This window comes from Pistacia vera, unplaced genomic scaffold, assembly GCF_008641045.1.
Source record: "Pistacia vera cultivar Batoury unplaced genomic scaffold, PisVer_v2 Contig152, whole genome shotgun sequence".
NCBI classification, from domain to species: Eukaryota; Viridiplantae; Streptophyta; class Magnoliopsida; order Sapindales; family Anacardiaceae; genus Pistacia; species Pistacia vera.
In genome coordinates this window covers 1,963,512-2,106,961 of record NW_022195597.1, presented here as the reverse complement: position 1 = coordinate 2,106,961, position 143,450 = coordinate 1,963,512, and the positions used below count along the sequence as shown (strand labels likewise).

General features: G+C 38.1%; 9 protein-coding genes and 4 non-coding genes across 19 annotated transcripts; 6 read left to right on the top strand and 7 right to left on the bottom strand.

The window, feature by feature from the left end:
• Window positions 1-48,348: 48,348 nt before the first annotated feature.
• On the bottom strand, window positions 48,349-52,232 carry LOC116124379 (sulfite exporter TauE/SafE family protein 3-like). The gene is made up of 11 exons (XM_031410103.1): window positions 51,806-52,232; window positions 51,415-51,574; window positions 50,549-50,749; window positions 50,401-50,465; window positions 50,031-50,058; window positions 49,841-49,923; window positions 49,684-49,770; window positions 49,534-49,584; window positions 49,185-49,406; window positions 48,595-48,687; window positions 48,349-48,431 (listed from the first exon to the last, which is right to left on the bottom strand). Exons 1-11 carry the CDS (start codon window positions 52,019-52,021, stop codon window positions 48,375-48,377), a joined length of 1,263 nt encoding a protein of 420 aa, XP_031265963.1. The 5' UTR covers window positions 52,022-52,232; the 3' UTR covers window positions 48,349-48,374.
• An 11,528-nt stretch (window positions 52,233-63,760) lies between these two features.
• On the top strand, window positions 63,761-66,092 carry LOC116124439 (rhomboid-like protein 11, chloroplastic). The gene is made up of 7 exons (XM_031410167.1): window positions 63,761-64,049; window positions 64,231-64,355; window positions 64,679-64,764; window positions 64,864-64,904; window positions 65,009-65,175; window positions 65,256-65,318; window positions 65,597-66,092. The coding sequence occupies exons 1-7, from the start codon at window positions 63,806-63,808 to the stop codon at window positions 65,792-65,794; spliced, it is 924 nt and encodes a 307-aa protein (XP_031266027.1). The 5' UTR covers window positions 63,761-63,805; the 3' UTR covers window positions 65,795-66,092.
• A 106-nt stretch (window positions 66,093-66,198) lies between these two features.
• On the bottom strand, window positions 66,199-69,310 carry LOC116124437 (pentatricopeptide repeat-containing protein At5g25630). 3 transcript variants are annotated; one of them, XM_031410166.1, is made up of 5 exons: window positions 69,152-69,252; window positions 68,848-68,889; window positions 68,589-68,765; window positions 67,418-68,320; window positions 66,199-67,301 (listed from the first exon to the last, which is right to left on the bottom strand). In XM_031410166.1, the coding sequence occupies exons 3-5, from the start codon at window positions 68,655-68,657 to the stop codon at window positions 66,411-66,413; spliced, it is 1,863 nt and encodes a 620-aa protein (XP_031266026.1). In that variant the 5' UTR covers window positions 68,658-68,765; window positions 68,848-68,889; window positions 69,152-69,252; the 3' UTR covers window positions 66,199-66,410. The 3 variants fall into 3 exon arrangements, with proteins under 3 accessions (XP_031266026.1, XP_031266025.1, XP_031266024.1); XM_031410165.1 differs by lacking the exon at window positions 68,848-68,889 and having other exon boundaries at window positions 69,152-69,310; XM_031410164.1 differs by lacking the exon at window positions 69,152-69,252 and having other exon boundaries at window positions 68,589-69,145.
• A 624-nt stretch (window positions 69,311-69,934) lies between these two features.
• Window positions 69,935-74,072, bottom strand: LOC116124424 (proline-rich receptor-like protein kinase PERK15). Its single transcript, XM_031410142.1, has 8 exons — window positions 73,124-74,072; window positions 72,350-72,835; window positions 72,014-72,100; window positions 71,700-71,770; window positions 71,308-71,384; window positions 70,812-70,959; window positions 70,459-70,620; window positions 69,935-70,294 (listed from the first exon to the last, which is right to left on the bottom strand). Exons 1-8 carry the CDS (start codon window positions 74,070-74,072, stop codon window positions 70,043-70,045), a joined length of 2,232 nt encoding a protein of 743 aa, XP_031266002.1. The 3' UTR covers window positions 69,935-70,042.
• Window positions 74,073-75,359: 1,287 nt separating this feature from the next.
• LOC116124423 (pentatricopeptide repeat-containing protein At5g39710-like) lies at window positions 75,360-77,587 on the bottom strand. Its single transcript, XM_031410141.1, has 2 exons — window positions 77,345-77,587; window positions 75,360-77,025 (listed from the first exon to the last, which is right to left on the bottom strand). Exons 1-2 carry the CDS (start codon window positions 77,585-77,587, stop codon window positions 76,030-76,032), a joined length of 1,239 nt encoding a protein of 412 aa, XP_031266001.1. The 3' UTR covers window positions 75,360-76,029.
• A 557-nt stretch (window positions 77,588-78,144) lies between these two features.
• LOC116124436 (beta-adaptin-like protein A) lies at window positions 78,145-87,184 on the bottom strand. 4 transcript variants are annotated; one of them, XM_031410160.1, is made up of 12 exons: window positions 86,942-87,184; window positions 86,055-86,571; window positions 85,229-85,353; window positions 84,667-84,865; window positions 83,204-83,432; window positions 82,940-83,106; window positions 82,596-82,805; window positions 81,721-81,831; window positions 81,439-81,615; window positions 81,121-81,211; window positions 79,119-79,501; window positions 78,145-78,532 (listed from the first exon to the last, which is right to left on the bottom strand). In XM_031410160.1, the coding sequence occupies exons 1-12, from the start codon at window positions 86,992-86,994 to the stop codon at window positions 78,242-78,244; spliced, it is 2,553 nt and encodes an 850-aa protein (XP_031266020.1). In that variant the 5' UTR covers window positions 86,995-87,184; the 3' UTR covers window positions 78,145-78,241. The 4 variants fall into 4 exon arrangements, with proteins under 4 accessions (XP_031266020.1, XP_031266021.1, XP_031266022.1 ...); XM_031410161.1 differs by lacking the exons at window positions 81,121-81,211; window positions 81,439-81,615; window positions 81,721-81,831 and adding exons at window positions 79,820-79,996; window positions 80,102-80,212; window positions 80,978-81,088 and having other exon boundaries at window positions 79,119-79,592; window positions 82,707-82,805; window positions 86,942-87,183; XM_031410162.1 differs by lacking the exons at window positions 81,121-81,211; window positions 81,439-81,615; window positions 81,721-81,831 and adding exons at window positions 79,820-79,996; window positions 80,102-80,212; window positions 80,978-81,097 and having other exon boundaries at window positions 79,119-79,592; window positions 82,716-82,805; window positions 86,942-87,183.
• Window positions 87,185-87,900: 716 nt separating this feature from the next.
• LOC116124464 (GTP-binding protein At2g22870) lies at window positions 87,901-90,788 on the top strand. Of its 2 annotated transcripts, XM_031410202.1 has the most exons (5): window positions 87,901-88,523; window positions 88,641-88,710; window positions 89,618-89,780; window positions 90,001-90,257; window positions 90,541-90,788. In XM_031410202.1, the coding sequence occupies exons 1-4, from the start codon at window positions 88,058-88,060 to the stop codon at window positions 90,217-90,219; spliced, it is 918 nt and encodes a 305-aa protein (XP_031266062.1). In that variant the 5' UTR covers window positions 87,901-88,057; the 3' UTR covers window positions 90,220-90,257; window positions 90,541-90,788. The 2 variants fall into 2 exon arrangements, with proteins under 2 accessions (XP_031266062.1, XP_031266061.1); XM_031410201.1 differs by lacking the exon at window positions 90,541-90,788 and having other exon boundaries at window positions 90,001-90,522.
• An 806-nt stretch (window positions 90,789-91,594) lies between these two features.
• LOC116124491 (60S ribosomal protein L37-3-like) lies at window positions 91,595-92,857 on the bottom strand. The gene is made up of 4 exons (XM_031410231.1): window positions 92,747-92,857; window positions 92,540-92,675; window positions 91,853-91,954; window positions 91,595-91,758 (listed from the first exon to the last, which is right to left on the bottom strand). The coding sequence occupies exons 1-4, from the start codon at window positions 92,747-92,749 to the stop codon at window positions 91,712-91,714; spliced, it is 288 nt and encodes a 95-aa protein (XP_031266091.1). The 5' UTR covers window positions 92,750-92,857; the 3' UTR covers window positions 91,595-91,711.
• A 4,566-nt stretch (window positions 92,858-97,423) lies between these two features.
• Window positions 97,424-97,496, top strand: TRNAF-GAA. The gene has a single exon. It is a non-coding gene; the product is annotated as a tRNA-Phe (tRNA).
• Window positions 97,497-107,787: 10,291 nt separating this feature from the next.
• On the bottom strand, window positions 107,788-109,080 carry LOC116124476 (60S ribosomal protein L37-3-like). Its single transcript, XM_031410214.1, has 4 exons — window positions 109,007-109,080; window positions 108,800-108,935; window positions 108,113-108,214; window positions 107,788-108,018 (listed from the first exon to the last, which is right to left on the bottom strand). Exons 1-4 carry the CDS (start codon window positions 109,007-109,009, stop codon window positions 107,972-107,974), a joined length of 288 nt encoding a protein of 95 aa, XP_031266074.1. The 5' UTR covers window positions 109,010-109,080; the 3' UTR covers window positions 107,788-107,971.
• Window positions 109,081-128,107: 19,027 nt separating this feature from the next.
• On the top strand, window positions 128,108-128,180 carry TRNAF-GAA. The gene has a single exon. It is a non-coding gene; the product is annotated as a tRNA-Phe (tRNA).
• A 2,310-nt stretch (window positions 128,181-130,490) lies between these two features.
• TRNAF-GAA lies at window positions 130,491-130,563 on the top strand. The gene has a single exon. It is a non-coding gene; the product is annotated as a tRNA-Phe (tRNA).
• A 9,458-nt stretch (window positions 130,564-140,021) lies between these two features.
• On the top strand, window positions 140,022-140,094 carry TRNAF-GAA. Its single transcript has one exon. It is a non-coding gene; the product is annotated as a tRNA-Phe (tRNA).
• Window positions 140,095-143,450: the final 3,356 nt, after the last annotated feature.

The following is a 143,450-nucleotide window of genomic DNA, read 5'->3' as shown; positions in this document are numbered from 1 at the left end:
TGTTATTACCGTTGAACCATCAACTATGAACGCTTCATAATTAAACAGTATTGAAAAATTAAGTCAAAATTTGAAGTCATAGAACCTTAACTGTAAATAAATTAACGAGAAACGAGAAGATTTGAATTTAATATGTTCATTTTTTATCAAAATATATGTATGTATGTATATGTATGTGTATGTATGTATGTATGTAAAGGTCCCATCAAACTATAAATGATTAAAATTTGATAAATCAGAGCTCATTAAAAGATTGAGGTGGAAGCTCTGGTGAAACCTGAAGCTGAGGAAACAAGGTGGCGAGTTTCAGACCACTTACAAAGTGGGCTTCTAGTACAATTTCTATCATATGGTTTTCAAATTTGTGGGACCAAAAAATTAAATAAAAATATTAAAATATTTTAATGTGGACACATGGAAAATATTTCAAAGTTATTAAATTGACATATACACATTTTTGTATTACTTTATGAGGCAACATATGTTCATTCAACCATTGACGATAGGTCTAAGTGTCTGTTGTTTGTCTCAGAGTAAGGAAGACGACTTGAAGGGCCGACAGATAAACATGGTAGTTAGAGTACTGCCATATTTATTTTCTCACCTTTTATTTGTACCTTAGGCTTTAAGCAATAAAGCCGGAGAAAGTAAACAGGAAACAAAAATGAATCAATCAGAATTAAGTAATTGAATTTAGATTTAATATGGAAAATGCACCACAGGAATTTTTTATTTTCAACGAAATTCAACAGGATACTAATTCAACATCGCATAATGTACGTGTTACATTTTTCCAACCATTACATACAATTTATGTCATTTATAGTACATGAAATTCATTAATATTTGTTTATGCGTGGTTCTGTACCAATGAAAAGTACGTAGATCACTTATCAAGTCTACGAAGAAGCCAAAACTTTGTAACAGCTTCAATCACACATCAACAATATTATATTTATAATTATGAATTTCTTAGAATTTAACAGGAATGGGGTGAGTATATACATTTATAATTATGAATTTCTTAGAATTTAATAAGAATGGGATGAGTATGTATATATTGTATATATGTTTGTGTGTGTGTGTTTTTTTTTTTTTTTTTTTTCTAAAATTTATGTGAGACTGTGACAGGATAAACAGGTCAGAGTTGTTTAAAGAGTGTGTGTTCTAAAATCTATCTGAGATTGTGGCAGGATAAACAGGTCAGAGTTGTTTGAAGATTATGGACATTTCTTGAATGAATTAATTAATTCTTACCAAACTAGAATTAAAGCACTGAATTATAAGATTTCTAAAATTGTGCTCTTCAGCTTCTTGTTGGGATTTGTGTTTTGTCTTTCACCAATTGCTTGATTGAAAAAGAAAAAAAAATATACTAAAGTAAAATAAAATAAAAAAATTGAAATTGGGATATTGTGCATCGCTCTCTAGTTGATATCTAAGGTTTTAATATATATAAAAAAAAAAAATTAATTAAAAATAATAATGATTTCCCTTGGCGATTCTTTATTTACTTTATTATAACATACAATTAAGAGTTTATTTGTAACTTAAATTTGAAAACTGAATAATTAAACAATTTGCAGCAACTGTCAACTTTTTAAACATGTCCATAGATTTATTGACTTGCATATATATATAGAGAGAGAGAGAGAGAGAGAGAGAGAGAGAGAGAGAGGGGGAGAGAGAGAGAGAGAGAGAGAGAGAGATTTTGAATGCATTTGTTGATGCTCGATTTTGAAACAAACTATTCGCATGTGCAAAGTGTTAAGCAAACATAGAAATTACACGTGAACTGGAAAATGAAATAAATAAGAGGAAGACGATTTTTAATGTGGTTTGGATGCTCAAAGCGAATCTTACGTCCACTGTCTTTTTATTTATGAAAGATTACAATCAGGTTGCATGTAGCGATAAGAGAAAACAGAAATACAGAGAAGGAGAGAGAGTTTTTATTATCAGAATTAGAATCCCGAAAAATGAGAGAGGAGCTCTCTATTTATAGTAAGAGGTTTCTGGGTAATGATTACGGATCTGCCAGCAAGCAGGTGTCGTATAGTTCCTACCCTACTTCCCATTGGCCGGTTGCATGAAAAATATCCTTAAATCGTGCAGTGCTTGGGCAGGTGGGTGACTCCTAGCCACTCACCCGCCAAGCTAATGACAGTCTTACTTCTTCTGTCTTTAGACGACGTAGCAGCGCCTGGACGACACAATGCCTTTTTGAACTCTGATTAGTCCTCGCTCACGTAAGCCTGCATCAACCCTAATTTTTTAGGCATAACAGAAGCCCCCCAATTCTTAAGGTTCAAGGCTTGAACTTTGAGAACTTCATGATTACGCTATGATTTGACTCATCCCGAGGATCGCTTGCTTGAGCTACAAGTAGAGAACGGCTGAAATAACATGAAGTTCATGATTTTACTTGACCAGCAAACTGAGTGGAGGTTGCGATGTGGGCTTGGCGAACTTCACAAGCGACCTGAGATGATCATCGCCTAAAGGTTCAGCGACCTAGGGTCAAATCCTGCTTAGTGCTATACCAACATGCTTCGAACTTTACCCATCGCTCTCGACCTGAAAACACTTAGAAACTTCTCGCCGAAAACCGAAGGTCACTTCGTTTCGAGCTCAATACACAAAAAAGAGTTTTTCATTCGAACGACCTCTTGAGATGTTATCTATTGCACATGACAGCTGGCCTGATCAATAAAGTAAGATTTATCTGACATACATGTCTTTGCGCAATAAGTGTTAGCCATGAGTATTAAATGCAAGCCATGCTGAAATGGCATTCTTTTTTAAAGCATTAAATACAGATGAGGGCGCATTCAATGCGGTGAAGATAAGCATGCCGACGCTTGGTGTCTCCAACAGAAGGAAACATCAATTCATCTTCACAAAGCGTGAAGGTTACTCTTCATGAGAATTGACAACACGTGGTCGCATCCAACAGCTAAGAACACGTCTCGTCCAAATGTCGCTTACAAAGGAAACCAAACGTCGTCTTCTTCCCTGTAAAACCCCAACCCCACTTCATGATTTTCACAAAACTCAAATCTTCAGAGAGAAAAATAGAGTTTTTTGCACTCAGAAAACTAGTTCATCTTTCTTCTAGTTGATGCACACTCACCGCTACGACAAAATGTTCATCCCTAGCAACCAAGAGGTAAGGAAAACTCTTCCCTTTCTTCTTTTTATTCCTGTTATAAACTCGGTTCTTTCACAACAATGATGGGTTTGACGCCTGGTAAACTTTACATGATGCACATTCTTGGGTAGTGTTAAAAAAGGAACACTCTTAAGAATTGAAAACCTGTGGCACAGATCCTTAGGAACTCGTTCTCAAGGACGTTTAGGGTTTTTTAGGGGCTAAGGAAAGAAAATTAGGGTTTTTTCTTACTCTTTCGAGTCGTCGTACAAAACACTACGTACGGAGACTGAGTCACCTCTTCGTGTCACACCTTTTCAGACTTTATGAGTAATGGATGCTTCAGAGATAGGAGCAACTGCTAGAACCAGCTTGCAGCCCCCAAGCACCTCAACGAGTCCTGCATAGGCGGTGCTATCAATAGCCACTGCGGATGAGATTCAAAAGGCGGTGGACCTGTTTGTGATCAATGTAAACGTCTACCAGCATAGGTTGCACACCGCTTAGGAACCTCCAGAGGGAATGGTTGTGATCTTAGAGGCAATCTGCAAATGCAAGGTGACAATACCTTTTCACCCCTTCATTAGATCGATCCTCGACCACTTCGAGGTCGTGTCATTCCAACTGACGCCCAATGCGTATATGATAGTGATTGCTATATATATCGCATGCTACGAATACGAACTTGGCGAGTTAACAGTGTTGGAACTCGCATGCGCTTACTACTTAAAGAAAAGCAAGGACAATGATTCTTTCCATCTCTCGAAGCGATCTACGATTAAGGGAGGGATATTTGGTTATCCCAGCAACGTTGGGGCTTATGACACAAAATATTTCTACTTCGAATATGATGGCGTTTGTAAATTTAGGGAGCCGAGTAGGTTTTTGCCTTTTGTTTTCCAAACTGACTATCCTGTCCTTTAACTCTCTTTTGGTAGTTAAGACTAATGGAATTTTTCTTTTTTTGTAGAGAACAAGGCGACAAGGTTGTTGGCTCTAGCAAATTTCAGCCATATCGAGGCGTTTAGTCATTCACTCGATCAGAGTCGTGACGCAAAACTGCTCGTGACCACTACCAACTTGCAAAAGTTTGGATTTTCAGCATTGAGGCATCTTTGGAAGCTCCAGCCCGTAAGTATCTTATATCCAAAAGAACTTTTAGCCTTGTACCAAATATGACTTTTTTGCTAACACATTTTCATGGCGTGCAGCAACCATGCCACCAAGGGTTTTGAAGCCACCTACAAAGGCTAGGGGGTTTGCATTCCCTCAGGTCAATCCGATTGAGCCAACCGAACTGACTCTCAATGCCATCCCTACAGAAGGGATACGGATCGGTGCCAAAAGGCAACCACCCACGGAGCAACGCAAAGAAGCTCCTTGGCCCATGGCTGTTTGTGCCACAAAACAGAAAACCATGGGCTACAAGACCAAGAAAAGAAAACAACTGACCGCTGAAGAGGAAATGGAGTCGGAGCCAAAGGGCTTTGGGGTGCTGCTAGAGAGCTCGGTCTTACCCCATTACTCGCTCGAGAGTGCCTCCGATGGGCCCCTCTAGCACTTCGATGGCCCCTAGGAGATCGCGCAAGGGAGCGGGAGCGACCATGGCTGCCCAAAACAGAGTGGGCAAGTAATGGGTCGAGGATGTACCTGCCCTATTGGGGCCAGACCCGTCCGTGCTAGATTCATTAGGGCAACTGTCGGAGCACTTGCAATTGGTAATGTACACCCTGTTGGAATGCCAACTTGCCTCGGCCTTTGAGGAGTTCGTGGCTTCCCAATCTACCGAGTTGGTGGCTATCGCACTCCAGCTGCACAGTCAGGTAAAACGACTGGTTCTCTTTGAGAACTTTCTTAGCTTTTTATGGTTTTGAGAAGAGGAAACTAATTTTTATCTCTTTTCCCATACAGTCCTTACTCGCCCTGACCGTCTCCATAAGCTGAATGAATAGAATGCCAAGCTAAAGAAAAACCTCGTGGCCATGGATGCAAAGGCTAAAGCGGCTTGCATCCAGGCAGATCAGTACCTGGCAGAGTGAGATTCTACACTTCGGGCTACAGACCTTCAGAACGTTAAGCTTAAAAAGAGAGATGGGGATAACAAGGAGCTCAAACGGATTGTGGCAAGACTCGGCAAGGAGTTGAGCGAGAGAGAGAAAGGGCTTAAGGTGAGCACCAATCTCGCAAAGGCGACGGAGGAGGGTCGGGCTCAGTTGTGGGAGAACTCTAAAAAGCAGAAAAGGGAGATGGATGTGAATCTCAAGCTATCTCAAGGGTGAGTCACTTGATTGACCGAGTAGATGAAGCAACAAAACCTCGAGCTCAAGAGGACAGTTGCTTACTGGGCAATACAAGCCATTTACAGCTTGCGGCCAAAGAAACTGGAGATGGACATCTCCGACTTTTCGGACGAATACTAGTCCATCCTTGTTTCATGCTTCAGATTGAAGAGGCCAAGCAGTAGGAGGAATAGGACCCTCCTCTGGAAGATGATAAGTCGAACATTTTTGAAGATCGGGCGGACGATTCGGGGGCTGATGATCATCCAGAGGATAGGGAGGTCGCACTTGAAGGGCTTGGAAATGAAGACCAATGATCGCTCTCTTTTCTATCCTTGTAGTTCTCCCAGCTTTTTAGCTTTTGTAACTCCTTGTTGCTTCTTGTACATATTTTTTCAATATATAAAAGGAACTCTTGGTCAATTGTGATAACACTTTTATAACTTAAGTACTTCACAAAACAAATATGACTTATCTGACCATTGAACTTTCAAAATGTTATAAAGAACAAGATTATCAACAAAAGACTTGAGATCACGACACAAGTTTTTCTTTGAAAAGAAGCGGAACAATCTTATTCGTAATACTTACATGAAGGTAAATTTCATAAGTAAAAGGAAATAATCAAAGCTATAAGCGAGTTCAAAATTACTGATAATAAGGGCGAAGATGTTCAGCATTCCAAGCTCATGGTACTTCGGAGCCGTTAAGCCTTTTAAGGTGATATATCCCAGATCGTATTACCTTTACGATGTGGTATAGACCTTCCCAGTTGGGTCCCAATATCCCCGCACTCGATTCCCTTGTACTGAGAATGACTTCTTTCATAATCAGGTCGCTAACCTGAAAGTCCCTTCTCCTAACCTTGGAGTCAAGAATCTTTTTGCCTGCTGCTGGCAGGAAGCTATCCTTAACCGAGCTTTGTCGTGGTGTTCTTCAACCAAGTCTAGACTTACACGCAAGAGCGCTTTATATTCTGCCTTATTAAAAAATTCCCTCAGAAGTGAACCAGTTCCTACTTCCACTAGAATCATCGCCTCGCAGTCATATGCTAGCAAGAAGGGTGTTTCTGAAGTAGAGGTTCTCGAAGTTGTCTTATATACCCATAGGATTTCTGGGAGGTCATTGGCCCAATTGCCCTTAGCTATGCCAAGCTTGGCCTTCAATTTGTGCATAATAATCTTGTTGACAGCTTCAACCTGACCATTGGCTTGTGGTCTTGCTACTGAGATAAACTTTTTATGAATCCCCAGCTCGTCACAAAACTACTTGAATTTCTCATTGTCGAACTATTTCCTATTATCAAAGATGAGTGGATGATGAGTCTCGTAGTGACACACTATATTCTTGAAGATAAAGTCTTTGAGCTTCTTGGTACTAATTGCGATTGCAACCGAATGCCAAAGGCTTAGCTTTGACCCACTTAGTGAAATAATCCACTATGACCACTGCATACTTGACGCCCCCTTTATCAGTCGGCATGGACCCGATGAGATCAATTTCTCACATAGAGAATGGCCAGGGACTGGTCATTTTCGTTAGTTGGTGGGAAGGAGCTCACGAAACATTCGTGAACCTCTGGAACTTACCACACTTATTCACAAAGTTGAAGGTGTCCTTGTGAAGTAGAGGCCAATAATATCCTTGACGAAAAATTTTATTGGCGAGAGTTCGTGCGGTAGTGTGATTACCACAGATCCATTCATGTATCTCCCTCATAATGTAGTCTACTTCATAATCGAATACATATCGGAGGAAGGGAGTGTTACCTCATTTGTACAACGGATTCCTAGTAAGTGTGTAACGAACAACTCTAGTTCGCAGGATTTTTGCCTCAGTTTTATCGCTGGGTAAAGTCTCATCTCGGAGATACTGAATAATTAAAGTCATCCAAGAAGTAGATTCGGTCGTAGCTATGGCTTGCTTAGACGAGCTGATGTTGGGAACCTCGATGTATCGAACTGGAATGTTGTCCGAGACATCAAAGACCAGCGAGGAGGCTATTTTTGCCAAAGCATCGGTGACAGAGTTACTGTCTTTCATAATTTGATTGATCATGTAATGCTTGAAAGGCTTAAGTGCGACATTAGCTTTCCTCAGATAGCTGACCATGTTCTCTTCTTTGGCTTGATATTCTCCTAGGATCTGATTAACAACTAGCTAGAAGTCGCTATAGATGTCGATTATTTTCAATCCCATTTCTCTTGCTAGTTGCAGACTAGTAAGTAGCGTTTCATATTCGGTCTCATTATTCGTAGCTTTGAATTCGAACCTAAGGATTCCATGAATCCAAGGCCCTTCGGGACTAAAGAGAAGAAGACCAGCTTTGGCTCTTCTTCTATTTGAAGACTAATCAACATAGAGGCTCCAAGTTGATAAGTTCCGAATAGTTTCCTAGGCAACTTCACTGGCTAGCTATTTGGGTTCTCGATCTAGGTGATAAGAGAACTCTGAAATAAAATTAGTAACAGCTTGTCTTTTGACTGTTGTCTTCAATCTGTAATGCAGATCGAACTGGCTTGATTCCATAGCCCATTTAAGCAACTTACCTGAAGCTTCCGGCTTCTGAAGAACTTGTCTGAGTGGGTAGTTGGTTAAAACATGGATTGTATGAGCATGGAAATAAGGTCGTAGCTTCTTAATAATTATCAACAAGGCGTAGGCTAATCGTTCTATCTCTGGAGATCGTGTCTTAACATCCAGAAGTCGCTTACTCGTATAATACACTAGCCACTAAACTCTATCTTCTTCCTGGATGAGAGTCGTGTTGATCACATACTAGGAGACGGATAGGTAGATAAATAAGATTTCCTCAAAAGGAGGTTTGGATAGAAGAGGTGGCTTTCCGAGATGCTCTTTTATGCTTTGGAAGGCTCGCTCACATTTTGGAGTCCATTCAAACTTGCTGTTGGACTTGAGTATATTAAAGAATGGCAAGCAACGATCTGTTGCTCTCGATATGAAGCGATTGAGAGCCGATATCTTCCCATTCAAGCTCTAAACTTGCTTTTGATTTGCAGAACTTATCATACCTAGGAGAGCTCAAATCTTTTCGAGGTTGATCTCAATCCCCTGGTGGTTACATATATCCCAAGAATTTTCCTGAGGATACTCTGAAAGAACACTTTAGAGGATTAAGCTTCATTCTATATCTTCGGAGTACGTCAAACATCTTAGTGAGATACGTTATGTGATCTAAAGCAATTTGCGACTTAACCAGCATGTCATCGACATAAACCTCCATCGATTTCCCAATTTGCTCAGAAAACATATGGTTAACCAAACGCTGGTAGCTTGTCCCAACGTTCTTCAGACCGAAGGGCATGACCTTATAACAGTATAGCCTCCGATCTGTGAGGAACGAGGTATGCTCCTTGTCAGGCTCATACATCGGGATCTCAACAGCTTGTGCACAGAGGTGGCGTCGACGAGTTGATTGATCTTGGGCAAAGGGAAACTATCATTCGGACATGATTTATTGAGGTCAAAGAAATCAACGCAAGTTTGCCACTTGCCATTGGGTTTCTTATCAAAACCAGATTGACGAACCAACTTAGGTAATGAGCTTCCTAAAAAGAGGGGCTTATCCACCTTAACCTTAAGGGCAGCATATCACTCCGGATCCATGGCTTTTCTCTTCTGGCGAAATAGCTTGATCGCGCTGTCAATGTTAAATGCATGACATGTTATATTTGGGCTGATCCCAACCATATCAGCATGAGTCTGTACAAAAACATCGATATTTTGTCTAGGAAGCTCATTAAATCTGCAGCGAGCTATAGGCTAAGATTACTCCTGATTCTCAACACTTGCGTCAACTCATTCTGGTCGACAGATACCTCCGTCAGAGACTCAATCGACCCACTGTGCGAACACTTCTCTTGAACACGAGGATCTATGCAATCTTCCATTGGACCTGACTGTGGCTCGATCTTGCTGATTGTCATTGCCTGCTTGGGAATATCCATCGGTTTCTCTTTCCCTTTGCATGCTATCTGCACTGCCTTTACATAGCAGTCGCGAGATTCACTCTGAGACCCTTTCACTTCCCCACACCCCATCGGAGTGGGAAACTTCATCTTCATATGATAAATGGAGGTGACGCCCTTGAAACTTTGTAGTAAAGGTCATCCCAGAATACCATTAAAAGCGGACAGACAGTTTACCACTAAGAATTATGTCATCTTGGTCACTTCGTTGATCTCACCCAAAGTGACGAGAAATGCGATTGTTCCCTTAGGAATCAGGTGATCCCCAATAAAACCTAGATGGGGATAGAGACAGGCTTTAGATTTGCTTCGTCCAACTACATCTCCTCAAAAGCTCGCTGAAATAGGATGTTCACAACGCTGCCATTGTCCACCAACATCCTTTGCACTTCACACTGACCTATTTTAGATGCGATGATGATTGCATCCTCATGGGGATAATGCAATTACATCAGTCTTTCTCTGAGAATGTAATCTCTTCTTCTCTGTGAAGCTTAGCGGGTTGTGACTCTGTGCTCATCATACTCATGAGGTCATAGTGAGCTTCCCGAGCGTACCTTTCTTGGGTACCTTGAGAATTCTTCGCGAGGTACGATCCTCCAAAGATGATCCCCAGGAAGTAGATACCCTTATGACCATGACGTTTCTTCCCCTATTCCTCTTGATCCTTCTCACGAACGGGAGTTGGACCATCAACATACTCCTTGAAATGCCCCTACTTGATGAGGTCTTCAATTGCTTGCTTGAGAGCCTGACACTCATCGGTGTGTTGCCCATTATCCCGATGATAACGATAATATTTCTTGTTGTTTTTTGTTGAAGGGGGATTGTTCATGGGTGCCGGCTCTCCAAGATGGCTGGCCTCTTTTGACTTATCTAGAATAGATGATACTGACGGGTTCAAAGGAGTATACTAATTCTTGTCGCGATTGCAATGAGGAACCTGGGCATAGGATTTCTTGGGCTCAAACCGTTTCTTCTTTCCCTTCCGTTGATCATCATTAGCCCACTTGCAATTAGCTCTTCTACTACCCTCCCCCTAGTTAGAAGCACTGGTCAAAGGACCGGGGTCGTGGCGATTGAGAGCGGCTACAAAATTCTCTACACGGAGGTACTTCTCCATAAGGTCATAAAAACGGTGAGGGAAATGTCGTCCTTGGATTGCAACTTCTTCCACAAGTCGGTCTGCGGGCAAACTCCACAATAATGAGAGTTCGAACAGATTATTCAAGTGTGTTAGCCACCTTGTGCAGCTCCCTATGGAACCTGTCAATGTAGGACTTGAGGGATTCATTATTTTCCTGCTGTATGTTGCTTAGATAGCTCAATGACATTGAGAACTTCTTATTCACCTAGAAGTGTCTCAAGAATAATGAGCTCATCTACTGCCACGAGTTAATAGATCCTAGCGGAAGCGATCTAAACCAGCACTTGGCATAGGCAGTTAGGGTCACTGCTAAATAGCGACATTTGACCAAGTTGAAAACTTGGTGAAGCTCCATGGGGTTGTTAAACTCATAAAAGTGATCTTGCGGATCAGAATTTCTATCGAATGCTCGCATATCAGGCATTCTAAACCTCGACAAGAGAAGAGCAGCTAACATTGTTAGAGAAAAGGGAGACGCCACAACGACTTGCCCATGCTTATTTTACTGAGCTCTAAACTGATATAGAGCTCACTGTAACTCCTCAATCTAAGGCAGCACAACTACCTAAGGATCACTTTCTACAACATGAGTTCGACCCTCATGATTACAGTTGAGGAAAGACCGCAGATCAGACTCTTCCTCGCTTCGACATATCTCGACACACGTTGACTGGAGCCGTGTGAAGTCAATGAAAGGTTCACGGAGTTAGCTCAACCTCCACGGTGGTCAGAACCGACCTACAGTTGCTAGGGATTTCCCTGCCTTGCACTCTTGTGGGGGTGCCTATGCGATATGGCGTAGGACAGTTTATGATGCGACATGTCGCCAAGTCGCAAAGCCACAGGTATTCTACCTATTTCGCGATTGGTATTTGCTGGTCCCTTGGAGCCCTTCGGCCCATTATCTGCCACCTACTTTCCCTTGGCTTTGCGCACTGTAGTGCGTGCGGCATGGGCCTTCACCCATTTCTGAGCTTTAGTGCAGCCTACAAGCGTTTTTTGTGGTGGCACCGCCTTGTCAAACTCGGGTGGTACGACCTGATCCAAACGGTCTAACCTTCGGTTAACTGTTTGGAGATTATTATTAAACCTCTCCAGATAATCCATCATAGCTAGGTCGAGTTGTGAGCTCGAAGGAATGTTTGTCGTGGTACTATGCTGAATCGGGGGCACTTCAGGAGAAGTGTCATCCTGTACCTAGGGGACCTCCTCGTTGCTAGGGCTAGCTCGCTCAGTTTTGAAACCATGGGCCATTTGCTAGCGAACAGACTTGATTGCTAAGAGATTCTTGGTGAAGAGCAGATACTAAATCAGGCCCTCCTTCTAGCACCAAACTGTTGATGCTTGATTTTGACACTAACTATTCGCACGTGCGAAGTGCTAAGCGGACTTAGAAATTACATATGAATAGGAAAATGAAATAAATAAGAAGGAGATGATTTTTAAAGTGGTTCGGATGCTCAAAATGAATCCTACGTCCATTGTCTTTTTATTTATGAAAGATTACAATCAGGTTGGATGTAGCGATAAGAGAGAATAGAAATACAGAGAGGGAGAGAGAGAGAGTTTTTATTATCAGAATTAAAATCTCGAAAAATGAGAGGAGCTCTTTATTTATAGTAAGAGGTTTCTGGGTAATGATTACGGATCTGCCAGCGAGCAGGTGCCATACAGTTCCTACCCTGCTTCTTATTGGCCGGTTGCATGGAAGATATCCTTAAATTGTGCAGGGCTTGGGCAGGTGAGTGACTCCTATCTAGGCCTTTACTTGCCAAGCTGATGACAGCCTTACTTTTTCTATCCTTAGATGATGTGGCAGTGCTTGGACGACACAATACCTTCCTGAACTCTGATTGGTCCTCACTGACGTAAGCCTGCATCAACCCTAATTTTTTAGGCATAACAGCATTAAACTACAAATAGGTTAGGATTAGAATTCAATGTTTATATATAATATTATAAACTGTATAGCTATAAGAATTTAATTAAAAATAATATTTCCCTATTTTACTTCAATGGCAAATCTATTAACAAGTAGTTAGGGTTGGTATACCAACAACGAAGAATGTAAAACCGGTAAAACACAAATTTACAATGTTGTAATACATACTTATACACCATCATATTTATTTTTTATTTTTTTAATGATTGGGGGTGTTCAGACTAGCTTTTATGCACTTCAACTAATCTCCCGAGACCTTAGAATCACCGATCGGGTAAGAACTCTAATGGCCACCCTTATTAATAGTAAAGATGAATCGAACTCAAGACCTCTTAAGTAATAAATACAAGAGTACTAATTGACCATTCGAAAACGTAGTGAAAGTTTACACCATCGTATTAATGCATCAACATAAAATTTGTAAAATTGTAACATGAGATTGACCTATAAACTAAAGACCGTAAAACTAGTAAAATGCACATTGTAATAGAGGTTTTACTACAGTACAATATTGTATAATACATCAACGTAAAACTTGTAAAATATACACGTGCAAAATTGTATTATAACCAAAATTGTTGTAGAAGTTATATAATGCGTAAATAATTAAGATGGATACAATTGGAGTCTCTGAGTAGATATTAAGTAGAATATTATTATTTGCTTTGTAGCAGTTGAAATAGAAGGTTGATTGATGAATGATCGACAGAGATGAATTGCAGTACTGGGCTGTTTGAACACTCGAAGTTATGATAATTCCAAGAAGGCAGCGGCTGTTAGCAGATGGCTGGATAGTCAAGTGCATTAATATGTGGAAAGGAAAACTCAATAGGTACAAAGTAAACTGAAAGACAACTTATCTTCCGTATACTTCAATTATTGTACCTATCTAACATTATTAATTATATGCATGCCCTTTCAATTTTTTTTTTTATTATTCACAAAAATAATTTTTAAGTGCGAACGTTTAAAATTATTTAACCTGATAAAAGGTGAGCGGCCGATACTCCAATCATTAGTTTTTTATTTTAGGGTTTGTGAAGTTACGATGGAATACTCAGCTTGGTCTCCATGTTAACAGTTTCAAGAATTGATCAATAAATTTATGAAAGAACTGCCCATAAACAAATTATACTCTTGATAATCTCTCCAATACATGCAAATCAACATTAATACAACAAAGACTATTAGGTTAAAGCAATACTAGGATGAGTGTCTTCTTCCCTTGTGACAAGATGTTAAATTCTTTAGTCATTGATGTTAGTTATATCTATGAGATTTTGTATTCGAGTCACAAGATAGGTATTTACCACATTTGTGTAATTATTTTAGTTTATTGAATTTGTAAGGTGTTCCATAATCTTAAAGATTAGATAATTTTAATATGAGTTTGGATATATCTATTACCTAAAAAAAATACTAGGACGAATGATTTTGTGAAAAGTTCTCGTGTTGCAGGCATCCTAAAAAAATGAATTATAAATATTTGACAAGAATGAGGAAAAATATATATATATTTGTTCCGCAGTAAAATTAACCCAATTTGAAACAATAAAGGAATTAAACCTACTAGCAATAAAGGAATTAAACCTACTAATCCAACGGAGCCTTAAAGATCCAAAGTGACCTTGTCACATCAGATATCAATGAGAAAACACACTGCAATTAATTCCCCATTTAAGCTTCCAGATTTAGTATTTGCTTAATTGGTGGAGGAGCTGTTCTCAAACCATTTTCAGAAACTATTCTCCGTAACTCATTTTCCTATAAACACTTACAGTTTTTCTATTCATCAATCAACACTATACTAAGAAATTCATTGCGTTGGCCCTACTCCAACCCGAAAACAAAAAAAATAAAACAAAAAAAATAAAATAAAATAATCCAACCACCTTCCACTTCAGACAACATTCCATTATTTGAAATGAAATAAGAGATTTTACTTGTCAATATTTATAAATTCTCATGTGCGGATGCCCCGAAGTTTTTAAGGGTGTTTTAAGGGTAAACAACTTAGACACTTGAACCACTTGGCTTTGTTGAGATTGTGGAGCCAAATTCAATCCAAATTCCAGTTAGATTAGGATATGGGTTTTCCTAATTTGTGTTTAAGTAGAATTGTTTTCTTTTAGGAATACAATTGGAAACAAGATTATAATTGTATTAGGAATTAAAATATAATTCTTATTAGGATATGGGATTTGAGTCCTATTAGGAATTGTGTCCCATATATTACCTATAAAAAGGAGTTAAGTCCTAGAGTTAGACGTAACAAATTGAATAGAAGGCAAAGCCACAATCAGAGTGAGAGCTACCAAATAGGGTTTAGTGAGTGAGCCAATTTGTGAGGCTTGAGAGATTCTTGTAATTTTTCTTCTTCTTCACAGTGAAATTCCGCAGCGGAAAGTGGACATAGCTCTCATACAGAGAGTGAACCCTATAAATCTTGTGTTTGTGTGTGTGGTTATTTTGTGTCCTTTGTTCGCATTATTTTTTGCTTTCAAGGATTTAGGATTTACTAGTATTCAATTAAATCCCCCCAACAACAGGAAGAAAGCAATGATTGGAGAAGAAGGAGGATCTGCACTTGGGATCAACAAGTTTGATGGAACAGATTACGCATCTGTATGGCAGAAAATTACATCTACCTCTCTTAAGAGAAAAACCCGAAAAGATGTCAGATGAAGATTGGGCACTCCTTGATAGACAAGTATTAGGAGACATTCGATTGACATTGACAAAAAATGTGGCAATTAATGTGGTGAAGGAGACAACCACAATAGGGTTGATGAAGATCTTGTCCGATATGTATGAGAAGCCTTATGCGAATAACAAGCTACATCTTATGAAAAAATTATTTTATCTTAAGATGAGAGAAGATGCTTCCGTGACAGAGCATATGAATTATTTTAATACAATCATTAATCAATTGTTGTCTATAAAAATTGATTTTGATGAAGAAGTTTGTGCCCTAATTCTTATGGCCTCCTTGGTAAATAGTTGGGAGGCTATGAGAGTAGCAATTAGTAATTCAACAAGTAGTGCGAAATTAAACCTCACAAATGTCAAAGATAAAATTCTCGCTGAGGAGGTTCGCAGGAAAGACTCGGGTGAGATAACGTCGAATGCTTTGAATGTTGAAACAAGAGGCAAGGGCTGCGATAGGAATTCAAACTGAGGCATAGGAAGATCAAAATCAAGGAATGGAAAAAAGAAGTCCAGTTTGGGAAAAAAAATAGAGTGCTGGAATTGTGACAATAAAAGTCACATATAGAGGAATTGCAAAACACCAAAGAAAGAGGTGAACAACAATGACGATGTTGCCAATGTCGTAACTAAAGAGGTACAAGATGCTTTACTTTTATTTGTTGATAATTCTATTGACTCTTGGGTTTTAGATTCAAGAGCTTCATTCCATACCACTGTACACCATGAAATTCTAAAAAATTATATGGCTGGAAATCATGGAAAGGTATACCTAGCAGATGGAGAACCTTTGGATATTGTAGATATAAGTGATGTCAGGTTGAAGATAACAAACAGATCTGTGTGGAAAATCCAGAAAGTAAGGCATATACCAAAATTGATGTGCAATGTAATATCAATTGGGCGACTTGACGATGAAGGGCATAGTGTGTCCTTTCTAGGTGGTGTATGGAAAGTTACTAAGGGAGCCATGGTGGTTGCTCATGGAAATAAAACTGGAACTCTTTACATGACTTCTAGTTGCAGAGATTCAATTACAGTAGTAGATGCTAGTGTTACCTCGAGTTTGTGGCATTGTAGACTTGGGCATATGAGCGTGAAAGGAATGAAGGAGCTTTAATTAAAGGGAAAACTACTAGAGTTGAAGTTGATTGATCACAATTTGTGTGAAGGTTACATCTTTGGCAAACAAAGAAGAGTAAGTTTTTCCAAAGTAGCAAGGGAACCAAAGGCAAAGAAGTTGGAGTTAGTTCACACAAACATATGGGGACCCACTTCTATGTCATCCCTTGGAGGCTCAAAGTACTATGTGACGTTCATTGATGACGCGAGCATAAAGGTATGGGTTTATTTTCTGAAAATAAATCTAATGTTTTTGATACTTTTAAAATGTGGAGAACCATGGTTGAAAATGAGACAAACCTAAGGCTGAAGTGCTTGCGATCCGATAATGGGGGAGAGTACATTGATCAAGGGTTCAAGGAATATTGTGCTAATAATGGGATCAAGATGGAGAAAACCATTCTTGCAACTCCTCAACAGAATGGTGTCACTGAAAGATGAATAGAGCCCTAGATGAGCGTGCAAGAAGCATGAGATTGCATGTTAGACTACCATAGACATTTTGGGCTGACGCAATCAATACTGTAACCTACTTGCTCAATAAAGGACCCTTTGTACCGCTAAATTGCAAGATCCTAGAAGAAGTTTGGAGTGGCAAATAGGTAAATTATTCTTTTTTAAGAGTGTTTGGTTGTTTAGCATATGTTCACATTCACTCTACTCGTAGAAGTAAGCTTGATGCTAAATCTAACAAATGTTTTTTCATTGGTTATGGTGACGTCGAGTTTGGTTATCGTTTCTAGGATGACCAAAATTGCAAGATTTTAAAGAGCAGAGACATCATATTTAATCAATAAGTGATGTATAAGGGTAGACTCAACATGAAGCTAGAAAGTCCAAACACTGAAGTGAAGAAGCGAGAGGTAGTTCCTTTGAAAGACTTCATTGGTTATGGTGACACCGAGTTTGGTTATCGTTTCTAGAATGACCAAAACTGCAAGATTATAAGGAGCAGAGACGTCATATTCAATAAAGAAGTGATGTATAAGGATAGACTCAACATGAAGCTAGAAAGTCCAAACACTGAAGTGAAGAAGCGAGAAGTAGTTCCTTTGAAAGACTTCCCAATGAATGGCATGCAAGACAATGACCAGGAATATCAAGATAATATAGCTCAAGAAGTTGAACCACAAACACCCATGTTTGAACCTAGAAGATCTTCCAGGACTATAAGACCACCATAGAGGTACTCTCCTTCTTTGCACTATATTTTACTAACTGATGGTGGTGAACCAGAGTGTTACAAGGAAGCAATACAAGTTGATGACTCAATCAAGTGGGAGCTAGCTATGAAGGATGAGATGGACTCATTATTAACAAATCAAACCTGGCAGTTGACAGAGCTACCACAAGGGAAGAAGACATTGCAAAACAAGTGGGTTTATCGGGTGAAAGATGAATATGATGGAAGCAAACGATATAAAACAAGATTGGTACAAGAAGTTTGATGAGTTTATGTGTAGTAACGGTTTCCTCAGACACCAAGTAGACCATTGCTGTTATTTCAAGAAACTTGGTAACTCCTATATCATCCTACTATTATATGTAGATGACATGTTGATTGCAGGGGCTTGTAAAAGGGAAATAGACAAGCTAAAAAGGCAATTGTCAAATGAGTTTGCTATAAAGGATTTAGGAGCTGCAAAACAAGTCCTTGGTATGAGGATTACCAGAGATAGAGCCAAAGGTTTCTTGAAGTTGTCATAAGAAGAGTATGTGAAGAAAGCACTCAATAAGTTCAACATGGGTGGAGCAAAGCCAGTAAATACCCCTTTGGGTAGTCATTTTAAACTATCCAAAGGTCAGTCACCTACAATAGAACATGAGTGAGACTACATGACCAAGGTACCCTATGCATCAGTGATTGGCAGTCTTATCTATGCCATGGTGTGTACAAGGCCAGACATAGCACATGCAATGGGAGTTGTGAGTAGGTACATGAGCAATCCAAGAAAGCAACATTGGGAAGCAGTGAAGTGGATTCTCATATATTTGAAAGGTACTACAGATTCAACATTATGTTTTAGGAAGTCAGACTTAGAGCTATAAGGTTATGTGGATGCTGATATGGCTGGCGACATTAATAACCGCAAGAGTACCACGGGTTATGTCTTTACATTAGGTGGTACAGCGGTCAGTTGGGTTTCAAAGTTACATAAGATTGTTGCTTTTTCTACTACAAAGGTAGAGTATGTTGCTATGACAGAAGCTAATAAGGAGCTAATATGGTTACAACGGTTCCTAGAAGAATTGGGTCAGAATTATGAGAAGAACGCTTTGTATTGTGATAGTCAAAGTGCAATTAACTTAGCAAAGAACGCAGTCTACCATGCTAGGACAAAACACATAGAAGTTCGTTACCATTTCATACACTCAGTTCTGGAAGAAGGAGTTATAGCTCTCAAGAAGATTCAAGGGAGTAAAAATCCAACTGATATGTTTACGAAGGTGGTTACACTTGAGAAACTAAAGTTGTGTACAACTTCAGTTGGACTTCTTGCTTGAAGAAAGAGAAGTTGATGTCACTGCTGATGGGTGAAGAATTGAAGACATGTTGAATTAGTCTCTAAGTGGGAGGTTATTAAGATTGTGGAGCCAAATTCAATCCAAATTAGAGCTGGATTAGGACATGGGTTTTCCTAATTTGTGTTTAAGTAGAATTGTTTCCTTCTAGGAATACAATTGGAAATAAGATTATAATTTTATTAAGAATTAAAATATAATTCCTATTAGGATATGGGATTTGAGTCCTATTAGGAATTGTATCCCATATATTACCTATAAAAAGGGGTTAAGTCCTAGAGTTAGACACAACAAATTGAATAGAAAGCAAAGCCGCAATCAGAGTGAGAGCCACCAAATAAGGTTTAGTGAGTGAGCCAATTTGTGAGGCTTCAGAGATTCTTGTAATTTTTCTTCTTCTTCATAATGAAATTCCACAGTGGCAAAGTGGACGTAGTTCTCATATGGAGAGTAAACTACTATAAATCTTGTGTTTGTGTGTGGTGTTATTTTGTGTCCTTTGTTGGCATTATTTTTCGTTTTCAGAGATTTAGGATCTACTAGTATTCAGTTAAATCCCCCCAACAGGCTTGTGGCCGATTAATAAGATTTAGGATTACTTGAGGTCTTGTGTTCGAGTCCCACCAAGTGACTATCTACTATATTTGTGACTTACCTGACCTATTGAACTTGTAGGGTGTTCAATGGAATCCAAGGATTAGGTTAGGTGCGTGTAAGCTGATCTAGACATTCCGGTCAACCAAAAAAAAAAAAAAATTAGACACTTGACTTTGACTTTGTATTTTGTGAAGCTAGTAGCCTGTTGCTTACTTTTGGTCCGCGCATTAAGAATTTAAAAATGTTTACACTAGATATTTAACTATATAGATATATAAAAGGAAATTCTTGGGTTTAGATGTTTATAACTTATAAGTTGCTACCTTCATCTTTGCATTTTTTAAGCCAGCAATTGGTCGGTGACCTATGATCTGTATGTAAAACTTTAGGACGTTCGTACCACAGAGATTGATTAATATATAGTCATTCTTTCTTGTGGATGTCTTGAATTTTGTAAAATCCAAACTTGTTCTCTTGTCGACAGTTTTACTTAAGGACAAATTATTTAGATTCTTGATGTAAAAAATGTAGTTGAAATTCGTCTTTTCTTACAAAACGGCCAATATATATAAATGTAGGTCCGGATTTTGAAAAAAATATCANAATTAATCCACACAACACTCATACTAATGAAAATCAAACAATATTACCAAAAATAACTCAAATGAGGGCGAAAGAGGAAACAATAACAACGTACCTCAAGCGGGGCGTTACAAGTTTGTTACCATTTCATACGCTTGGTTTTGGAAGAAGGAGTTATAGCTCTCGAGAAGATTCAAGGGAGTAAAAATCCAGCTGATATTTTTACGAAGGTGGTTATCATTGGGAAATTGAAGTTGTGTACAACTTCAGTTGGGCTTCTCGCTTAAAGAAAGAGAAGTTGATGCCGCTGTTGATGGAAGTGAAGAATTGAAGATATGTTGAATTAGTCTCCAAGTGGGAGATTGTTGAGATTGTGGAGTCAAATTCAATCCAAATTAAAGTTGGATTAGGACATGGGTTCTCCTAATTTGTGTTTAAGTAGAATTGTTTTCTTTTAGGAATACAATTGGAAATATGATTATAATTGTATTAGGAATTAAAACATAATTCCTATTAGGATATGAGATTTGAGTCCTATTAGGAAGTGTGTCCCAGGTATTACCTATAAAAAGGGGTTAATTCCTAGAGTTAGATAACACAAATTGAATAAAAGGCAAAACCATAATTAGAGAGTGAGAGCCACCAAATAAGCTTCAGTGAGTGAGCTAATTTGTGAGGCTTGAGAGATTCTTGTTATATTTCTTCTCCTTCTTCATAGTGAAATTCCCCAGCGGCAAAGTAGACGTAGCTCTCATACGGAGAGTGAACCACTATAAATCATGTGTTTGTTGTGTAGTTATTTTGTATCCTTTGTTCACACTATTTTTCGCTTTCAGGGATTTAGTATTTACTAGTATTCAATTAAATCCCCCCGACAAATTTTATTCTGGTGATATATATATATATATATAAAGTAAATAGCTTTGTGGACATGCAGACAAGACAAAATTTTTATAAATATCATTGACATGTAATTCTGTCCAATAATGACGATTTGATCACTCATAGTCATAGAGTCATATATATATATATATATAAAGTAAATAGCTTTGTGGACATGCAGACAAGACAAAATTTTTATAAATATCATTGACATGTAATTCTGTCCAATAATGACGATTTGATCACTCATAGTCATAGAGTCATAGCCATTAATTCTTTGAATAAACAACTTCTTCCCACCTAAATAACACTTTCCCACCCAATGTCTATATTATGTTAATACCTAAAATGCATTTCATCTTCTCAACCGGCATTTGGTGAGTTACCAAGAGCCAGAGTGAAAAGGTTTTTGTAGTGTGAAGGTCGGTGAATCGAATGGTGGTAACCGATTAAATATTTACCGTCAGAATCAGCCAAAAAATCAACTAAGAACAAGAAATTCTAACTTTATGATAACCGATAATCGGCTAGAAATTAGATGTTGGAGTGAGAGAGGTTTTATAGAGAGGAGACCGGAGGTTCAAATGGTGGTAACGGAGAGAATTTTCATCATCAAAATCGGCTTTAGGTGGTATCGAAATATTAATTTTGAGTCGAAAAATGGTATTTTGAAACTTTTTGGGTGGAAAAGTGTCATTAAGGCAAACCTTGGTTGAAAAAAAGTAGCTTACTCTTAATTCTTTGACCATTGAATGATCCAATTGTCATCATGGGGTAAACAATACCCTGACAATATACCTGTTGATGCGAGATTTTGACATCAACTAAATGCACGTGTGAAATGCTGAGCTGGCCCAGAAGACACACGCAAATGGGGGTAGTGAAATGAGTAAAAGATGGAGAAACGATGTTTTAAAGTGGTTCGGATGCTTAAGCAAGCGACTCCTATGTCCACTGATATTGTATTAATATGGAGGGTCAGGTCGCGTTCAGCAAGCTGGCTTGCATGATTACAAAAGGGAGAATAAGCTATTACAGAGAGAAATTAGCTATTACAGAGTAAAAATGGGCCAATCCCACAAACAGGAGAGGAGCTTTCTATTTATAGTGGGATAAATTGGAGTAATGATTATAGAATCCGTAAAAAGGGGGCAGATACCGTGCAAATCCTTCTTTGCATCACGTTGCTCACCCACTCGAGTGATTTCCTTGTTTAGTACAAGGGTTGGACATGTGGACGGCCTCCAACCTTTCGTCAGTCTGGCACGCACCCACTATATTGGTAGGAGCATGCTGCTCACGCCAACATGCGACGTGGCTGCACCTGAACGGTTGTAGGATCTACCTAGACTCTGACCATTTACGCTGACCGAGCTTTATGTCAGTCCTATTTTTTCAAGAATAACAAAAGTCCCCTAGTTTTTAAGGTTTGAGGATCGAACCTTGGAAACTACATAATTATGCCTTGATTTGATGCGTTCGAAGAGGTAATGGTTGACTCGACCTGCTTACAAAGAGGTCGAGAACATATTTCAACATAGGCGACCTGAAACGATCTTCGCTATAAGGTCAGCGATCTAACTTTAGATCGTATTCAGTGCCATAATGATGATGCCGACCTAGACTGAATTCTGCAACCTGATTACACTTGGTAAGTTTTGTGAAGAACAAAGGATCACGTTGCTTCGCAACTGATGAGATGAGATTGAAGAGTTACGTCGCTTCGCGACTTACAAGACGAAGAGTGTTTTTCATAACGACCTCTTCAGATGTTTTCCGTTGCACTTTTGTTGCAGGTTCATTTAATGAAATACCTTTTGTTCTGATAGATGTGCCTTATGCGTAATAAGAGTCAGCCATGCGCATTAAATGCGAGCCATGCTGAAACGACATTCCCTATCAAAGCATTAAATGCGGACGTGGGCGCATTTAATGTGGAGGAGTGAGAACGTGTCGTCACTTGAGTTTTTCAATGGAAAAGAATGACAATTTGGTTTCTTGAGGCGTGATGGTCACTCTTCTTTACTGATTCGCGACACGTGGTTGCGATCAACGGTCAGATGCGTTTTTCGCCCAAACATCGTTTGACTCTGGGAAACCAAAATGCCTTTTCCTTCACTATACAACATAGGTTCACTTCAGGAAATGTCACAATATTCATCTTCTTAGAGAGAGCAAGAGATTTTCGTGAACTCTAATTCTTTGCCTTTCAAACCGGTGCACACTTGATATTCAAAGTAGAAGGATTAATTGTAACGCCCCACTCGTGTTAGTGTATATTAGTGCATGCCCTAGAAACCATTCGTGTTGTCGGTTTCAGAGCATTTTGTCTTGTATCTATATATATCATAAATAATAGAAGAAAGAGTTCTTCAATTCATATATGTAAATTGCTTCCTTTATTCAGTGATGCATTTAAAATAAAGTATGTATATGAATTGTCCAGATGATTCATTTAATAGGTAAATGAATTATCGAAAAGGGTTCCCTACGGAAGCAATATAAATTTGGGCAACTATATTGCACAGTAGGCATACCGGATGCTTCCGAAAGATATCATGAGTTGATATAAGTACGGATGACGATGATAGTCATGTCACTAGGGCATTGGTATGGATTAACGGTTGGTGAACTGTTTTTCGAACGTGACCGAATAACGACAAATCACTTGGAAAAGCATGTAGTCAATGATTTATCGTTTGGTTATATCAGTGCACGATGTAGTCCTTTGACCTGAGACATTGTAGTCGGATCCGATATGGATGCGTATGGTTCATACGGTGTATAAGTACGAGACTAATCATGTTTCGTACAATAAAGCCTATTTGGTCATGCGTTGTTCATATGCGGAAACGAACGATGGTCAAGAGGGGATCCATTGACTCGGAAATATAGGATCGGGAGTACCGCTGACTCCATCCGGATTCGAGTTCCTAGACGAACATCGATAAATGTCGGAAAACTGAATCTCTGGCCAGAGTCTATTATTAGTCATACAAAAGTAAGTTTGTGATGACAAGTTCCGGACATATTGATCGACAATTCGGTAGAAGATCGAGTTTAGGATTTTGACGTTCCATGAATCCATACTCGATTAGGATATCTCAATGGAGGGACTTTACCTGCATGGTACGTATGATCTGAAATGGGTTCGATGAAGTATTTCTTCATCGTGGTTTAGGGACTATGGCACATTGCTAGATGTTTACCATAGTCGTTGGGCCTCCGGACAGGTTTCCGGATTCATCCAGAACCGGCTCACGGCTAATCCACGGTGGACCTACATGGTCACACCAATAGCCTTGAGAAGTTAGAGAATGATGAGAGAGAGAAATGATTATCCGAAGAGGGCTAGCACCTTCCGAGGGTAATAACGGGATTTCTATAGTAATAGTTACATAGAAAACAATTTGTGACATTTTAAGGGTTAAAATGGTCAAGCAATAATTAATTATATTTAATTATTATATCTTAAAGTGTTAAGATTAATGAGATGAACAAAAATAACCTTTTAATAGTTAAAGGGTAAAAAGGGTAAATTTATGGGTTGTTAATGTAAACTAGTTTAGTTTACATGGGCCCTTGAATAATATTGATTATTCAAAGGGTAGCATATTAAATTCGTGGGGTCCCTTTATAAAATAAGATTTTATTGGGCTTGGAAGTGAAAAATAAATAATTGCAAAATAGCCCAAGTATATATAAGTGCAAAAGGTTGCATTTTTGTTCATTCTTGACTAGTTCACAAAAACACAAACCAAAACTCTCTCTCAAACCCACGGCCACTCTCTAATCTCTCAAGGTGGTGTTAAAGTGTGGAGGTTTCATCCTTTTGAAGCTAATCTTCATCAATCCAAAGCAAAGGAGTAGGTATAATTTCTTCTCAAGCTTTGTTTTTAAAACTGTTTTCTTGAATCCATTTTTTATGCTTTCTTCTCCATTTCCACCACTCTTCATGCATGCATGCTATTCTTTCAACTCGAGGTACGTAGCTAATGTCTCTTATTTTACTCTTATTTGAATTGGAATATTATTAGTATGGTTTGGTAGGCCCTTGGTTGAATGGATGTATTGGTTTGGTTGAGTGGTTGCCCTGAAATTGTACAGACTTGGTGGAATTTTGGGGTTACAATCTTCATCAGGGCGAAGAAGAATCGTCGCCGCGGCGATGAGGCCCTACAACCCACGGTGTAAGTTCTATGAAGTTTCGCTAGGGTGAAGAAATAGTCTTCGCCGCAGCGACGAGCCTAACAAAAAGTTGTATAAAGTTTCTACATAATTCTTCCTTTGGGGCACAATGACCATTCTACCCCTAATTAGCAGGAAAAGTGGGGAGTAAAATGCAAGGAAATTGCATGGAGAATAGTTTAATTGGGTGTGCATTTGTAAAGAATTAAAAGGGCAAAAGTGGAATTCTTAAGAAAGAGTAAGGGTAAAATGGGAAAGAATGGAGAAAATATGAGATGATAAGGGTTTAACTTTAGAAACCCATTCATTCATCTTCTTCTCCACCGCCATTCTCCTTTCCTACTTCCTCTCAATTCCTTTTTCATTAGTTCAAGGATTTTTTAAAGGGCTTTTTGGAGTGATTGGAGTAGAAAATCAAGCTAAGTCATCCTAAGGTAAGGATTCTTGCTTTGGATGTGAGGTTTTGTGTATATTTGTATATTAAAGTTGTATGGTTTTTGTTCAAAGGGTAGAGAAAAGTCAAGCAAGCAAAGGAAAAGAAAATACTAGTGAGAGTTCTTCATCACAAGTTAAGTAAATCCCAACCCAAGTTGAGATTTGAGAATTCTCTTGAGTAGAGATTTAATAGAAATGAGGTATGCATGTTATGTGTATGTATTGAGAAATTGAGTAGAGATATATGTTTACTTGTTGAGAAATTAAATTGAGATAAGTATTCATGTTGAGTTGGTTGGATACTTTTCCTTTATAAGAAGTGCGGATGTGTGATGAGTTGAGATGAAGTTAGATGAGATTGAGTATATATTTTTGGGAGTGTTCTTCTATGATAGGGGTTATGCCCATGGAAGGGAGTTTATTTACATTTTTGGATGGTTAAAAAGAGAAATAGAGTTGTAATTAAAGAAGAGTTTTTATGTGCACATGAGTTGTTTGATGAAATGCCTAAGAGAAGCATGAGAATGAATTATGAACCTTACTTATTGCAACATTGCATATTGGCATTTCCTAAGTGCATTAATGAGCATGAACCATCCATATGCATTAATTGTGCATTGAGAAATAACTTGAGAAAGAGTTGAGAAAGAGTAGAGAATTACTCTAAGAGTTAAGCTACATTATGATGAGTAGCTAGAGAAAGAGTAGAGATCTTGTGCACAAGCTACTCTAAGAGCTAAAGAAGAGAATAGATTAAGTTGTGCGATGGGGAACCCGTGAGTGATGAGTAGAGTCACGAGAGTGGGTGCTTTGTGATCCCCAGCCATACCTCTGGTCAGATGGGGTCGTGACCATCACGTAGAGTGGAACATGAGATTCCAACCGTGCCCTCGGTAAGAAAGGGCCGTGACATTTAAGAGATATAGAGAAAGAATGTACACTCACATGGCCAGGGGTTCCGAATCCATGCATGACCAAATCCGATCGGTAGAGAAAGGAGCAGAAGTCACGTAGAGTGGTAGTGCCCAGCCGTGCCTCCAGTCAGATGAGGCCATGACATTCCAATGAGTAAGAATGAGAAACAAAGGTATAGAAAGAACAGAAAGAGAAAAAGAGTAAAGTCACGTAAAGCGGGTTGAGTTCCCGGCCGTGCCTCCGTTAAGATGAGGTCGTGACATACACCAGAGGGTGTATAGGAAAGAATATGGGAAACAGAACAGAGATGAGAAAAGAATAGTGTAAGGAAAGAATTAAGAGAAAGTGTTACGGGGATAGACAAGTAGAGGATTTACTTACTGAGCATTATTTGTGCTCACCCTGTTGTTTCTATGTTTTTGCAGGTTCCAGGTGAGTACGCAATCGGATGGACATCAGCGGGCGAGGGAGAGTAGTTGCACTGTCCACCACACTTTTGAGAACTTTTGTAAATGATACTGACTTTATGTAAAGAATATGTATATTAAATGAAAGAAAAATTTTTGGGCCCAACTAGTTTGATTAATGTATTGTATTTTTATTATATGTGTTTTTATGAATATCGTAGTATAAAGCAGTTATTACATTAATCTTCTCATTTTAGGAGGTACGGATTGTCCCTCTGCTACTTTTATTGTTGTTTTCGGTAGTTGTCATGCGACGATAGTCCGTCGGTAGTTGACCGGAGATGAAATATTCTCTTTGGGATTGAGCCATTAATGGTGGCTCTAAAAGAATTCTGTTAGGGTTTTTCTAGGGTTTAAGGGAGGAAATATTTATTATTTCCTTCCACGTCATCGTATGAAATAGTGTATGAGGACTGAACGATTCCCTGCTTGTCACTTTTGCAGACCGCAGTAGAATGGACCCCCCCAACGACTAGAGCCGAGGAAGGGACTAGTTCGTCTGCGTAGGATGCTCCTGCAGGTCCCCCTCAAGAGATCCTATTGGTGCTTACTATCAAAGAGCTTCAAAGGGTGATAGACCAATATGCTATCAGCGTGGAGGTCTTCCGAGACAAGACACGCACGGCTCCGAATCCGCCACAAGGGCTGGCCACGATCTCCAATGACATTTTCAAAGGTGGGGGTGTTAATCCCTTTCCACCCCTTTGTCAGGTCGGTTCTCGACCATTTCAGGATTGCACCCTTGCAACTCACACCTAACGTGTACATGATAGCTATGGCCATGTACATCACGTGCTATGAAAATAGACTGGGCGAGCTAACCGCGCTAGAGCTCGGTTGCTCATATATCCTAAAAAAGAGTAAGGACAAAGATTCCTACTACCTTTCCAGGTGAACCACCATTGGAGCAGGAATACATAGTTACCCGAGCAATGCAGAGGCATATGAGACGAAGTTCTTTTTCTTTTGTTATGATGACCTTTGCTATTTCTAGGATCCGACTATGTTCTCCTTTTTTATGGATTTGCGAACTCTTTTGGCCTTCACTAGTGAGCTCTTATTTTCTTTGCAGTTAACAAAACGACCACTTTAGAGCTCCTCGCAGATCCGGACAGGACTACTGCCTTCGGTTTTTTGCTTGAAGAAAGTCGTGACACTAGGTTGCTCATGAAAATCGCAAACTTACGGAAATACGACTGCTTCAACTTGGAAGCGACCCTAAAGCCCCCATCGAGTAAGCTTCGTAACCTTGGTTTATTTTTTTATTATGTGTGCAGCGAACTATTTTGCTAACGACATTCACATGCAGTGACCATGCCTCCAAAGGTGTCTAGATTTCCATGACCGAGGCAGTTCACCTTCCCTAGAGTGGGGGCCATAGGACCGACTAGAGGTACTCCCACTAGTCCCCTCGCCGGAAGGGCGCCAGCTGGTGCTCTAGTCTGACCTGCGAGCGCTCCCTAACCCATAGATGTTCGCCCAAGGCAGAAGACGACGGCCTAATGGCCCAAGAAAAGGCTACAAATTCAGACCGAGGAATCAGAGTCTGAACTGGAGGACCTGGGCGTTCAGCCTGAAAGGTCGTAGACCTACCAAGCATTCCGCTTAAGAGGGCCTGCCAGGTGTGCGACCGATATCTCCATTGCCTCGGGGGCACTGCGAACAAGGCAAATCGAGGTCATAGACCCTAAGAGGAGACCGAGCAAGGAACCGGTGGGCGGCACGACTCCTGCTGGAGGCACGAGCACGGACACTCTTGTACTTGACTCAATGAGACAACTTTCAGACCATTTGCAGCCGGTGGTTTTTACCCTGCTGGAGTGCGGGCTCGAAGAGGCTTTTGAGGAGTTCATGGCTTCCGGTTATGTGGACCTGATGTCCACATCCATTCAGTACCTAAGCAAGGTAGGACGAGCTATCCTCGGCGAGGACTTTGCTTCTTTTCAATAACAAAGAAACTAACTTGTTATTTCTTTTTTTCACGTGCCTTGCTCTCCATGCAACTTTTCCTACAAAAGGTTCAGCTGGGAGCCGTCGAAGGGATGGTCGCGCTGAGAGAAGAGAACATTCAACTCAAACAGGACTTGGAAGCCACTAAAGCAGAGAAATACTTATCCACTGCTTCGGCAAACCAGTACCTGAATAAGAGGAACATTGTTCTTCGCACGGTGGACTTATAGAAAGCCGAGCTAGAGAAGCATGAAGAGGAGATGAAAGAGCTTCAGAGGACAGTGGCCAGACTCACCAGGGAGGCTAGCGAGAAAAACCAAGAGCTGAAAACGACCTCTGAGCAAGCCTTGCGAGCAGAGAGGGAGAGGGGCGAGCTGTGGGAGGCCACCGAAAAGCAAAAGCGGGTGCTTGAGGCTGAGCTGCAAGCTAGTTAAGGAAGAGTCACTTCGCTGGCCGAAGAGATGCAGCATCAAGGGGTGGAGATCGAGTCGAAGGCTGCTGAATGGGCAATTCAGTCCATCTATGCCCTACGGCCGAAGAATCTCGAAATGAATATTTCTGACCTCCCAGAGGAATACCAGGAAATCCTTAGATCCGTGGCGCAACTTGACGATGAGGATGCAACGGAGGCCACCTGAGGACCTGACCAAGGGGAGCATTCGGGGTACGTCCCCGAGGAGCCCGCAGCTGGCCAGGTGATTAATGATTAGCCTGGGGATGATGAGGTCACACCTCCGGGAATTGGGGATGAAGGCCACTGGCTGCCTTTACTTTTGTATTGCCTTTCCCATGCTTGCTTTTTGTATTCCTTTTATGAATAAAGACAAGGCTTTCTTAATCCAATATGAATATTTACAATTTTCGTACTGTTACACATGAGGTAGCACTCTAACTGTTTTACAATTACAATGGAACAAGCTTATGCAAACAAAATTATACACATTGGAAGATAATAATTACAAACGAACAGAATTACAGAATTGTACTTAAGAAAGGAAAAATCTTTACAAGGAAAAATTGAGTTCGGAAATACTGATAATATGGTCGCAGATGTTCAGCATTCCAAGCTTGCGACACTATGGAACCATTCATCCTTTTGAGATGGTAAGTCCCCGGTCTTATCAGTTTGGCAATGTAGTATGGGTCTTCCCAGTTTGGTCCCAAAACTCCCGTGCTTGGTTCCCTAGTACCGAGAAGAACTTCTTTCAAGACGAGGTTGCCAACCTTGAAGTCTCTTCTTCTGACCTTAGAGTCGAAGAACTTTTTTGCGCGTTGCTGATAGGCTGTTATTCTTAGCTGAGCCTTGCTATGATGTTCTTCAACCAGGTCCAGACTTGTGCGCATAAGCGCTTCATTGTCGGCTTCGTTGAACAGGTCCTTCCGAAGTGAATCGGTCCTTACCTCCACAAGGATCATCGCTTCGTAACGATATGCAAGCGAAAAAGGGGTTTCTGAGGTAGAGGTTCTTGGAGTTGTCTTATATGCCCATAAGACTTCGGGGAGGTCGTCGGCCCAATTCCTCTTGGCTGCGCCAAGTTTGGCCTTCAGAGTATGCTTGATGGTTTTGTTGACAGCTTCAACTTGACCATTCACTTATTGTCTTGCGACAGAGGTAAACTTTTTTATGGATACTCAACCCGTCGCAAAACTGCTTGAACTCCTCGTTGTCGAGCTGTTTCCAATTATCTGAGATGAGGGTATGAGGAATCCCGTAGCGGCACAAATGTTCTTGAAGACGAAGTCCTTGAGTTTTTTGGTGGTGATTGCAACTAATGGCTCTGCTTCGACCCACTTGGTGAAGTAGTCTACCGCGACCACCACATATTTGACTCCCCTTTTACCAATTGCATGGGACCAATGAGATCGATTCCCCACATGGAGAATGGCCAGGGGCTGGTCATGGTTATCAGCTGGTGGAAAGGAGCTCGCGGTATGTTCACGAACTGTTGGCACTTGTCACACTTTTTGACAAAGTTGTAGGTATCTTCTTAGATCATGGCCAATAATACCCTTGACGAACAACTTTGTTGGCAAGAGATTGTGTGGCTATGTGATTACCGCAGTTACCTTCATGTATCTCCCTCATGATATAGTCTGCTTCTTCGCTGGTTACACATCGGAGGAGAGGGGTGCTAAACCCTCACCTGTATAGCTGGTCTCTGATGAGTGTGTAACGAACAACTCTTGTTCGCAGGGTCCTTGCCTCGACCTTGTCATTGGGCAAGGTCCCATCTCGGAGATACTGAATGATGGGGGGTCATCCAAGAAACTGATTCTACAGTATTCACGACCTGTTTGGTTGAGCTGACATTGAGGGCCTATATGAACCGAACAGGAATGCCTTCCGATGCGTCTGAGTCTAGTGACGAGGCTATCTTTGCCAAGGCATCTGCTAAAAGAACCAACAACATGCATGAAGAGTGGTGGAAATGAAGATTGAAGGCATGAAAGGTTGGGTTCAAAAAACGGTTTTTAAAAAAAGCATGGAAATGAGATTATACCTACTCCTTTGCTTTGGATTGATGAAGATTAGCCTCAAAAAGATGAGACCTCCACAGTTTAACACCACCTTGAGAGGATTAGAGAGTGGTCGTGGCTAGGGAGAGAGAGCTTTTAGTTTGTGTTTGAGTGAACAAGTGAATAATGAAATAAAATGCAACCTTTTGCATTTATATATCCTTGGGCAATTTTGCAATTATTTTTTTTTACTTCCAAGCCCAATAAAATCTTATTTTAAAAAGGATCCCACGAATTTATGATGCTACCCTTTGAATAATCAATATTATTCAAGGGCCCATGTAAACTAAACTAGATTACATTAACAACCCATAAATTTACCCTTTTACCCTTTAACTATTAAAAGGTTATTTTCGTTAATCTCATTAATCTTAATGCTTTAAGATATAATAATTAAATAAAATTAATTATTTCTTGACCATTTTAACCCTTAAAATGTCACAAACAATTTTCTATGTAACTATTACCATAGAAATCCCATCATTACCCTTGGAAGGTGCTAGCCCTCTTCGGATAATGATTTCTCTCTCTCATCATTCTCTAACTTCTTAAGGATATTGGTGTTGCCATGTAGGTCCACCGTGGATTAGCCATGAGCCGATTCTGGATGAATCCGAAAACCTGTCCAGAGGCCCAACGACTATGGTAAACATCTAGCAATGTGCCATAGTCCCTAAACCACGATGAAGAAATACTTCTTCGAACTCATTTCAGATCATATGTACCATACAGGTAAAGTCCCTCCATTGAAATATCCTGATCAAGCACGGATTCATGGAACGTCAAAATCCTAAACTCGATCTTCTAATGAATTGTTGATCAATATGTCAAGAACTCGTCATCACAAAACTTCCTTTTGTATGACTAATAATAGACTCTGGCCAGAGATTCTGTTTTCTGACATTTATCGACGTTCGTCTAGGAACTCGAATTCGGATGGAGTCAGCAATACTCCCGGTTCTATATTTCCGAGTCAATGGATCCCCTCTTGACCATCGTTCGTTTTCACATATGAACAACGCATGACCAAATAGGCTTTATTATATGAAACATGATTAGTCTCGTACTTATACACCGTATGAACCATACGCATCCGTATCGGATCCGACTACAATGTCTCAGGTCAAAGGACTACATCATGCACTGATATAACCAAACGATAAATCATTGACTACATGCTTTTCCAAGTGATTTGTCGTTATTCGGTCACGTTCGAAAAACAGTTCACCAACCGCTAATCCATACCAATGCCCTAGTGACATGACTATCATCATCATCCGTACTTATATCAACTCATGATATCTTTCGGAAACATCCGATATGCCTACTGTGCAATATAGTTGCCCAAATTATATTGCTTCCGTAGGGAACCCTTTTCGATAATTCATTTACTGATTGAATTAATCATCTGGACAATTCATATACATACTTTATTTTAAATGCATGACTGAATAAAGGAAGCAATTTATATATATGAATTGAAGAACTTTTTCTTCCATTATTTATGATATATACATACAAGACAAAATGCTCTGAAACCAACAACACGAATGGTTTCTAGGGCATACACTAATATACACTAACATCTGCCATAGAATTGTTATCTCTAGGGATCTGTGTGATCGTGAAGTGCTTGAATGGTTTGAGTGAGGCCTTAGCTTTCTTCATATAGTTGCTCATATTTTATTCCTTGGCCTAGTACTCCCCCAAAATCTGGTTGACAACCAGCATGGAGTCGTTGTGGATGCTGATCGCGGTCGAGCCCATTTCTCTGGCTAACCGCAATCCAGCGAGCAGAGCTTCTTATTCAGCCTCATTATTGGTCGCTTTGAACCCAAACCGAAGGATGCCATGAATACGAGCTCCTTCAGGACTCAGGAGGAGAAGACCTGCCCCGTCCCTCTTTTTGTTTGATGATCCATTGACATAAAGGCTCTAGGTTGATAGATTTTGGGTAGTTTCCTGATGGCTTTGCCGGGCTGTTGCTATGACTTATTCATCGGATGCTATGAGAATTCTAATATGAAGTCAACAACGGCCTGCCCTTTGATGGTTGCTTTCGGTTTGTACTTCAGATCAAACTAACTTAATTCCCTAGCCTATTTAAGCAACTTACCCGATGCCTCTAGTTTCTAGAGGACCTGCCTGAGCGGGTAATTGGTCATTACATGGATCATATGGGCGTGGAAGTAAGGTCGTAACTTTCGGGAAGAGATCAGTAAGGCATAAGTTAATCTCTCCATTTTCAGATACCACATCTCGGCATCCAACAGACGCTTGCTCATGTAATACACTGGCCATTAGACCCTGTTCTCTTCTCGAACTAAAGCTGTACTGATCGCGAACTGAGAGACGGACAGATACAAGAGGAGGATCTCTTGTGAGAGAGGTTTGGACAGAAGAGGTAGCTTTCCGAGGTGCTCTTTAATGCTCTGGAATGCCTGTTCTCATTTAGGAGTCCACTCAAACTTCTTGTTGGCCCTTAGTACATTGAAGAATGGCAATCAATGGTCTGTTGCTCTCGATGTGAAGCAACTTAGTGCCGCAATTCGCCCATTGAGGCTTATAACCTGCTTCTTGGTGGTCAAGCTTTTCATATCAAGGAGAGCTTGGATTTTCTCGGGGTTGATCTCTATTCCCCTCTGATTAACCATGTATCCTAGGAATTTTCCCGAGGACACTCCGAATGAGAACTTGAGAGGGTTTAGCTTTATTCTGTATTTTCAGAGGATGTCGAACATCTCAATGAGATGCGCTATGTAATCTGAAGCGACATGCCACTTGACCAACATGTCATCTACATAGACCTCAATCGACTTCCCGATCTGCTCGAAGAACATTCGGTTAACCAGAAGCTAGTAAGTTGCGCTAGCATTCTTGAGGCTGAAGGGTATAACCTTGTAGCAATACCGCCTCCGATCTATAATAAAGGAGGTATGTTCTTCATCCGATGTGTACATCAAAATTTGATTGTATCCCGAGTACGCGTACATAAAACTCAGTAGCTCGTGCCCAGAGATGACATCCATGAGCTGGTCGATCCTAGGCAAGGGAAAACTATCTTTCGGGCATGCTTTGTTGAGGTCAGTGAAGTCAACATAGGTCTGCCACTTGCCGTTGGGCTTCTTTACTAGAACCAGGTTGGCAACCTAGCTCGGATAAAACGTTTCTCGGATGGATCCATTCCGAATGAGAATATCTACCTCAAGTTTCAAGGCACCATATCGTTTCGGATCCATCACTCTTCTCTTCTAGCGAACCGGCTTGGCTTTACTGTCGATGTTCAAGGCATGGCAAATAACATTCAGGCTGACCCCGACCATATCTGCATGCGACCATGCGAACACATCGATATTCTCTCTAAGGAAGCCAGTCAGTTTGGCGGCGAGTTGGGAATTGAGATTGCTCCCAATCCTTAACACTCTGCTCGGCTCACTCAGGTCGACCGACATCTCAAATAGATCCTCAATTGGCCCACTGGAAAGGCATTCTTGAATACGAGGATCCATATTATCCTCAGTCGGGTCAGGCTGCAGTTCGATCCAGCTGATCGCCATTACCTATCAAGGAATGTTGTGCGAGATGCCCTTCCCTTTGCACGCCATCTGCATTGCCTTTACAAGCAGTCGTGAGACGCGTGCTGAGATCCGCTTACTTCCCCTATCCCTGTCGGAGTGGGGAACTTCATCTTGAGATGGTATATCGAAGTGACCCCCTTGAAGTTTCTTAGTAGAGGTCGCCCCAGGATACCATTAAAAGCATATGGGCAATCCACTACTAAGAATTCAGTTATTTTGGTCACCTTGTCAAAGTCACCCAGCGTGACTTGAAGCGAGATCGTTCTTTTGGGGATCAGGTGGTCCCCTATAAAACCATATAGGGGGATCGAGGCGGGCTTCAGGTCAGCCTCATCCAAATTTATTTTCTCGAAAGCTATCTGGCACAGGATGTTCACAGCACTTTTGTTGTCCACTAACATTCTGTGGACATCGAAGTGCCCTATTTAGGGAGTGAGGACGAGAGCGTCATTGTGGGGATGATGCAATTGGACTGTGTCCTTTTCGGAGAAGGTGATTTCCTCCTCCTTACGAACCTTTGGTGGTCGCCGTGTCGTGTTCATCACACTGATGGAGTCATGATGGGCTGCGCGAGCATATCTTTCCTAGGCACCTCGCGAATTTTCTGCGAGGTTCGATCCTCCACAGATTACTCCGACGCTGCAGATACCCTTGCGATCATGACACTTCTTTCCTGGCTCCTATTGATTTTTCTCCCTCGCAGGAGCAGAGTCATCAACGTACTCTTTGAAATGCCCCTGCTTGATAACGTTTTCGATTACTTGCTTAAGAGCTCGGCACTCGTCGGTGTGATGCCCATTGTCTCGATGATAACAACAATATTTTTTGTTGTTTTTGGATGAAGAGGGACCTTTCATGGGCTCAGGCTTTCCAAGCAGACTGGCCTCTTCTGACTTGTCAAGAATGGCTAAGACAGATGCATTTAAGTGGGTATATTGACTCATGTCATGATCGCGACGAGGAACCAGAGCATAGGACTTCTTGGGCTCAAACCGCAATTTGTTTCTTTTTCGTTGATCGTTATTCGCCCATCTGCGATCAAACCTCCTATTTTCCCCCTGACCAGGTGCACTACTTGAAGTGTCGGGGTTGTGGCGTGTAACGCCCCACTTGAGGTACATAGTTAAGTTATGATGTATTGCTTAAATGTTTATTGTTTTGTTTTTATTTGGGTCGATATATTGTTTATATTGGTTGGTTGGCCCTTAGTTGAATTTTTGTTAAAATTATTTTGCATGTAGAGAAAATCCCTTAAACTTTCATTAGGGTAAAATGGTCTTTTCACTCAAAATTAGTTGAACTTGTGGGAGTGAAAAGAGATAGAATTTAATNTTTTTTTTTAATCCATGCTTTCATGCTTTCATTCTCCATCTCCACCACTCTTCATGCATGCTAGATCTTTCAGAGTTGACTCAGAAAACACACGCTATTGGGGGTATGAGAATGGATAAAAGATAGAGAACGATGTTTAAAGTGGTTCGGATGCTTAGAAAGCGACTCCTACATCCACTGATATTGTATTAAGATACCCGGGTTAGGTCGCGTTCAGTGAGCTGACTTACAAGTGGTTATAAAGAGAAAATAAGTAAGCTATTACATAGAGAAATTAGCCAATCCCACAAACGGGAGAGGAGCCCTCTATTTATAGTGGAATGAAATCACGTAATGATTATTAAATCCGTGAATGGGTCAGATTGCTGTGCAAATCCTTCCTTATGCCCCGTTTTTCACCAACTCGAGTAATTCACTCGAGTTTTGCAGGGATTCGACACGTGGATCACCTCCAGCCTGACGCGCACCTACTGCACTGGCAAGACCACGCCTCTTGCGTTAGTGCGCGATGTGGCTGCACTTGAACGGCACCTGGACTTACCTAAGCTCTAACCACTTGCACTGACAGCCCATCTGTGTCAGCTCTACTTTTCCAGGCATAACAGAAGTCCCCTAATTTTTAAGGTTTGAAAATTGAACCTTGGAAACTACATGCCATACCTTGATTTGATGTGTTTGAACACCGGTTGACTGACCTGAATGCAAAGAGGTCGAAGAAACATTTTCATGCAGGCGACCTGTAATGGCCTTTACTTTAAGGGTCAGCGACCTGTATTAGACCATATCCAGTGCCATGACAGACTTGATCTTCGCCCGAGGTTTATGACCTGATTGCACTTATGCAGAATTTTTTGCGTAAGGCAAGAGATCGTATGATCCCGCGACTAATATACATCCAAGTCGAAGAGCCACGTCACTTCGCGGTCGACATGACAAGACCAAGGGGTCGCATCGCTTCGTGATGAGACATGAGTCAAAGAGTGTTGTACGTAACGGTCTTTTCAGATGTTATCCGTTGCACTTTCATAGCTGATGCATTTAATGAAATGTCTTTTGCTTTGACAGACATATCTTATGCACAATAAGTGTCAGCCATGCGCATTAAATGCGAGACATGCTAAAATGACACTCCCGATCAACGCATTAAATGCAGATGTGAGCGCATTAATGTGGAGTAGGGAAAACGTGCCGTCGCTTGAGTGTTTCAACGGAAGAGGACGACGATATGGTTTCTTAAAGCGTGACGGTCACTCTTCTTTGCTGATCTGTGACACATGGTCGCGATCAACGGTGAGATGTGTTTTCCGCCCAAACGTCGTTTGATTTCGAGAAACCAAAGCGTCATTTCCTCCACTATAAAATCCCAAGTTCACTTCAGGCAATGCCACAGTATTCATCCTCTCAGAGAAAGAGAGCAAGATATTTTCATGAGCCTTGGTCCTTTGTCTATCAGATTGGCGCACGCCTGATATCTGGAGTAAGAGGACTAATCTTCTCATTTCAAGAGATAAGGATGATCCTTCTGCCACCTTTACTATTATTTCTTGTTTTCAATAGTTGTCATGCTATAATAGTCTGTCAGAAGTTGATCAGAGATGAAATATTCTCTTTGGGATTGAGCCATTGATGGTGGCCCTAGGTGTATTCTGTTAGGGTTTTTCTAGGGTTTAAGGGAGGAAGTGTTTTCTTTTTACTCCATGTCATCATACGAAACTATGTACAAAGACTGAGTGATTCCCTGCATGTCACTTTTACAGACCGTAGTAGAATGGACCCCCCAACGACTAGAGTCAAGGAAGGGACCAGCTCGCCTATGCAGGATGCTCCTGCAGGTCCCCCTTGAGAGATCCTATTAATACTTACAGACGATGAGCTTCAAAGGGTAGTAAACCAATACGCTATCAGTATGGAGGTCTTCCGAGATAGGACACACATAGCTTGGAATCCGCCACGAGGATTAGCCGCGATCTCCAAGGACATTTTCAAAGGTGGGGGGTTGATCCCTTTCCACCCCTTTGTCAGGTCGGTCCTCGACCATTTCGGAGTCGCACCATTGCAGCTCACACCGAACACGTACATGATAACCGTGGCCATGTACATCGCTTGTTGTGAAAATGGATTGGGCGAGCTAACCGTGATAGAGCTCGATTGCTCGTACATCCTGAAAAAGAGTAAGGACAAGGATTTCTATTACCTTTCCAAACGAACTACCATTGAAGCTGGGATACACAGTTACTTGAGCAATGTAGTACCATATAAGACGAAGTTCTTTTTCTTTCATCATAATGGCATTTGCCATTTTCAGGAGCCAAGTAGGTCCTCCTTTCTTTTGAGTTCGCGAATTTTCTTTCGTTTTTTGCTAACGAACTCTTTGCCTCTTCGCAGCTAACAAGACGACTAGGTTAGAGCTCCTCGCGGATCCAAACAGGATCGCAACCTTCGGCTTTTTGCTTGAAGAGAGTCGCAATGCAAGATTGCTTGTGACAACCGCAAATTTGCGGAAGTACGGTTTCTTCAACTCAAAAGTGACCCTAGAGACACACCGAGTAAGCCTCTTAACCTTAGCCTTTTTGACTTCGCGTGCAGCGAATTGTTTTGCTAACGACGTTCACAGCAGCAACCATGCCTCCCAAGATGCCCAAGTCACCACGACCACGACAATTCGCCTTCCCCCAAAGGGGTGTCACTGGACCAATTGGGGTGGCTCCCAGCGGTCTCCCCGGCGGAGGCACATCGGCAGTTGACCCTGTCCGACCTGTGGGCGCTGCCTAACCTTCGGCTGCTCGCCCAAAGTAGAAAACCACGGCCTAAAGGCTTAAGAAAAGGAGGCAAATTTGGACCGAGGAGTCAGAGTCCGAACCGGAGGGCTTGGGCATCCAGCCCAAGAGGTCACAACCTTACCAAGCATTCCGCTCATGAGGGCCAGCTAGGGGTGCGATCAGCATCTCTATCGCTCCTAGGGGTTAGCAGGCAAGACAACAAGCGATCGCAGTCCTCGGGAGGAGGTCGGGAAAGGAGCTGATAGAGGGGACTCTACCTACTACAGGCACAGACACCCCCGTACTAGAGTCAATAGGTCAGCTACCGAACTATCTGTAGCCGATAGTCTTTGCTTTGCTTGAATGCGGGCTTGCGAAGGCTTTTGAGCGGTTTGTGGCCTCCGACACCATGGACCTGATGACCACATCCTTCGACCACCTGAGCCAGGTAAACGAGCTGACATTTGCTTTTGTAATATAAAGGACTAACTTTATTCTCTTCGTTATGCAAGCCCTGCTCTCTATGCACATGTCCCTGCAGAAGGTCCAGTTGGGGGTTGCTGAGGGACTGGTCGAGATAAGTGAAGAGAATGCATGGCTCAAGCAGGAGCTAAAGGCCGTGCGAATAGACAGAGACATGTTCATTGCTCAGGTAGAGCAGCATTTGTCCGAAAGGGATGATGCACTTTGCATGGTGGACTTTCAGGAATCCGAGCTGGAGAAGCACAGTGAGGAGGTGAAGGATCTCTAGACGACCGTGGCCAGACTCACCAAGGAGGCTGGCGAGAAAAACCAGGCACTATAAACAACCTATGAGCGGGCCTTGCAAGCAGAAAGGGAAATGGGCGAGCTGTGGGAGAATACTTAGAAGCAGCGATCAACGCTTGAGGCCAAGCTCCACTTTACCCAAGGTCGCGTCACCTCGCTAACTGCAGAGATGCAGCAGCAAGAGGCAGAGGTCGAGGGTAGGGCTGCAGAATGGACGATTCAGTCCATCTTTGCCCTTCTGCCGAAGAACCTTGAGATAGATCTGTTCGACCTCCCTGACGAGTACCGGAACGAGCTTGCTTCCATGGCGCAGGCCGAAGCTGAGGAAGCAACTCGGGGACCTGACCTAGAAAAGGAACATCCTAAGTTCGTTCTAGAGGAGCCCGCACCCGAACAGGCCGCCGGCCACCAACCTGGGGACGAGGATCAGTGATTCAATTCTCTTGTTTTCTCCCTTTATGCCTATGTACTTTCCTTTTCTATAAATAAAGACATTTCTTTTTACAATCTTTCATGAGTATTTACAATTTTCGCATTCTTACATATGAGATCGCATTCTAACTATTTACAATAACATTGGTATAAGTTTATGCGAACATAATTGTATACATGGGAAAATGATTACAAATGAACAGAATTGTACACTCGCTATTTACAAAGATTGCAAAAATTGAGAAAAGTAAAATATTTACAAGGAAACAATTGAGTTCAGAATTACTAATAATATGGTCGGAGATGCTTAGCATTCCAAGCTCGAGGTACTTCGGAACCATTCAGCTTTTTGAGATGATAAGTCCCCGGTCTTATTACTTTGGCGATGCGGTATGGGCTCTCCCAGTTCGGTCCTAGAACTCCTGCACTTGGTTCTCTAGTACCGAGAATGACTTCCTTTAAAACGAGGTCGTCAACCTGGAAGTCTCTTCTTCTGACCTTAGAGTCGAAGAACCTTTTCGCGCATTGTTGATAGACTGCTATTCTTAGCTGAGCCTTGCTACGATGTTCCTCAACTAGGTCCAGACTTGCGCGCATGAGCGCTCCATTGTCGGCTTCGCCGAACAAGTCCCTCCGAAGTGAACCGGTCCCTACCTCCACAAGGATCATTGCTTCGCAGCCATATGCTAGCGAAAAAGGGGTTTCTAAGGTAGAGGTTCTCAGAGTCGTCCTGTATACCCATAGGACTTCAGGAAGGTCGTCGGCCTAATTTCCCTTGGCTGCGCCAAGTTTGGCCTTCAGAGTATGCTTGATGGTTTTGTTGATAGCTTTAACTTAACCATTTGCTTGCGGTCTTGCGACTAAGGCAACTTTTTTGTGGATACCCAGCTCATCGCAAAACTACTTGAATTCCTCGTTATCGAACTGCTTTCCATTATCAAATATGAGGGTATGAGGAATCCCGTAGCGGTACACAATGATTTTGAAGACGAAGTCCTTGAGCTTTTTGCTGGTGATCGTGGCTAATGGCTCTACTTCGACCTACTTGGTAAAGTAGTCTACTGCGACCACCGCATACTTGACTTCCCCTTTACCAACTGGCGTGGGACCAATGAGATTGATTCCCCACATGAAGAATGATCAGGGGCTGGTCATGGTTATCAGCTGGTAGGAAAGAGCTCGCGGTATGTTCGCGAACCACTGGCACTTGTCACACCTTTTGACAAAGTTGTAGGTGTCTTCCTAGATTAGAGGCCAATAATATCCCTAACGAACAACTTTGTTGGCGAGAGATCGTACGGCCGTGTGATTATTGCAGATCCCTTCATGTATCTCTCGCATGATGTAGTTTACTTCTTCGACGGTTACACATCAGAGAAGGGGGGGCTAAACCCTCACTTATACAGTTGGTCTCCTATTAGCGTGTAACGAGAAGCTCTTGCTTGCAGGGTCCTTGCTTTGACCTTGTCGTTGGGCAAGACCCCATCTCAGAGATACTGAATGATAGGGGTCATCTAGGAAACTGATTCTATTGTATTCACGATCCGTTTGGGCCAGTTGACACTGGGAGCCTCTATGAACCGAACAGGAATACTTTCTGGTGCATCTGAGTCTAGCGATGAGCCTATCTTTGCCAAGGCATGTGCTACAAAATTGTTATCTCTAGGAATCTGTGTAATCATAAAGTGTATGAACGACTCAAGTGCGGCCTTAGCTTTCTTCAGATAGCTGATCATATTTTCTTCCTTAGCCTGGTACTCCCCCAAAATCTGGTTTACAACCAGTATGGAGTCGTTGTGGATGCTGATCGCGGTTGATCCCATTTCACCGGCTAACCGTAACCCAACGAGCAGAGTTTTATACTCAGTCTCATTATTGGTCGCTTTGAACCCAAACTGGAGATTGCCATGAATACGAGTCCCCTCGAGACTTAAGAGGAGAAGACCTGCTTCGGCCCTCTTCTTGTTCGATGATCTGTCGACGTATAGGCTCCAGGTCGAGAGATTCTAAATAGTTTCCTGGCTGACCTCGTTGGCTTATTGCTCGGATTCTTTGGTCGGGTGTTATGAGAATTCCGAAATGAAATCAGCAATAGTCTGCCCTTTGATAGTTGCTTTCGACCTATATTACAGATCGAACTGACTTAGTTCCATGGCCCATTTGAGTAGTTTACCCGATGCCTCTAGCTTTAGGAGGATCTGCCTGAGCGGGTAACTTGTCATTACATGGATTTTATGGGCATGGAAGTAAGGTCGCAACTTTCGGGAAGCGATCTACAGGGCATAAGCTAATCGCTCCATTTCTAGATACCGCATTTCGGCATCCAACAGATGTTTGCTCGAGTAATACACTTGCCATTGAATCTTGCTCTTATCCCGAACTAATGCTACATTGACCGCATATTGGGAGATGGACAGATACAGGAGGAGTATCTCTTGCGGGAGAGGCTTGGATAGAAAATATGGCTTCCCGAGGTGTTCTTTAATGCTTTGGAATGCCTGTTCGCACTTGGGAGTCCACTTAAACTTCTTATTGGCCCTGAGAATGTTGAAGAATGGAAAGCAGTGATCTGTTGCCCTCGATATGAAGCGACTAAGCGTCGCTATTCGCCCATTAAGACTTTTAACCTATTTTTTGCTGGTCGGGCTCTTCATGTCGAGGAGAGCTTGGATTTTCTCGAGGTTGATTTCTATCCCCCGCTGGTTAACCATGTACCATAGGAATTTTCCTGAGGATACTCTGAATGAGCATTTGAAAGGATTGAGCTTCATTCTGTATTCCCGGAGGATGTCGAACATCTCAGCGAGATGTGCTATGTGATATGAAGCCACATGCGACTTGACTAGCATGTCATCAACATAGACTTCCATCGACTTTCTGATCTGCTTGGAAAACATTCGGTTAACCAACCGCTGGTAAGTTACACCAGCATTCTTAAGGCCGAAGGGCATAACTCTATAGCAATACAGCCCTTGATTTTGTACAAATGAGGTATACTCTTCATTCGGTGCATACATTAGAATTTGATTGTATCCCAAGTATGCATCCATAAAACTCAACAGCTCGTGCCCAGAGGTGGCATCAAGGAGCTGGTCGATTTTGGGCAGGGGAAAGCTGCCTTTTGGACAGGCTTTGTTGAGGTTGGTGAAGTCAATACAGGTTCACCACTTGTTATTGGGCTTCTTTACTAGAATTGGGTTGGCAACCCAGCTCTGGTAGAGCGTTTCTTGGATGGATCCATTCTGAAGGAGGTTATCTACCTCGATTTTTAAGGTAGCATGGTGCTCTAGATCTATCGCCCTTCTTTTTGGCGGACCGGTTTGGCTTCACTATCGATGTTTAAAGCATGGCAAATGATGTCCGGGCTGATCCCGACCATGTCGGCATGCGTCCATGCGAACACATCAATACTTTCTCTGAGAAAGCTGATCAGGTCGTTAGCGAGCTGGGGGTTGAGATTGCTTTCGATCCTCAACACTCTGCTCGGCTCGCTCTAGTCGACTGATACTTCCGTTAGATTCTCAACTGGCCCACTGGCAGGGCATTCTTGGATACGAGATCCATATTATCCTTGGTTGGGCTAGGCTGTGGTTCGATCCGACTGATCGTCATTGCCTGTTTGGGAATGCCACGCGAGATGTCTTTCCCCTTACACGTCATCTGCACTGCCTTAGCAGTCGCGAGATACGCGCTGAGATCCGCTTACTTCCCCTATCCTTGTCAGGGTGGGGAACTTCATCTTAAGATGATAGATCGAAGTGACTGCTTTGAAGTTCCTCAGTAGAGGTTGCCCTAGAATTCCATTGAATGCGGATGGGCAATCCACTACTAAGAATTCAGTTATTTTGGTCACCTCGTCAAAGTCACCCGGCGTGACTAGAAGCGAGGTCATTCCTTTGGGGATCAGATGATCCCCTGTAAAACCATACAGGGGGATCGAGGAGGGCTTCAGGTCGGCCTCGTCCAACTTCATTCTTTTGAAAGTTGTCTGCAACAGGATGTTCACAGCGCTTCTGTTGTCCACCAACATTATGTGGACGTCAAAGCACCCTATTTGGGGCGTGATGACGAGAGTATCATCATAGGGATGATGCAATCGGACTACGTCTTTTTTGAAGAAGGTGATTTCTTCCTCCCTGTGAACCTTTAGTGGTCACTGCGTTGTGTTCATCACACTGATGGGATCGTGATAGGCTGCGCCAGCATATCTTTCCTAGGCACCTCGCGAGTTTCCTCCGAGGTGCGATCCTCCAAAGATTATCCCCACACTACTGACTTTCTTGCGATCACGACGCTTCTTACTCGGTTCCTCTTGATTTTTCTCCCTTACGGGAGCAGAGTCATCAACATACTCTTTGAAATGCCCCTGCTTGATAAGATTTTCAATTGCCTGCTTGAGAGCTTGGCACTCATCGGTGTGATGCCTATTGTCCCTATAATAACGATAGTATTTTTAACTGTTTCGAGATGAGGAGAGATGTTTCATGGGCTCAGGCTCTCCGAGCAGACCGGCCTCTTCTGATTTATCAAGAATGACCTAAACAGATGCATTCAAAGGGGTATACAGAGTTCTATCGCGATCGCGATGAGAAACTGGAGCATAAGACTTCTTGGGCTCGAATCAAGGTTTCTTTCCTTTTCGTTGATCGTCATTAGCCCATCTACGATCAACTCTCCTATTTTCGCCCCGACCTGGGGCATCGCCAGAAGTGTCGGGATCATGGTGGTGGAGCGCTACCACGGAGCTCTTAATACGGAGGTATTTCTCCGTAAGGTTGTAAAAACAGGTCAGAGAAACATCATCCTCTGATTGCAGCTCCTTCCACAGATCTGTCTGTGGACGAACTCCCATTATAATGAGAGTTCGAACGAACTCCTCGGGAGTATGAGCTATTTTATGGAGCTCCTTGTGGAGCCTATCAATATAAGATTGGAGGGATTCATTCCTCTCATGTCTTATGTTATTGAGGTAGCTCAAAGGCATCAAGAACTTCCTGTTCGCCTAGAAGTGTCTCAAGAATGTTGAACTCATCTGGTTCCACGAGCTGATTGATCCCGCTGGGAGCGACCTGAGCAATCGCTTGGCATGAGATGTAAGAGTTAATACCAAGCACCGGCATTTTGCCAAATCAGAAACTTGATGAAGTTCCATCAGGTCGTTGAATTCGTATAAATGATCCTGCAGATCAAAATTTTCATCGAACGCCCGCATATCGGGCATTCTGAATCTTGACGAGAGAGGGGCGGCTAACACAGCCGGAGAAAAGGGAGACGCTTATGCAACTTGCCCTTGCTCGTTTTGTTGAGCTTTTAGCTGATCCAGAGCTTGTTGTAGCTCCTCAATCTAAGGCAGCGGAGCTATCTGGGGATTGCTTTCCCCCATGCGGGTTCGACCCTTGTGATTGCGGTTGAGGAAAGTTTGGAGGTCGGATACATTTTTGCCTTAGCCGGCAATTCTGACCACTCTCGACACACACTAGCTAAAGCCATGTGATGGCGATGAATGGTGTGAGGAATTTTCACGACCTCTATGGTGGTACAAAACGCCTCGCGGAGTGTGGGAACCTCCTGCACGATGATGATCCAGATCGTCATTCTAGCAGTGATAAGAATTGCCCCGCGTAGCACTTTTGTGGAAGTGCTCATGCGACATGGCATGGGACAGCTCGGGATGCGATCTGTCATCGAGCCTTAACACCACAGGTATTCTACCTGGGACATGGTCGGTGTTTGTCGGCCCTTTAGAGCCCTTAGGCCCGCTGTTCGCCACTTGCTTACCCTTCCTTTGACGCGCTGCAATGCGTGCGACACGGGCTATCGCCTTTTTTTGCGCCTTCATGCGACCTGCAGGCTTTTTAGGCGGTGGCACCTCCTCATTTGATTCGGGTGGTGTAGCCCGATCCAAACAGTCAACCGAAAAATGGTCCAACCTTTGGTTGACTGTTTGGAAAGTATTGTTGAACCTCTTTAGGTAGCTCATGACAGCTAGGTCAAGCTGTGAGCTTGAAGGAATATTCCCCGCGAGGTTTTGCACCTGGGGAACTTCTTCCTCACCATGATCAGGTCGCTCAGATTCTAATTTGCGAGCCATTTGCTGTTGTAGGACCAGTTAGTTAGAGATTCTCCTGATGAAGGATGAATACTAAATCAGACTCTCCTTCTAGCGCCAAACTGTTGATGCATGATTTTAACACCAACTAAACACACGTGTGAAATGTTGAGCTGACTCATAAAACACACGCTATTGGGGGGATGAGAATGGATAAAAGATGGAAAAAGATGTTTAAAGTGGTTCGGATGCTTAGAAAACGACTCCTACGTCCACTGATATTGTATTAAGATACCGGGGTCAGGTCACGTTCAGCGAGCTGACTTACAAGTGGTTATAAAGAGAAAATAAGTAAGCTATTACAGAGAGAAATTAGTCAATCCCACAAACGGGAAGCCCTCTATTTATAGTGCGATGAAATCACGTAATGATTACTAAATCCGTGAATTGGTCATATTGCTGTGCAAATCCTTCCTTGTGCCCCGTTATTCACCAACTCGAGTAATCCACTCGAGTTTTGCAGGGATTGGACACGTGAATCACCTCCAGCCTAGCACGCACCTACTGCACTGGCAAGACCACGCCTCTTACGTCAGCGCGCGACGTGGCTGCACCTGAACGGCACCTGGACTTACCTTAGCTCTAACCATTTGCGCTGACAGCCCATCTGCGTCAGCCCTACTTTTTCAGCCATAACAATATATAATCTCAACACCATAAACACTTCTCATGAATTATTTACGTGTAATTTCTAAGAACAGCTTAACACTTTACATGTGCAAGTCATTGGTGTCATAATCACGTATCAACAAATCCCTTCTATGATATCTTTACAAAATTTTGTAATTATTAATTAGCAAATGACAATACTCATTACAATTTACAACAACAAGAACAGAACCCGTGGGAAAGAGTAATTAAGTTGACAAATTAGTGCCGACAATCTCAACAAATAGCGCCATTGGCATTGGTAATTTGGGCATCAAGCATCCTTGAGTTGACTACTTGCAAAGATATACATCAGAAACCAAATAATTAAAGCTCATTGTTGTGTCAATTGGATTCAGCAATAATCTGACAACTGAGAAGAAGGCAGAAGTAGCAGTAATGATTCCACGAAAACAGAAACATTCAAGGCCAACCTCAAGCCCCATTCTTGCTTCGCCCACTTGTCCTGTTTGCAATGGGTTAAACTGAGCAAAATTTCTTGTCAAAGAAGATTTCTCTCTTATATTCATGATGTTGAAATTGGAATTGGAACCACGCATCAAAAGTGTTATTCTCATCAGAAAAAGTCATACAAAGGAATGCACGTTAATAAAGTTGGAATCCCGTGTCCAAAGTATTGCAGAATGCAGACGACTGCGATTTCAAAAGCTTCCATGAACTGGTTGTTCACAGCTCTTTTATTTTATCTTTTGACTTCAAGGTCAGATGTTTTCCATTCATAAAACCAACCCACATCACAAATCCCTTTCTATTAAAAATTGGCCACTGTTGCTAGTTTGAAGATTGCTGGAAAGACAATGATGACGATCTACAGCCATAGATAAGGATGTCTTTGAGCAAAGTGAACTTCAACTAAAATTTTAACCATTAAATTAAGAGCATTATGTACTAAGAAGTCTAACTCAGAAGAAGGATTTTGTGAACGTGTCAAAAACAAAAAATTTTGAATGAGTAAGCATCCTTCAACACAGCAACAGAAGATAAACATTCAGCCTTAGGAGAATGATTACACCACCTAAGAATTTCTGATACACGAATTAACCAAAAAAAAAAAAAAAAAAAAAAAAGCGCAAACAAACTATAATCTACGCATCATACGTGCAGAGGTTCTCAAATCCCATGTAGCAGTGCTTCAATCTTCTCAATCATGTTTGATATGCCAACCCCACCTATCAACAGAAGAAAACATCAGTTCGGAATTTGTCAAGTAAAATGATTATTCAAGCCAGACAGCAGAGAGATCAGCACCAACCTAAAGATATTGCGCTAATAAATATTGTCAAGGCTAAAATAAAGATGATAAGCGATGCCTTCCCAATAAAATAATCAGTTTTCTCACACATGCTGCCCAATAAAAGCAGCAACGGTAGCCACAGCAACAAAGTAGAGAGCTGCCAAAGAAAGTAAAAAATCCATTGAATTAGATAAAACAAGATCCAACATCTAAGTGCAAATTACATCCGCGTTTCTTTGGAAAGGTTTTTTTTTTTCTGATTTAAGGAATTACAGAAGTACAAATGCATACAAAAAATTTGGGTGCCAGTGGGTTGCTTAAGTAAGGGACAGGAAAACGTTTCAGAAGGTAATATTCTACAACTGACATGGATGAGGAGAAGGTCATAGCAAAGGTAGCAGTGGCACTTGAGACCTGCATAGAAGTCATCAAGAAGAGTAAAACTAACAAATATTTAGCAATGCTTTGACTCAGAGAACATAACTTTCTTGTAAACACAGTCATCTTTGCCTCTCCGTCATTCTGGTTCTAGTAAAGCACATCTCCACCAAAAGAGGTTTTCAGATCCTTGAGGTTACCATGTAAGAAACCTTACATGCGTAGCCACATTTTGCAAAAGCATATATTATCACGTTAATGCTTCATTCTTAACCTGATATTTCTGTCTAGTCATTAGTTCCCAAATTATGGACAAATATTGGAGTTGGGAACAATAAAGGTGAAGGAAGCATAAATCACTTCCTTGCAGAAGCTAAAACTAATGAATATGATTTTCTGCTCCGACACAACAGTTAATCAAGTATAGTTCCAGAGGTACAATGATTATGATCATCATTCATATTCAAAATAAATTTGTATTATAATATAAATTTATAAATTCAGATCACATTTAAAAGGAAACAATAACCCACCTGAGGAGGAACTCCCAGCTCCAAAAACAGTGGACCCATGATAAATCCTCCTCCTAGTCCAAGCAGCCCACCAACCACCCCAGCCAATACTCCAAAGGCACAATAGGTAGCAAGCTGGTGCACTTTTAAACTTTTTCCGTCCTCTCCCTTTGAAGCTATTACTCTACTTCCCTTGTACAAGCTAACAGCCTCATACATAGACACCCCAAACGAAACTGGGATCTGGATAACATACTCATTGTCAAATTTGGCAGTGTTCAGGTATCATGTCTCAATCACACAGGCAAAAGCAGATAAAAACTTGTAGATACTCATTGTATAAGAAGTCCAATAATGCAATAGAATGTACCTGCATTAAGTTCAATACCCAATATGCTACCGAACATGTAGATGTATAATTCTGTAGCCAAAGTCATTAATTTCAGTTAGCCCAGAATACTGCGTAACAAGAAATTGAAATATATACTATGACGATAAGAGACAGCAGAAGAAACAAAACCTTGGAAATTTGTAGTCCAAGGAATGCAACCCAAACAAACACAAGAAGTCCGAGTTCCTTCCAACAAACATTCTCCAAAATAGTCACCTGCCATTGCCAAATATATTAGCTTCAAGAATTCTTTATAACTCACTACAGCAGACCAAAGTGCACTCACTTCTCGGTCCATGGTATCCTTTTGAGCTTCACTCCTTGGACCACTAGGAAGGGGCTTATACTCCACCTCAGCAGCACCAGCACCTGCCAGAAAAGGAAAAATAGGTGGGTTGATTTAAGATGGATGATGTATGAGCAAGTATTATTCAATAGTCTTTGGATATAATTAATATAACAGCAAGTACACGTACCATTGGATTCCAGACGCTTCGCAGCCTCCTAAAATCGAAACCAAGTTCAAATGGTTAAAATCAATTTTTGGGGCATTAATACATACATTACAATCGAACTTTGACCACAGATTTTATATGTTCCTATTTGATTTTCAGTGAATTAGAAGACCAAGAAAGCAGAAAACCATCTCTAACAATGGACTCCAATTGAAAGTTATCATGACTCCAATTATGAAATTTTATGCAGCATGCAATAGAAAGGGCTCCTTTATAAATGTGACAGGAGAGACCACAAATTATGTTTTAGTGGAATGATCTTCCATTAATACAAGAAGTGCACATGGCCTGGTACTCAAAGCAAAATATCTGTATAAGTAGATGAAATTACCTTTTTCATAATGGTTTCTTTTTTCCATGTCTCGACACCCTTGAAGAACGCCTTGGTTGAAGTGCCTATGAGAACCATCATAATCAACATAAGTTGTTATTAAAGCAAACTTCCCAACAGGGGGAACGGCAGCTTGAGTAACCATTACCTAAAAAGAGAACAATGAGTAGAACTGTGACCATCCAGTCAGCAAATACAACATTGAATGCAACCCCTATGCTAATTCCCAGCATGAGCATTGGTTGAATTAGCAGAGCCAGATCATAGTCAATGATAGGCATATCAATTGTAGGATGCCTTAGCTTAAGGTTATAGTAAACTGTGGAGGCTGCCGCACCCATAATCATACCTGAAACAAAAAAAAAAACAAGAGGGCAGAGATTTTAAATTACAGAAAAATCAGCTTCGTTTATTATCTTTACTTCATAACTACTGTCAATAATTCCACTAAAAGGAGAACCCAGAATTTCTGTAAACACGCAAACATAGATGCCAGCATTAACTAATTATGCATGCATCACATTGTAATCTGTCACACTGAGAACTTTGGCACTATTGAATTCAGCCATTGGCAAATAACAAACAGAAATCACAAAAACACAAAAAATATTTACAATCAAAATTCATGAAACAAGTTTATAACAGTTTTAAAAGAGAAATCTAGGTGTATCACCACAGTGATTAAAATTTTCAGAGCTCAACTTAAACATGTTTAAGACTCAAGGTCGCTAAAAGTGGAATCAAGCAGGATAAATTTAAAAAAAAAGGTTAATGGCTGTCATGTGAAGACAATATAGTCAATGGCATGGATCACATAATCCTTTGTGCTCAAATATTTAAAACTTCTTAAACTTAAGAAAATAGTGTTTTAACTCCATTCAAATCTGAACTTTTTGTTTCTACCTTTCCCCGTTTTAGAAAGAAATGAACAAGCATCCGAACAACCAGTCTCTTTCAAGTTTTAACCTTTTCTATAAATTTTATTTCAACAACTAAGATTCATCGGTCTCTTACATTTTGAAATAGCGGTAGCTGATTTTGCATCAAACCCAATAATGAGGCTAAGCATAGGAACAAAAATTCCGCCACCACCGACCCCACCAACACTTCCAAACGCAGCTCCGAAGAATCCAATAATACTGCCCAGAACAATTTGCCATCCAAATTTCATTTCCTGAAAACAACATATTTCAACTTTATTTCAGTAAAATTTTTCATTTTAAATCCACACTGAGAGACTATATAATCCAAAACTTAATGCACACAAAAGCACACCCACCAACATTTGTTAAAACAAGACGATAACGACTGTCAGTTTTATTTATTTATTTATTAAATAATAAATACAGATAGATTGAAGAATCTAATAACCAAAATTAAAAGGTCCGGGGAATATTCAACTCACCGGCCAAACATGGTGATAACCAGATTGATCAGATTGCCATAAGAAATTTACAGCTTTGAGAAGAAAATCTGATTCATGTTTTGCTCCTCCATTGAATCCTGAAGCTTCAAGTTTTAAGCCTCTTTCGGCTTTAGCAAACACAAAAGCCAACACAAAGTTGAAAAAAATCATTAATATCGGTCTCAAAACCCGCCATTTCGCTCCAAAGTCCGCCATTAGATCGAAAATTCACCACCAATTCTCAACAGTCTCTCACTTTCTCTCGCCAAAGTTCATACAAAAAACAAATCCCACCTCTAAAATTCTACAAAACTCTTAAAAACTCTTATACTAGCACCAAAAACGTAGGCACGTGGTTATATTGATTCAATGAAAGCAACTGCAAAAGAAAAAAAAGAAAAAAAAAAAAACGAAGAAGAAATGTTGAATCTTTGAATGAGTGGTCGATTCCTGCTAGATTTGCAGACCCAAGTGGAACAATTTGAGTGAAAAAGAAAGAAAGTTTCTGGGAGAAAAGAGAGAAATACGAATTATAGTTATCAACTCCTTGATGGTGAGTATGTGTTTTTATAAAAGAGAAGCGACGTGAATGTTCGAAAAAGTTGGTGGGGGATGTAAAAAGCAAAATGAATCAAATGAGAGACTCGGAGAGAGTTTCTCTCCTTTTCCCTTTATCTCTGAAGTATGAATTCGTGTAAGTAAATATATAAATTTATAAAGAAAGACGAAGAAGAGTGAGAATGGTGGGTGGTCTGAAATGAGCGATTGATTTTGAATCTTTGATTCTGTGAGAGAGAAATAACCAATTTTTTATCAAATTTATGTCTTTGTTTGGCTGTGTTTTAGTGACAAGTGGTTGGTTTGATATTTTGGATGTTTATGAGGGTAATTTAGGAATAATGCGTCACTATTGCCCTCTCAAGTCTCAACATCAATATCACAACCATGCTTTATTAATTTTTATTTTTATTTTGGCGAAACTATTTTAACAACCAAAATTTTAATTTTTCTATTTAAAAAATAAAAAGGTTTTTTTTAATTTAAAAATTAAAATGTTCGGATCAATTTACACACATGTTAACTAATTTTTTAGATCTATTGAATACTATAAGTAATTGTAAGATTTAAACTCAAAAAACTAAAAAGAAAATAAAAAAAATAAAAGGAAACTTTCTTCCCACGTGATTTTCGTATATAGACTTCAGAGTTGTTTTTATTAATTTGAAATTAAATAAAATAATATCATTGGACATGTTTGGCTTATTATTTCTATCCATATTCTCAATCATATTCTCCAAATAAAGTTTGGTACATTATTCTAGGAATATTACCTTTTTTTTTTTAATTATTTTTAGACCCCATAAGGTTATTAATTTCATTAAATACCCATTAAAAAAAAGTTTAAAAATTAACAAAAATACCCCCGTGACCCACACTTGCCAGATTCCGGCAACCACCGTCGATAATAGCCGGAATCTGTCATAACGGTGAATTACCGATCGAAACTGGCCGATAATTCACCGATCTGGCCTTTTCCGCCCAGATCCAGTCGCAGCGACGACCATATCTTTGGCCGTTGCTGACGACCAAAGATAGCCATCGTTTTGGCCTTTTTCGACCGTCGGGGCCACAGCAAGCCGTAGATCTGACCTTTTCCGGCCATATCCGTGGTGGATCTGGCCGGAAAAGGCCATAACGACGCGTTACAACACAGATCCGATCGGTCTGTGTCGTAATACGATTTTTTGACTAGATTTTGGCAGCGGTGGCCAGAATCTGACACTGCAGGTGGTGGAGTTATTTTTGTTATTTTATATATTGGGGTGTTTAATTAAATTAGTAAATCTAGGGGCTTTTTTATAAATTTTTAAATTTTACCTCGTAATACTTTCTTATTCAACTACCCAATATTATTCCTAAAATTCTATTCAAAATAATAAACCAAACGCACCCATGTACTCTAAACCAAGCTAACTAAAATTAGGTGACACAGAAATAATATTTAATTATTTATTTTTAAGAAGAAAAAATGAGGAGACTTTTAACTCTGCCTATATAATATAACTAGCTGCACATATCAGACATTATTAGGGATTATCACGTGACGAAATTAAGTTATTGGAGTCTGACGTGGGCGATAGGCCATGGCGGACTCTTTCCTGTCGTTCTATCTCTTCTTGGCCAGAATCAATTGGCAAATTATGGTGCAGAAAATAAAAAAAAAATTACATGCGTTTGTTTAGTAATTCATAGTGTAATTTTGAAATATTATTATTAGATAAGATTTGATAATTATTACGAGATAAAATTTAAAAATTTAAAATAGTTAAATAATTTATGATAGAATTTTGATAATAGAAAAATAAATATGTATTTTGATTTGGAATACGGATAAGATAGAAAAATAAATGTGTATTTTAACTCTTTGAAATAATATTTTTGAAATATTATTATTAGGTAGAATTAGATGGTTATTAAGAAGTATAATTTAAAAATTAAAAATAGTTAAATAATTTAGAATAATATTTTGAAAATATAAATAAAAATATTTATTTTAATTTAGAATATAGGATATTTAAACAAAGCACCATGATCATAGGCTCTATTTTCATAATAAATCCAATAAGGAAGGAGTTGGCTGGTTAGCAGATCTACCTTGAATTAACGTTGTTAAAGAAGCACGTGTAGGTGGGCAGGCAGGAGACGTTGAAAACTTCAATTTGATGGACCACACACTGTGATTTTTTTTTTTTTTTTTTTTTTGAGCCTTTTACCTTTAAAATAAAATAAAAAAATATTACGTCTATAATTCAATTTTACAATTTTCTCTTATAATCCTAACATAATTGCAGAGTTGATATTATTATGTTAACTAATAACTTTGATTAAATATAAACGGTCGTTCCTTGAAAACAAACCACCGTTTTTTCATATGAAACAGCATTCTTCATGAAGGAATGATTGTTAGTTAGTGTTTTGAGCGTGGTGTGAGATTGTTAGTTAGTGTTTTGAGTATAGTGGGAGCTAACGTGACAATTGTTAACTCAACTATCATATTGGGATTGTAAGAGAATATTATGACATTAGGTTGTCGACATAGTATTACTTTTAAATTAAACGATCAAAATTTTAACTGTAACATGACAGCAGAATTAGTATTATCATGTCAATTGATGACTTTAACAAAAAATAAACAGTCGTTTCTTAGAGACGAACAGTTGTTTCTTATTTTTTATAAATGAACGGTCGTTCGTCCCTAAAAAATAATTATTTGTGTTTAGTCAAAGTCATATAATATCTTGGGTATGAAGGAAGCTAATATAACAATTGTTAAGTTAGCTAATAAGTTTAGATTGTAAGAGAAGATTGCGAGATTGGGTTGTAAGAGTAATATTACTCTTAAAATAAATTGTCAAAAATTTATACAAGAATTAAAAAAAAAAAAAAAAAAGTCTCCTAGGCCATGTTTGGCTTATTATTTTTATCCCTATTCCCAATCCTATTCTCCAAATAATGTTTGACATATTATTCCAGAAATATTACTCTGTTTTTTTAATTACTTATAGACCCCATAAGGTTATTAATTTCATCAAATACACCCTAAAAAAAGTTTAAAAATTATCAAAAGCACCCCCGCGACCCATACTTGCCAGATTCCGACAACCACCATCGGTGGTAGCTGGAATCTGTACAACGGTCTACCTGCCAACCATAAATGGCCGAAAGTTCACCGATCTGGCCGTGAACGACGGCCAAAGAAATGGCCGTCGTTGAGGTCAACGACAGTAAAATCTTGGCCATCGTTGACCGAAAATGACGGCCATATCTTCAGCCAAAGATGGCTGTCGTTTTAGCCTTTTCGACCGTCGACGGTCACGGTAGGCCGTAGATCTGACCTTTTTCGGTCAAATCCATGATGGATCTGGCCAGAAAATACCATAACGATATGTTACGACACATATCCGATCGGTCTGTATCGTAACGTGATTTTTTTACCAGATTTCTGCGGTGGTGGCCGGAATCTAACACTGCAGGTGGTGGGAGTATTTTTGTTATTTTACATGTTAGAATATTTATTAAATTAGCAAATTTAGAGAATTTTTTATAAATTTTATCTTATAATACTCCTATATTCTATCTCCAAAATCCTATCTAAAATAATAAACTAAATGCGTCCTCAATGTTATGATGGATGAAGTGGAAGAGATATGTAGTGATAGACACAATCATTAAAAAAAAATGCATTGATAGAAAGTAGGATGGCGAAGACAAACACGTATTTGACTATAACATAAATTTATATTAATAAAATAATATTACTTTTAAAGAAAAAGTGGCTAAAAAGCTAAATTTGTAACTGTGATCCTTATCCTTTCCTTTCTTATCCAATCAATTTCCCTCTAATTACTTAAAAAAATATTTTTTTATTATTATTCGGGTATGAATTTGTTACAGTATCTTTTTTCTTTAATGTCATGGATAAGTAATTTAATAATTTTATAAGAGCAAGCAGATGCACCGCTGACTAGCCACTTGCGTGCAGCATGTTTACGAACAATTATTTATATATTTCATTTTCACCCGTAATGCTTTTTAAATGACCCGTTGAATTCAAAAACTATCAAATACATCCAAATTTCGTGTATCACAGTGTCAGAACTAATATTTTTAAATAAATATAATATTATTTTCTTTTATCTCAAGATTTCTTACTAAAATCTTATCAACACAACAATAACTCATAGGAGTCATAGCCACCAATTTTGGTTTTATTTTCTCTAAGTGAGAGTGTTAACATCCGACGTTGGATCTTACACATACTTATACTTAACTTGAGGGACTCTACCACCTATTAGGATAGTCTTTTAGGTTAGATTCTCTCTTATATTTGAGTTATAACATTAGTATTTTCGTTGAGAGTTTGGTTACGAAAATACTTACTTATAACCTAGATTAGGCTTAATATCACATTTCATAAGTGTGAGATCCTAATTAGGGATCTTAATAGGGAGAAATGTTTGTATGACATTGATCTATGACTAAGAGCAGGGGCGGATCCAGAAATCTTTATTAGGGTGGGCCAAACAAAAATTTTTAGTTCTAAAATTGAGACTGGGCCACAATTTTTTAATATTTGACAATAAAAATTAAAGGTGGGCCAAAGTCAAACTAAATGGAATAATGTATTTAATTTTTATTTTTTTAAAATTGAGGGTGGGCCTTAATACACTTTGGATCCGCCCCTGACTAAGAGGAATGAGAAATGAAGAGAGAATGATATCAACTTTGAAAAAAAAAAAAATACGAAGAGACATAGTGGCTACGAACTACTTCTAAGCAGTTTGATTGTTCTTTTAAAACTCTTTAATGTATTACTTAAGAGACTTAAACTCTTTATTGTTGACATAATTACTAGGGTACTTATCTCACACTAATTATAATTTTTTTTTTTTAAAGGACGTAATTGTCAGTTTTTGAAATTTATTGGTATAATATATGATTGGTTATACCAAACCTGGCAAGTGGCATGGAATAAACATGTCAAGTTGGACTTGGGGGATTGATGATGCCAACATGTATCAAAGACAACTCCTCGTATTAATAGCGACTGGGGAATCCAAACTTTAATGATCTAAAAGACAAAAATATTGAACAGAGGTAATTACTTACAGTGTAGTAAATAAACATACCTTTCATCGAATTTTCTGACCATCACTTAAACTTGTAGAATTACCAAATTCCGAAAATAAATATAGTAAAATAATAGAGAGATGAGTCACAGTCACAGACATAATCCATGCCTTGAAATGCAATAGCGGTAGAGTAATTGATTAATTATAAATGGCGTGACATTATTAACTTGCCAGTCATTAGCTTCCTATTTTTAACACTAACATCACATCATCTTTAATATCATCCATTGGCTAGCTTACCTCTGTGGGTTAATCACCCACGCCACCAATTATTAAAGATAGTATGTTGCCTTTACTATTTTGACTATTTTAAGTAGTATTTTTAAAAAAATTGAATTGAGTTTTTATTACGAAGATAAAATTTAAATTTGAAAATGTGTTTGATAAAATTATTTTTTAATCCTCTATATTTGTTAATTTAGTTAAACATTCTTTATATTAAAAGTTTTAAAATTAACAAAAACACTACCATCCATCCATTAAATACCTGTAGTCAACCACCATCGTCGGAGAGTGGCCGAAAGTTGTCGAAATGATGCATGATCGGCTAATTGGGGGTGTTTAGTTAAATTAACAAACCTAGAAGGTTAAAAAAATCTCAATATTTTGAGTTGAATATAATATGATTTGATTTTAAAAATAGTAAAACAAACATGTATTTTGAATATGATACGAGAGGAATGCGAAAACAACCTCAATTAATGCTTTTATGACAATTTTTCATACAAAAATTTTTAAAATATCATTTTATTACTTAAATTTATATTTCATTTATAATTTTATCATCGTTGCGATCTCACATTATACCATTCTCTTCCTCTATCATCATTTATTAAAACTCCTCAAAACTCTACTCCTGTCGACCTTGTCAATCGTCGAAAATCAAATGATTAGGATTTATGTAGTCGTCCCTCCTAAGTCAAATCTCGATCAATCCCATCCATTAAAATCCAATCTTCCACTACTAAAAAACTCATAAGCCGCCACTCTTTAAAAGTCCTAACAATCTAAATCAAGTTTATTTTATGTTCATCGTCAAGATATAAATTTGGATAATAAAATAGTAATATAAAAGTATGTAAATGAGAAGGAGCTATTAATTCATTGACTCATTGTTTTGGTAGATGAAAGTCGTTAACTTATTATTAAACTACTATGATCATTCCTATTTTAATAGGGATAATGATATTACCACCAATTTCAAGATGATTATGATTAATTTACGTATATTTATTAAAATGTTAAAAAAAAAAAAAAAAAAAGCCCTTGAACTTAGGGATATTAAATTGATATTATTCCCCATTATTAACTAGAACTAGAACCAACGTTAGACTTGTTAATTAGTTTATTCTAAGATGTTGAAAAAATATCTACAACTATATATTAGAATTTATTTTAATATGTTAATAATGATAAACAACAATGAGATCCAAATCACAAGCCAGAAAGGCACTTTGTTTTATAATTATTGGTTCAAGCTGTAATTATGTGATTAATTTACATATAAGATTTAAGATTCAGCTGGGCAGTTCAACTAATCTATTTATTAATTGCTTAATTATCAGCTAATCAATAACTAAATATAAACTTAAATCTTGTTTATTATCTTACACGTTGTCCGCAAATGGTGGCGAACTTATCGAACCCACCTTGTTTTGACCGTACCACAGTAATGAAGGGCTGAGATAAAAAAAAAAAAAAAAAGTTAGCTGTATCCCTACAGGTCCCACAGAAGTTTCCTGCCACATTTCTGTTCTGTCACTTAAAGCCTGTGACTCGTGACACGAGTATGGCCGTCTACGTCTGTCGAAAAAAGTCGGGCCCATCCAATTTATGCATAAATTTTCACACGTTAAATACAAACAAAGCATGATTGATGATGAAGAATTCTTTTTAAATGATGGAATTATTATGTTGAAAGGTACAATTAGGGGGAAAAATTTGAGCGGTTCGAGATCAGCTCGAATAATTTCGATCGTTACACAAAAAACTCCATTAAGTTCAATTACTCGATTAAAACTTGATTAATTGAATTTAAATTCGATTTTTAAGTATTAATTTTAAGTTCGAACTCGATTCATTAAACTCGATTAGACTCGAACTTGAATTCAGTACTATAACAATCCAATCGATCGGAGTTTGAATACCCAAATATTTGTCTCAATTCGACTTAATGTCACACCTAGGTACAATATTCTTAGAAATAATTACTTTTTTTTTTTTAATTTATAAAATTTAAATTTAACAACTATTTGTAAAAGAGAATATTATGTGTGTGGATTGGATTATTTTATTAAAGATTTTGTTATAACCTTTTAAAAAAGTTTGATAAAGAGCCAATGGGCGTTCAAACCTGCCGGCCACTTTATGGTTTGTATCTTCATTAAAACATAAATCTACACGTGAATTAAAGCTCCCTTTGTATATATTTGTAATTGTTATGCCTGAAAATGTAGGGTTGACGCAACATTCAGCCAGCATAAAAAAGTCACAACTTAGGTAGGCCCACAACTAGTTAGAGGCAACCATGTCGCGTGGTGACAAGAGCAGTACACTCATGCCAGTAAAGTGGGCGCGTGCCAGACCAATCAGAAGCTGTAGTGATTCCACGTGTCAAATTCTTGCATCAAATCGCGTAAATCACTCTAGAAGGTGGGCAATATGACATAAAGAAGGATTTACACGGATAATCCCACAAACTTACAGATTTAGTAATGATAACCTTAATCCATCCTACTATAAATTGAGGACTTCTCTCTCATTTGTGGGGATCGGATGATTCTACCTTTGATAGGCTGTTCTCTCTCAGAAAATATAACATTCTCCTTCTTGTACAATCATTTGTAAGTTAGTCTGCTAACGCGACCTGGCCTCTATCATTAAAACAAAAATCAGTAGACGTAGGATTCGCTTCCTTAGTATCTGAATCGCTTTAAACGCTGTTCTTTATTGTATTTACTCTCTTTTTCATATTTACGTGTATCTTCTGAGCCTGCTCAGCATTTCATATATGCGTTTGGTTAGTATTAAAATTACGTATCAACAGTAATAAATATCAATTGTGAACAGATTTTCTGCCAGATTTTTGCATGAGATGCACATGTTGGTTTAAGAGTCAAAGTAAATATATAGTAATTGAAGAAATCAAACTATTAAATATAGTCCAAAACTATAGTGTAAAAAGGGTCAAGGTTTCACATATTACGATTAAGATCTATAGAAGTAGAAATGTGAACGTCATAAAATATTCCCAATAGGCTGTAGTTTTGGAGACATAATAACAATTTCACGTGGCCTACCCCAGTCCCAGTCGATAGGGTGTGTCATTTTCACCGTTACTTTGCGCCGACAAAACATGGTGGGTTACAACTCATCTCAATATTACATAAAGGAAATCTCCCAATAATTATGACAGTCGATTAGACTAATTTTATTATTATAAAAAGATTATAACTTAATAGAATTATAGTTATAAAAGTTATTATTTTTATTTTTTATTTTATAATTTATATTTTAGTAATATTAGAATTTTAATTCAATGTTTTAATTGCATATTTTTAAAATTAATAAAAGATCGTATCTTGGAATCAGTAAAAATAAGTATCATTGATGGGATTGTAGTCTATAAATATAGTTGATGCATGCAATAGCGGATCCAAACAATTTTTTTAGGGTGAGCCGAAATAAAAACTAATTACATATTAATATTTTTGTTAGGGTGAGCCAAAATCTAAAAATTATATATATTAGTATTTTTTTTAAAAAAAATTGAGGGTGGGCCAAAAAGTGGGCTGGATCCGCCTCTGAATGCATGGTCAATTGATGTGAAATCACAAACAATTGCCAATGGTTTAAAGCATTGTAAAATTAAGACTCCTAATGTCGATGAATTGCAAGCAACAAATGAAGTAGACGAAGTGAATAAAAGAGTCATTGCAAAATTAAGTAATCAGGTTCGACAACTTCACTACACTAATCGAATAGATATTAATGTCTTCTTCGATCATCTAAAAGAGCAACAAATCATATATACTTTAACTGAAGAAGAAATTATTGCTACAATTAGACAATAAGATAAATGAAATAATCTTGAGGATGATAATACGGAAATACAAAAAGTTTTGTGCCATGAAACTCTAAACATGCTTGAGAAATTAAAAATATTTTTGCTTCAATAATAAAGTGTCCATGCTAACAAGCTATTATATACTCGCGAGGTAAAAGATGTGGTAACAACTATAAAATATAAATAATTATCTCAATCAACTTTAGATAAATATATTATTTCATCGTAAACCTTTAATGTAACATAAATATTTTATTTAATCATAAACCTTTAATGTAACATAACTTTTTTTTTTTTTTTGGTAATATATAAATAATTATTATTATATGAAGGTAACTTTTCTTAAGACATAAATTAAAAAAATTATAACTTGTTACATGCATAATTTATTCTTATTTAGAGTATGGAAGTTTTACCGTATTATTGTTCTCATTAATGTTGTAGATTTGTAATGTCTCAACCATGGTTGTTAGTATTCTACGATACCCGATACGTATCATACGATACGATTCGATATAGGTCGTCAACGATACATATCAGAGAGTATATCCTAAACATTCGATACGTTGATATGTATCATACGATACGATACGTATCTATTCGTATCCTTAAAAATATCGATATAAATCGATACGGCTTTATTAATTTGGACCAAAGGTCCAAAAAAAAATTCGGGTCGAAACCGGGTCACCCAACCCGATTCACTAAAACCTGTCCAAATTTATCTATTTTGCATGGAGAAAGTGAAGAGGAATATGTATTGCCCATTTTATATGATAATAATAATATAAGTGGAGATATAGATATTGACATTGATCTTGGAATTTTATGATTAATTTTGATTATGTAATACCGTAATTTAAAGTCAATAATACCACAAAATTCTTTAATTAATCTTGAGGATTATATTAATTTTTAAAAAATTTTGATTATTTTATTAAATTTTTTGAAAAAGGCGTATCTTACGATACGATACGCGATACACGATTCAAAAAATTAGGTTTTTAATATACGATACGATACACGATTTGATAATCATGGTCTCAACCTTAAGGCTTTTTAAGTTTTACCGTTTGGATTTGTGATGAATGATGGAATCTTCATCTTCTGTTCTCCTTGTCTTTTGTCAATCATTTTTGTGCGTGCGTTTTCCTTATTTGTGTTGCTGGAAAGGTTAAAAGCTCTAAAAAAAAGCACTTGCTTTTTGACTTGTCCTACCACAAATTAAAGACAAATCATGCACCTACCCAATATTAAGAGGCTATATATATATATATATATATATTGTCGATCATTTTTGTGGGGTGGGCTCCTAATTTGTGTTAATGGGAAAGTAAAAAGTTAAAAGCTCTCAAAAAGCACTTGCTTTTTGACTATATTTAAACAAGTGTCCTCTTACAAATCATGCACCTAGCCATTATTAAGAGGCTATATATATTCATTAATTTTTTTTTTTTTTTTTGGATAATCAGGATATTATTGCAAGTTTGTATGTATTTCAACTAATTATCAAGGTTTATTAAATACCTTACAAGTCAAAAGATCAGATAAACCACAATATCATTGTGACCCCAAGGTTTGAACCTCGAAACTCAAGGTCAAGGTTACATAGATTCTAATTTTTTTTTTTAATTTTTTTTTTTTTTTTTATGAAACATTTGTGGACTATATGATCTATCCCTTCGTTTATGCAATAATACAAAGTGACAACATCAAATGACAGAAACATTATATATATATATATAGCTTCTTTCAGTGAGATCTAGTGCGTTAAATTATTGACAAAATTTGGTGCTACATGTGCAGATATGAAATACATTTTTATTATACAGCCATCCAACTTGGTCTAACATTATTTTTTAATGATCACATATTCATCTTTAATTATAATAAGTTTGTAACTATATTCAATGGACCCGAAAATTAGTTGAAGTACGCACATACAGGCTCGGACGCCCTGGTTATAAAAAAAAAAAAAGAAAAAAAGTTTGTAGCTGCAAGTCAACCTCCTATACAATAATCAAAATCATGGGCATTGAGTGGCGACCAACATTATTTTATGGGCTTTTAAATTTTTTGACAGCTTTAATCATTATGGGCTGCTCGGAGCATTGAGTGTGCGAAGCCCATCATATTCGGCCACGGAGACTTTGAGAGAGGAGCTACTTTCAGTTTAATTAATGTCTCCGCCAAAAGTTATAGTGTATTTGCTCTGGCTCTGCCCCTTCAAGCCACAACGGAATGAGGCAGTTTCAGTTATTTCAACAGTCATCCCTACTGATACCATGTTACCCATGCAATTTCATGCCTTTGGCTTCTATTTCCATTCCTCAAATTAATCCATATGCTTCTTCCTTCCAAAAATCTCCTTCAGTTTCTTCTCTATCCGTTCCCCCAAAACTCAACTTGTCCCTTAAGCATCTTCCACTTCTTCACTCTTCCCTTATCCTGCGCTCACGATTAGTATGCAGGAGTAGTGGCTCAGGTAATTTACAGTTACTATATAATTTAAGAAATTAAAAAAAAATGGTTTTGTATTTTTACAAACACTTGGCATCCTTTGGTTATGGGTGGCCATTTTGATATTTTTTTGTCCTGCTTTTTTTTTTTGCGTGTAGTAGTAATAATAAGTGTTGAAGCAACATTTGTAATAATAATTGTATTAGATATGATACCGCAGCTTGAAATTGAGAAGCCAGAAGGAACAAGGAAACAGGATAAGCGCGTCAATGGCATATTTTGGATCATACTTATTAATCTCGGACTATATGTGGCCGATCATGTATTTCAGGTAAACACTAAATCTTTAAATTATACATCTATAACTGTAGCAAATGTATTCCATGATGATAATTTTGAGAAAGAACCATTAATTGAAGAAATTGAATATTTTTTGTTGATAGTATGTGCTCTGTTTGGTACTTTGTAATTTGTATGTATAACTTGAACAAACTATTATAATTATTTGCTAAGGAAAATCAATAGAACTTGAATGGCCAAGGAATTTTTACGTGAGAATTATGTTGATGGTAGCGTGGGTACGTTTATCATCAGTCATCTTGTTTTAAATTGCAAGTTGTATCATGCTAACACCTGATTTTCTATTTTAATTAGGTCCGTGGTATTAAATCTTTGTACTTTTACCACAATAGGCCCACTTGGTACCAATTTGTGACTTCAACTTTTTGCCATGCTAACTGGTGAGAATCGAGATGTCTATAATTTGAAATTAGATCCATAGACATTGCACTCGCTTATTACATGATGGTCTCAATAAAGCATCTTCTTGTCTTTTTCAGGAACCATCTTTCCAGCAACCTCTTTTTTTTGTACATCTTTGGTAAGTGTTTGATAGCTCTTTAGTTGGGGAATGCTTTGATTGTTTAACGCCTTGGATGCCATCTATGAGTGAAAACATAATTTTGACTGTCCCTTGATAAATAGGGAAGCTTGTTGAAGAGGAGGAAGGAAACTTTGCATTGTGGCTTTCTTACATTTTTACTGGTGCCGGAGCAAACCTTGTTTCATGGTTGGTCTTACCAAGAAATACAGTTTCTGTTGGAGCCTCTGGTGCTGTTTTTGGATTATTTGCAATTAGTGTCCTTGTAAAGGTATATGAAATTCTAGGATATCTACACGCAGAATGAGTCAATTTTCATGGAGTTTTCACTTCCCTTTTTCCTTATTGTAGATGTCTTGGGACTGGAGGAAGATCCTTGAAGTGCTTATATTGGGGCAATTTGTTATAGAGAAGGTGAGCATTTTCCAAAGTCTGTAAATTATACCATATGAGTTTTTGATGCAAATAATATTTCGTGTGAAGTATATTGGGCCAGTTTGAATTCTTATGACATTATCACCATGAGACTTTATCCCAGTTAAAAAATGCATCATTGTGTTTCTTTTGCTTTAAATTTGCAATTGGTATGTCTGTCAGTATTTTTCTGAAGATTTGCGTGAAGCTTAGATTCTACTATTGTTATTGTTTAAAGCTTGTGATAATTCTCAATATAACTGGCTTGATCTCAATAGGTAATGGAGGCAGCCCAAGCTTCAGCTGGATTGTCAGGTAGTTACGGTGGCTATGCATTGCAGAGTATTAATCACATTGCACATCTCTCAGGGGCTCTTATTGGTGTGTTTCTAGTATGGCTTCTCAGCAGAGTTCCATCTGAGCCTCGAGATCAAGAGGCAATGAATTTACATGGAAAAAGGGACAAACTTCCATAACCAATATAAACTTTATATATGCAACGAATGTGTTTGTATAGGGGAATTGAATTGCATATTTTCCTGGCTTGGATTTATTGTTGGTCATGTGAATTGTATAAGTCAGAATTGTAAAATTTTCTCATAGTTACAAGTTATTTACGATTGAAGCATATAGCAATATGAACAAACAAGAGAATGTTGATATTAAGTAGCCGAGAAAGCTGGGAAGGGCTTTATGTGTGTTGACAATTCTTGCTACAAGATAGTTGTTGTTATAGATTTGAATTCCTGTATTCAGAAAACCTGGATCTTTAATGTTTGAAATTAACTAAAAGCGGATAACACAGGATTTCTACCATCACACTTTCAACTTTCAAGAGGAGAAGTTGGCTTCTCTCTGGCACCAAAAAGGACAGATAGAATAAAGAAGTATGAATTCTACTACTGATAACGTGCAAATACATGGAAACCATATTTACTCACATAAAAGAAAATAAAAGTTCATGAAATGAGGAAGTCTCCTGCTATCTACAGCATTTGGTTGCGATTTTTGTTTTTTTGTTTTTTTTTTTTCACTTCAGGAGGAGAATATGGATGAAGTGCAAAAAAAAGAAACAAAAAATGTGTCTTCCCATCAATTCAAGAACACTGTACATGAATGCGCAAGCTGACCACACATACCAAACTGCCCATGGTACTGTCTTCGGCAAATAATTGGCAACCTTGCCACGGATTTGCAAGTATGAGAAAGGTACATGGATGTTGTAGCAAGCCACGAGCACTCGGATGAAAGATCAGAGTCTTTAAACATCCGACCTTTTCTTAGAGGTGAAGATGTTCCTTTTTGATCACTGGTCACTAAATTAGGTATTTGCAAAAGATTAGGATATGGGGCATTTGTAGCTTGTTTGTGATACAATTTCTCTAAGCTTTCAACTGGTATTTCTTCCTCTGTAAACATTGGGTCGACCCTTTCCTTATTTTTTATTGTGCTTAGTACTCTATTAGCCTCTTTTGTCAAACCAGTGGAACGCCAAGCTTCTGCAAGAAGCAAAATGGTGGATTTCTCAGGCTGGACCTCAAATGCTTTCATGATTTGGAGAATTTCTTCAGCTTTCCATGGTTGCTTGGCTTCACAGTATCCCCACATTAGGGTTTCAAATGTCTTCAAATTTGGAGAAACCCCATGTTCACACATTTGGTCAAAGACCTTGATGGCAGAATCCATTCTGCCAGAGCTACACCATCCACTGATGACGGTTGTGAAAATTACAACATTTGGGCGAAATCCTGATTCAATCATTGTTGTCAGAAGCTCTTCAGCTTTCTCTGGTTCTTGAGCACGCACATAACCTTTAGCAAGAATGCTGTATGCATGTGCGTCAGGTTTTACACCAGCCTTTAACATGTCATCAAAGATTTCCCGACACTTTTCCATGAACCCAGCAGTGCTCCATGCATTCATGATGGTGCTAAATGTTATGACATCTGGTTTTACCTCGAGTTCTTCCATCAATGCCAGAACCTGCATATTATGTTTTGGATGCACAAAAACACAATATTCCTAGGTAAGTGGACAAGTATCAAAACAGAATACTTTTTGACAGCAGACACAAGCGATATTCAAATGCCAAAACTCACCTTGTCAACCCCATCTCGATCCATAATATCTACAAATGCTTTGATTAGTGAGTTAAAAACAACTAGATTAGGATGCACCCCATGTTGCTTCATCCTATACAAGAACCTTAGTGCTTTCTTTAGTCTACCTTCTTTACAATATCCAGAAACAATGATGCCACAGGTCCGCTCATTGGGCTGCACACCATTGTTCAGCATTTCTTCAATCATTTCATCAGCTTGATTTGTTTCTCCATTCTGAGCATAAGCTGTTGCTATCGTGTTATAAGTAACAGCATCAGGTTGCATCCCAGAAGCTACCATCCTATGCACCACATTCCATGCCTCCATAATGTTCTTCTTTTTACACCATGCTCTAACAAGAACATTATAAGTCCTGAGATTGGGTTTCACATTTTCCTCTCTGGACATTAGGTCCAGCACTTTTAGGGATTCTTCAGGCTTACCAGCAATTCCATACCCTTTGATCAATGTATTATAAGTGCTAGTAGTGGGTTTCTGCCCACTCTCCTTCATCTTCCACAATGTTTCCATGGCTTCCTCTATGTTCCCAGACTCAGAGAAGGCATTTATCACAGCATTAAAAAATATGGAATCGGGTTTCATTCCATTCTCTTCTACACGGGAGATAATCGAATGAATGGACTTGAAACGCTTCTGCATTGTCAAGGCAGCCAAGAGGGTTGTGAAAGTTATTAGAGATGGTTTGTGTCCCCCCTCAATCAAACTGTCAAAAATGGACTGAGCTTCCTGGGGTTCTCCTCTTTCTATAAGAATGTTCATCAGTTTAGTCCTTGAGCGTACAATTCGGCAACTATCTTTTGTCAAGCAGGAAATGCAGTGAGGTTGACTTTGAGACTTTGAATTTGAATATAGCTGATTCTTCTCACCAGGATTATGCTCCTGTGAAGTTATAAAAACCGAAAAAAATAAATGATTGATCTTCACAGTTAATATTAATGAAAGAAAAACAAACAGATGCAAATCGCCATTGCAAAATATGATTAATCCTCATAGCCTAAAAACGTTACATACACATTATATCTCAAGCTACAAAACAATCAAATTGATAACTTAAACTCAACCAGGCTAATCAAAGTCCAAAAGAAAGCAGCAAAAAGCTTCAGCCCACATGATTAAGACAGTTAATTGATCAAAATCTGATACACACCTTAATTGGTGGCGTTTGAAATTTGTCATTGGTTCGTGAAAGAGCCTTCCTTTCAACAGATTCTCCCATATGGTCGTCTAAACTTATGCTTCTCAGCTTGAAAGTCGTGAATAATCTGATATTTAAGCAGAGTGCAAGCAAAGGCGAGAACTTGAAACTTTATCCACCATCACATTCCTAGAGAAAAGACACCCATACTCAAGCCAGTTCATAAAATCAAATAAACAGAAGCCAAACAATTTGAAAACCTAATAAAAACCTCCATTTTGGGTATTTTGACAGGGCATTGCTTCACCAATTACTGAAGCAAACAAATTATATTCCAAAATATTAATCAGACAAATCAACCAAAGAGCAAAACAAGAGCTCTTAAACATTAAATAGTTAATATCCTTCGTTTCAGATAAGGAAACAAGCATCAAAATAAAATTATATAAGAAATCAGGCTGCTGGGCACCAAGTGGCACTGATCATTTAAGAAATACTGAACAAGAACTTGAAATAAAAGATTAGCTGAAGCCATGAAGAAGGATTTTAAAACTATGTTAGTAACAGTGTTGTACCTCTCGGCTACAGTGAATGTGATTGCAAACGAGAGAGTGGGAGATGCGTAAAGAAATAGTACAGGCATATAGCGCATGGAATCCCGTAATATCCAATAAAAAAATATTATCCACAAATATTGCTAAATGCTAACACAAGAAAGACAAAGAAAAGCAGATAAGAAAGCCACAAAGTGAGGCTGAAAATTGTACTAAATTTTGCTGATTTGCTCCCTGTTTATTTATTTATTATTATCATTTTTAAATATAAGCACCCCTGATTTATGAGCTAATTACTCATGAACCCTAGAAGTTCTGACTTTTTTCATAATGTTTAATTTTATTATTGTTGTTGTAAAGTTCTGATTTTTTTGTTTTGTTTTTTTTTTTTTTTTTCCATGCAGGACATTATAATTTGTGACCCCACTAAATTAAGTTATTTTTTCTAATCATCAAAGTTAACTAATCCCCTAGAACCTTAGAATTATTGAACGGATAATAGTGTAGTGATTATCTTTATTAAGGGTCGTGGCAACTCGAACTTGAAAGACCATATTAGATCATTTTCTTCCTCTTTCATCATAAAAAAGACTCAAACTTGAAAGATCATGTTAAATTCTCCTTTACTGTTTTACTATAGATAATTCTCAAATGAGAGCAGCCTTATCCAGAAACCCGTATGTTTGTCTCGACACAAGAGAAAATGTTGGGAAGAATTTGAATTGCATTCAGAAGCTCATATTGGAAAAAATTATTTGCCAAATTAATATGCTTTATAGCTTATACATAAAACCAATGTACAAATTAATAAAGCAAATGAAAATCAAGTTAGAATTTTCACTCAAGAAACAATAATCTACATCAATTAGTGATCAAAAGTTTTGATACATCGGATCTCTATCTTAGCTTCTTTTATATATCAGTTTGTCTGCTGGAATAGCCACTGGAGCCAGACGGGTTTAGACCATACTCACTAGTGCTTTCACTGTATCCATTGATGCCACATTCCTTCCGCAAACTCATGTTGAATTTCTTCATTTCCTCCCTATATTGGTGGGAGTCATAGTTTGAACTTCCTGAACAACTGTAAATTGTGCTGTCTCGTAGCCTGATCGCTTCGTCAATTTTTGTGAAAGAAACATCTCCTTCCAAAGCGCGAATTACCTGCTTGTTTGCAAGTTTTGTAACTTTTTGTTAAGGAGAAAGGGATAAATGCGAACAAAACTTATTAGAAGAGGTGACTTGAACAAAGGTTAGTGGAGTTTGGAGTTCTAGGATTGCCCCAACAATTATTATTTTGAGAGAAGAAAAGTTATTGAGTTAGTTACCTGGCTCATTCTAGGTCGAAGCCATGCCGAATGGCGCACACAAGCTGCAGCACATGCAACCATGTTTTCCATCTCATTGTATTTGTATTTCTTTTCCAATTTTGGATCAACAAGAGCATCAAAATTGCCATCCTCTAGAGCTTTATTTAGCAGTGGCCTCGCCTGTAATGGCAATATTGTATCAGTTAAAACAGTCTTAAGTAATGCAACTAAGATAATTCGTGTTTAAAGATAATGGTGCGTACTAGGATGTCTAGCCAGAGGGGGGAAAGGGTCTCAGGTTTCACATAAAACAAAATAATTAGTTGCAAGAGGGATTGAATGGCAATGGTGCAAAGAAACACCCAACTTACCCAATCAACCAAGCTTTCATTCAAATAGGGATTTATTGTAGTGATAGGTGGGCGTCCAGTTATAAGCTCTAGAAGCACGACCCCATAGGAATATACATCTGATTTATCTGTTAGTTTACCGCTTGATGCATACTCTGGAGCCAAGTATCTGTACAAAGTGAGCAAGTATGTTGAGAAAGAAATGAAATATATAATCATGTCTGTCGACAGATATGAGAACACATGAGCATGAATTGTGATCAGCAAAGTGATGTACAAGATTTTATATCAGATGGATTGATTGCTAAAAGTAATTCAAGATATCCGGTAGAAATTAGACTTATATATTTGGTCTAGCAAGTCAAAACCAAATGGATTCCAATTCCAAATGCAGTTGGACATTCCAGCAGGATGACCAAGCTAACACAGCAACATACAGTACCTCGATGTCCATTAAGAAGTGAAAAATCATAAGGAAATTTCCTTGAGGAGAAGAGAGGTAAGGAAGTCAACTTACCCAAAAGTTCCTATCACTCGTGTGGAGACATGAGTATTGGTATCAGATAACATTTTGGCAAGTCCGAAGTCAGAAACCTAATTATAAAACTTAAATTCATTAGCAATTACATATATCTTGATGGTCAAGGAGACGTATCAATATCGATCAAGTTTGAAATATTGAAGATAGGCCTACAAATTTCAACTACAGGAAACAAATATTACAAACAAGATTCCAGGATCTTCCTTTTCTTTCCTAGGTAGATGAAAGCAACTTGAAATTCTCAATAGATAAGCCCATATAATCAAATATACAGATAGTAAAATACGTACCCACAAATTGAATTCATATCAAAATTTGAAATTTAGACTGGAATCATAAAGCTTAGAAATAAATTGTAAGACTCCTACCTTTGCTTCGAATCTAGAATCAAGAAGAATATTTGATGCCTTGATATCACGATGAATGATTGTAGGATTACCTGCAGTCAGACACTTTTTAAATTAGATCTAGAAAATTCTCATGCAGAAACTCAGAGGCAGAAGGTATGCTAAGTAGCTCTTTATACAAGAAAGAGATTATAAGAGTGGTCTTTTATGCAGTAGATTTTTGCCGTTGCCTAGCAATGCAATATCCACAAATTAGACAAGGAAAGTGGATTCAAGCAGTGAAATGCCGGTAGATGAACATAATATTAGATATAAAATTATCAATTGTAACTTACAGTCCTCATGAAGATAAGCCAATCCTTTTGCAGACCCTATGGCAATTCTGAGTCTTGTTTCCCAATCCATAATTGGCTGTCCTGTTCCTGCATTACATTTGATGATTCATTCCATATGCTCATATCCTAAGCATAATTTTCACTATCTAGGACAGATCTTCAGTGCATAAATTCTCGCCTAGGAATTACTTTCAATAATCCTCTTTACATTAATATACCAGAGCAGAGGAATCATCTTCCATATTTTGACCTCGGGAAATATACTTTTGAGTGTGCGGTACAATAACTGTAACAAAAAAGAAAAGTAGAAATAGGAACCTCAAACAGAAGGCTAACCATGTAAGTGAAATTCCAATGTGTTGTTGGGGACAAACTCATAAACAAGCAATCTCTCAGCTCCGGTAATGCAGTATCCAACTAATGAAACAAGATGTTTGTGATGGATTCTGCTAATTGTCTCAACCTCAGCTTGAAATTCTTGCTCCCCCTGATGGCTTCCACTCTTTAGCTGCTTAACTGCAACTTCTTTCCCACTACGAAGAACACCTCTGTGAACGTATCCGAAACCACCTTCTCCAAGAAGGTTGGCCTCAGAGAAGCCATTGGTAGCCACCACCAACTCATCATATGTGAAACTGCCTCTTGCAAAACTTAGGGCAGCACCAGAGGCTTGAGGTGTATTCAGATCCACAGACCCTGAGCCACTGGAACCATAACTTCCTACCGAAGGCAGTGGGGCTAAGTGCTTTGGTAGCACCGTGATGACGTGGTCTCCTGGTGGTGGAACATTTTCCTGTGAAGGTTTGGATAGAAAAACACCTTCTGCAACTCCAACAAAAACCAGAAATTGTATCAGCACGATGGGTTTAATTTTCTCTAAGCAAACATGAGAATTTACGATTGGATTTTATTGATGTAAAAGAAAGCTAGATCAATTCAAATTGACCTCATTACATGGTCCTACAAATGCCAATTATATCACAAGTTCACAACACAAAATAACATTAAATTGTACGATCAAATCCAATCAATAGAAAGGAAAAATTGCAGAATAAAAGAAGATTATCAAACAATAAACATGCTTGAGTATGATATGAATTCATTCGTTACCTTTTGGTGCCAAGTTCGACGGTTTAGAATAATCTTGCACAGGCCTACGCTCCTTCCTCCTCTTATCTTCATAGCAAAAACAAAAAAGGCCAAGCACAAGTAGTAAAATGATTCCACCGCCCACACATGCAAGTAAAATCCCTATTGACACATGAAAATGTTGTGTGTTGGTTGAACTTTGAGTTACTAAAGGCAATGGCGGTGGTGGAGATGCACCAAAGAATGGAGTTTTGGGAATGGTGATCAAAGAAGAAGGGAGAGGTGATGGAGACACTAATGTAGGTGGTGAGTCAGTAGGCCAAGGAGGCGGCGGCAAAATAGTTGAAGATGGCGTTGCCTGAGGAGGTGGAGAAGTTTCCAGAGGTAGCGGAGAAACTGTTGGTGGTGTTTGTGAAATTGCAGGAAGCAATGGAGATTGTAGAGATGGAGATGGTGGAGATGGTGGAGGAGAAGTTGATGGGACTAATGGTGTTATTGGAAGTTGTGGAGGAGTTAGAGGCTTTGGTGGTGCTGCTGGTGCTGCTGGTGGAGACTCGAGTGTAGGTGATGGAGAAATGATCACGTGAGGAGCAGGTGGTATTGCATTGTGTAGAGGTGGAGGAGCTTCAACCGGAAGAGGTGGAGATGGAGAGGTTACAGGTGGTGCTGACGTGGCAGTGGGCGGTGGAGAAGAAACCTGAGGCGGAGGGACTGGTGGTGGTAACAATAATGGAGCTGGAGGCGGAGGGACTGGTGGTGGTAACAATAATGGAGCTGGAGGCGTAGGGACTGGTGGTGTTAACAATAATGGAGTTGGAGGAGACGATGGCAAAGAAATAGGAGCTGGTAGTGGTGTAATAAATGGTGGAGGAGGAGGACTTACATTATTAATTACAGGTGGTGGTGACGGTGGCAACAAAGGCAAAGTGGTGGTCGCCGGAGCTGGTGACCGTGAGGGTGATAAAGACATGTTTAAACTTGTTCTTAATCTTGGATTTTAAGAATTGACATTAAATTGAGAGTAAAAAAGGACATAGAAAGCACATGCAAAAGCAAAACACCAGTTCATAACTGCCCATATTCATTGTGGAATTCATCGCTGTTGCTGAAGGTTTTTGTCGTGGAAACTTTTGTAGCCATATGAATAAAGCGAATGTTGCAGTTGAATTTCGGTAATATTATATTACTAACCATATAATAAACAAACAAATGTTTGTATGACATTGAGTCTTGAGTTAATTCTTTTCCCGTGAACAAAACTTTCTCAACTACCAAACAACACTCTTTTCTTACTGGTTACTTTCCATTACAAACTGTAAACTTCCAACACAAACAAAACAAAATAAGCGAGATTCACGGACCATCGAGCCCCTTGTCATCTTCTGAGTAGTAGTGGGTCCGACCATGAGAGTGGGAATTAGAGAAATCTTTGGTTTGTTTGTCAGTCTGGCAATACTCAGTAGTCAATACTAGTCATAGAGGGTGGGTTCGCTCCCATTCACAATCAAAGTAGAGTTTAGTTAAAAGCACATGGCGATGGTCGAGAAATGAAACGACTGTTGATGCACTTTTATCAAAGTCAACAAGTGCTGATTAAATAGTGGTGTGTGGTTTGCATCATATGATGATCTAAAGGTCAAGACACGATACCAGTTTTCTGCCTTACTGATTACAGGCAGTTGGATTCTTAGCAGTTGTTACACTATGGACTTCCTTTTCTTTTTTTCTTCAACTTTGAATTGATAAGAATCTTACCTGACGGACTTCAACACTGTAACATATTGATTTCTGAATATGATAGAAATCAATATGTTACAGTAGTGCCCATGGAACGTAGTTGTTTGTGCCGGTGAGTTTGAGTGGTGCTTGGGCAGAGATATTGATGGTATTTAACATGTTGTTGGGGTCATTGGTGTTTGTGGCCATTTTGGTAGTGTCCGGAGAGGTGACAGTAACAACAATAAAAATAATAATAATAATGGGCTTTAAAGAATTGATGAGGCTTGCTGTTGACAATGATAGATATACAACCTTGAAAGAACAAAAATAGGGATGAAGAAACAATGAAGCTAAAAAGCGAAGATCATTGAACACACTAACGAGAACGACAAAAAAAAAAAAAATAATATCAGAAAAACAAGCAGACTTTATGAGGATCAAGAAGTAAAAAAGGAGAGAAAAGATTATTGAGAGGGTTGACGAGGCTTGCTGTGGACAAGTGGGGTCGGGTTGAAGTTGCTGTATACAAGTGCTAATTTTTGCTGGTGTGTTTGCTGGTTATGACAAGTTGAAACTGGAAAATGAATAAAAAAATTGGCAGAACTGAGCAGCGAGAAAGAATGTTCTAACACCATCTAATAGAAGCAAGAATGCGCAGGAAGAAGGAATTTGACTGCTTGTATTTTTATTCAACATCACAGGTTTATATACAAGGGTAAAAGATAAGAGATCAGAGATTCAAAAACCAAATACAAATTCGAAAGAAGATGAAATACAAATTTAAAACAAAGATCATTGACTACTTCTCTTGACTTGAGATGAATCCAAGGCAATTTTATTTTCCCCTTCAGAATGTGTATAAATTAAATATACAAACCTGGTTTTGTTAGCGAAGAAACACATTTCAATAATCTTCCACCTTTTCTTGTGTATAATAAGCTTTATATATAAAGAAGCTTCTGCTACTAGCAGATGGCAAGATTATCTTCTATCTTCCTGAAGGGTTCCCATGCACCTTGTGCTATCAAAACATATCCTTATTCGCTTTAAATATACACAATCACTTACCACAAAACAATCTCAATCTTTTCAAAGTTTCATTCCAATAGAAGCTTTGATATACATTTGGCCAATGTTGTGATATTAAGATAACAAGGACTACTGAGATTAGAGCAAACTTGGTTACAGTTACACTCCATTCAAGATAACTATAAAATTCCAGCCAATTTCATATCCTTTATCACCAAATCTACTTTCTCAGATAAGCCAGCTCTCCGATATCCAGCAATCAGAAAATCATAATTTGATCTTGTGAGTTTGTAAGAACTCTTAATATGGTCCAAAAACAGCTCTAGCCTATCGTATTCTTCACACCTGAAGTATGAACAGATCACCTTCTCAACATCGTCTGGACATTTAAATGATAACCCTTGTTTCCCCATCCTCCCCACAGAATATTCTACATCATCCAGTCTGTCTGACAAGGCATAAATCCTTATAATCCCACAATGCACCTGTAACAAAACTTGAGGATCTTGATTGTACTTTATTAAAGTTGCAAGTAGCTCCTCCATTTCATCCACTTTCCCAGGTTCACAATAAAATTTCACAAGCTTTTCAGCCATATTCTCATTAATTTTCCACCCTGCATCCAACAAAAACTCCATGAACTCTTTAACTTGACCTAAACTTCCACGCTTGCAAAGCCCTTCAAGAACATACTCCAATATGGTTATGCTAGGCATAACTCCAATCGACATCATTTCCTCATAATATTTATCAGCACCATCAAAATCCTTCGATTTAACACAACCAGAAATGAGAGATTCATAAGTTTGAACATTAGCCGGAAACCCAGCAGCCTTTTTAGCAGAGTACCATGTGTGCATTGCATCAACATTTCCCAAGCTTGAAAACCCCGCTATGAAAAAATCATAAGTCTCGGAATTGGGTTTATAGTCCTCTGAGCTCATCATTGTTTCAAATAAGCTAATGGATGTCACTACATCACCTGAGCACAAGCAAGTATATATAAGGGAATTGAAAACTGAAGAATTGGGCTTAATTCCACGACGCTCCATCGAACTAAACACAAGCATTGCCAGTGGTATATTTCGAATCTTTCCACAAAGAGATATTAAATCAGAGTAATCACGAGATGTCTTATTCTCCTTCAGCATTTTATCTAATCTCCATTCCAAAACCTGAGCAATTAAATTGGAAAAATATGAGTAGATAGATATGGCACTTATGAAAAATCACTTACCCTAGAAAGTAAAAAGAGAAAAAAATGAGAATTCAAATTAACGCAAAAAAGGAAATCGTCAATTTAAACCATAATACAATCTCTATCTCTGCAAACAAGTTGTAAAATTCTCTCTTTTGTTAATATTTGTAATTAAAATGGAGTTAAAAACAGAAAGAAATAAGCTGACAATTAATTACTAATTTGAGTCTCTCCTAAGATATCACAAAAGGAGAAAAAACCAAAAAAAAAAAAGGGTGTAGGAAAGTTAAAAATACTGATTGAGCTTTCTGAGGAGAGGAAGTGAGGAGAATATCCCAGGAGAAGGAGGAATTGTTGAGGAGAAGAGGGTCTTCTGAATCAAGTGTAGTTTTGATTTGTGAGTTCGGTATTTGAAGCAATTTGGAGAGCAGAGGATTGGAAATCGCTACTTTATTACAGAAAAAACGTAGTTGAAATTTACGAGGAAACGAACAGCAGCAAGTACTAGCCGCTGAGAAAACCCTGCAAACTAATGCCATCTCTTTTCTCTTTTCATGAGTGCTGTATTGCTGTCGTAATGTTGAAAGATTTTCTTTTGCCACAAACAGCCGCTTTTTGTTTGGGTTTGCATGATTTCCAAAATATTTAATAATTATTAATTTTAAAATTCCATAACCTGCCTGGGAAGAATTTATTGACTTTGTAAAATCAAAGAATTTAGATCAATTTACTTGGACATTTTAAAACAAGCTTTGATGACCAAAAAGATCAGATCACTACACAGTTCCTGGTACAAGATTTTGAGACTTCACATTTTCATCCAAAAAATTTGAATTTGTTATGGTACATAAACTCTACCAGAAGATTTCGTTAAAGAAGAAAAAAATTCGTAAAATCCTAACTTCACAAACGGAACATCGAATTCAGTATTCTTGCAATCTTACAGTCACCGTCGGCAGTTGGAAAAAACTCCGCATGGAGGATAAAAGAACAAGTAAAGAATAGCAACCCTCAACTTAAATCACATTATACACTAATTCCTGCTCCCCAAAAAAGGGTTCAACCTTTTCTTCTAATTCACCTTTCCCTTTTTTTCTTTTTTTTTGTGCCCTTTCTTGTGTAAAGGGAATTTCATTAAAGATAACGGAAGGAAACCATATTATGCTCAGCCTTGAAGTGACAACATAGAAGGCTTATGATACAGTAAACTTTGACAAGGCTGACTGGAAGATATCTGAGAAGGCCTGCGATGTACTTTGATCGTCAGCCTTAATCTTTATTTGTGCTTTAGCTGATGATGTGTTGATTACACACTCCACAAGATAATTAGATGATTCTTCTGCTTTTTGTGCAAAGAAGAAGAACTTGAAGTTAGGTGATTGGCCACCTGAAGCAATGCAGTGGATGGAATGGCCTTGCATGTGCTTGAGGAGAGCTTGAGGTGTTGTCAATGCTGCAACTCCTTGAGGGCTCATGGAAAATTCCTGGAACGGGTACAGAAATCTCATCTATCAGAAATGTGATTAGATAAAAATGCTCGCAAATATGAAGCACATAAGCACAAGTTGTCATAGCACAGTGAAAACAACAGGAAATTGAGGAGAAGCAATATTGTGTTCACGTCTTACTGTGCCCAGATGATATACGTATGTCCTATGCTTACTTTTATACAGGCTTTCTAAACAAAAGAACGATTACCAGCAAGAAGCAGAGTAACGGGGTCCTACTATACAATATGAAGTTTAACATATTTAAGGATTTTGCCTTTGAACGGGAAGGATAGCTACAGTCTGCCACTCAAAGAGTGAGAACAGGTTTAAATGAATTTATCATTTCTTCCTGTAAATGACTATGGCTCTTAAAAAGGATGTGGGGCCAAACTGAGCATCATTCGGAGGTGACAAAAATGAGTCAAGGTTTTGCAATGGTATCAAAGGCTAAATTAAACTGAGTGGAAGAGGGCTGCCACCATACAAAAATTGCAAGGATATAAAAAGTTGAGAGGCATAATCAATAAAAAGATCTAAACAAAAATAAAATAAACTGCAAGGGCATATTCTCCAAGTAAACCTGTGAAAAGGAAATCCCCAATTGGCGCCATTTTTGCTGGAAAGTGCCTGGATCTAGAACAGCTTTGGGATTAAGCTTCAATGGAGGAGGTAAAGGAGCAGGAGCAGGAGAAGGTGCAGCTGCTGGGGTTGCTGGCAGACCTAGACCAAGTAGATCATCAATAGCTAAGCTAGATGATGAAGCATTGCCTGCAGATGTGGGGTTTGAAATTGCCAATTCTGATAGTGAGTTTGCAGCAGAGATTGAAGCAGATGAACTGTCATACAAAGGAGCACTATAGGCAGAACCATTGTGAGTGGGACCCCTACTTTCTTCCTTCTCTGAAGTACTTAAAAGCAGATCCTTGTCATTTGCCTCAACTCTGTTGGCTGGAACAACGTTATCTGCAGATTCTGCCCCAATAGATACATTTCCAAGCTCATCTGAAAACTCAAATGGACCACGATGTTCCTTGTCTGTGAACATGTAAGAAGGCTGCAAGTATTTGTCAGTATCAGTAAATATGAATCCCACCACCAAAGAATTTGATCTATTCTAGACAGGCCAAATACATCCATCATCAAATATATGGTTACTAAACCACCCATTTCAGAGAGGAAAATTCATGAAACCACTTAAAAGATAACTCATGCTCTCACAATAATCTTTTAAGTTATATATCTCAATCCAAAATCATCAATGAGATAAATAATTGTAGTTACCTTCTGATACACAACAGATAAACTGTTAAATTCATCAAATATCCGATCTTTGATTTCACTGCTCTGAGTATCAGCAAAGACTGAAACAGCTTGCTTTGGAGGGTTCACAACATTTTCTGCTACAGATACATTGTATTGCAAGAGCCTATAGTAGAATAAGGCTCTATCATGAACATCCTGCAGTCCACAAACATTCTCGCACAAATTATTACAACAACTTGTGCAGTTTATCTACACCGAGTCAGAGAAAAGGACACAAAATTACACATTGTGAAATCCCACCTGGTGAAAATCAGCCAGCCCGGCAGCCAATGCAGCTCCCAAGGCATTCTGAGTCTCAGGTGGTCTCTTGAAGAAACATTTCATAACTGCAGTAAGAAGTTGTAAACGAACCTGTCCAAACACAGTATATATTAACCAATACTGCTGATTCTACATTAATTTAATTAAGAACCAAAATTAAACTCCTTCCTAAAATAAAATAATTGATTCAAGCAGATCAGTGGAATTTGATACAAGAGGCCACAATATGAAAGACAGGAGAATGTTTCCAAGTCACCAAATGTGAGAGACAGGCTATTCAAACTGCCCTTTGAAATGATAGGTGCAATAAAAAGAAGCAGGTGCAGCAGCGCCTACAGATGCAAGACCAATAACCAAATGAATGAAATGTAAACTCTTTAACAAAAAATGTATCCAAGATCATGCATATATGCTAAACTTCTAAATGTTATCAAGTTTGTTTCAAACATATATGTACCTTCTTAATTACTAAAACATATAGAAGACTTAAATATACGAGTATGACAAACAGAAACGACTTTGAGATTCCTGGGAACAAAAGTAAATAGTTTTGGCAACACCTGAAAATGAAATGTCATTACTGAAAAATAATTTATTCAGCAGGATGAGCAAAATCATGGGTTTGGAATGCAAGAAAGAACATCGCTCAGCATGTAGACTTACCTATAACCAGGATATCAAATTGCCCTATTCTACTTTTGTATGAGCTAATTTTCATGATAAAACCATAACCCCCTGAAGAAGAGATCAGAGAACCTCAGATTTACCAACCAGATAAATGTACATAAAGGTGAAACAATCAACTAACCAAGGGAATCGCATGATGACACTATTACAAAAGAGGTAGGTACTTACCTCAGCAGAATGCTCTTCATCCCAATTTTCAATTAAACTTTCTAAAATATAAGGAGCATCATGCATATCCTGAGAATATTCTCCCAACATCCATATAAGAGCTGCCTTGGCCTTTGGTTCCTGAACATNTGGAACAACGTTATCTGCAGATTCTGCCCCAATAGATACATTTCCAAGCTCATCTGAAAACTCAAATGGACCACGATGTTCCTTGTCTGTGAACATGTAAGAAGGCTGCAAGTATTTGTCAGTATCAGTAAATATGAATCCCACCACCAAAGAATTTGATCTATTCTAGACAGGCCAAATACATCCATCATCAAATATATGGATACTAAACCACCCATTTCAGAGAGGAAAATTCATGAAACCACTTAAAAGATAACTCATGCTCTCACAATAATCTTTTAAGTTATATATCTCAATCCAAAATCATCAATGAGATAAATAATTGTAGTTACCTTCTGATACACAACAGATAAACTGTTAAATTCATCAAATATCCGATCTTTGATTTCACTGCTCTGAGTATCAGCAAAGACTGAAACAGCTTGCTTTGGAGGGTTCACAACATTTTCTGCTACAGATACATTGTATTGCAAGAGCCTATAGTAGAATAAGGCTCTATCATGAACATCCTGCAGTCCACAAACATTCTCGCACAAATTATTACAACAACTTGTGCAGTTTATCTACACCGAGTCAGAGAAAAGGACACAAAATTACACATTGTGAAATCCCACCTGGTGAAAATCAGCCAGCCCGGCAGCCAATGCAGCTCCCAAGGCATTCTGAGTCTCAGGTGGTCTCTTGAAGAAACATTTCATAACTGCAGTAAGAAGTTGTAAACGAACCTGTCCAAACACAGTATATATTAACCAATACCGCTGATTCTACATTAATTTAATTAAGAACCAAAATTAAACTCCGTCCTAAAATAACATAATTGATTCAAGCAGATCAGTGGAATTTGATACAAGAGGCCACAATGTGAAAGACAGGAGAATGTTTCCAAGTCACCAAATGTGAGAGATAGGCTATTCAAACTGCCCTTTGAAATGATAGGTGCAATAAAAAGAAGCAGGTGCAGCAGCGCCTACAGATGCAAGACCAATAACCAAATGAATGAAATGTAAACTCTTTAACAAAAAATGTATCCAAGATCATGCATATATGCTAAACTTCTAAATGTTATCAAGTTTGTTTCAAACATATATGTACCTTCTTAATTACTAAAACATATAGAAGACTTAAATATACGAGTATGACAAACAGAAACGACTTTGAGATTCCTGGGAACAAAAGTAAATAGTTTTGGCAACACCTGAAAATGAAATGTCATTACTGAAAAATAATTTATTCAGCAGGATGAGCAAAATAATGGGTTTGAAATGCAAGAACGAACATCGCTCAGCATGTAGACTTACTATAACCAGGATATCAAATTGCCCTATTTTACTTTTGTATGAGCTAATTTTCATGATAAAACCATAACCCCCTGAAGAAGAGACCAGAGAACCTCAGATTTACCAACCAGATAAATGTACATAAAGGTAAAACAATCAACTAACCAAGGGAATTGCATGATGACACTATTACAAAAGAGGTAGGTACTTACCTCAGCAGAATGCTCTTCATCCCAATTTTCAATTAAACTTTCTAAAATATAAGGAGCATCATGCATATCCTGAGAATATTCTCCCAACATCCATATAAGAGCTGCCTTGGCCTTTGGTTCCTGAACATTTTGAGTGCTAATACTCCCAACAACTGCAATGCAATCATGACTCCACTGTGGGTACTTCCTAAGTAAATCTTTTACAAGGACCTGCAGGGAATAACTCCAAACTTGAATCAATCTGGTGGACACTAGATAAGTCAATGCTAATTCTATATGTAGAAAAACATGACCATACACTTGGATGTACAGATTGATCCCTAGGCACAAATATAAATATTTACCAGAGCTTCAGCAGTCACGTAGTCCTTTTCCATCTCTAGAAACTGAAGAAGCCTATCAACAATTGCATTCACATCATACTGTTGCAGGGCTATTTTCCCCACAGCCCGGATTGACTCTCTTGCAATGGTGATATCAACATTTGCAGCATATTCACATAATTCCGTAACTGAAATTGTCACAAGAAAAGGCTAATATCATATGCAAAAGAAAATAATGCAATTTTTCTGAGGGGAAGAAAGATTAAAAATGAACTGTTTGCTTACCAATTTCGTATGTGTTGCTCTCATTTGCCACTGCAGTCAACATTTCAAGCTTCAACTTTTTTACATAAGATGGTTCATTGTACTGGCAGTAGAAGTGTTTGTAGTCTGAGGCAAAAATAAATGGTGCACGCATCACCAAAAGGTGCAGGTGACTTAAAACTGCATAAGACTGCTCAGGACTTCCTGAACTTACTAAGGTTAGCAAAGGAGCTTTGATCCTTTCATATACCTGAACATGAAATACTTAGAGAAGTTAAATGCTAGCCACTTAAATATATTTGGGAGTGATTCAAAATGACTAAATCAATGGAAAATAACACATAGCAGGTATTGTGGAAAGTTAATTTCAAGCCTCGCATTAGACTCAAAATCATATAATAAATTATAAACTAGATAACAAATTTGTCATGCTAATGGCTAAATTGAGGAAGGAAATCCAGTTTAAAAAAAAAAAAAAAAAACTTTTTTTAATGTTTCTAAAGAAACTTTGAAAGTTTTGGAAGTTCAAAACAGCTATATGAAAGTGAACAAACAATGTACCAAAGAAGGACAAACTTGAGAAAACAAGGAAAAGATAAATATAGTGTATAAAAAAAACCCAAAACTAACAAAAAATTGACCTAAGCTCCCAATTATAAAAAATGGATCTTTCAAGAAGATCCATTAGCTACCATCTTAGAATCTGAACCAATGTTATGAAGGCCATATTTGCCCTTCATAACCGCATACCAAAAAGAGATTTTTTTTTTTCTAAGGAAATCTCTAAAGCCATTTACCTAAAAATGCTTGATTTGTTTTTTCAACATTACCAATCCCAAGCCTCCTCTATCACGAGATATAGTAACCATCCCCCATTTAATTAGATGACAACTGTTGTTCTGGCCAAAAGCTTCCCACAAGAAATCCACATCATTGTTTTAATCCTATTAGCTATTTTACCAGGAATTGTGGAAATGTACAAGGTAAGTTAGATAAGACTGAATGGATTAATGTATGTTTACCTTACAAGAAAGAAAAGCTTTTTCGCAACTTCTTAACCATTCTCAACCTTTCCACCAATGGATCCCAAAATCCCAAGCATCTAGGATTGCCAACCAAATGAAGACCAAGATACTTTAAAGGCTAGCTTCCTACATTAAACCCAAATTTTCTAGCTAGAGCACTCACTTATTATTCTTGAGTGTTGATGCAAGCTATAACATGATCAAAAAGCATTTTTCGTGAAAGCTAGCTTCAAATAAGAGAACTGCAAGTACTCTTGGCACTAGCAATTTACGAGTTAACTCATGTAAAGTGCAGGGGCAATAAGGTCATTGACGAAGAAAGCAAACATGCACAAAATGCGTAAAAATAGGTTAACCTCAAAATAGAATTGCAAGACTATTGTATCGTGTCCCTCTGTATGTGTATGTATAACCCAAAGGAAAAATAATAAGAATAATAAAGATCGATAAACAAGGCACCTGCTGATGAACGTCAGTCATGGACAAGGTCAAATGTAGAAACACTTTAACAGTTGCTAAGACAACAGCACCATTTGCATGTTGCAGTCTATCTTCAAGGAGATTCATGATGTCAAATATGTCATTGCTATCTGAGGGTACATATTTAGCAACCAACTCGAGCAAAAGGCATTGAGCCCATTCACTAAATTCCTTGATCCTGCAATAAGAAAAGAAAGCCATCTTATGCCTTATGCCTTATAATAATGATTTTGTGCACATGCATTTTGAGGAAAATTACTTAAATTTCAAACTATCATGGTGGTAAATCAGCGAAGTTTACAATATTGATTATTGTTCAACAGTTCTTCCACAATGCCCACTCAAAATGATTGATAAAGATTGCAATATTGACCTCACATGACACTGAGATTATTAATGATCCCTCTATCATATAATCAGATATGTCAAATTAGCAACAGTTTCATTTTATTCAATCACTATTCAAATTATTTGAGTCCAAGGAGCATCTTCCCAAAGAAAACATAATGATAAAATTTAATGCCCAGACTACAAAACAGACCGATTCAAAAGGTGGTATACAATAGGCTTGCTAAGCAGAGCTTCTCTCTCTCTCGATGCTTCCTCAGATGTGCTTGCCTCCGAGCTCCAAATCTCTTGTAGTGCAGATAAACAGTTTGCAACAACCTGATGAAACAATAAATGGGTATTATAATACTAATAATACTAAACATTTCCCATGCAGCGTACAAGTTGACCTCATGGCATTGCAAGTTGATTTCTTAGCATTGCAACCACTATTTAAAAGGGCGAAGGGAGTAATATCATATTGATAAGAAAACGGCTGTTTTAAAGTACAATATCCTCAGATAGTTTTCTCCAAGATTTTGCTTCTTCTGCCAGCATCCAGTCCAATTTTGTAGGTTTTCTTAATATATTCCTTTTGATGTTTCTATAAATTAAAAAGAAAAATATGAGTGGAGTTATATTGTCACTGAAATTCTGAAATTAAAAAAAAAAAAAAAAAAAGAAGAAGCCCATATTATTTATTTAAGTACTTTCAAGTTTAGTCACATCTCCCACCACCACCATCCTCAACCAAGTTAAAACAGACAACCTTGCAGCTCACACTCACTAGGCACTACTCTTTCAGCCATTGTAGCATTTTGTTTATGAATTTTATTTTATTTTTTTCAACCTCGTAGAAAGAAGAAAATTAAGAGTTTAGGTTTTTTATTTCTTTAATTCTTTAATGTTAACATCAAACAACAACATACATTTGATTCAACCATTATCTGTAAAATGAAATGTATATTGGCGCTACTAAATTGAACCATATCACTAAGCCAAGCATCAGCTTATCACATAAAGAAATCAAATAGCCTCACCTGAGTATCAGGATCATTAAGCATCAAATGCTTTAATGTCAGTGGAAAGTCTGCATCAATACATGTTGAAGCAGATATATGATACAATTTTAGAACCCCCATGACCGCCACCATCCTAACATAACTATTATTGTCCTTCAACCCTGATCCCAGAGGACCCACCAAATACTCCACTAGATTCGTCACTCGCAGTGAACACAAGCTCCTCAATGCAAGCCCGCGAATTATTGGGTCCTCATCCTTGCAATCTCTTTGAAGAAAATTGATGGTCAAAAGTGCAAGATCAGGATTGACCTTTGCATAATTCCCAACATAGAGATAACACATTTTCTTCAAAACAATGTCTGATGTGGCTGAACACATAACCATCTCACCAAAGACGGACGAAACATCAACACCAATCGTCATATAGGAGATCACCTTCTTGAAAAGCTCACGCTTCGAATCATCAACACCCGGAGCGCGGCTTCCAGCAAGCTGCCGGAGCTGTGATTTTAAATCCGAAACTTCACCTTTGCTGTAACATAAGGGTCCAATCAGGAAATAAACCACAACCAAAACGAAATCTAACATAACTATCATTAAACCCTCGACTTGAAACTGACATGCAAGTAACATAAAACTAATTGATCAATTAAGATCATGTCTTCAATTTTTCAATGTTAGGGGTTCAGCTTAGCTGATTCTATAAATGCATAACAATATAAATAACATAAAGTGTGATCAACACTTTGAAGTGATAAACCTTGACTGGTTCTGTAATGTAGTTCAAGTTTCAATTGAGTTGGATATCGCAAAATATCAACTACAAAATCATGAATCTCCACAATTCAATGAATTAAACTCAATTAAGCGAAAGCTAGACAGGTTAATTGAGTCGGAATTACCCTGAAGGTTGAGACGGTGACGCTGACCGTTGGGACTGAGCCGGAGGAGCCATGACTGATCTGGACCGATGAGAGATGCGGCTCCGCTATTGATTTAAGGTAATTTACAGTGAGATCGACCAAGGGTTTACAGAGATCAGCCGATGACGATCAGAGATTGCATGAAGACAAAGTATAGCCCCTGAATCTTGAGAAATGAAATTTCAGATGAATGATAGAATTACGAGAAGTAAAACTTGATGCTTCTCCGTGGTGTCGAGGTGGCTGAATATAATAGGCTGCTTTAGGAGTTTACTTAGAGGTAGGGTGGCCTTACTTGAAATAACCTTTTAATACGTTTTGAATTACTTGGGGCATTATTTATTAATTTTTTGAAATAAGATACGTTTTATGACATAATTAACCCTAAAAAAAAAAAAATTAAAAAAAAAAAAAAAATAATAGACATAAAATTTGCTTCTTAGGAGAATGACATTTTCCCATTCTAAGGTTAGGTGAAAATAAGTTCTCTCACCCGACTCATTGTTAAGATCCGATAATAAGATTTGTTATATGATAAGGGTAAAATTACGAAAAGATTATAATATATTTTTAATCAATCTCTTAACTTTTTAACATTAAAAATGATATTCGAATAGTATATAAAACACATGTTTTCACGTTACAAACTAAAAGTAGCTTGATAGAAAACATCCAATGAATGACATTTTATTCTATAACAAGAAATAATTTCCTTAATCTATCCTCCTTCACTTAACTATTTAAGTTTAAGATTTACGTAATAACAAAGAATCCAAACCACATAAAAAAAAAAAAAATTATGCTAAATCTATAGATTTATCATTTATGGAATTTTACCGTAAGCTAACCAGCCCAAGCCCAAGCCCAAGCCAAAAGCCCCTTCTCTTTAGTGCTCACATAAACAACAAACGTCACGTCGTTTTTCATATAATCTATCTGCATTGTCCGTTTAGTGAAAATTATCAGTCAGCAACCCCTGAACCCCCGGTCGCCACTGCATATCGAAACCAAGGCAACAGCGAGCCTATGGCTGCTCAAAATATCTAAACAATCTAAAGTATACCAAACACATACCACAAAAAAGAACAGAAAGAGATGATTATAGCTCAACTTCCAAGACTTAACATCTCAATCTTCACCAAGCCACCGCTATCTCTCCGCACCCATTTCACTCTTTTTCCAAAACAAAGACTTCTCTTTGCACCCAAATCAACTCTCTCCACCGTAGAACCAATACCCATTTCTCCTGTCTCTGAACCCGAAACCCAACTTTCAATTTCACTAGAAAAGCTTTTTGTTCCACCGGAAACCCAAGTTTGTATTGATGACCCCACTTTGAGTACCAGAATCCTGAAGGGTTCAAATATTGTTTTAAGTAAGTACGCCAGAGATGCTCAAGTGGTTCAAGCCGAGTTCATAAAGAGTAGTGTGAGGACCGAGGACTGTCCTTCTGATGGCTTGCCTGAATTTGCTCTTGTTGGACGCTCAAATGTTGGCAAATCTTCGCTTCTTAATTCACTTGTTAGAAGGAAACGTCTTGCTCTCACCTCCAAGAAACCTGGTAACCAGTTTTAAATTGATTTTAAATTTAAAAAAAAAAAAAAAAAGAATTAAGAGAATTTATGGCAGTTGATTATCTTTTTCAATTTTTTTTTTTTTTTTTTTTTATACTTTGCAGGGAAAACACAGTGCATCAATCATTTTAAGATTAATGATAAATGGTATTTGGTGGATTTACCTGGATATGGGTATGATTTAATCCTTTAGTACTTTATGTGCATTTAGAATATGTGTAAATGGTTAAGACTTCAAAGTGACTTTAAATGAGTTTTTTCTGTTTGTGCTTGATGTGTTTACTAGGTTGAAAAGTTGTTATCTTTTGAAAAAAACACCAAAAATGATATGCCTGTAAATTCAGTATCCTTCATGGTCAGAAGGAACTCAATTCATAACATAATTAACATTGTTTTTCATTTTTTCTGTCCTTGTTCGATGTGTTATAGGAACCAACAGAACAAACAAGCTAACCTAGTTGAACTTTTTCTTTTTTTATTCGGAAGAAACATACCTTTGGGTTCTGTTAGCATCTTGGCCATTCAAGCATTCACTAATTCATTTTTCAAGATGACACTAGCAAATCTAGTTTCCTATTTAATTCTGAGATGATAACAGTTTTCAAAGTCAAGTTGATATGGTTAACAATGTAGATGCGGCATAGTGATAAGGAGTGTTATTTCATCTCTGCTAGGTATTATCTATTTCTTTTTCACATGAATCTATCTAATTTATCAACTTTAATTGGGTGCAAATTGCTTCTCGCTCAATAATATAAACGTTATCTCTTTAGATCTCACTGAGCATACCCAATTAGTCAGGAAAAATAGATTTCCAATATGTTCTGATGGCATATATTTTTTGACATGTGCATATTATCTGCAACCTCAATAACAATATGTGTCTTTTATGATGTCTATAGTCCACTGTATAGGAACTGATAAGATCAACCCCAATTCAGCGAACTGCAGATGACTAGCTATTTTGGAACTCTTCGACCTTCATTTTCATTAAGATATATTATCAGTATTGGTTGCATTGAGTCTGTCACTTGAACCAGAAGTCTTAATTTTTTTTTTTTTGTGCATTTGCTCTGAACAGGTATGCATCTGCCCCGCAGGAGCTTCGGACAGATTGGGCCAAATTTACTAAAGACTATTTCCTCAACCGCTCAACTTTAGTCTCTGTATTCCTTCTTATAGATGCTAGCATTCCTTCAAAGACAATTGATCTTGAATATGCTAGTTGGCTGGGGCAGAATCAGGTAAACTATTTCCTTTAATCCACCAGCTGAAGACTACTTGGTATTTAAAATTTTGACACCTAAACAGCTTATGTACCAATTGGTTTAATTTCTTAATGCTTCTACCGGAAGATGAGGGGAGGGTGAAAAGGAAGGAAACTTGACCTGGTCATTAATGTTTTAACTTTTAAATTTAGGAAAAAGTTATAGACCTCAATACGTTTTTTTTTCTTTTACTCAGATTCCCATGACATTAATCTTCACCAAATGCGACAAGCGCAAGAAAAAGAAGAATGGAGGAAAAAGGCCAGAAGAAAATATAAATGATTTTCAAGAGTTGATACATGGCTTCTTCCAGACAGCACCACCATGGATTATGACCAGCAGTGTTACCAATCAAGGTCGTGATGAGATACTACTGCACATGGCTCAACTGCGAAACTACTGGCTCAAACACTGAGGAAAAAGTTGTAGAACCTCCCCTTCTTGTTTCTACTGGTAGGTTTGATTATCTTTTTTCCCCATCATGTAAACAAACTTCCATTTTCTGAGATGTTCATTTCCAATTTCTGGCATTCTTTTCCTCGTAGTCCTGGTGGAAATGGAACAAATTCCCAAAGTTGTTCAAATACCATGATTTTGATGACATAAATTTTGTTGAAACTTTGAAGATTTTAAAAAATTATTACGACTTGATTAACTTCAACTACTTGTTCCTCTACACAATGAGAGGCAAAAAAGGTGGCAGATTTTGACAAACGATTCTTGTTGCTTAGAACAGATATGTATCCTGCTGGAGGGAGCATATATACAATGAAGAAATGGCAAAAGAATGCAATAAATTCATAAAATAGAGGATGACTACCACAGTTGATACATGAAGTATGGTGTTCACTGCAGAATGCAGACTGTTTAGTCATCTTGAAAAAGGTGTTGTGTTATTGGCCCCAAATGTCGTTTTCTTTTTGCGGTTAAGTGCAACCTAATACCGGATTATCATTCTTGTTGAATCTGTAATGTAAATCTAATAAGACTAATTTAGGATGGCTTTCCTTAGTAGATTGAGTGCCCCTCCATGTGTTCTTAATTCCTTTCTTCTATTGGCAATTCTAAATGAGTGAAAGTGAAACAAGTATGTAATCAGTTTGGAGGGAGAACACAAGGGAAGATAACTCTTATGTAGTCAAGACTTAGAACCCTTTCTTTACAACCTTCCTTAGAAACACTTTTGTTTATACTTGCGTAGATTAGGTTCTATTCACCACAACGAAGAAACTAAATTTGATTGCCTGGAAAGTTATGGTGCAGTTATTAGTTAACATTCAATGGCAGAATGAAGATACTCAATTCAGCGAATCAGCAGCACAAAACTGCGTCCAGATTCTGTTCGTGAAACTAATGAACAAGGCTTCATTTGTTATTTTATCATTAACACAATTTAGTGGAAATTCCCGATTCTTCCACCGGAAAAACTTACTTTTACAACCTTTACGCAACAGGAAGTTAAAGATTATCAAGGCATGGAACTGATTCTGAGAAATTGAGCATTTTCAGCACAATTGGCGAAACACAAATCATTCAACCCCATGACATTTACAACCAAGTCTCAAGGCCTGAGCATCAACCAATGCCCCATTATAGTCAAAACTAAATTTAAATTGCTACTATAAAGGGTCCAATAGCAGACTAAAGATATTCAAATGTTACCTAGAAAATAGTTTATGATTAATTGCATAGCAAGAATGAAGATCTATAATGTGGGTTCCGCATAGAACAATAAAAAATAATTACCATCCATAATCAAAATAATGTAGTTAAAATTTAGAAATCTCCAACTTTTAAAACAAACTGTGACTGATATAGAGTAACACTCATTGGACAATGAACAAAAATTTCTTGTTTGCAAACTCAGAAATAACATAACAAAACAGACTAGCATAGCTCTTCTAAACTTAAGATGATGCAGCCACGTTCTTCTTCCTTGGAGCAGCTTCAGTACCTAACCCAACAAAAATATAACAGATATCAACAGTCCGCAAAAAAAATTGCAGCATATAATTATCAGCCACAATGCCAATAACAAAGTAAATTACCTTCTCTGAAGTTGCTCTTGAACCTGCGTGGAACATGTCGGAGGTACCTCATTCTGCCAGTTCCAGTAGTCTTCCGGCGGATTGCCTTCACACTCCAGTTATCTAAAATACCACACAAAAGATCCATCAGACATTAGCCACACCGTATAGCAAATCACACTAGTGCAGACAGAGAAATCTGGCTTAGGCATAGAGAGAAATTATAAATCCTGGCTAAATATGTGGTGCAAGGAAGTGTTTCAGCTAGAGTGTAAACATTAGGGCAAGAATTCAGAGTAGTCAATCAAAACTACATTGCTTCTTCACTGGATGATAGCTCAACAGTTATGGAGGAACTCAAGACTAACGGAGAATAAAGGAATAATCAGGTAAGTGGTAGAACTAAAAAATAACGATGATCAGGTAATTTGCAACAACAATTCTTAATACCTTAAACCCTGAAGGTAAAGAACAAAATATAGCTTCTGCATACACTTCTCCCGAATAAAATGAAAATTTTGCACTTAACCTAATATTTGCAGCCACATTACAAGTAACTAGCAACGAAGAGATTCTTCCACAAGAACCAAATAAATCATCATCAAAAAACCTAACGGCTTAAATCACTCAAAAAGTAAGTGCTGAGACAAACCACTAGCACATACTAAAAAGGCATCCAAAAGTGAAAAAGACGACGAAATAACTTACATTTTCGAAGGCGGCTGGCGGGGTAAGCACAGGCACCGCATCGGCTCTTCTGGATGTGGAAGCTCCTGCGTCCGCATCTAACGCACAGTGTGTGCGTCTTGTTCCTTCTCTTCCCAAAGCTTCCTGTACCTTTTCCCTGATCAAACGAAAACCATCAATACAATCCTCTTTCATATTACATCATTTAAACATACAAATAAAGAGTACCATTTCTTCAGTTGCAGAAAACCCTAGACCTTGAGCAGCTGGGGATTATTATTTTAGTGGAAATTTGTTAAAGCGTTCTTATAGTCAAGAAGTGAATTAGGGTTTTTCTTGGTATCATATTGGACTGGGCTTGTTGTGGTATTGGTTAGGCTTTGTAGCTTAAATGTCCCATTACCAAGGTACTAGAGCCCAATTTTGGTAAGTGCTCCAGTCATGAGCTGTTTTATGAGCCCTGTTGGATTGGGACATTACAATATAATTGAGCTCCATGACCCATGTATGGACTCTAGCCCATTGAATAATTTATATGTGATGAAAAATTGAAATTACCAGTAGGAATAAAACCCTTTATTTTTATCATTGAACAGAAAAAACATAATTTACCATTTCTATCTGTACATTTTGATGCCAAAACTACCATTTACAAACATAAAATTTTCAATACTAGTTCTACCATTTAGATACTTGAACTTCACATTCAAATACACTACAACTTAATATACTTTATTGGTAAAGAGAATAAATTTTTTTAACCTGTTCTTATGATTTTGAAATCGATTATCTTATGTTATTAACATAACCTAAACACACTTCACTGTCCAACAACTTATTGTTAGGGCCAAATATATCCTCGGCCCAAAGATGAAGACTCCTTCAACAAAGCTCGGAGTCATGGCCCAATTTCGATTGAGCTCGCAACAGAGTTCGCACATTAGGCCCGCCTATTACACTTGCCATGTTGCTCATCGCTTGAGCCCAGTCAATAAAAGGTCCCGATTCGTTTGAACCTCATCATCAGCTTGCCTAGGTCCGAACTGATTGATCTTAGACCACTTACTGGACTTAGGGTCTACTTGGAGCCCAGGGTTGGCTACTCATTCCGACCCTATCCGAACTCTATCAAAGAGATCCATTATTTTTCAAATTCGTCTAAGATTCGTATCTTAGACCCGCTAAGACTCCTTTCTCGTTAAGGTAAGAGAGTCAAAGACTCTACTTTTTTATAAAACCTCAGTTCCTAAGGATTCACAGTCCTACTAGGTCTCGAAGATCCTACAGTTGCTATTTAAACAAGAGGTTAGCCCTCCCACTAGGACAAAACATTACACCTTCTAACCCCGTAGCTCTCACTCTTGAGAACTTCTTATCACAGCCATAGTTAAAGTCTCCGACTAGACTTTTGGTAACCTTCTCTTTCCCTAACTCTCACTAAATTAGCCTCATTTAACCTTGTTGACTTGAGTGTCAGAGTGTCTACTGCAAACATCACCCCAATGTTTACTGTTCACTTCATGCTTGTTTTCTTGCATGTACAGGTACAACGGATTGCTGGTGGCCTCAATCTCACGGGATCAGACCCTATTTTCATAGTGGTAGATTTTTTGCATCTACAGTTTGGCGCCCACCGTGGGGCCTCTGGCAATCATTCCTTTGTCAAACCCTGCTTCGCAAAGAAACTCTTTATGGCTGAAAATTCAGATAACACCAATCCTGGTCTCGAGGCTAGACTCGAAGCCTTGGCTGCCCTTATACAACAGCATTTAGACAAGGTGGCAGCACTGGAAGCCGAGAACGCCGCCATCCGAACAGAAAACGCCTCCATCCGGGCCGAAAACCAGGCCCTAAAAGAAAATGTGAGTCAATTTTATGACCTTGAGCTTCAGCCTTGTCAGGTACAACCCAATCATTTTCGCGCATCGGTTCCGTCCATGTAGCCTCTCTAGACTCTAGATCACAGACTGACCGCCTCGGATACTAAATCGCATAAACTCTATTCAACGCTAGTGGACGATTCAGCCTAGAATCTAATTGAGCGAGGATTGCCAACAGAGCCACTTTTGATCGACCCACTCCAAGCACGAGATCAAGACATCCAAATAACAGAAAGCCCACTGCGACAAAAGCCATCCATCCTTGCCATCCCGCCTCATCTCCAATCAACCATTCCTACCCAAACCCTACTCAACTCGACTCACCCGCGTAGGTCGAGCAAGCTCCCTCACCTTCAATCCACTCCGCTCGAGTCCATCCATCCCCACGGACCGAGTGACTCTCAAATAATCCCTCTCAACATCCATACAGGCCGAAACACCCGATCAGTCACAGTAGGAACCACCTAACACTAGGGAATCAATGAAGATCCAAATTACCAAGCGGCACACGATGGGACGATTCACCAAACTATCCCACGTGACTCGACCCAACGAAACATGTCGAGTGCAGTCATATGACGAACCAAGCCAACCAAGCCAAATTGGTGGCCTCCGCCTCGCCCATGGAGAAAATATTGGCCAAAAGATTGATCGACATAGAGGTAATGATGAGGCGTATACCTAGAGTGTCAATCCCAACCAAAAAGAGTCAACCTCACAACTATGCCGATTCACCCTTTGTGGATGTAATTGCGCTAGCCGAGATGCCACATAAATTTACCATCCCCAGCATGAAGCCTTATGATGGCACAACCGACCCGGATGACCACATAGCCTCATACAAGTAGTGGATGTTCGCCGCCTCAATACCCCAAACATTGAAAGAAGCCTACATGTGTAAAAGTTTCAGCTCCAACCTCTATGGACCAGCCCTTCAATGGTACACTAACCTTCCAAACAACTCAATCAGCTCACTTGGTTAGGTACGCCGAGCGAGGGCACATTTGTGTTTCACCTCCATTTATCCATTCGGTCTGGTATACCGAGTGCGTCACGTACAATGAAAGTTATACTATTCGACTCCATAAACTGATGAGCGGCACCTTCACATGTTCAACCATTCGGTCATGAGGGACGACTGAGCACACATTCACGCAACATCTATTCTCTAAGCTAAACACTCCTTAACTAAGAGAGTGGGGGGCAAACTGTTAAGGCCAAAAATATCCTCGACCTAAAGACGAAGACTCTTACAACAAAGCTCGAAGCCACGGCCCAATTTCGATTAGGCTCGCAACAGAGTTCGCATATTAGGCTCGCCCATTACACCTGCCATGTTGCTCACCGCTTGAGCCCAATCAATAAAAGGTCCGGATTCGTTTGGACCTCATCATCAGCTTGTCTGGGTCTGGGCCCATTTATCCTAGACCACCTACTGGACATTGGGTCTACTTGGAGCCCAAGGTTGCCTACTCATTCCGACCCTATCCAAACTCTATCGAAGAGATCTATTATTTTCCTAATTCGTTTAAAATCTGTATCTTAGACCCGCTGGGACTCCCTTTCCTACTAAGGTAAGGGAGTCAAAGGCTCTCCTTTTTAACAAAACTTCAATTCCTAAGGATTCATAGTCCTACTAAGACTCGAAGATCCTACAGCTGCTATTTAAACAAGAGGCCAGCCCTCTCACTGGGACAAAACATTACACCTTTTAACCCTGTAACTCTCACTCTTGAGAACTTCGCATCACAATTGTAGTTATATCTCCGACTAGACTTTTGGTAACCTTCTCTTTCCCTAACCCTCACTAAATTAGCCTCATTCAGCCTTGCTGACTTGAAAGTCAGAGTGCCTACGACAAACACCACCCTGGTCTTTCTCGTTTGCTTCACGCTTATTTTCTTGCGTGTGCTAGTATAGCGGATTGCTGGTGGCCTCAACCTCACGGGATCAAACCCTATTTTTGTAGCGGTAGATTTTTTGCATCTACACTTATATACTCCCTCCGTTTCAAATTAATAATCGTTTTAAGCTTTTATTTTTTTATAAAATAAAAGACGTTTAACCAAAAATTACTCAACCCTCTCTTTCCTTCTCGACGAATGGCCCCTGTCTCCTTTCTTCCATTTTTTTCTCTGGCCCTCGTCTCTGCTCTCTCTCTTTCTCTATCTCTGACCCCTAGTCAGAGTAGTACACTTTCACACTTTTAGATATCGGGAAAACAAATAATTTCCCACCTACGCTTTTAGAGGGAGGAGTAGGAGAAAAAAAATTATTTTATTAAAAATTGTGCATAAACCTAAAAAGATTATTATTGTTAAATGGAGGGAGTATCATTTAAATTTAAAATATGCACAATAATAATTAATCAAAACCATACAAAAATACATTTGAATTTATGATTGCAATGACTAGCACCCTAGGAAACATAATATTTATTTAATTTCCCATTTATAACAACCTCAGGCAGATAGATTTTCACATAAAGTAAGATAAAAACAATTTGTCCATGAACTACTATTTCTAGTAATAGTAAACGTTTTTCGTTAGATTGTTATATTTATTTCAATAATACAATACTTACAAACACTTTATACAAGGTCTTTTATATAAAGTGATTTATCATAATATGATTGAATTAATTTATAAATATACAGTAAATAATAATGAATAATGTAAATGATAGTGAATAATATCAAAACAAGAATATTGTAACCTCATTTTTTGTGAATGACTTTATATAAAATCTATGTATTTATGGGGTTATTATTGGAACCCTTGAGAGACAATGATATTAAGTACACCCATGATTTGTTAAAAGTGTTGTACTTACTCTTGATTATCATTTACTTCCTTGAGATTATCATGTACCACTTGACCAAGTATCGAAAACCCGCTTATTAAAGGATTGTGATACTTTTCAAACATTATAGGTATGCTCAACATTTTACTCTTTTTACTGCATAATTTTACTCAGTATTTTTAATAATTATATTCATTAACAAAAGCTACAAAAACATGGCAAGCGGGGATAGCTCAGTTGGGAGAGCGTCAGACTGAAGATCTGAAGGTCGCGTGTTCGATCCACGCTCACCGCATCTTTTACTTTTATTTTATTTTTTTTACATTTTTTTTTCCTAATATTTTTCCCATTAAACTTATAACATTTTTTTTCTACGATTTGTTTTTCTCCCATTAAAATGAACTCTTTTTTTCCTCTTTACTTAGACTGAAAACTTTTGTGACTTGAAAAATCACAAACAAATCACAAATTTTTTTATTCTCCCATTAGGCTTCAATTTTTTTTCTCTTTCATCAGACTGCACATTTCGTTAAAATATAAATTACACACTGTATGGCCAAAAATTGTCTTGGACCTTATAAAGCCTAAACACGAAACATCTACCATATGACCCAATGCCATGACCCAATTTTGCTTGGACCTACTCTAAGATCCATGCTATGGGCCAACCCATTACACCAGCCAGGCTATTCATGAACTGGATCATCTAGTCACTAAGGCTTTGTCCCAAATTGGGCCTCGTGGTCAATCTATTTGAGTTCAGGCCCATCGGCCCAAGATCACTCCAAGGAACCCAATGTTCAATTCATATCCTAATTCATCTCCTTCCTATTCCATATATATCCTAATTCATCTAAGATCTTGAATCTGATATGAATTAGGATTCTTACTCAGTAAGTAAATCAGGATTTTCCTATTTACAAAAACTCTGTAATTATGAACTCAGAGTTTTACTAGGATTCAAAGATCATAGGTTCACTATATAAACAGAGGTCTGACCTCTCATTAAGCATCCATTATTCAATACCACATACTAGCTCCTAAAGTCCTTGCTCCTAAGAACAAGCACCTTTGCCGTAGCTCTTATCTCTGATCAGACTCTGGTAACCTTTCCTCCCCTTAGCCCTCACTAAATAACCTCTTTCAGGCTCGCTGACTTGAGTGTCGGAGTGCCTATGGCAGACACCACATTGGTGTCCTCCATGAGCTTCATACTTATTTCTTTGTGTGTAGATTCAGGCCTTAACCTCACAGGATCAATCCATACTGTAACCGTAGATTTTTATTGTCTACACATACAACTCATATACCCTCTAGTTTGATTAGACTAAGCATTAATGGTGAAAGCAAACAAATGATATTTCCTTTCACAAAGGAGGAAAATCATGACAAAATAAAGATAGATTTTTTGATCACATACCAAACTCAGTTTCAGTATACATTCCCTAAGGAAAGAGTGGTTCATATATAAAGGAAACAGATGCACGAAACTAAGTAAGTTCAATAGGGGTTGGTCCAATTTTCCTTAGATTTCGTAATCTCATTAGATACTTAGATTGATGACATTCATAAAGGTAATTAGTGTCAGATCGGCAGAGCTTTAGATTAATTAAGCATGATTTTGTTTTATTAGTCTAATAGATAGCTAAAGCCAGTAAGAGATCTAGAGAATATTATTCATCATCATCACCAAATTCTTGGGAGTATGTTGTGGAGGCATCTTATTATCTCACGATCATTACAACTGGAATGTCATTGTCTAAATTTTGACCAAATTTTAGCTGTGATTAAAATAAAAAAGTAAAAAGGCTAACTAGAGTAGTAGGAAGGAATAATCAAAACAGACACAGAAATTTTGTTGACTTGTTCCAATAGTAATAGACCTCAAGCTTTTCCCACAGTCTGTGTAATTGACGTGTAGATTCCAAACATGCAAAAATTAAGCCAACCACCAACTATTCAAGCAATAATGCAAAAGGGAAAAGGAGAAATGGTTGGTGTGATGTGAACTATGAAGTAAACAGTAAAGACAGCGTGCTTTTCAAATTTTCCTGAAATGATAGAGAGAATGATTTAGGTGAACAGAATAAAACCCTGGAGAAGATGGAATGATTTGGGCAGTAGTTAGTAAGATTTTTAAAAAGAAGAGAAAGAGTTTTAAAAAGGTAAATTAATATATTCCAAGTGGTGTGGATTCTGAACTCCATAATCTCTGTAAATTTGCATTAGCTGTCTCCCTCAAATGAAAACACTAGCATATTATATAGAGAAAGCTTTGTGAGAGATGGACGACTAAGACATAAAGAGGAAAAGAGAATAGCAAAAATCTGTATCAAATATGATGAGTTGGTGAAAAAGGTCGTTCTAAGTTTTGCACACTTGAGCTTAAAAAAGTGAAGAAAGTGAGGACAGTGACTTTTCTCTTGTTTGCACCAAGAAAGAAAGTGTATCTTCCACCTGCAAAAACCATCGATCTTCATTTTGGAATCTACATAGAGCATGCATATGTGGATTCAAGACATGTCTTAATCTAATCATTTGAATTAACATATGCTCGCGGTCCTAGTTGATAAAAGAGAGAGAGAGAGAGAGAGAGAGAGAGAGAGAGAGAGAAGAGGAAAAAAAAGAGTCGTGCTTGTATGAAAATTTGCGTATATGGAGTCGCAGTTTCAGTAGTCTCAATCTCTTAATAATCATAATGATGTGAGTGAATAATGAATAATACTGATCATCTTCTTCTTCTTCCTCTTTTTCATGTTATGATGATGAGTGTTTCATTCTCATTTAATCTCAAGCTTGCATGTCTTGCCCCTTTCATACACGTAATAAAGCTCCATCTCCCATTGAGTCAGGAGGAGGTTGTGGGCCTCTTGTTCTTTCACTCACCACATTCATCATTAACCCAATTCACCACCTATTACTAATTGGATTAATTTCCCTAATATTAATTAGATTATATAGAAAATACGTACAGCATTTAGGAATATTCTGAAAGCAATTGCATTGCATCACAATGGTGGGAATGTAAATCGATTCATATCTTCAATTGAATTTATGACAAGTTGTCAAAGCTTTGATAAAAAATGGTACGACCCACCATAAATTACTTTGTCAATATCTACGAGATTAATAATTTTTTTCAGCAAATGGAAATTTTATAAAGAATAAAGGAATAGACCTTGTTATACCTAAAAAATCAGGGCTGATACAAGCTCACGTTAGCAAGAGCCAATCAGAGTTCATGAAGACTTTGTGCCGTCCAGATACTATCACGTCGGTTAAGAATGGAAGAGGTAAGGCTGTCGTCAGTGTGGCAGGTGAAAGCTTAACTTGTGAATGGCTAGGAATTGTCTACCTGCCTAAGCCCTACGCGATTTAAGGATATCTCATGTGTAGATAGACAATGGGAAGCAGGTTAGGAAGTGTACCACACCTGTCCGACTGCAGAATCATGATTACCACCTTGAATCTCTCGACTATAAATAGAGGGCTCCTCTCTCATTTATGAGATTCACTCATTCTTTAGTTTTCAAAAGCAGACTTTCTCTCTCTACATTTAAGTTTTCTCTAGATTGTGACTCAGCTCACTGCACACGACCTAACTGTAACCATCCATTAATGCATATATAGTGGACGTAGGATTCTCTTTTGAGCATCCAAACTACTTTAAAAATCATCTCTTGTCTCTTCTCTCGTTGCACATTTCCATATCACGTGTAATTTTTAAGTCTGCTTAACACTTCACAGATACGAGTCGTTGGTGTCGAAATCAAGCATCAACGCAACTAAAAGGGAGGAACTCCCTATCACCCTGAACCTTGAGAAACAATCGACGACCGAGAGAAAGCAAAAGGAACAAAGAGACTGGGATGTACTACGAGATTAATTATTTTGTTTAATCAAGTCTTGAAAGTAATGTCTAATTAGGTTTAGATATTATCTTCAACGCCTGTGCATAAGCATAAATAATTTGACAGACATTCGATTCGAGGAATAATGATCATATGATGATTAAAGCCAATCATATTTTAGACTGGATGATCAATCGTTGACTGATAAACTCCCCGCCACCTGATCTGATGTTGATTTGTAGCAGTCAATTTAGAAGGAAGGCTTGGAAATGGTCCAGAATAGGGCGATTGAATTCAAACCGTTCGGATAATCAATATTTTGGACCACAAATAATAAAGGCTTTTTAGCCCAATCAAATTGGATGGTCCTGATTTCTGATGCTAACCATGTGCACCATTTGCCTACGTACCTCGTGAAAAACCTATCATCATTTGTGTGGATGATAATACACCTTACCAGGACCACCCAATCAATCAATCAATCAATTAATTAATTTTAATTTTAATTACTTTAATTGTTTTGTAATAATTGATACACTAATATCTGTCTCGGGAAAGAAGAAGAAAACCCTAGCTATTCTTTTCTATGATCTTATCCAACTTTTTTCCAAGATATTCAATACTATTTTTGGGTGACAACTACCCACATAGATTGAGCAAGTAAATTTTGACTCAAGAATTGATTTAGATTTCCATTAATTCAAATTAAGGTGAAATGATTTAAGAGAAATGTAATTAATTTGTTGGGCCAATATATCCTCCGGCCCAAAGATGAAGACCCTTCAACAAAGCTCGGAGTCATGGCCCAATTTCGATTGAGCTCGCACGAAGTTCGCACATTAGCCCGCCTATTACACTTGCCATGTTGCTCATCGCTTGCCCAGTCAATAAAAGGTCCCGATTCGTTTGAACCTCATCATCAGCTTGCCTAGGTCCGAACTGATTGATCTTAGACCACTTACTGGACTTAGGGTCTACTTGGAGCCCAGGGTTGGCTACTCATTCCGACCCTATCCGAACTCTATCAAAGAGATCCATTATTTTTCAAATTCGTCTAAGATTCGTATCTTAGACCCGCTAAGACTCCTTTCTCGTAAGGTAGAAGTCAAAGACTCTACTTTTTTATAAAACCTCAGTTCCTAAGGATTCACCAGTCCTACTAGGTCTCGAAGATCCTACAGTTGCTATTTAAACAAGAGTTACCCTCCCACTAGGACAAAACATTACACCTTCTAACCCCGTAGCTCTCACCTTGAGAACTTCTTATCACAGCCATAGTTAAAGTCTCCGACTAGACTTTTGGTAACCTTCTCTTTCCTAACTCTCACTAAATTAGCCTCATTTAACCTTGTTGACTTGAGTGTCAGAGTGTCTACTGCAAACATCACCCCATGTTTACTGTTCACTTCATGCTTGTTTCTTCATGTACGTACACGGATTGCTGGTGCCTCAATCTCACGGGATCAGACCCTATTTCATAGTGAGATTTTTTGCATCTCAGTTTGCGCCCACCGTGGGGCCTCTGGCAATCATCCTTTGTCAAACCCTGCTTCGCAAAGAAACTCTTTATGGCTGAAAATTCAGATAACACCAATCCTGGTCTCGAGGCTAGACTCGAAGCCTTGGCTGCCCTATACAACAGCATTTAGACAAGGGTGCGCACTGGAAGCCGAGAACGCCGCCATCCAACAAGAAACCCTCCATCCGGGCCGAAAACCAGGCCCTAAAAGAAAATGTGAGTCAATTTTATGACCTTGAGCTTCAGCCTTGTCAGGTACAACCCAATCATTTTCGCGCATCGGTTCCGTCCATGTAGCCTCTCTAGACTCTAGATCACAGACTGACCGCCTCGGATACTAAATCGCATAAACTCTATTCAACCTAGTGGACGATTCCGCTAGAATCTAATTGAGCGAGGATTGCCAACAGAGCCACTTTTGATCGACCCACTCCACACAGATCAAGACATCCAAATAACAAAAAAGCCCACTGCGACAAAAGCCATCCATCCTGCCATCCCGCCTCATCTCCATCAACCATTCCTACCCAAACCCTACTCAACTCGACTCACCCCGTAGGTCGAGCAAGCTCCCTCACCTTCAATCCACTCCGCTCGAGTCCATCCATCCCCACGGACCGAGTGACTCTCAAATAATCCCTCTCAACATCCATACAGGCCGAAACACCCGATCAGTCACAGTAGGAACCAACCAACCTAGAATCAATGAAGATCCAAATTACCAAGCGGCACACGATGGGACGATTCACCAAACTATCCCACGTGACTCGACCCAACGAAACATGTCGAGTGCAGTCATATGACGAACCAAGCCAACCCCAAATTGGTGGCCTCCGCCTCGCCCATGGAGAAAAATTGGCCAAAAGATTGATCGACATAGGGTAATGATGAGGCGTATACCTAGAGTGTCAATCCCAACCAAAAAGAGTCAACCTCACAACTATGGCCGATTCACCCTTTGTGGATGTAATTGCGCTAGCCGAGATGCCACTAAATTTACCATCCCCAGCATGAAGCCTTATGATGGCACAACCGACCCGATGACCACATAGCCTCATACAAGTAGTGGATGTTCGCCGCCTCAATACCCCAAACATTGAAAGAAGCTACATGTGTAAGTTTCAGCTCCAACCTCTATGGACCAGCCCTTCAATGGTACACTAACCTTCCAAACTCAATCAGCTCACTTGGTTAGGTACGCCGACGAGGGCACATTTGTGTTCACCTCCATTTATCCATTCGGTCTGGTATACCGAGTGCGTCACGTCAATGAAAGTTATACTATTCGACTCCATAACTGATGAGCGGCACCTTCACATGTTCAACCATTCGGTCATGAGGACGACTGAGCACACATTCACGCAACATCTATTCTCTAAGCTAAACACTCCTTAACTAAGAGAGTGGGGGCAAACTGTTAAGGCCAAAAATATCCTCGACCTAAAGACGAAGACTCTTACAACAAAGCTCGAAGCCACGGCCCAATTTCGATTAGGCTCGCAACAGAGTTCGCATATTAGCTCGCCCATTACACCTGCCATGTTGCTCACCGCTTGAGCCCAATCAATAAAGGTCCGATTCGTTTGGACCTCATCATCAGCTTGTCTGGGTCTGGGCCCATTTATCCAGACCACCTACTGACATTGGGTCTACTTGGAGCCCAAGGTTGCCTACTCATTCCGACCCTATCCAAACTCTATCGAGATCTATATTTTTCCTAATTCGTTTAAATCTGTATCTTAGACCCGCTGGGACTCCCTTTCCTACTAAGTAAGGGAGTCAAAGGCTCTCCTTTAACAAAACTTCAATTCCTAAGGATTCATGTCCTACTAAGACTCGAAGATCCTACAGCTCTATTTAACAAGAGGCCAGCCCTCTCACTGGGCAAAACATTACACCTTTTAACCCTGTAACTCTCACTCTTGAAACTTCGCATCACAATTGTAGTTATATCTCCGACTAGACTTTTGGTAACCTTCTCTTTCCCTAACCCTCACTAAATTAGCCTCATTCAGCCTTGCTGACTTGAAAGTCAAGTGCCTACGACAAACACCACCCTGGTCTTTCTCGTTGCTTCACGCTTATTTTCTGCGTGTGCTAGTATAGCGGATTGCTGGTGGCCTCAACCTCACGGGATCAAACCCTATTTTTGTAGCGGTAGATTTTTTTGCATCTACACTTATATCTACTCCTCCGTTTCAAATTAATAATCGTTTTAAGCTTTATTTTTTTATAAAATAAAAGACGTTTAACCAATTACTCAACCCTCTCTTTCCTTCTCGACGAATGGCCCCTGTCTCCTTTCTTCCATTTTTTTCTCTGGCCCTCGTCTCTGCTCTCTCTCTTCTCTATCTCTGACCCCTAGTCAGAGTAGTACACTTTCACACTTTTAGATATCGGGAAAACAAATAATTTCCCACCTACGCTTTTAGAGGGAGGAGTAGGAGAAAAAAAATTATTTTATTAAAAATTGTGCATAAACCTAAAAAGATTATTATTGTTAAATGGAGGGATATCATTTAAATTTAAATATGCACAATAATATTAATCAAAACCATACAAAAATACATTTGAATTTATGATTGCAATGACTAGCACCCTAGGAAACAATATTTATTTAATTTCCCATTTATCAACCCCTCAGGCAGATAGATTTTCACATAAAGTAAGATAAAAACATTTGTCCTGAACTACTATTTCTAGTAATAGTAAACGTTTTTCGTTAGATTGTTTAATTATTTCAATAATACAATACTTACAACAATTTATACAAGGTCTTTATATAAGTGATTTATCATATATATGAATTAATTTATAAATATACAGTAATAATAATGAATAATGTAAATGATAGTGAATAATATCAAAACAAGAATTTGTAACCTCATTTTTGTGAATGACTTTATATAAAATCTATGTATTTATGGGTTATTATTGGAACCCTTGAAGAACAATGATATTAAGTACACCCATGATTTGTTAAAAGTGTTGTACTTACTCTTTGATATCATTTACTTCCTTGAGATTACATGTACCCTTGACCAGTATCGAAAACCCCTTATTAAAGGATGGTGATACTTTTCAAACATTATAGGTATGCTCAACATTTTCTCTTTTACTGCATAATTTTACTCAGTATTTTTAATAATTATATCATTACAAAAGCTACAAAAAACTGGCAAGCGGGGATAGCTCAGTTGGGAAGCGTCAGACTGAAGATCGAAGGTCGCTGTTCGATCCACGCTCACCGCATCTTTTACTTTATTTATTTTTTTTACATTTTTTTTCCTAATATTTTTCCCTTAAACTTATAACATTTTTTTTCTACGATTGTTTTTCTCCCATTAAATGAACTCTTTTTTCCTCTTTACTTAGACTGAAAACTTTGTGACTTGAAAAATCACAAACACACACAAATTTTTTTATTCTCCCATTAGGCTTCAATTTTTTTTCTCTTCATCAGACTGCACATTTCGTTAAAATATAATTACACACTGTATGGCCAAATTGTCTTGGACCTTATAAAGCCTAAACACGAACATCTACCTATGACCCAATGCCATGACCCAATTTTGCTTGACCTACTCTAATCCATGCTATGGGCCAACCCATTACACCAGCCAGGCTATTCATGAACTGATCATCTAGTCACTAAGGCTTTGTCCCAATTGGGCCTCGTGTCAATCTATTTGAGTTCAGGCCCATCGCCCAGATCACTCCAAGGACCAATGTTCAATTCATATCCTAATTCATCTCCTTCCTATTCCATATATATCCTTTCATCTAAGATCTTGAATCTGATATGAATTAGGATTCTTACTCAGTAAGTAAATCAGGATTTTCCTATTTACAAAACTGTAATTATGAACTCAGAGTTTTACTAGGATTCAAAGATCATAGGTTCACTATATAAACAGAGGTCTGACCTCTCATTAAGCTCCATTATTCAATACCACATACTAGCTCCTAAAGTCCTTGCTCCTAAGAACAAGCACCTTTGCCGTAGCTCTTATCTCTGATCAGACTCTGGTAACCTTTCCTCCCCTTAGCCCTCACTAATAACCTCTTTCAGGCTCGCTGACTTGAGTGTCGGAGTGCCTATGGCAGACACCACATTGGTGTCCTCCATGAGCTTCATACTTATTTCTTTGTGTGTAGATTCAGGCCTTAACCTCACAGGATCAATCCATACTGAACCGTAGATTTTTATTGTCTACACTACAACTCAATACCCTCTAGTTTTGATTACTAAGCATTAATGGTGAAAGCAAACAAATGATATTTCCTTTCACAAAGGAGGAAATCATGACAAAATAAAGAATAGATTTTGATCACATACCAAACTCAGTTTCAGTATACATTCCCTAAGGAGAGTGGTTCATATATAAAGGAAACAGATGCACGAAACTAAGTAAGTTCAATAGGGTTGGTCCAATTTTCCTTAGATTTCGTATCTCATTAGATACTTAGATTGATGACATTCATAAGGTAATTAGTGTCAGATCGGCAGAGCTTTAGATTATTAGCATGATTTTGTTTTATTAGTCTAATAATAGAACTAAAGCCAGTAAGAGATCTAGAGAATATTATTCATCATCATCACCAAATTCTTGGGAGTTGTTGTGGAGGCATCTTTTATCTCACGATCATTACAACTGGAATGTCATTGTCTAAATTTTGACCAAATTTTAGCTGTGATTAAATAAAAAGTAAAAAGGCTAACTAGAGTAGTAGGAAGAATAATCAAAACAGACACAGAAATTTTGTTGACTGTTCCAATAGTAATAGACCTCAAGCTTTTCCCACAGTCTGTGTTTGACGTGTAGATTCCAAACATGCAAAAATTAAGCCAACCACCAACTATTCAAGCAATAATGCAAAAGGGAAAAGGAGAAATGGTTGGTGTGATGTGAACTATGAAGTAACAGTAAAGACAGCGTGCTTTTCAAATTTTCCTGAAATGATAGAGAGAAGATTTAGGTGAACAGAATAAACCCTTGAGACTTGGCGAAACACAAATCATTCAACCCCATGACATTTACAACCCAGTCTCAAGGCCTGAGCATTAACCAATGCCCCATTATAGTCAAAACTAAATTTAAATTGCTACTATAAAGGGTCCAATAGCAGACTAAAGATATTCAAATGTTACCTAGAAAATAGTTTATGATTAAATGCAAAGCAAGAATGTAGATCTATAATGTGGGTTCCGCATAGAACAATAAAAAATAATTACCATCCATAATGAAAATAATGTAGTTAAAGTTACTTAAAAATCTCCAACTTTTAAAACAAACTGTGACAGATATAGAGTAACACTCATTAGACAGTGATCCAAAATTTCTTGTTTGCAAACTCAGAAATAACATAACAAAACAGACTAGCACGGCTCTTCTAAACTTAAGATGATGCAGCTACGTTCTTCTTCCTTGGAGCAGCTTCAGTACCTAACCCGACAAAAATATAACAGATATCAACACTCCACAAAAAAAATTGCAGCATATAATTATCAACCACAATTCCAATAACAAAGTAAATTACCTTCTCTGAAGTTGCTCTTGAACCTGCGTGGAACATGTCGGAGGTACCTCATTCTGCCAGTTCCAGTAGTCTTCCTGCGAATTGCCTTCACACTCCAGTTATCTAAAATACCACACAAAAGATCCATCAGACATTAGCCACACCGTATAGCAAATCACACTAGTGCAGACAGAGAAATCTGGCTTAGGCACAGAGAAAATTTATAAATCCTGGCTAATTATGTGGTGCAAGGAAGTGTTTCAGCTAGAGTGTAAACATTAGGGCAAGAATTCAGAGTAGTCAATCAAAAATACATTGCTTCTTCACTAGATGATAGCTCAACAGTTATGCAGGAACTCAAGACTAACGGAGAATAAATGAATAATCAGGTAAGTCATAGAACTAAAAAATAACGATGATCAGGTAATTTGCAACAAAAATTCTTAATACCTTAAAGCCTGAAGGTAAAGCACAAAATATAGCTTCTGCATACACTTCTCCCGAATAAAATGAAAATTTTGCACTTAACCTAATATTTGCAGCCACATTACAAGTAACTAGCAACGAAGAGATTCTTCCACAAGAACCAAATAAATCATCATCAAAAAACCTAACGGCTTAAATCACTCAAAAAGTAAGTGCTGAGACAAACCACTAGCACATACTGAAAAGGCATCCAAAAGTGAAAAAGACGACGAAATAACTTACATTTTCGAAGGCGGCTGGCGGGGTAAGCACAGGCACCGCATCGGCTCTTCTGGATGTGGAAGCTCCTGCGTCCGCATCTAACGCACAGTGTGTGCGTCTTGTTCCTTCTCTTCCCAAAGCTTCCTGTACCTTTTCCCTGATCAAACGAAAACCATCAATACAATCCTCTTTCATATTACATCATTTAAAAATACAAATAAAGAGTACCATTTCTTCGGTTACAGAAAACCCTAGACCTTGAGCAGCTGGGGATTATTATTTTAGTGGAAATTTGTTAAAGCGTTCTTATAGTCAAGAAGTGAATTAGGGTTTTTCTTGGTATCATATTGGACTGGGCTTGTTGTGGTATTGGTTAGGCTTTGTAGCTTAAATGTCCCATTACCAAGATACTAGAGCCCAATTTTGGTAAGTGCTCCAGTCATGAGCTGTTTTATGAGCCCTGTTGGATTGGGACATGACAATGTAATTGAGCTCCATGACCCATGTATGGACTCTAGCCCATTTAATAATTTATATGTGATGAAAAATTGAAATTACCAGTAGGAATAAAACCCTTTATTTTTATCATTGAACAGAACAGAAAAAACATTATTTACCATTTTTATCTGTACATTTTGATGCCAAAACTACCATTTACAAAAATAACTTTTTCAATACTAGTTCTACCATTTAGATACTTGAACTTCGCATTCAAATATACTACAACTTAATATACTTTATTGGTAAAGAGAATAATTTTTTTAACCTGTTCTTATGATTTTGAAATCGATTATCTTATGTTATTAACATAACCTAAACACTCTTCAGTGTCCAACAACTTATATACTCTCTCCGTTTCAGATTAATAATCGTTTTAAGCTTATTATTTGCATGGGCCAAAATTCGTACTAAGCCTGACGAGGTCCAATCGCAACAATGATATGTGACGGCTCAGAGCCTTGGCCCAATCCCGACTGGGCCCACGCTTAGAATACCTTGGGAGTTGCCTGCTCTATGAGTTAGGCCATCTCCCGAGTTAAGCTGAACTAGGTTCGGCTCATTCGCCCACAGCAGTCCATAACAAGGATCAAAATCTTAACCAAATTCCTCTTTTGACAAGATCTTGTATCTCACCCAAAGAGGAAAGCCTTGACAGATAAAGGCAAAGAATCCAATCTCTTCCTGGAAAGAGAGTTCTCCTACCAAGTAGGACTCAGGGTCTTACTAGGATTCGAGCCCTTGAGGTTCACTATATAAACTGAGGCCGGTCCTCGGCGAGAGGGGACAGGAGACATCATCCTTAAGCTCCAGTTCTCATATTGTCAAACCCATTATCCACCTCAACTCCCTTGCATCACTAGAGGCCCCCATAAAGACGCAAGGAGGCTCCCCATAGGTCCATCAAGGTTGTCAGCAGCTCTCTTAATAAGGCTATCTTCAATTGTAAATTTTAGCATTTATAATTTGGCGCCCACCGTGGGGCCTTGCCAACCAAACGATCCAGTACAACCTGCTATTCAACCTCTCCCTCCCGTTAGGTTCTAATGACCAACCACACAGAAAGTGCAGCGCCAGACGTTGCAGCTCAGATCGAAGCACTCATTGCATTGGTGTAGAAAAGCAACAACATGCACCAAGCCCTGGAAATGTAGAATGATGTGATCTGTGCCAAAAATCAAGCTCTTCGGGATAAGGTAAACCAATTTTACTCTTTAGATTGGTCATTCAACCAGCATCATGCATCCACCTCCTGACCCCCCCATTCAACTTGGGCAATTGTTCCTAAGCCCAGATAACGGCACCTTTACTGGTAACTACACCAACAAAGACCCAAACACCACCATAGCCATGGCCAAGCTGACCCAAGAAGATAACGTCCACCTCTCTACCAACTGTATTGCCAAAACAGACACCCAAACCATGCCATCCCAGCAATTAAACACCCCTCTTACACACCAACAAACACACCCTATGCAATCACTAACCGGAATATCCCTCCAGGCTATACCGCTCAGCACGACCATTCACATCAACCCAAAAGTGTTCCCTCAATTCTTTTAGAACCTCAATACTCTTGTACCAACCACCCTTGAACAAACACTGACCAAACGACTAGCCGAAATGGAAGCCATCATCCAATGCATCCCAAGGATGCCAACACCTATAAAAAAAAAAGTAAACCCTAGAGCTATGCCAAGTCGCCATTCGTGGATGTCATTGCTCTTGCAGATATGCCTCGTAAATTCACCTTCCCTAACATGAAGTCGTACGATGGTACCACCGACCCGGATGATCATATGGCCTCCTACAAACAGAGAATGTTTGTCGTTGCCATACCAACAGGTCTTCGGGAGGCATGCATGTGCAAAAGCTTTGGCTCCAGTCTAATAGGACCCGCACTCCAGTGGTACACCAACCTCCCTAATCACTCCATCACCACATTCGCCAAGCTCACGGACACCTTCATGGAATAATTTACCAACAGCAAAAAACTAAAGAAGTTATCTGGTGACTTTTACTATATTCGACAACATCGCAATGAGCCCCGCCGTGACTATGTGGGACGTTTCAACTGCGAAAAAGTCTCAATCCCATACTACAACCAAGAGATCGCGGTCAATGCCTTTAGGAAAAGCCTACTCCCAGATGGAGAGTTATACAAGGAACTTACCAAATTCAATTGCAATACCATGGAGGATATATTGGCCCGTGCTTAAGTGGGAGGAAGATGAAGCTCAAAAAGCCAAGCAGAGCATCCACGATGATCGTCGCTCTTGGCATCCCGATAAGCGTCATGACACAAGGCTAGTAGAGCCCTATTCGATAAGGAGAGTTTTGGTATGAGACAACAGGCGCCAACTAGATTGTCCTCCGGCTCGGTACAACGACCACAACACACCACCTAAGTACAAGCTGCACGACTACAACCTCAATATAGAGTCAATAGAAGTAGTAGTCGTGATGAATGAGATAGGGAATGTGGTCAGAGGGCCAACCAAATTGAAACATCCTAAAGCAAAGCAAGACACCACCAAATGGTGTGAATTCCATGGAGCCCACAGCCACAACACCGTCCATTGCATTGTACTTCGCCTCGAAGTAGCCAAGTTGCTGAAAATGGGACATCTTTGCGAGTTCTTGACAGACAAAGGGAAGAGCACAATGGCGAACAGAGATTGCTAAGTTACTCTGCCACCAAAAGCCCCTCCAGCAGATGGAATGTGTGGAGTTATCTTTGGTGGATCAAAAGTTAGTGGGGTAAGCTACTCCTCGGCGAAGCGTTATTCCCAAGCCATAGTTAACCCACAATTCCAACACTCAAAGCCGACACAATAGAGAGCCACCAACCTGACCATAGAATTCATGGATAATGAGGCAGTAACACTCTTGAATCCCCATTATGACGCACTCGTAATCACCCTTCAGATTGCCAACATCATTATCAGAAGAATCTTGGCAAACTCAAGCTTCTCAGCAAACATCATGTTCTTGGAAGCATTCAAGGTGATGGGGTTGGATGAGTCTAGCATCAACCGTCGTCCAACTCTCCTCGTAGGATTCATCTCAAAGCAAAAATACATCATCGGAGAGATTGCTCTATCGGTCTATACCAAGGGGATTAATCAGCAAACCACCTTCATGATACTAGACGCACCCTTTCCCTACAATGTGATCCTCGGTTGACCATAGATTCACAGTATAAGGATCATTCCCTCAACTTTCTACCAGATAATCAGGTTCCCCACCAAATGGAGAATCAAAGAGATTAAGGGAGATCAGAAGACCTCTAGAGATTGTTATCAAAATGCCTTCAAGCTGAACCGCGACACCATGTAGCAACTACAGACACCTCTAGCTGGAAGAGTAAAGCCGGACAAACCAACAATGGAGGAGTTGGTGAGGTCCAAATTCACCCAGAGTTTCTGGATTAAAGGATACAAGTAGGAGCTCAGTTCTTACCCGATATCTGAAGAAAGCTCATCAACTTTCTAAAGGAAAACCCAGATTGTTTTGCTTAGTCCTACTCTGACATGACCGGGATCAGCCCTGAAGCTATAATGTATTGACTAAATGCTGACTCGGACATCCCTCCCGTGAGATAGAAGAGGAGAAGATTCGCCTGAAAGAGAAACAAGGTGATCAACGAGGAAGTGGAGAAATTACTTAGCAACGACTCGGTTTGAGAGATCCAATACCCAAATTGGTTGGCCAACGTGGTGGTAGTGAAGAAAAAGAACGACAAGTGGAGAGTTTGTATTGATTTCACTGACCTAAACAAAGCTTGTTCAAAGGACTCCTTCCCACTCCCTCACATAGACATGCTAGTGGATGTTACTGCCAAACATGAACTACTCAGCTTTATGGATACCTTCTCCGGCTATAATAAGATACTGATACACCTAGACAACCAAGAAAAGACCGCATTCATCACCGAATAAGGCACCTACTGCTACAAAGTGATGTCGTTCGGCCTGAAGAATGTTGGAGCCACCTACCAGTTACTCGTGAACAAAATGTTCTCTAATCTGCTAGGAGACTCTATGGAAGTCTACATCGATGATTTGCTGGTAAAGTCACTAATAGCCGAGCAACACCTTGACCACCTTCGACAAGCCTTCGAGGTGCTGTGGTTAAGTGCTCATTCGGTGTGTTCTCAGGGAAGTTTCTAGGATATATGGTGATGTAATGTGACATCAAGGCCAATCCAGATCAGATTAGGGCGGTCATGGCATCCCATCTCCAATTAGGATAAAAAAACGTGTAATGTCTCACAAGAATGATAGTTGTCCTAAGCCGATTCATCTCCAAGTTAGTGGAGAAATGCCATATTTTCTTCCCCGCCCTCAGGAAATTAAAGAAATTTGAATAGATTCCAGCATGCGAAGAGACATTGATTCAATTGAAACGATACTTAACGTCGCCTCAATTATTATCCAAGCCAAAGAAGGGGGAACGACTCTTCACTTACCTGACAGTATCCGAATTTGCCATATCTTCCATGTTGATCCGAGAGGAAGAAGAAAAGTAATTGTCAGTCTACTACACCAGCAAGTCCTTGCTCGACGCCGAGACTCGGTATAGCCCACTTGAGAAACTGGCACTTGCCCTGATCACAACCACATGGAAGTTGCGACCCTACTTCTAATGGCACCTGATCATAGTCCTGACCTTATACCCCTTGAAAAAGGTACTCCATAAGATGGATCTCTCGGGTCGGCTCATCCAATGGGCAGTAGAACTGAGTGAGTTCAATATCTCCTTCCCACCCCACACTGTAATCAAATTTCAAGTGCTAGCTGGCTTCATTGCTAACTTCACATCTAGCACTTTTATTCAGACGGAGAGGGAGTTCCTATGTTTGACAGATCATGCATCCACCAAGTGGATTATATATGTGGATGGATCAAGCAATATCAATGACAGCGGACTTGGACTGGTGCTCATCTCCTTAGAAGGGGATACTTTGCAACAAGCCATACAGTGCGACTTTAAAGCAACCAACAATGAGGCCGAATACGAGACCCTGATTGCTGGGGTCTCACTCACCAAAGGAATGGGGATAAAAAAGATAGAAGTGAAATCCAACTCACAACTAGTGGTAAATCAAATCCAAGGCTCTCATCAAGCACGAGACGCCAAGATGACTTTATATCTAAACTTGGCCAAAGAACTTCAATCATCATTCAAAGAGATCACAATCACCTAGATCCCAAAGACCAAAAACTCTCATGCAGACCGCCTTTGCCAATCTTGGTTCGGCCCTGAACACCCAGCACCCAACAACTATCCCCTTAGTACACCTACAAGCATCAGTCATTACCTCCGGCCCAACCGAAGTCACTCTAGTCAGCTCGGACAACTCGTGGATGACACCCATCCTACATTACTTGAAGAACGATGAACTCCCCAAAGATAAGAATGAAACAAGGTGGCTTAAAGCCAAAGTGACACGATTCACCATATATGAGGGCTGTCTACTTAGAAGATCGTTCTCAGGACCATACCTCAAGTGCATCACTCCTAAGGAAGCAAAGTACGTACTCATAGAGCTCCATGAAGTTGAGTGTGGCAATCACGTCGGGGATAGAGTCTCGCCAATAGAGCACTGACATCCAGCTACTATTGGCCCACCATGCGCATCGACACAGCCAAATACACCAATAAGTGTGATAACTACTAGCGCTTCTCTAAAGTCTCACATCTTCCTCCGGAACGGCTCACCTCTATACTCACACTGTGGCCATTCATGAAGTGGGGAATGGTTATTGTTGGAAAGCTACCAACCGTATCGGGCCAAAGAGTGTATATGCTTGCGGTCACCGATTACTTCACTAAATGGATAGAAGCGAAAGTCTTTGCCCAAATCAAAAATCGGAAAGTTAAAAGCTTCATATGGAAGAACATTATTAATCGGTTCGACATACCCAAAGAGATAGTGACAAACAATGGCTCACAGTTTATCAGTTCAGGCTTCCAAGACTTCTGCAAGACATGGAATATCAAGTTAAGCTTCTCTACACCCTGATACCCCCAAACAAATGGGCAAGCCAAATCCTCGAACAAAATCATCCTCTAGAGATTGAAGAAGAGACTATAAAAAGCAAATGATGCTTGGGCGGACGAGTTCTCCAGGGTACAATAGTCTTACCGCACCATCACGCAGTCGTCAATGGGAGACACACCCTTTTCATTGGCCTATGGATCGGAAGCTGTTATCTCAGTAGAATTAACAAATCCATCATCATGGCTCTAGTGGATAGACGAAGACGCCAACAAGCAACAACTCTGCCACAACCTCGACCTCGACCTCGACCTCACCGACGAGTTATAGGACCAAGTGTTAATCTACAATGCTGTATACCAACAGAAGGTAGCCCAGCACTACAACAAGAATGTCTGAGCAAGAATCTTCAAAGTTGGTGATTGGGTTTTGCGTTAGGTTTTCCAAAACACAAAGGTGCTAGGAGCCGACAAGCTTGGTTCCACTTGGGAGGAACCTTGTAGAATCACTAAAGTTGTCGACAAAGGAGCAGACCAACTACAAACACTGGAAGGCAAGAATGTCACCAATAGTTGGAATGCCACGCATCTAAAAATCTATCATTTTTTATAATCAATCAGCTCGACACCTTCTCCTTTTTCTTATCTATTATGGGGGACAAAGTGGGTATGTCCACTGCCCCTTATCTCCATTAGATGTTCTTTGTTTTCTCTAACTTAGATTTCATTATATCACCCAATTAATAAAAGTTTTATTCAGGTTTCATAAGTGTGTAGGAGTTGTGGATTTGCTAAGCTAAACTGATGTCGAGACATGGACACCCCTGGCAACCCTTGGGGGCACTCACCATCAACAAAGCTCAAACAACCTTCATAAGATAGAAAATAAACAAAAGGAGCCGAACTCCTATGAAAATGTTCGACGGGCTAAAATTAAACATAATTTAGTGCACACGACACTTACAACCAAAAGGTGCTCTTAACACTTCAAAAAAAAAAAAAAAAAAAAAAAAAAAGGTTAACAATGACAGAAAGTAAGCAAGTCTAAATGTCTCCAATGGCCGAACTATTCAGCTCGGACGCATCCCCAGTCTGCTATCCGCTCAGCGCCACTTTATCACCAGTCCTCTTCTGTATTCCATCAGCCGACCTATTGGCATTTGTTTCCGGTGCTTCGATTTCATCCTCACGGACATCCGGCTCGAGTCCAAGATCTCATTCCGTTAGGAACGCTTTGTACTCTGCTATGTCCTCGTCTGATTCCCATTAGCTCTGTTCCTCGCTTTGTACTCCTCCATGAGCTTTGAGCGAGTTTTCAAAACCGCCTCTACAGAGACGGTCTCCAGCCTGCAGAAGAGCGAGGCCCTTTTAGCCTCCCACTCAGCTCGAGCATTTTGTAGTTGTTGAGCAAGGTCAACACGCTGCTTCTCCAGTTGCTCTTCTCTTTCCTATCCCACACAAAGCCTGTTCTCTAGCTCAGAGGCAGCATCGGTGAGCTCCTTGTTATGCTGCTCCAATTCCTTATTCCTTTGATCCTGCGAACAGACTACCTTCTGGAGATGAGCACCTCTAAAATAGGCTTGCAAACACGAAATAATTAATGAATTAGATTAAGTTAAAAAGGGGGTAAGCGGCACAAAAGAATGGGATCAATCACCTGAAAAAGTCAAGACATCGTCCACTCGGTCGCTTGCGCCGCACCGAGTCATCCAAGTTGGCACTCATCCTTAAGAAGAGGGAACGAATCCACCATGATCCTCATGAAAGACGTATCGGAGTAAGCCGAGGGATCAAACAGGATAACGATCTTCACGTTATCGTCATTCAGCACCACCAAGGTAGCACTCAGTGACACCTTTTGCATGGGTTGAGGAACGTGACTTAGATTCGTTTCCGTCAGAGCCGACAAGCTCCCATCTGATTCTATCCTTCTTCGCTTCTGCGCTGATTTCGTCCGGTGCTTCTCCTTTATCTCCTTCACTAACGACACTCTAAACTTGCTCGACATCCTCTCTTCTGTAAGGCACAATTCTTCAACGGTTAGTGGGTGGTGTACGGATCTACTAAAGACAATAAGGTTGCTATACCAAGCCAGCAAGACATATAGCAACAGATGTCCGACCGAGACAAGTGTACCTTCTTGCACCTCAAGGACTTGACTCCACAATGAGCTTCTTCGTAGATTCCCCTCGCTTAACACTTAATAGTAGTTCTTCTCCTCCTCCGATAAGGCGAGAATCGCTCTGCTCTTCTTCTCAACGCGAAGACCCGATAACTGTCTATTATAGTTCAAATTTGCAAAAGAAGAAACAATGAGATTCAGTACTCCAACACTTACAACTAAACCAAGCCTCATCACCCGTCGTCTACCTTAAGAAGGCAATGCCCTCGACTCTATCTGCCCTAAAGGCCAACTCGCCCCGAAGACCAACTTGCCGTTGACAAAAAAGTATCAGTCCTTCCACTTTTTGTTGTAAATCTTCAGCCTAGTTACCAAATGCCTCCGGCCGTGCTGAAGCATTTAAAGTTATCGGCCCATTTCCTTGTCACGCTCTTTCAAATAATACGAATAGAGCAGATTCATAGCCCTGAACTCTACTCTAAGCCAAGTAGTTAAGCATTCCATTGACATGAGCAACTACTTGACGTTCGACATCAGTTGGCTTGGGGCGATACAATAGTGGCTTAGCACTTCATGCACCAGCCGAGGAATAGGGAAATGCATCCCCTCCACCAAAGTCTACTCATAGATACTAATCCAACTCGACACAGACCAATCAACTCTCTCATGTCGACTCATCACCCTCATCTCAACGAAAACCAGTATCTTGTATAGATACTTAAACTTACTAATCTCCACCTGTTCAATCCAGGATGGAGGATTATCAGCTAACATCCCCACCCTGGGACGGCTTTGCTCATCCCTGTCAGTGCCACTGGTCGACGGGATCTCAGTGCCATCAACCCAACCCACGTCAGTGGAGTCTTCCCACTCAGTGTTCCCACGTTAAACGACTCACCATTGCTCTGCTCTGCACCGTGACAGCTTGGCCTATCACCAGGACGAAAGGCGACGCTCACCCCCTAGATGGAACTGCCTCATCACCTTCCAAGATCACCACCATGGTCGGTGCGTCTTCATACTCATTCCCTCCGAACATCACTACTTTGTTTCATTGTTTTCAGTCTCCACCCACCTCGACACTGCCCGATTGGTCAAAGATTAACTTCACTAGGCTCGAACCCTGTCCGATTCGGCTCTCTCTTGACCCAAGTGAAAGAAAACCTCCTATCTTCGTCTTCCCCCAGGAAAAACAAGAAAACCACCATGCTTTCAGAATACCAATCCAAAATTTCCAGAAACCACCTTCTCTCCAAAAGACGCAAGAGATAAAGCCAAAAACGAGCTAAACCACTCGAAAGAGGCCTCCAAACACTTTTCTTGACCTTTTTTTTATACAAAAACAGTAAAAAACCAAGAAAAATGAACAAAGGAAGCACAGATTTCCCAGATTGAATGGCTAAAAATGAAAAACTCTCAAACAAAAGAAATGAAGTGGACGTTCTCTCTTTCCGAAACAAGCCCGAATTCGAAAAATGGGGTGAATGAAGAGTAGAGATGGCAATGGGCCCGAGATTTTTGGGTACCTGGCCCAAAAAGGTTGGGCTTTACCTGTAGGTGACGAGCTTGGGCTTCGGCCTAAGCTTGATTTTAAGGCCCGATCACGGGTACGGGCCGGGTATGGGTATATCTTCAGTCCCGGCCCAGCTCGGTCCACAAATTTTAGTGTCAATTTTACTAATTTATCCTTATACTGTAACGCCCCACTTGAGGTACGTTGCTAATGTTTCTTTCTTCGCTCTTAATTGAGTCGGTTTTTGTGAATAGTGGTTGGTTGGTCTTAGGTTGTATTGAAATGTTGAGTTTTTGCCTTGGATTTAGTCAAAGTTAGAAGGTTTTTGATGTTACAGGGCTCGCCGGGGTGAAGGATACTTGTCGCCGCGGCGAAGAGGTGTTGAAGCCACGGGGGAAGCTGCTGGACAGTTTCGCCGTGGCGAAGGAAGATTCTTCACCGCGGCGACGTGCCAGTTGAAAAGTTTATTAAGTTTTAGATATGTTTTCCCTTGGGTACTATTTGACCATTTTACCCCTAATTAGCAGAAAAAGTGAGGAGTAAAATGTAAGAAAATTTCATGGAGAATATGTTAGTATGGGGGTGTGTTAGTAAGGAATCAAAGGATATGGATGGAATTTCCAAGAAAGAGCAAGGGCAAAATGGGAAGAATGAGTGGTTAAGAGATATTTAAGGGGGTTTAGTCTTTGAGAACTCTTCATTTTGCCCATTCCACCGCCTCCTTCATTTTCCAAATTCTCTCAAATTCCTTCAATCTTCCAAGGATTTCCAAGAGCCTTTTTGAGTAACTTTTAGTAGGGTTTTAATCTAAAGTATCCTAAGGTAAGGATTCTTGCTTTAGATGAGAGTTTTATTATGTTTTGATTAGAGTCTCATGTTGTGGTTGTTGGTTAAGTTGTAGAGAAAAGGCAAGCTCCCAAAGGAAAGAAGAAGTGTTAAAGAAGCTTTTTCCCCATAAAGTAAGTAAATTCAACCTAAGTTGAGATTTAAGAACTCTTTTGAGTATATCTATATATATATATATATGTGTGTGTGTGTGTGTGTGTGTGTGTGTGTGTGTGTGTGTGTGTATTCATTAAATTGTTGAATGAGATTAGTAGTTATGATTGAGTGATACACATAAATTGAGTTATGAGAAGTGTTTTATTTGCTTGATGTTGGGTTGAGTTTGATAGAAGTTGGAGGAAGTTTTGAGCAAGTTTATGGAAGTGTTTTTCTTTTGACAGGAAATTTAGAGTTTATGAGGGAGTTTTCTCCCATTTGGTTGATTAAAGAAAAGAGAAAAGTTAGAGTTAGAGTAGAGTTTTTATGCACATGAGTTGTATGATGAAATGCTCAAGAGAAGCATAAGTAAGAGTAGAAAGCCTTAATTGTTGCTACATGTCATAGTTGCATTTCATAAATGCATTAATGAGTATGAGTCATTTATGTGCATTAACTATGCTTTATTTATGCACTAGAAAAGAGAGTAGAGAAAGAGTAGAGACTTTTGAGTTTAGACTACTCTAAGAGTAAAGAGAAAGAGAGAATGAGCACTATAGAGTAAAAGCTAGAGTAGTGCTTAATAAGAGAATAGAGTAGGTTGTGCGATGGGGAACCTGTGAGTACGGGTAGAGTATTCCCGCATGTACGCCGCATAGAGAGAGCGGCAAGAGTATCAGAAAGAGAAGTGGTGTAGCCCGTAGAGTACATGCGGATGAGGGCTATACCCGAGTTTACCCGAGAGATTCTATGCACTCACATGGCCAAAGGTTCCGAATCCATGCATAACCAAGTCCGATCGGCTAGAATGAGTAGAAGTCACAGGGAGTGGGAGCGAGTCCCAGCCGTGCCTCCGGTCAGATGGGGCCGTGACTTACTAGAAAGAAAGTTAGTATAAAAGAGTTATGAGAAAGAGAAAATAGATAGTTGTATAAGAGAAAGAGTCAATAGAAATGGTAGGGAAAGAATTAGAGAGAGAGTTACGGGGATATTTGAGTAGAGGGTTTACTTACTGAGCATTGTTTTGTGCTCATCCCATTGTTTCCTATGTTTTTGCAGGTTTTAGATGAGGACACAGTCGGATGGACATCGGCACACGAAGCGAAACGGCTACACTATCCACCCTATTTTGATAGTTTTCACATATGTTACAAATCTTGTATATATTTGTATAAAGAATACATATGTTTAATAAAAGAAAATTTTGGGCCCAACTTTTTATGTTATTTTACATGTACTTTTACTATGCATATTTTTATGAGAATGGAGTCGTTACATATACTATATATTTGATTACAGTATTATCCTAAGTATATATATCCATTTTTCCCAAATCCTAACCTCTTTCTCATCTCATTCCCTAAACTCTCCCCACCTGCTACGGTGTTACCCTTCCTAACATATCTCTCTCTCCATTTGCAATTCTGCAATTTCCATCTTCGTCTTCGCCGCCTGCTTAGATAAGTAAGACTCTTGACTCCATTTTTTTTTTTTTTTTTTTTTTGGTGCTTTTCATTCGTCGTTGAAAATCTGTGGGTTTCGTTTCTAAGATGGTTTTTTATTTTTGAAGTTCTGAATCTTTTGGGTTCTAGAATGGAAGAAATTGAATGAATGAATGTTTTGTTTGGGATGAAGAGATGTTGAAAGGTTGATGTTTTGAGCTATTCTGTTTGTTTACGTGGGGGGGTTTTCATTTTTTTTAACTATATGGAGATGGACTCCCTTAGGACTTGTTTTAATGGAGTTTTGGGTTAATTTAATTTTAGGAGTCTGTAGCTTTTCTTTTGCAGTTTCCAGCAGAGTTGCAGTCTGTGCAGATTTAGGTGTACTGCAATGGAAGCTCGGGACTATTAATGCAATTCTGTTTTGGAAATTGCAGTTTCCATCAGATGTGGATTCTGTAGAGTTTCAATCTAGGGGAAAATATTGAAAATATTGTAATGAATATGTGGAGAAAAGGTTTATGGTTATAAGAGTTTCAATCTTGTTATAGTTAATTCGTTATCCCTCCGGTTGTTCTATTCTATTAATTTGTTATTCTTTTCTAGAGAACATTTTTACTAGAATATTTTATGTGAGCTTCAGTGGTCCCAAACCTTTTTGTTGGTTCCTAACCTTTCGTAGATCAACACTTGGTTTTTACTTTTTACTAGACTTATCACACACATCAAAACAAACAAACGAAGCATACAAGGGGAGAGAGAGAGAGAGAGAGAGAGAGGAGTTAAAATACTCAACAAAGTACTTGCAAGCAATTACAAGTCCCAAAAAACAGACTTACATACTCTTAATAAAAACATCAGGCTAATCCTATTCCCACCAATCCACAATCAAAAGCCACATATCCCAAATTTTCACTTGAAGTAGCTTGCTGAATGTTGATTCTTAGCTTTGGAGTTGTTTCATATAAAGTTGTTCTTGTCAATGATAGGCAGATTTTTCTCCAAAAATAATTCGTGCTTCCATATCATAATGTAAATCTCTGTTGCAGGTGGTAGAGATTGGCAAGGAGAGTAAAGTGAAATACGAACTCGACAAGACTAGTGGTCTTATAAAAGTGAGATTCCCTTCTTCTTTTATTAAATTTCCTTGAACCCTTGAATTAGATTTAAAATATTGCTGTTAAAATATAATTTGATCTTATCCTATCAGTTTTTTTTTTTTTTTTAATCATCCAACTTATGTTATTACTAATAATTGAGCTTGAAGAAGTACTGTAGTTGACTTTCATATGTTGCGTAAAAATAGTGAGTGGACAGATTGAATGAGTTAAGTAATTGAATTTGACTAGGGGTGGTTTATTTTTATAATGTAGAGGTTGGCAAGATTCTGATGGTAGTACATCAAAATGTTGTCACATGTTCCCCCACTTCACAGAGTTTTGGCCCCAAGACAATTTCTAATATACGTTTGTTTTTCCAGGTGCATCTGGTATTAGGTCTAAGGACCAAAACAAAATTGGAGTCATCATCATCATCCCACTTAGTACATTTTGACCCAGCCCATAATCTAGTCTAACATAAGATTCAGATTTTTAGGGCCCCACATAAATGTTTTGCTGGATATTGGTGTCATGCATTATTTGGATTTGTTTTCAATTCAATAAAGCCTTTTTTAAATAAATAAAATCACATCCTTGGACATGCCGACAAAGTCATGATTTATCATATAATATGATTTAAGTCATATTAAACAACTTTTACTTTATCCAAGTCAAACTAAAAATATTAAAAGTTTTGATATAATTATTTTATATATGACATTTATGTTTTATGTCGGTGAATTGGGCATTTTGTCCATACTTTAAATAATTGATAATTGGGACATTGTAGGTCATGCAATTCGTTAAAGTCTAAAGCTAACCACTTTACTGATAAATATAATTTTTTAAAAAATTAATATGACATATAATCTCTTTTAATTTTATTTTGTAATGTTATTTGATATTCATACTTTTTGTTCATTTTTTTAGGTTTCAACATGTCAATTCAAACTTCTTTACTTGGTAAACGAAAAAGCTTAGAGGAGGAGATGAATCTACCTTCCGACTCATCCAAAAAATTGTCGACTCCAGATCTGATTGGAAGAAATCAAATTCAATCCCCAATTGTTGATACTGAGGAAAAAACGAATGAAGAAAATGGCCCCCTTAATGATGTTAACAGTTGCAGCAATACTGTAAAAATAAAATCAGTTGTATGGCAACATTTCAAGAAAGTTAAAGTTGATGGCAAGGATAAAGCAGAGTGTAACTATTGTCGTAAGCAACTTGCTGGTGGTTCCAAAAACGGGACAAGGCACTTGCATGCACATATTAAAATTTGTCCAAGGCGAAAGTATGGAGATGTATCACAGAAGATTCTGTCGATGATCCCGGGAGAGGATTCAAGTTCAAAGTCACAAATGACCTTAACTTCGCATCATCTTGATCAAGAGTCTATTGCAATTGGTATGCAATTGGTTAGATATTTAGTCTTTCATGTGTTACATGCGTCTTATGTATTTTATAATTGCAGAGAGGTGGACTTACCAGACTAGAGCTTGCAAAACTTAAGGAGACAACAACTTAGAAATTTGTGATAGATTTTATTGTTTTGTATTTGTTCAGATTTTACTGTTTAAATTTGCTTGTTGCTCTTATGGTTATGTTATACTCTAAAAATGGGTGAATGCATTTTGTCGAATGTTATTTATATATTTGGTAATTATTCAAAAATAAATTAATATTTAAAAACTGTTTCTAAAATTAAAAATATAAAAATAATTGACATTATAAAAAAATGCAGGCTTGGGCCGGGCCTGCAGTCATAAAAAGCCCGTCGAGCCGGGCCTGGGCTTTGCCTATCAGACCCATGGCGGACTTGGGCCTGGGTCATGAGGTCGGGCTTGGGCCTAGGCCAAGGGGTACCCGGTCCCAGCCCGGCCCATTGCCATCACTAATGGAGAGTCACTGCCTTTAAAAACTCAAATCTGACAAATGACGTGTGACATAATCCTACTGGCTGCCAGAGAGTGAAAACTTTTCGTTTCCTAACTCTCCTATTCTGACGTGACTTACAAGAGGCAAGAAGCATGAGCACCCTAATCGCGCCGACCCGGGATCCTTCTAGCTCGCTGAGCCTAGACTACTCGGACAATCTCATCACAACTCCTCCATCACGCGTCGACAATCCATACCTTTATGCCTACACCCTTTCGAGAGCTCGGTAAGTATCTCGGTCAGCCCTACCAAGGTCGTTGATTCACACCTAGCTGGCCGAACAAAGCCCGAAACGATACGAGCTAAGCTAGCATCGGATAAACACATGAAAATGATCTTAACGACGAATACTTCGTCCCATTCGGATATTGTTCCTTGAGTTGAACCATGTCGAATCGGACATGTACAAACTTTGCAACCGTAGAGTACTCATGTCTTTTTTTTTTTGTTCGGCTCGGCCATTTGAATCGAGCCGACTTATACGCGTCCCCTTGACGCCTTTGACGGCCTAACTATTCGCCTAGGAACCATGGCCTATCCGCGTCCTGAACGTAGGCAATTGAATCTACTCTCTTAAGCTAAATACCTTTTAACTTAAGAGAGTGAGGGATAAACTGTATGGGCCAAAATTCATATTGGGCCTGACAAGGTCCAATCACAACAATAATATGTGATGGCCCAGAGCCTTGGTGATAAGAATGCAAAATGTCATATTTTCCCCCCTTAATGTCTAGTCTTTTATACTTATTTGGGACCTAAATGTACTCATTATTATTTCATTTTGATTTAGGATGCAAATGGAGGCATTAAATGCAAAACGAAACTAACTGGGCGATTTTGGACAGTTTCAACATCACTTCGTAATCTGTTCATAACTCTCTCATCCGAGCTCCGATTGAGATGATTCAAAATGCTATGGAACCCCAAGAAAGGGATCTACAAATTTCATGTTTTAAGTTTTGAGAGATACTTGCTGCATCAAGGTTTGAATCGGGCTTGAATTTGATGCATCTACACTACTAGCATTCTGGAACATTCGGCATTATCATGCAATTCAAATATGCGGTTTATTATTGGAAGTTTTGAAGATCTGGTGCACGAAAGTTACAGCTGGAAACACCACTTTCCTAGTTATATTAGGACTTTATTTTATTTTTAATTAATCAAATTTGGATACACGTTATTTTAGGATAAAGCTTAGAATATTTTTAGGAGATTGAGTAGAATTCAAAGATTTGAATTGGACTTTTTTTTTGGGGGGGGTGGGGTGGCGGGGTTGGTTTGGAGAGATCAAACTAGAGAACACTACGCACGCCTCTCCTTCCCCTTTTCTCTAACTTCTCCTTTGAGTTTTCATGATAGCCATGAGCGGCTAAATTTTCATAACTTGGTCGAAGGAAACAGAGGCCTCAGAATCAATAAAACTGTGAGATCTAATTTGTTTTTAGTGTTCAATTTATGCTTTGAGTATCGGATGTTCCTCTATGCCCATTGTCATGGTTGTCTCGTTTAATTACTAGGAGGCCTACTAGTTTATTATTCGTTGCAATCTATTGCTAAATTAGATATCAAATCCATAATTGTTTGATCCCTCTAATTTTTGAATTAACTAAGATTTAAGAATTTGCTGCATCAGGAATTATTAAATCTTAAGAAGAACGCTCGACTAAATTAAATGCAACTATTTGTGTTTGTGTTGTTCAACTTCATTGATCTCTCTAGTTCTTAAGGCTGCTACTAGATTAAACCTTTAGTGCTTATCTTGGGTTGTTTAGTAGTAAGATTAATTAGATCGCTTGTTTTCTAATTAACTGCGACTAAGGAGAGATAGGAAAATAGCCCCAACGATGAATATTTAGAGTATGAATTGATATATACTTGTGGTGGATGTTGACTTAGATCAAGGTTTGTTCTTTTAATTGATTTCGATAATTTAATTTGAATTGTTAGTTGTTTTTCTTGAAATTGTTTTCGTTATACTCAAATCCCCCCCATCCTTGTTCACGTAGCAAAAAACTAGGCTAGACACTTTTCGTGGGAACGATCCTTACTCGCACTACTATATGTATTTTTTTTTGGAGTATAGATTTTATTTTTAGTTGCTTGTGACAGCACACCACTTGGCCCAATCTCGACTGGGCCCACGCTTAGAATACCTTGGAAACTGTCTGCTCTATGAGTTGGGTCATCTCCCGAGTTAAGTTGAATTGGGTCTGGCCCATTCGCTCGCAATAGTCCATAACAATGATCAGAATCCTAACCAAATTCCTCTTCTGACAAGATCTCATATCTCACCCGAAGAGGAAAGCCTTGACAAATAAAGGCAAAGAATCCAATCTCTTACCGAAAAGAAAGTTCCCCTACCAAGTAGGACTTAGGGTCTTACTAGGATTCGAGCCCCTGAGGTTCACTATATAAACTGAGGTCGGTCCTTGGCGGGAGGGGACAGGAGACATCACCCTTAAGCTCTGGTTCAATATTGTCAAACCCATTATCCACCTCAACTCCCTCACATTGCCAGAGGCCCCACAGAGCCGCCAAGGAGGCTCCCCGCGTCCATCAAGGTTGTCAGTGGCTCTCTTCACAAAGACTATCTTCAATTGTAAATTTTAGCGTTTAAATTATTATTTTTCCAAAATAAAAGACGTTTGACCAAAAATTACTCAACCCTCTCTTTCTTTCTCGACGAATGGCCTTGTCTCCTCTCTTCCACTTTTTCTTGGCCCTCGTCTCTGCTCTCTCTCTTTCTTTATCTCTAACCCCTCGTCAGAGTAGTACACTTTCACACTTTTAGATAGCGGGAAAACAAAAAATTTCCTACCTATACTTTTAGAGAAAGGAGTGAGAGAGAAAAAAATTACTTTTTAAAAAAATTGTGCATAAGCCTAAAAAGATTATTATTGTAAAACGGAGGGAGTATCGTTTAAATTTAAAGTATGAACAATAACAACTAATCAAAACCATATAAAAATACATTGAATTTACGACTCCAATGACTAGCACCCTAGGAAACATAATATTTATTTAATTTCCCATTTATAACAACCTCAGGCATATAGACTTTCACGTAAAGTAAGATAAAAACAATTTGTCCATCAACTATGTTTCTAGTAATAGTAAATGTTTCATTAGATTAGTATATGTTTCAATAATACAAACACTTATACAAAATTTTTATATAAAGTGATTTATCATAATTGATGATTTTTAATAATAAATATACAGTAAATAATAGTGAATAATATCAAAACAAGAATATTGTAATCTCACTTTGTGTGAATGACTTTATATAAAATCTAGAAAAAAATACAGCCACCGACGGTAGTGGCATCGAATTTGTGCACCGAATGTGTGATAAAATTCTAACCGTTGATTAATTTTAACTTAATATTAATCAACGGTCATAATTTTGTCACGTCATTCGGTGCACAAATTCGATACACTACCGTCTGTATAGCTGTAGTATTACTCTAAAATCTATGTATTTATGGGGGTATTATTGGAACCATTGAGAGACAATGAAATATTAAGTACACCCATGATTTGTTAAAAGTGTTGCACTTACTCCTGATTATCATTTACTTCCTTGAGATTATCATGTGCCACTGACAAAGTATCGAAAAACGCTTATTAAAGGATTGTGATACTTTTCAAAAATTATGGGTATCTCTGATATTTTACTCACTATTTTTAATAATAGATTCATTTAACAAAAGCTACACAACACCACAAGTGGGGATAGCTCAGTTGGGAGAGCGTCAGACTGAAGATCTGAAGGTCGCGTGGTCGATCCACGCTCACCGCATTTTTTATTTTTTACATTTTACATTTTTTTTTCCTAATATTTTTCCATTAAACTTTTAACATTTTTTTTCTACAATTTGTTTTTCTCCATTAAAATGAAATCTTTTTTTTTCCTCTTTAATCAAGCTGAAAACTTTGTGACAGAAAAATCACAAACAAATCATAAATTTTTTATTCTCCATTAGGCTTCAATTTTTTTCTCTTTCATCAGGCTGCACATTTCATTAAAATATAAATTAATACTGTATGGGCCAAAAATCGTCTTGGACATTATAAAGCACAAACACGGAACATCTACCATATGACCCAATGCCATGGCCCAATTCCGCTTGGGCCTACTCTAAAATCCAGCTATGGGCCAGCCCATTACACCAAAGGCTATTTATGAACTGGATCATCCAGTCACTAAGACTTTGTCCCGAATTGGGCTCATCGTCAATCTATTTGAGTTCAGGCCCATCGACCCAAGATCACTCCAAGGAACCCAATGTTCAATTCAATCCTAATTCATCTACTTCCTATTCCATATTTATCCTAATTCATCTAAGAACTAGGCTAGACATCTTCGTGGGAATGATCCTTACTCGCACTACTACATGTATTCTTTTTTTTTTTTTTTTTTTTTTGGAGTATAGATTTTATTTTTGGTTGCTTGTGACAGCACACACTTGGCCTAATCTCGACTGGGCCCCACGCTTAGAATACCTTGGGAACTTCTGTGTCTATGAGTTGGGTCATCTCCAGAGTTAAGTTGGACTGGGTCTGGCCCATTCGCCCGCAACAGTCCATAACAATGATCAGAATCCTAACCAAATTCTCTTCTGACAAGATCTGTATCTCACTCGAAGAGGAAAGCCTTGACAGAAAAGGCAAATAATCCAATCTCTTACCGAAAAGAAAGTTCCCCTACTAAGTAGGGCTTAGGGTCTTACTAGGATTCGAGCCCCTAAGGTTCACTATATAAACTGAGGTCGGTCCTTGGCGGGAGGGGACAGGAGACATCACCCTTAAGCTCTAGTTCTCATATTGTCAAACCCATTATCCACCTCAACTCCTCACATCGCCAGAGCCCCACAGAGAAGCAAGGAGGCTCCCCGCAGGTCCATCACAGGTTGTCAGTGGCTTTCTTCATAAGATTATCTTCAATTGTAAATTTTAGCGTTACATTATTATTTCCAAAATAAAGACGTTTGACCAAAAATTACTCAACTCAACCTCTCTTTTCTTCTTGACGAATGCGCCTGTCTCCTTCTTCCATTTTTTCTTTGGCCCTCGTCTCTGCTCTCTCTCTCTTTGCTATCTCTGACCCTTCATCAGAGCAGTACACTTCACACTTAGATAGCGGGAAAACAAAAAAATTCTACCTATACTTTTAGAGAGGGAGTAGGAGAGAAAAAAATACTTTTTAAAAAATTGTGCGTAAGCCTAAAAGGATTATTATTGTAAAACGGAGGGAGTATCGTTTAAATTTAAAGTATGCACAATAACAACTAATCAAAACCATACAAAAATGCAGTTGAATTTACGACTGCAATGACCAGCACCCTAGGAAACATAATATTTATTTAATTTCCCATTATAACAACCTCAGGCATATGATTTCACGTATCAAAAAAAGATTTTCACGTAAAGTAAGATAAAACAATTTGTCCATCAACTACTGTTTTAGTAATAGTAATGTTTTCATTAGATTAGTACATGTATTTCAATAATACAAAACTTACAAACACTTTATACAAAATTTTTATATAAAGTGATTTATCAAATATGATTGATTTAATTAATAAATATACAGTAAATAATAGTGAATATGTAAATGATAGTAATAATATCAAAACAAGAATATTGTAATCTCACTTTGTGTGAATGACTTTATAAAAATCTAGGAAATAAATACAGCAACTAACGGTGAGGCAAAATTGTGCACCAAATGACGTGACAAAATCCTAACCTTTGATTAATTTTAACTTAATATTAATCAACGGTTATGATTTTGTCATGTCATTCGGTGCACAAATTCGGTATACTATCGGCTGTAGCTGTAGTATTACTCTAAAATCTATGTATTTATGGGGTTGTTATTGGAACCCTTGTGAGACAATGAAATATTAAGTACACCATGATTTGTTAAAAGTGTTGCACTTACTCCTGATTATCATTTACTTCCTTGAGATTATCATGTAGCACTTGACAAAGTATCGAAAACCCGCTTATTAAAGGATTGTGATACTTTTCAAACATATGGGTATCCCTGATATTTACTCACTATTTTTAAAATTTATTAGTTTAACAAAAGCTACACAAACACCGAGCGGGGATAGCTCAGTTGGGAGAGCGTCAGACTGAAGATCTGAAGGTCGCGTGTTCGATCCACGCTCACCGCATTTTTTTTTTACTTTTACTTTTACTTTATTTTTCCTAATTTTTTCCCATTAAAATTTTAAAATTTTTTTTTACAATTTGTTTTTCTCCATAAAATGAACTCTTTTTTTACCTCTTTAATCAAGCTGAAAACTTTTGTGACATGAAAAATCACAAACAAATCATAAATTTTTTATTCTCCCATTAGGCTTCAATTTTTTTTCTCTTCATTAGGCTGCACATTTCATTAAAATAAATTACATACTGTATGGGCCAAAAATCGTTGAACATTATAAGCACAAACACGGAATATCTACCATATGACACAATGCCATGGCCAATTCCGCTTGGGCCTACTTAAAATCCATGCTATGGGCCAGCCCATTACAACAGCCAGGCTATTTATGAACTGGATCATCCAGTCACTAAGACTTTGTCCCGAATTGGGCCTCATCGTCAATCTATTTGAGTTCAGGCCCACGACCCAAGATCACTCCAAGGAACCAATGTTCAATTAATCCTAATTCATCTATTCCTATTCATATTTCATCTAATTATCTAAGATCCTGAATTTAACATGAATTAGGACTCTTACTCAATAAGTAAATCAAGATTTTCCTATTTACAAAAATTGTTATATGAACTCAGAGTTTTACTAGGATTCAAAATCATAGGTTCACTATATAAACAGAGGTCTGACCTCTCATTAAGCATACATTATTCAATACCACAACTAGCTCTTAAAGTCATTGCTCCTAAGAACTAACACTTTGCCTAGCTCTAATCTCCGATCAGACTCGATAACTTCCTTCCCTTAGCGCTCACTAAATAACCTCTTTCAGGTTTACCGACTTGAGCGTCGAAATGCCTACGACCGAACCACATTGGTGTCCCCTATGAGCTTCGCGCTTTTCTTTGTGTATGATTCAGGCCTATCTACAAGATCAGTCTATACCGTAACCATAGATTTTACTATCTACACATACAACTCGTATACACTCTAGTTGGATAGACTAAACATTAATGGTGAAAGCAAACAATGATATTTCCTTTACAAGGAGGAAAATCATGACAAAATAAAGATAGATTTTCTGATCACATATAGATTTTCTGATCACAACCAAACGCAGTTTCAGTATACATTCCCTAAGGAAAGAGCGGTTCATATATAAAGGAAACAGATGCACGAAACTAAGTGCGTGCAATAGGGGGTAGTCCAATTTTCCTCAGATTTCGTAATCTCATTAGATACTTAGATTGATGACATTCATAAAGGTAATTAGTCAGAGAGATAAAGTGTCAGATCGGCAGAGCTTTAGATTAATTAAGCATGATTTGTTTTATTAGTCTGATGTTAGCTAAAAACAGTAAAAGATGTAGAGATATATATCACCATCATCACCAATTCTTGGGAGTATGTGTGTGGGGGCATCTTATTATCTCACGATCATTACAAGGGGAATGTCATTGTCTAAATTCTGACCAAATTTTAGCTGTGATTTAAATAAAAAAGTGAAAAGGCTAACTAGAGAAGTAGGAAGGAATAATCAAAACAGATACAGAAATTTTGTTGACTTGTTCCAATAGTAATAGACCTCAGGCTTTTCCACAGTATGTGTACTGACGTATAGATTCCAAACATGCAAAAATTAAGCCGACCACCAACTATTCAAGCAATAATGCAAAGAAAGGAAAAGGAGAAATGGTTGGTGTGATGTGAACTGTGAAGAAATAGTAAAGACAGTGTGCTTTTCAAATTTTCCTGAAATGATAGAGAGAATGATTTAGGTGAACAGAATAATACCCTGGAGAAGATGGAATGATTTGGGCAGTAGTTAGTAAGATTTTTAAAAAGAAGAGAAAGGGTTTAAAAAGGTGAATTATATACTCCAAGTGGGGTGGATTCTGAACACCAGAATCTCTGTAAATTCGCATAGCTGTCTCCTCATGAAAACACTGGCTATTATATAGAGAAAGCTTTGTGAAGATGGACGACTGAGACATAAAGAGTAAAAGAGATAGCAAAAATCTGTATCAAATATGATGAGTTGGTGAAAAAGGTCGTTCTAAGTTTTGCACACTTGAGCTTAAAAAGTGAAGAAAGTGAGGACAGTGGCTTTCCCTTGTTTTCACCAAGAAAGAAAGTGTATCTTCCACCTGCAAAAACCATCGATCTTCATTTTGGAATCTACATAGAGCATGCATGTGTGGATTCAAGACATGTCTTAATCTAATCGTTTGAATTATAACATATGCCCGCGATCAGGGGCGGACTCAGCCCCTTTGAGGTTAGGCTTGAATTAAAAATAAGAATTATTATACATATTCATCCATAAAAAACTTGCTATAATATATATATTATAGACCCACATCATATTGAAAGTTTAAAACTCTCTTTGCTTTCTCCATGACTCCACCTATTTTTATGATTTTATCCTCAAAATTTTGACTCTCTCATTCTCTTTCCATGCTATTTGCTATTAAAATTTTGAAGACTGAAAATGTTGAAGCTTTCAATATTAAAGTGCCACAATTAGCTCCGTTTTTTGTTTAATCAGTTTAGGTATGTGGCGCTAATTCAATTTAGTTTATTTTAGGATTGAATTATGCTTGGTTTTTTTAGGTTTTTTTTATCTAATTGATAGAAAAATGCATGAATCTTGTAAGTTTGTTTTGTGTTTGTGTCTAAGAATATTCTGCTTTCCCCAATTAAAAAATTACTATATTTTACTGGACATTATTCTTCACCCTTTACCCACTACTTTCCTACATTTTCATTTAGCTGCTCGAAATTATTAAGGAAATTGAGTTAATATCTATGTTTATACCAAGAAAATTCCCCATTTTTTTATTAATTCATATATAATGTCAATGCAACGTTCAATTAAATTAAGTTTTGGTTGGCTTTAGCTTAAGTTAGATCTAATCAAAGTCATGAAAATTTATATATAACTTTTGAAGCAAAAATAAATAAATAATAAAAACGAACAAAAAAAAAAAAGGAAAAATAAGAAATTGTGTGGAATTTTTTATTATGGTTATTGTAAACTTTGATTATATTAGATTTAAGTAAATCGTTAGATTTCCATGGTTTTTTGCTCTCTTCACATTGAAGATGGTTTTCCACGTAAAAAATTTGTTATGTTTTCTTGTAAATTGGATGTTATTTTTAACACATTTATTCAAGATTTTGCTTCTCATATATTTATTTAAGTTAAAAAAATATGTATTATTATATTATTTTCTTTCAGGTTCTCATATTAATTATTTCATTTGCTTAAAGTTTGATAATTTTTTAAAATTTTCTTAGTGTTTGGCAAACAATGGTGGAGCCGTAGAGGCCCTCCCTTAGCAAAAATTCGGATCCACCACTATCCGTGGTCCCAAGTTTATAAAAGAAAGGAAGAGAAAAGAGGAAAAAAGAGAGTCGTGCGGTATGAAAATTTGCATTATGGAGTCTAAGTTCAGTAGTCTCAATCTCTTAATAATCACAATGATGTGATTGAATAATGAATAATACTGATCATCTTCTTCTTCTTCCTCTTTTTCATGTTATGATGATGAGTGTTTCATTCTCATTTAATCTCAAGCTTGCATGTCTTGCCCCTTTCATACACGTAATAAAGCTCCATCTCCCATTGAGTCAGGAGGAGGTTGTGGGCCTCTTGTTCTTTCACTCACAACATTCATCATTAACCCAATACACCACCAATTACTAATTGGATTAATTTCCCTAATCTTAATTGGATTATATAGAAAATACGTACAGCTTTTAGGAATATTCTGAAAGCAATTGCATTGCATCACAATGGTGGGAATGTGAATCGATTCATATCTTCAATTGAATTTATGACAAGTTGTCAAAGCTTTGACAGAAAATGGTACGTCCCACCATGAATTACTTTGTCAATATCTACGAGATTAATTATTTTTTTCAGCAAATGGAAATTTTATAAAGGCGCTCGACTTGTTATACCTAACAAATCAAGTTGGTATAAACTCACGCTAGGAAGAGCCAATAAGAGTTTATGAAGACTTCGTGCCGTTCAAACACTATCATGTTACGCAAGAACAAAAGAGGTAAGACTGTTATCAGTGTGACAGGTGAAAGCTTAACTTGTGAGTGATTAGAAATTGTCCACCTATCTAAGTCCTATGCAATTTAAGGATATCTCATGTACAGACAAATAATGGAAAGCAGGTTAGAAAGTGTGAATAGAGGGCTTCTATCTCATTTATGAGATTCGCTCATTCTTTAATTTTCAAAAGCAGATTCTCTCTCTCTACGTTTAAGTTTCTTTAGATTGTGACTCAGTTCGTTGCACGCGACCTAACTGTAACCATCCATTAATACATATATAGTGGACGTACTGTTCTCTTTTGAATATCTGAACCACTTTAAAAATTGTCTCTTGTCTCTTCTCTAATTGCACATTTTCATATCACGTGTAATTTTTAAGTTTGTTTAATATTTTATACGTACAAGTTATTAGTGTCAAATTCAAGCACCAATGCACCTAAAGGGGGAGGAACTCCCTATCACCCTGACCCTTGAGAAACAATCGACGACCGAGAGAAAGCAAAAGGAACAAAGGGACTGGGATGCACTGCGAGATTAATTATTTTGTTTAATCAAGTCTTGAAAGTAATGTCTAATTAGGTTTAGGTATTATCAACACCTGTGCATAAGCGTAAATAATTTGACAGACATTCGATTCGAGGAATAATGATCATATGATGATAAAAGCCAATCATATTTTAGACTGGATGATCAATCGTTGACTGATAAACTCCCCGCCACCTGATCTGATGTTGATTTGTAGCAGTCAATTTAGAAGGAAGGCTTGGAAATGGTCCAGAATAGGGCGATTGAATTCAAACCGTTCGGATAATCAATATTTTGGACCACAAATAATAAAGGCTTTTTAGCCCAATCAAATTGGATGGTCCTGATTTCTGATGCTGACCATGTGCACCATATGCCTACGGACCTCGTGAAAAACCTATCATCATTTGTGTGGATGATAATACACCTTACCAGGACCACCCAATCAATCAATCAATCAATTAATTAATTTTAATTTTAATTACTTTAATTGTTTTGTAATAATTGATACACTAATATCTGTCTCGGGAAAGAAGAAGAAAACCCTAGCTATTCTTTTCTATGATCTTATCCAACTTTTTTCCAAGATATTTTATACTATTTTTGGGTGACAACTACCCACATAGATTGAGCAAGTAAATTACGATCTAACATGACAAACTGTATACACTCTAGTTGGATTAGACTAAACATTAATGGTGAAAGCAAACAAATGATATTTCCTTTCACAAGGAGGAAAATCATGACAAAATAAAGATAGATTTTCTGATCACATATAGATTTTCTGATCACATACCAAACGCAGTTTCAGTATACATTCCCTAAGGAAAGAGCGGTTCATATATAAAGGAAAAAGATGCACGAAACTAAGTGCGTGCAATAGGGGGTAGTCCAATTTTCCTCAGATTTCGTAATCTCATTAGATACTTAGATTGATGACATTCATAAAGGTAATAGTCAGAGAGATAAAGGTGTCAGATCGGCAGAGCTTTAGATAATTAAGCATGATTTTGTTTTAGTCTGATAGTTAGCTAAAAACAGTAAAGAGTAAGTAGAGAATATTCACCATCATCACCAAATTCTTGGGAGTATGTTGTGGGGCATCTTATTATCTCACGATCATTACAAGTGGAATGTCATTGTCTAAATTCTGACCAAATTTTAGCTGTGATTAAAATAAAAAAGTGAAAAGGCTAACTAGAGAAGTAGGAAGGAATAATCAAAACAGATACAGAAATTTTGTTGACTTGTTCCAATAGTAATAGACCTCAGGCTTTTCCCACAGTATGTGTACTTGACGTATAGATTCCAAACATGCAAAATTAAGCCGACCACCAACTATTCAAGCAATAATGCAAAGAAAAGGGAAAAGGAGAAATGGTTGGTGTGATGTGAACTGTGAAGTAAATAGTAAAGACAGTGTGCTTTTCAAATTTTCCTGAAATGATAGAGAGAATGATTTAGGTGAACAGAATAATACCCTGGAGAAGATGGAATGATTTGGGCAGTAGTTAGTAAGATTTTAAAAAGAAGAGAAAGGGTTTTAAAAAGGTGAATTAATATACTCCAAGTGGGGTGGATTCTGAACACCAGAATCTCTGTAAATTCGCATTAGCTGTCTCCTCAAATGAAAACACTGGGATATTATATAGAGAAAGCTTTGTGATAGATGGACGACTGAGACATAAAGAGTAAAAGGAATAGCAAAAATCTGTATCAAATATGATGAGTTGTGTGAAAAAGGGCGTTCTAAGTTTTGCACACTTGAGCTTAAAAAAGTGAAGAAAGTGAGGACAGTGGCTTTTCCTTGTTTTCACCAAGAAAGAAAGGTGATCTTCCACCTGCAAAAACCATCGATCTTCATTTTGGAATACATAGAGCATGCATGTGTGGAGATCAAGACATGTCTTAATCTAATCGTTTGAATAACATATGCCCGCGATCAGCGAGGGCGGACTCAGCCCCTTTGAGGTTAGGCTTGAATTAAAAATAAGAATTATTATACATATATTCATCCATAAAAAACTTGCTATTAATATTATATAGACCCACATCATATTGAAAGTTTAAAACTCTCTTGCTCTTCTCATGACTCCACCTATTTTTTATGATTTTATCCTCAAAATTTTTGACTCTCTCATTCTCTTCTCATGCTATTTGCTATTAAAACTTTTGAAGACTGAAAATGTGAAGCTTTCAATATTTAAAGTGCCAAATTAGCTCCGTTTTTGTTTAACAGTTTTAGGTATGTGTTTGGTAATTTCAATTTAGTTTATTTAGGATTGAATATGCTTGGTTTTTTTAGGTTTTTTTTATTCTAATTTGATAGAAAAATGCATGAATCTTGTAAGTTGTTTTGTGTTTGGTGTCTAAGATATTCATGCTTTCCCAAATTAAACCTAACTATATTTTACTGGACATTATCTTCACCCTTTACCCACTACTTTCCTACATTTCATTAGCTGCTCGAAATTATTAAGGAAATTTGAGTTATATCTATGTTTATACCAAGAAAATTCCCCATATTTTTTTATTAATTCATATTAAATGTCAATGCAACGTTCACTAATTTAAGTTTGGTTGGCTTTAGTTAAGTAGTTAGATCTAATCAAGTCATGAAAATTTATATTATAATCTTTTGAAGCAAAAAAATAAATAAATAAATAAAACGACAAAAAAAAAAAAAAAAAAAAAAGGAAAAAAGAAATTTGTGTGGAATTTTTTTTTATGGTTATTGTAAACCTTTTGATTATATTAGATTTAAGTAAAACGTTAGTTCCATGGTTTTTTGCTCTCTTCACATTGAAGATGGTTTTCCACGTAAAAAATTTGTTATGTTTTCTTGTAAATTGGATGTTATTTTTAACACATTTATTCAAGATTTTGCTTCTCATATATTATTTAAGTTAAAAAATATGTATTATTATATTATTTTCTTTCAGGTTCTTCATATTATATTATTTATTTGCTTAAAGTTTGATAATTTTTAAAATTTTCATTAGTTGTTTGGCAAACAATGGTGGGGAGCCGTAGAGGCCCTCCTTAGCAAAAATTCTGGATCCACCACTATCCGTGGTCCCAAAGTTTATAAAAGAAAGGAAAAAGGAGAAAGAGGAAAAAAAAAAAAAAAAAAAAAACAGGAGAAAAAAAAAAAACAAAAACAAAAAAAGAAAAAAAAAAAAAAAAAAAAAAAAAAAAAAAAAAAAAAAAAAAAAAGGAAAAAAAGAGGAAAAAAAAAAAAACTAAAGAGAGAAAAAAAAAAAAAAAAAAAAAAACAAAAAGAGAGAAGAAACAAAAAAAGGAAAAAAAAAAAAAAAAAAAAAAAAAAAAAAAAAAAAAAAAAAAAAAAAAAAGAGAAAAAAAAAAAAAAAAAAAAGAGCGGTCGTGGGAGAAAAAAAAAAAAAAAAAAAAAAAAAAAGAAGTCGTGCTGCTGGTAATGAAAATTTGCCAAATATATGGAATAAGAAAAAAAAGAAGTCTAAGACTATATAAACTGAGGTCGGTCCTTGGCGGGAGGGGACAGGAGACATCACCCTTAAGCTCTAGTTCTCATATTGTCAAACCCATTATCCACCTCAACTCCCTCACATTGCCAGAGGCCCCACAGAGCCGCAAGGAGGCTCCCCGCAGGTCCATCAAGGTTGTCAGTGGCTCTCTTCACAAGACTATCTTCAATTGTAAATTTTAGCGTTTACATTATTATTTTTCCAAAATAAAAGACGTTTGACCAAAAATTACTCAACTCAACCCTCTCTTTCTTTCTTGACGAATGGCCCTCGTCTCCTTTCTTCCATTTTTTCTTTGGCCCTCGTCTCTGCTCTCTCTCTCTTTGCTCTATCTCTGACCCTTCATCAGAGCAGTACACTTTCACACTTAGATAGCGGGAAAACAAAAAATTTCCTACCTATACTTTTAGAGAGAGGAGTAGGAGAGAAAAAATTACTTTTTAAAAAATTGTGCGTAAGCCTAAAAGGATTATTATTGTAAAACGGAGGGAGTATCGTTTAAATTTAAAGTATGCACAATAACAACTAATCAAAACCATACAAAAATGCAGTTGAATTTACGACTGCAATGACCAGCACCCTAGGAAACATAATATTTATTTAATTTCCCATTTATAACAACCTCAGGCATATAGATTTTCACGTATCAAAAAAAAGATTTTCACGTAAAGTAAGATAAAAACAATTTGTCCATCAACTACTGTTTCTAGTAATAGTAAATGTTTTTCATTAGATTAGTACATGTATTTCAATAATACAAAACTTACAAACACTTTATACAAAATTTTTTATATAAAGTGATTTATCATAATATGATTGATTTAATTAATAAATATACAGTAAATAATAGTGAATTATGTAAATGATAGTAAATAATATCAAAACAAGAATATTGTAATCTCACTTTGTGTGAATGACTTTATATAAAATCTAGAAAAATAATACAGCCACCGACGGTAGTGCATCGAATTTGTGCACCGAATGATGTGATAAAATTCTAACCGTTGATTAATTTTAACTTAATATTAATCAACGGTCATAATTTTGTCACGTCATTCGGTGCACAAATTCGATACACTACCGTCTGTATAGCTGTAGTATTACTCTAAAATCTATGTATTTATGGGGTTATTATTGGAACCATTGAGAGACAATGAAATATTAAGTACACCCATGATTTGTTAAAAGTGTTGCACTTACTCCTGATTATCATTTACTTCCTTGAGATTATCATGTGCCACTTGACAAAGTATCGAAAACCGCTTATTAAAGGATTGTGATACTTTTCAAACATTATGGGTATCCCTGATATTTTACTCACTATTTTTAATAATTAGATTCATTTAACAAAAGCTACACAACACCACAAGTGGGGATAGCTCAGTTGGGAGAGCGTCAGACTGAAGATCTGAAGGTCGCGTGTTCGATCCACGCTCACCGCATTTTTTTTTTACTTTTACATTTTTACTTTATTTTTTCCTAATATTTTTCCCATTAAACTTTTAAAATTTTTTTTCTACAATTTGTTTTTCTCCCATTAAAATGAACTCTTTTTTTTCCTCTTTAATCAAGCTGAAAACTTTTGTGACATGAAAAATCACAAACAAATCATAAATTTTTTTATTCTCCCATTAGGCTTCAATTTTTTTCTCTTTCATCAGGCTGCACATTTCATTAAAATATAAATTACATACTGTATGGGCCAAAAATCGTCTTGAACATTATAAAGCACAAACACGGAATATCTACCATATGACCCAATGCCATGGCCCAATTCCGCTTGGGCCTACTCTAAAATCCATGCTATGGGCCAGCCCATTACACCAACCAGGCTATTTATGAACTGGATCATCCAGTCACTAAGACTTTGTCCCGAATTGGGCCTCATCGTCAATCTATTTGAGTTCAGGCCCATCGACCCAAGATCACTCCAAGGAACCCAATGTTCAATTCATATCCTAATTCATCTACTTCCTATTCCATATTTATCCTAATTCATCTAAGATCCTGAATTTAACATGAATTAGGACTCTTACTCAATAAGTAAATCAAGATTTTCCTATTTACAAAAACTTTGTTATTATGAACTCAGAGTTTTACTAGGATTCAAAGATCATAGGTTCACTATATAAACAGAGGTCTGACCTCTCATTAAGCATACATTATTCAATACCACATACTAGCTCTTAAAGTCATTGCTCCTAAGAACTAACACCTTTGCCATAGCTCTAATCTCCGATCAGACTCCGATAACTTTCCCTTCCCTTAGCGCTCACTAAATAACCTCTTTCAGGTTTACCGACTTGAGCGTCGAAATGCCTACGACAGACACCACATTGGTGTCCCCTATGAGCTTCGCGCTTATTTCTTTGTGTATAGATTCAGGCCTTAATCTCACAAGATCAGTCTATACCGTAACCATAGATTTTTACTATCTACACATACAACTCGTATACACTCTAGTTGGATTAGACTAAACATTAATGGTGAAAGCAAACAAATGATATTTCCTTTCACAAAGGAGGAAAATCATGACAAAATAAAGATAGATTTTCTGATCACATACCAAACGCAGTTTCAGTATACATTCCCTAAGGAAAGAGCGGTTCATATATAAAGGAAACAGATGCACGAAACTAAGTGCGTGCAATAGGGGGTAGTCCAATTTTCCTCAGATTTCGTAATCTCATTAGATACTTAGATTGATGACATTCATAAAGGTAATTAGTGTCAGATCGGCAGAGCTTTAGATTAATTAAGCATGATTTTGTTTTATTAGTCTGATAGTTAGCTAAAGCCAGTAAAAGATGTAGAGAATATTATTCACCATCATCACCAAATTCTTGGGAGTATGTTGTGGGGGCATCTTATTATCTCACGATCATTACAAGTGGAATGTCATTGTCTAAATTCTGACCAAATTTTAGCTGTGATTAAAATAAAAAAGTGAAAAGGCTAACTAGAGAAGTAGGAAGGAATAATCAAAACAGATACAGAAATTTTGTTGACTTGTTCCAATAGTAATAGACCTCAGGCTTTTCCCACAGTATGTGTACTTGACGTATAGATTCCAAACATGCAAAAATTAAGCCGACCACCAACTATTCAAGCAATAATGCAAAAGGGAAAAGGAGAAATGGTTGGTGTGATGTGAACTGTGAAGTAAATAGTAAAGACAGTGTGCTTTTCAAATTTTCCTGAAATGATAGAGAGAATGATTTAGGTGAACAGAATAATACCCTGGAGAAGATGGAATGATTTGGGCAGTAGTTAGTAAGATTTTTAAAAAGAAGAGAAAGGGTTTTAAAAAGGTGAATTAATATACTCCAAGTGGGGTGGATTCTGAACACCAGAATCTCTGTAAATTCGCATTAGCTGTCTCCCTCAAATGAAAACACTGGCATATTATATAGAGAAAGCTTTGTGATAGATGGACGACTGAGACATAAAGAGTAAAAGAGAATAGCAAAAATCTGTATCAAATATGATGAGTTGGTGAAAAAGGTCGTTCTAAGTTTTGCACACTTGAGCTTAAAAAAGTGAAGAAAGTGAGGACAGTGGCTTTTCCCTTGTTTTCACCAAGAAAGAAAGTGTATCTTCCACCTGCAAAAACCATCGATCTTCATTTTGGAATCTACATAGAGCATGCATGTGTGGATTCAAGACATGTCTTAATCTAATCGTTTGAATTAACATATGCCCGCGATCAGGGGCGGACTCAGCCCCTTTGAGGTTAGGCTTGAATTAAAAATAAGAATTATTATACATATATTCATCCATAAAAAACTTGCTATTAATATATATATTATAGACCCACATCATATTGAAAGTTTAAAACTCTCTTTGCTCTTCTCCATGACTCCACCTATTTTTTATGATTTTATCCTCAAAATTTTTGACTCTCTCATTCTCTTTCTCATGCTATTTGCTATTAAAACTTTTGAAGACTGAAAATGTTGAAGCTTTCAATATTTAAAGTGCCACAATTAGCTCCGTTTTTTGTTTAATCAGTTTTAGGTATGTGTTTCGCTAATTTCAATTTAGTTTATTTTAGGATTGAATTATGCTTGGTTTTTTTAGGTTTTTTTTATTCTAATTTGATAGAAAAATGCATGAATCTTGTAAGTTTGTTTTGTGTTTTGTGTCTAAGAATATTCATGCTTTCCCAAATTAAACCTTAACTATATTTTACTGGACATTATTCTTCACCCTTTACCCACTACTTTCCTACATTTTCATTTAGCTGCTCGAAATTATTAAGGAAATTTGAGTTAATATCTATGTTTATACCAAGAAAATTCCCCATTTTTTTATTAATTCATATTAAATGTCAATGCAACGTTCACTTAATTTAAGTTTTGGTTGGCTTTAGCTTAAGTTAGATCTAATCAAAGTCATGAAAATTTATATTATAATCTTTTGAAGCAAAAAATAAATAAATAAATAAAACGACAAAAAAAAAAAAAGGAAAAATAAGAAATTTGTGTGGAATTTTTTTATTATGGTTATTGTAAACTCTTTTGATTATATTAGATTTAAGTAAATCGTTAGATTTCCATGGTTTTTTGCTCTCTTCACATTGAAGATGGTTTTCCACGTAAAAAATTTGTTATGTTTTCTTGTAAATTGGATGTTATTTTTAACACATTTATTCAAGATTTTGCTTCTCATATATTTATTTAAGTTAAAAAATATTGTATTATTATATTATTTTCTTTCAGGTTCTTCATATTATATTATTTCATTTGCTTAAAGTTTGATAATTTTTTAAAATTTTTCATTAGTTGTTTGGCAAACA

Coding starts and splice junctions, on each gene's coding strand:
- LOC116124437 (XM_031410165.1), bottom strand. CDS start 68,657: ATGGGAGAATCTGTTGAAAGGAAGGCTCTTTCACGAACCAATGACAAA. Junction 68,321..68,588: donor TTCAAACGCCACCAATTAAG/GTGTGTATCAGA, acceptor ATAACTTCACAG/GAGCATAATCCTGGTGAGAA. Junction 67,302..67,417: donor ATCGAGATGGGGTTGACAAG/GTGAGTTTTGGC, acceptor CATAATATGCAG/GTTCTGGCATTGATGGAAGA.
- LOC116124379 (XM_031410103.1), bottom strand. CDS start 52,021: ATGGCGGACTTTGGAGCGAAATGGCGGGTTTTGAGACCGATATTAATG. Junction 48,688..49,184: donor AGCTGGGAGTTCCTCCTCAG/GTGGGTTATTGT, acceptor ACTTCTATGCAG/GTCTCAAGTGCCACTGCTAC. Junction 48,432..48,594: donor AACGTTTTCCTGTCCCTTAC/TTAAGCAACCCA, acceptor CTTTCTTTGGCA/GCTCTCTACTTTGTTGCTGT.
- LOC116124436 (XM_031410160.1), bottom strand. CDS start 86,994: ATGGCTCCTCCGGCTCAGTCCCAACGGTCAGCGTCACCGTCTCAACCT. Junction 83,107..83,203: donor GAGCAACACATACGAAATTG/GTAAGCAAACAG, acceptor TGACAATTTCAG/TTACGGAATTATGTGAATAT. Junction 79,502..81,120: donor TATTGGGGCAGAATCTGCAG/ATAACGTTGTTC, acceptor CAGAATCTGCAG/ATAACGTTGTTCCAGCCAAC.
- LOC116124491 (XM_031410231.1), bottom strand. Junction 91,955..92,539: donor CGCCAGCCGCCTTCGAAAAT/GTAAGTTATTTC, acceptor GTGGTATTTTAG/ATAACTGGAGTGTGAAGGCA. Junction 91,759..91,852: donor CAAGAGCAACTTCAGAGAAG/GTAATTTACTTT, acceptor TTGTTGGGTTAG/GTACTGAAGCTGCTCCAAGG.
- LOC116124464 (XM_031410202.1), top strand. CDS start 88,058: ATGATTATAGCTCAACTTCCAAGACTTAACATCTCAATCTTCACCAAG. Junction 88,524..88,640: donor TCTCACCTCCAAGAAACCTG/GTAACCAGTTTT, acceptor TATACTTTGCAG/GGAAAACACAGTGCATCAAT. Junction 89,781..90,000: donor GTTGGCTGGGGCAGAATCAG/GTAAACTATTTC, acceptor TCTTTTACTCAG/ATTCCCATGACATTAATCTT.
- LOC116124424 (XM_031410142.1), bottom strand. CDS start 74,072: ATGTCTTTATCACCCTCACGGTCACCAGCTCCGGCGACCACCACTTTG. Junction 72,101..72,349: donor ATTGGAATTTCACTTACATG/GTTAGCCTTCTG, acceptor AATGTAATGCAG/GAACAGGACAGCCAATTATG. Junction 71,771..72,013: donor GGCTTATCTTCATGAGGACT/GTAAGTTACAAT, acceptor GTCTGACTGCAG/GTAATCCTACAATCATTCAT.
- LOC116124476 (XM_031410214.1), bottom strand. Junction 108,215..108,799: donor CGCCAGCCGCCTTCGAAAAT/GTAAGTTATTTC, acceptor GTGGTATTTTAG/ATAACTGGAGTGTGAAGGCA. Junction 108,019..108,112: donor CAAGAGCAACTTCAGAGAAG/GTAATTTACTTT, acceptor TTGTCGGGTTAG/GTACTGAAGCTGCTCCAAGG.
- LOC116124439 (XM_031410167.1), top strand. CDS start 63,806: ATGAGGCAGTTTCAGTTATTTCAACAGTCATCCCTACTGATACCATGT. Junction 65,176..65,255: donor CAATTAGTGTCCTTGTAAAG/GTATATGAAATT, acceptor TCCTTATTGTAG/ATGTCTTGGGACTGGAGGAA. Junction 65,319..65,596: donor GGCAATTTGTTATAGAGAAG/GTGAGCATTTTC, acceptor TGATCTCAATAG/GTAATGGAGGCAGCCCAAGC.
- LOC116124423 (XM_031410141.1), bottom strand. CDS start 77,587: ATGGCATTAGTTTGCAGGGTTTTCTCAGCGGCTAGTACTTGCTGCTGT. Junction 77,026..77,344: donor CTCCTCAGAAAGCTCAATCA/GTATTTTTAACT, acceptor TTAATTGCTCAG/GTTTTGGAATGGAGATTAGA.